General features: G+C 42.8%; 1 protein-coding gene across 1 annotated transcript; it reads left to right on the forward strand.

The window, feature by feature from the left end:
* Positions 1-30,370: 30,370 nt before the first annotated feature.
* On the forward strand, positions 30,371-112,772 carry PRTFDC1 (phosphoribosyl transferase domain containing 1; the record flags this gene model as incomplete). Its single annotated transcript, XM_080918483.1, has 9 exons — positions 30,371-30,418; positions 40,504-40,610; positions 44,715-44,898; positions 95,201-95,266; positions 107,403-107,420; positions 108,724-108,806; positions 109,172-109,218; positions 111,411-111,487; positions 112,725-112,772. The coding sequence occupies 9 exons, from the start codon at positions 30,371-30,373 to the stop codon at positions 112,770-112,772; spliced, it is 678 nt and encodes a 225-aa protein (XP_080774609.1).
* Positions 112,773-144,179: the final 31,407 nt, after the last annotated feature.

The raw sequence follows: 144,179 nt of genomic DNA on the forward strand, positions 1-144,179 counted from the left end.
GAAACCTATCTCAGGCGGTTGGCCGGTGAGTAGTCAGATTTCCATCCTTAATTGTGAATTAAGACTCAGAGACTGATCACTGGGGAAAACACACCTGTTAAAATGTCCACACTGAACAAAAAAATAAAACTAAAAATAAATTAAGGAAAGAACTTGACTGTCCGTAGGTATCATGGAGGAGAAAGTTTATTGTACACAAAAGGAAGAGCACAGTTAGTGGCAGGAACATCTGGCAGAGTCCAGAGTGGACATGACCCTGAGCCATGTGAGAGAGGGAGGAACCCAGTCCATGGCCAGGAGGTAAAGAGTAGACAAAAGAGCCAGGTAACCAACGTGGATAGATTATATCGTGAAGGGTGGTTCAGGGAGGGAGGTCTAGTCCCTTGGATGTACACACACACACACACACACACACACACACACACACACCACAGTATGCATAGGATGAAGAGAAGACATCAGAGTTGGTTCTTCCATCATGTGGGTCCTGAGGATTGAACTCAAATCATCAGGCTTGGCTGCACACACCTTTAAACTGAGTCTTATCTTTGGCCCTTAATAAAGAATTTTGAGAATCTTCTATTTATTAACTATTTTTAGATTCTAAAAAATGCAGATGAAGAGCTAGAGAACTAGCTAAGTAGTTAAGAGCACTGACTGTTCTTCCAGAGGGCCTGGATTCAATTCTCTGATGACCTTTTCTGGTATGTCTGAAGACAGCTACAGGGTACTCCTATGTGGGGTATGTAGGCCGTGTTGGGAACACTGATTCTCGGTCAAGATGGTAGAAGCCCCAGGAATGGCAAGTGAGATAGCAGGTAGCTTCCTGAACTCCCGTGAATCAGGGACCCTTGCCAAAGACACCACACTGCCCCTATGGGCACTGGCCACATTTCAAGTCCCTCCCCTGCAGGTAGACATGACCACAGGTCACATAAGCTCGGCAGAAACTACAGGCAGAAGCAGGATAGCTCCTAAATATGTAGACAAGGTCTTCCCAAACCCTCAGACCAAGCCAATAGGAAGTACAAGTTGTCAGACTTCGAAGCATTTCAAAACTATATATACACGAGAGCTTGAGTCGAAAGAGTCATTCCTCCGCCTGAGATTCTTTGTTCCAAGGAGTTGATAACACCGCCAATTGGGAAGAGATTTTCTCTCCCAAAGCCTCTCGCTGGCTCGGTTCAGCCTGGCCTGGCATCCTGTGGCTGTGCCCCACCCAGCCCAGCAGCAGAAGCAGCAAAGTCTGTCTTCTGGGCCCAGCAGCGAAGCTGCAGCCGAACTGGCTTATCTCCACATTCTCATGCGCCAGCCGGACCCAGCAGCAGAGATGGCAGAGGCCACCCTTTCTCTAGCCAGAGAGTTGTGTGGGACTTTTGGCACCAGATCCCATGCTCTTAAACAATTTTTTTTTTTTAAATCACAGGTGAAAAAACACAGAGCAAAAGGCTCTGGTTTCGTGGGAAATGGGCAAATGTCTAGATACTTAGAAGACAAGAGGATCAATGACTTAATGGGTTCTAAAGATTTAACAAACCAACTTATATAGGCAATGAGAAGGAAAAGTGTCATTTCCTGCAGAGGGGCCTATACTTGCAGATTCGAGAGGAGTGACTGTCTTAGTTACTGTTTTATTGCTGTGAAGTGACACCATGACCACAGCAACTCTCATAAAAGAAAGCATTTCATTGGGGCTGGCTTACAGTTTCAGAGGTTCAGTCTATTGTCATCATGGCGGGAGCATGGCAGCATGCAGGCAGACATGGAGCAGAGAAGTAGCTGAGAGTTCTACACTTGGATCTGGACCAATAGGCAGCAAGAAGAGGGAGACACTGGGTCTTGCTTGAGCTTTTAAAACACCAAAGCCCACCCTGGGAGACATACTTTCTCCTAGGAAGCCACAATCTAATCCCTGTCAAGTAGTGCTACACCCTGATGATCTATGAGCCAGTGGGGCTGTTCTTATTCAAACCACTACAAGGATTATGCATCACAGTGGGGTGAAACTGGCAGGAGTTCAAGCACTCAAGCTGAAGCCGAAAGCAAAGTCTACCAAGTCAAATCTTGGCTCTTTTCACTGGTCTTAGAGCAGAACCACAGATAAGCCAGATATTCTGAGATAATGGTAATGGTAAGAGTTAGGTCTCGAAATAGGGACAAATGACTGAAGGGCCAATTAACATAAAAAAAAACAGATCTGAACAACAGGTTATCCCTACATTCCTCTGTGTGTCTGCAACACCTGTAACACCACACAGACACACACAGACTCCAAACAAATGTAATTTTAACACACACACACATACCCATGGCTGATATTAGTGAACTGACGAAATTCCAGACCTGATCTCAAGTCTGGGCATCCATGAACTATTCTCAAGACTACATCCTGTGTGAGAACTGAAATTCATTTGAATCAGAATTTTTACCTGAACACAAATCTTTAGGAAATATATCCCATCTAAACAGATCCACCTGGTGCATGAGAAGGAAAGTTGTCGCCCAAAGGTTATTTGAGATAGGACAAGTGACTGGAATAACATTTTCTGAATTGAGAAGAGAGAGAAATAGAGGTTGGAGGTGGCTGTGGAGGAAAGATTGAGGACATGATGTTAGACATTATGATAGCTTTGTGACATCTACTTGGAGATTTAGTCTGCTGATGTAAGAGGCAGACTCACATAGACACAGGGAAGAAGGGAGTGAACTTGAGTCATGAAAGAGGTCTGGAGAGGTATGTAAGTTCAGCAGTACATCAGCAAGTGAGACATTGTCCCCTGAGGACTATTGCTGCTGACAGGCACCAGTGAACTCTGAGTGGCTCTCTCATGAGACCAGATAGGCATAGTACAAGAAAAAGTCACAGTACACATGAGAGGCTGGAGAGATGGCTCCAAGGTTAAAAGCACCAGCTTCTCCTCCAGAGGATCCAAGTTCAATTCCCAGCATCCCCATGATGGCTCCCATCCACCTGTAACTGCAGTTCAGAAATCAGATGCCATCTCCTGGCTGCTTTGGCCACGAAGCACACACATGGTACTCAGACATAGTGCAGGCAAACCCATATACATAAAATAATAATTAAATAATTTTTAATTAAAAATAGTGTTGGCGGGGACAGCAAGATTGGCTCAGTGGACAAACATTCTTGCCATAAAAGTCTGACAGCCTGCATTCATACCTGGGACCTACATAATGAAAGTAGAAAACCAACTCCCAAAAGTTGTCTTCTGATCTGTATGGGTCTGCCGTAGCAGGTATACAAACAAAGACATACACGCACACACACATACACACACACAACTAATTTAAAACTTCATTGTTGAACAAGGTCAAAGGAGGTAGGTTTTTAAAAATATTTTCTTCCACACACTAAATACCAATTGAACAAGAAACTAGCAATAAGGTAAACATACAGCTGAAGTGATTTTTACTGTGTTGATATAAATCAGTCATACATAAACTGTTTTAAGCAACATACGCAAATAGTCTTTTAGATACTTTTTTATTATTATTTTGAGGCATTCATCCTGCATAAGAAATAAGCCTGTGCCAGGTGGTGGTGGTACATGCTTTTAACCCAGGAGGCAGAGGCAGACAGATCTTTGAGTTTGAAGCCCATAACTTTGACAACTTTGCAGGTTCTTCTTTCTTCCACCCTTCTCCATCCTTTAAGCTCTAAACACTAGATAGGAGGGAGAAAAAGAATAAGAGGGGAAATGGGGCTGATGTTATCATTAGACTATTTCTTGCCAATTAAGGGTATTGAGTTCCTCTGGGCAAGTTTAATCTTCATTGTCAGGGTATCTAATTTCTTCTTTTTTCTTTGTGCATGACTACATAACAAACTGTGACCAACAGAAACTCTGAAAAGTCTCTAGAATTCTAAACTTCACACCATTGCGGAAACTATCTGTAGCTGGCAAAATCATGCCCTTGCTAGAGCATGAGGCAAATCATAGTCAGTCACTGTGGATGATCTGAAGCAGCTTCACATCCCACACATGGGATTAAAACAAAAGCATGTCCCCATAATGTTTCTGTGTATTTTAAAGAAGCCAAAGCTCGAAAATTGTCCCTACAGAGGCCACCCTGCTCTATAGAGCAAGTTTAGTCTGGAACTTAGGCTACTGGTTCCCTTGCAAAGCCACAGGATACCACGCTGGAACTACTCGCCCTGGCGGCTTCTCTACCAGCCGAAAACTTTGCTGACATTCCCCACAGTCTGATAAAATTATGACTTAATAATCAATAATTTATCAATCAGATTTATATGTTAAATTCTCAATCCACAATCTATCCACACAATAAGCTTACAACCAACTGACAAAGATATAATCCGCCTACCTAGATAAGATAAACCGACCTAGAGAAAATCATCCCTTTGAAAGTACATATAACTACCTATGGCTACTCAGAGTCGTATGGATGGAGATGGGTCATCTTTGTCTTCCATGTTGAATCTGCCTCCTCCCTCCTCTCTCCTGCCTTACAAAAACTTTGACCCCTGTACTGTCCAATCATTTATTGCCTTGACATCGACCTACAGGGGTGAATGAGAATAGTTTACCTAGGCTCCTAGGTGAAGGGAGCAGTTATGAAGTTAAAGTCCTATTTCCCAATTGGTTCTTGTCAGTAAAGAAGGCCAGAGGCCACTTGCTGGGCAGAAAGTACAGCTGGTCCTCCACACTCCCAGGAGGAAAAGGCAGGTACAAGAAAGCAGAGAAGGTTTTTCTCTGCCACGGTTTGGAGGAAGGAGGACACAGCAACCATGTGAGGTCTCAGAGGGAGCTTGGGCATGTGGCCTCTACTACAGGAAAGTGACCAGGGATGTGTGGTAGAGGCTAGGTGAGACAGGCAGTAAGTTTGGACATAATAAATTGGTAAGGGCACACGTTTCCAGGGGAGAGATAGTCACGTCCAGCAACTGTGCCAAGAAGGCAATTATAAAGGAACAAATTGTGTGTATGTTTTGTCCTCAGATTCCAGAGTCTCAGGTGGAGCTGGTAGTGTGGTTACCTCCCTGAGCAAAAGCAGGTAAACGAAAGGGAAACTGGGAGGAGCTAGTAGTACATCCAATCCTGGGCAAAGGTAGCAGTGATTTAAAACTACACACAAGGTAGTGAGCCTTTTGGGACCACTTGCTTCTAGACACTTGGCAGGAATTTGATATTACCAGGACAAAAGAAATAAGGTCAAGGCAGGAATCAGACTCTGGGCCAGGACTCTGGAAACAGGCTCAGATTAAGAACATTTACATTTGAGTTAATGCAAAGCTCAGAGCAGGCTCAGCTGAGGCCTGTGTGGCAGTCCTTTCCTCTTGGTCATCCTGACTAGCCCCTAGAAAGGTGTTTACAGGATTTTGATTACTGCCTTACCTATTCCTTGACCCAGAACAGATCTTATTACTCTGCATGTACTTAAAGTGGTAAAGCAGGTAGGAAAATAATAAACCCGCTTCAGCCTCAGAACTGACTGAAGTCATGTTTTAATAATGTCTCATTATCTTTTTTTCTTTTTAATTCTCACTCCTGCCCTGGAGAACCTGTTGACTGAGTGAGCTGGCTTGGTCAACACAATTTATATGTTTGAATTTTGAATTCCCAGATGGAACTGTTTAATAAGGATTAGGAGGTATGGCTTGGTTGGAGGAGGTGTGTCACTTGGGAGAGATTTTGAGGTTTCAAAGACTTGTACCATTCCTAGTGTGCCAATTTCTGGTCCTGCTTGCAAATCAGGTTGTGAACTCCCAGTTGTTTCTACTGCTATCCATGCCTCTGCTCCACCATCATGAACTATAACCCTTCGAAACCATAAGTCCAATTAAATGCTTTCTTTTGTAAGTTGCTTTGTTCATAGTGCTTTGTCACAGCAAACAAAATGTAATAAATACACCATCATATGTATTTTTTGTTATAAGTTCTTGAGATCAGTGAGACAGGAGAAACTCAACAGAAGTCTCAAGTTGTCTTTGCACTTCCACATGTACATTCTTACACACACACACACACATACACACACACACACACACACACACACACACACACACATACACACACACACATTAAATGAATGAATAAAATTGTTAAGTGGTGTAACATCATTACTAAATGAGTATGGTCCATGAAGGAAGAATATTAAACTTACCTAAATGACACTGCTGATGTGAGAAACATCTGGGCATTCTAACACAAATGTCTCCATCCTACTCCTAACACCCTGCTGCCAAGTTCTCCTTTCCTGAGACATCTAAAGAATCTAAATCTAAAGAATCACCCCCTTACACTTGGTGGCCCACTTTAATTCCTGATTTGTGCAAATTAGCTGCCCGGTTGGACACGTGGGATGCTCCCACTCAGGAACCAGGAGAGGGACTACCAGAATGCTAATATGCTCCCAAAAGCCCTGACCCAGGAGTGGTCTAGGAGGATGAGGATAAGGATTAGGGTGTGGGCACCCTCAGCTAAGGAGTAAGCTATGCCTCATCCCAGTCTATATTGCCCCCGAAATGGGTAAAATAGGACATGGGCCCACAAGTGCAGAGGAGCTGATGGCTACTTTTGTGGTGGGTGGAGTTGTGAGACCACAGGGGGATACCTATTGGAAGCCCCACTCTTCTTGGGAATGGATCACTGTAAGAAAGAAAGAAAGGCCACCCAGGGATGGTTTGAGTCGTGGTTTAAGCCTTCTCCTCATGGCTGACCCCTTTAGTGTCAACTCTGATAGGATCTTGGATCATCCTATGTTTGCTCCTAGCTTTTGGTCCTACATTTTGGTGCTTTAAAAAAAAAAAAAAAAAAAAAAACGATATGAGGCTGTGGAGCAGGATGACTGTCTTAGTCAGGGTTTTATTGCTGTGAACAGACACCATGACCAAGACAAGTTTTATAAATAAAAACATTTCATTGAGGCTGGCTTACAGGTTCAGAGGGTCAGTCCAGTATCAAGGCAGAAGCATGGCAGCATCCAGGCAGGCACGGTGCAGGAGGAGCTGAGAGTTATACATTTTTATCTACAGGAAGCCAGGAACAGACTGAGTATCCTCAGGCAGCTAGGAGGAGTGTCTCCAAGTCCATCCCCAGAGTGACACACTTCCTCCAACAAGGCCACACCTACTACTAGAGCCACTACCTGGGCCAAGCATATGCAAAGCATCACATTCCACTCCCTGGTCCCCATAGGCTTGTTCAAACACATAAGTCTGTGGGGGCCACACCTAAACATAGCATAATAAAAAGTACATTTAGTCCAACTTCCAAAGTCCCCATGGTCTGTAGCAGTATCAACAATGTTAAAAGTCCAAAGTTCAAAGTCTCTTCTGAGATCCATCCAATCATTTAACTGTAATCCTTGAATTAAGGCAACCAGCTGGGCAAACTCCAAATTCCACCATCTCCTGATGTCATGATGTCTTCAGATTTCTTCAATCTTCATGCTGGATGTCAAAGAAGTCTTCAGATTTTCAACTCCTTTTTCATCTTTTTTGATGGCTACAGACTTCTTTGTCCTGGGCTAGTTCCAATCCCTGTTAGCAGCTTTCCTAGGTACATATCCTGCCTCTTTGGCATCTTTAACATCTTTGGCTCCCCAAGGCAATTTCAATGTTACAGCTTCTCTTTTCAGTGTCTGGAATTCACACATGATCTTTTGGCTCCTCCAAGGGCTGGCTTCACTTCTCCAGCTCTGCCCTCTGTAGCCCTTCAAGCTCAGGTTGATCCACTATGCCTTTGCTGTTGTTCTTGGTGATCATCCCATATAGGCTCCCTTCATGGTGTCAAGCCTCAAATCCTTTGCATGACCCCTTCATTCCTGGATTGTCAACTACAACTGAGGCTGCACTTTCACCAATGGCCTTCCATGGCCTCTCACAGTCCCAAGCCTCAGCTGTTCTTCATGGCACCGTCATGCCTTCAAAACCAGTACCACCTGGGTGATTCTTACACATTACCAAGTACAGCTGCAGCATGAGGTACAACCTTGGCTGTCTCTGGAACACAGTTTTTGTCCTCTCAGAAAACACTTCCCAGAAGATTTCACCTCCATGATGCTGGTTTCTTCTTAATCATCACTAATTTCTTAGCTCCAGCTAATCAGCATCAATTTTCCCAGTGTTGTCTTCTCCTCTTAAATATAAGGCCAGAGCCACATGGCCGAAGCTGCCAAGTTCTGCTGCTTGCAGGAGCTGGACCATGCTCCCCTTGTTCTATAACAGTATTACTAGGTTCCTCTTTTCTAACTCCTTCACTACCTAAACTTGGCTGTCCTGGATCTTTCTCTGTAGATTGACCTTGAGTTTAGAAATCTGTATGCCAGTCTCCTGGGATTAAAGGTGTGTAGCACCACATCTGGATTTAAGCTTTCTTCACCTAGAACTTGCTCTATTCTAGTCTGGCCTCGAACTCAGAGATCTGCTTGCTTTTGCCTCCTGGGATTAAAGGTTTGTACTAAATTGCCTGGAGCTAATTTAGCTGGGTGGGGTCTTGCCCCACTGTCCTTACTTTTTTAATTCAATTTAAAATTCTTAAAAGCAGGATTTAGCCCCATTTCACTTCTTTGTGTCCTTTTAATACTCAAACCATTTATTTTGTATCTTTCCTTTCTCAACCTTCTCCTTTTCATTAAAATGCTCTTCATAAGGGTGAGCTTTAGTAACCAAACAACAGAATTTACACCAGGCTGTTTAAAGACTTCCTTTTTCAAAGCAATTAATCTACATCTCTTCATCTTAAACTCAGGCAGAGTCTTTGGACAAGAGCAAAAAGCAACTATGTTCTTCACCAAAATACTACAAAAAGAGTCTGTTGGCCTCATACTGAAATTTTCCGCTGAAACTGCTTGATCCAAGTCATCACATTTCAAATCACTCTCAGTAATAAAGTCTTCTATATTCTTACTAGGATAGTTCATTAAGCCCCATTTAAAGCCTTCCACAGCTTTCCAAATCCAAAGTACCAAAATCCACATTCTTCTAAACAAAAGCATGGTCAGGCCTATCACAGCACTACCCCACTCCTGGTACCAAATGCTGTCTTAGGGTTTTATTGCTGTGAACAGACGTCATGACCAAGGCAAGTTTTATAAATAAAAACATTTCATTGAGGGCTGGCTTACAGGTTCAGAGGTTCAGTCCAGTATCAAGGCAGAAGCATGGCAGCATCCAGGCAGGCACGGTGCAGGAGGAGCTGAGAGTTATACATTTTTATCCACAGGAAGCCAGGAACAGACTGAGCATCCTCAGGCAGCTAGGAGGAGTGTCTCCAAGCCCATCTCCAGAGTGACACACTTCCTCCAACAAGGCCAAACCTACTACTAGTGCCACTCCCTGGGCCAAGCATATGCAAACCATCACAATGACCTTTGCTTTCAAGATTGAAATAGTGGCCCAGAGAAAGGGGGAAACGAAGAGGTCACAAGGAAAATTTCTCTACCCTTGATACCCCTGCCCACCCCAACCCCTGAGATACCAGATATATAAACCTCTTTTGTTTGCATCAATTGCTGGCTCCATGTCTTGGAGAAGAGGAACTCCTGGATACAAAGGTTCTCCAAGTCTTTCACCAAGATCAGAATCGATCGCTTGTGTTCAAGGAGATATGGCCATAGTCTTTAAATTTTAGTGATGGTATATGATTTGCCCTTTTTCAGTTAGTAATATTGTTAGACTCATCCCCTGTCAAAACATGTTATCAGCATTCCTTTTGTGGATGCACACTATTGAGTTCTATAGGCATATATGATTAACTTTATCTGTGTCTTATTGGCAGATGATTTAATTACTTCAGTCTTTGTTATTAAAACCAGTGCACAGTGAATCAACTCTAGGATACCATTTTATACTGTGGGTACATTTGTAGGATATTATTTCCAGGAGAGAAATGTTTCAATCAAAAAGCAAATGCACTTATAAACTTGTTAGGTAATACTTTTTTCTATGTGTACACCATTAGGTGATGAAAGTGTACATGATCCAAAATTTCCAACCAACATAAAGAGAAAAAGGAAGTGTCAGTCTTCCTCATGTTGCTACAGCCACAACCCCTGCCCCTTCCCAAAGGCAGGAACCAACTTCTAATATATGTTTCCAAATAATAGTTTATGCATATAGATACTATAATACAAAATTGTATATGTTTCTATAAAAGTACTCAGAAATACTTGTATACTAAAGGTATGTGGTTGTGTTTTGTCATAACCTAGAGCAGCATTTCTCAACCTGCAGGTCACAACCCCTTTGAAAGTGAATGACCTCTTCACAGGGGTCACCTAAGACCACAGACATATATATATATATATATATATATATATATATATATATATATATATATACATTACAATTCATAACAGTAACAAAATTATAGTTATGAAGTAGCAATGAAAATAATTTTATAGTTGGGGGTCACTACAACATGAGGAACTGTATTAAAGGGTCACAGCATTAGGAAGGTTGAGAACCAGTGTTCTACAGGATCAGAAGACTTGCCAAAAGATGAATCATCTAGTTTAAATATTCTTATTAGGAACAAGGATTCATTCTCTCATTCATTAGGAGCCATAGTCCATATGTCATATTATTTAATTATATATATTTATTTCTACTATATATGATGGACTTCATCTAATATATATATATATGCATATAGTGAATATATAACTTTATTGTTTGTGGGCAGATAGATGATAGATGATAAATAGATGAAAGAGAGAAAGATGTGAAGTTATCTCATTATGAAAGAATGGTTTTATTAGATCTCACTGTGTATTAGATACCTCAGAGAACATTAGATGTTTTCACTTTGGATAGAAGAGAAGCTATAGGTTTAGAAACCTGCACTGGCTATTCATACTGTGGTGAATATTTCTTTGTAGATTTTTCGCAACCATCTAAGATTTTCTTTCTGCATCCTACTGATGGGCATCAACCTCTCAACTGTCTCCTATCTGTTTCTCTTTCCCAATCTTCCCTCCCAGTATTAGAAGAATACTCATCCCCCCCCCTTTTTTAAATTTCAGCTCATCTGCAGAGAGAACACAATAGAATCTCATCTATTCACTTTCCTTTCTCGATGCAAACTGTGTACACTACTTGTTTAAGCCCTTCTCTGTAGTGACAATTCTGGAATTTCGGTTTCTTAAAAAAAAAAATCACAGAAATACTGTAAGAATAAGTTTTTGTTTTAAGCCCAGTTATGGGGATATAGGGCTCCCTTCAGACTGTCTATAACAGGGGATCATGATTTGCCTTGTACTCTAGTGGAAACACGGGTTTGCCAACTGCTGATACTTTTTGTGATTTTTTGACTTTTGGAAGTTGGGAAACTTTTCAAAAGGTAAATAAATACAGAGTCCTGAGAGGCAGGATGGGTGGCTGTTGGCCATTTAGGGAGTTTATTTGCAGTTTGTTAGTAACCATGGTCAAAGAAGAAATGAAAGAAATAAATTAGAATTGGAGATTTTTGTAAATCTCCTCTCCCTTCTATCTTTTTTTTTCTTCCTATTTTGTGTTGTGGGATAAAAGGAGTTGGGATATAAGCGGAGAAAAAAGAGCCGCAAAGTAGCAAAGACCTGCTCCATTCCTCTTTCACGTTATTTTGCTAAAAAGTAACAAGAAGCAGCTGACTTGCTACAATGTTCTGTGTTCAAATTCACCAGTTCCCTTGGAAGGGTTGGTGCCCTTCTGTGGCAGTTTTTGGCAGGAAATAACAAAGGTGGCAGCTTTCTTGTCTACCTTCGCCTGTGTACTTCCCTGTGGAACAGTCAGTAACTATTAAGAAAACACAGTTTCCTGAGATACAGAAATCTTGACTTTGGTAGGATTCCCTTCCAATGATGTGAAGTGGCCATGTGTCCTGAGGTGACAATGACAGGATGATAGAAGTCTGCTACTGAGCCCTCCAGGCCTCCTAGTGACCAATGGAGTTGTCACACACACAGGTGACCACCTCCTTCCATGATCCTTTGAAGCACATCAAAAAAACAGCACGAGACAGAGGACCAGCACAGCAGTCTGAATTTCCTCCTAGTCCTTTGGTTTTCTGAGGCCAACGAAAAGGACAAACCTTAATCTTGTGCAATTCTCTCCCATGAGCCGTGCTGTTTTGGACTACGGAAGGTTTCTTTTATCTTATTGGCTTTGAGAAGACAGTCCTTTTTTTTTCTCCCCCTGGATAAGCCAGCAGGCTTCAGGCCTAGAGCTCCCTAGAGACCACATGTGGTTTACTCTGGACAAATGCTTTGAAAGAAATTCCTGGCTTTCCTTCAAGATTATGGAGTTGACAAGGAACTGACAGGCAGCTGCCACCCACATAGAAAGATGATGTCCGGTGCTGGCTAACATGGGAGCCCTGAGGATATGGATGGTATAAACCACAAGCCTGGTGAGTTGGCCGTCAAATTACTACTCCCCAGAATTTGGATGGCCACTTCACTGGACCATTACCCTACAGTTGCTCTTCTGTAAGTCACCCAAAAATATTTTAATTGCTTTGACACACCCTGTTGGATATTAAAATACAGTAATAAATTCTAAAAAGGCTCTGTTTTCTATCAATAATCTTATAACTTAAAAACTGCAGAGGAAAATGGGCCAAGATTCTTAGTCTTCAATATTTCTACTTATTTAGCATAAGCCAAATAAGCTAGTGGCAATTTACCATTATTTTTTAAGTAGTTTTTTTAAATGTTCAAAAAAATAATATAATTCAAGACTTTTTAAACTTGGTCTGAATTGTAGAAGACACACTGTGTGTGAGCCTCCTATGGTCCACTGTCATCTTAGGAGTTTGAGTTGGACCTGCTACTGGGTTTTCATACCGCGTTTTCCTCTATTCTTCCTTCCTCTCTCCCTTCCTTCTTCTCCTCCCACCTAAGTTTCTTTCTTTCTTAAAATAAAAGCATTTTTCAGGCAAGTAGAATTCATCGTAACTACTCACTAGATGGTCCTCATAGTGCACACATCAAGGCTAATTTCCCTTTTTAAAAGTTTTAACTATTACTGAAGTGCTAAAGTCTTACTCAAAAGCTCACAACAGAATTCAAGCGTTCTGGTTCGTTAGCCCATTTCATAGAAAATGAGTTTTAAAGGTAGTGTTTTTACTAGTATTTGGAGGTGATCTTAAGGAGTTTGAGTCTTCAGGCTCCTGTGTTGTGTCCCCCTTGCTTTTTTCCCATGGGTCCTAAGTACTCTCCTTTGTCAGTTGGTCTATACACCATTAAGTATGAAACGTCATTATAGGAAAATGTACAGCTATTTTACATCCCGCAAAGGAAGAATGTTCTAGCAAAATGTCATGATGCTTTCTCAGCTCTTTGAGTTTTGGCTTTATATTTGTTGCAAATGCTCCTTTCAGCTTTGGACAGCTTGTGTCTCTATATTATTGTATGAGCCCAGAAGGTTATGTGACCCTATGTGTTTACACCAACAGGGGCTGTATCTGTCCCGGCACTACTCAGAACCATCAGTATTAGTATTTCAGCACATGTTATATGACAGCCAGTGTGTTGGTGACACAGGTGGCCACATGACAGTCTCTGATTGCTTCCCAAGCTGTGTTATCTCCTCTGCAATTAGATGATACTGGAAGTACCTCCCTCAACAACCGTTTTTTTTGTTTGTTTGTTTTGTTTTGTTTTGTTTTGTTTTTCTATTAACATTAAGCTTTGTCACTGAGAAAATATCATTTCAAGAATGAGAAGTCATACAACCTTTTATAAAACATTTTAAATGTCAGTCAAATTCAGTATACATAGAGCCAGTCATTGACAAAACAATCAAAGGGAAAATGACCAAGTTCACTAGTGTGCAACTAATGTCACAAACATCACAGTTGTCATCTTGACAGGGACTGTGAGACATGATAAAAATCAAAACTATCTGTACACATTCAAGTAAGGAACCTGGGCATTTTCTACTTACTCACTTACTTACCTTAGTGATAGTAAGAATTGAGTCCAAGACATTGGGCAGCCTATCACTAAGACTGATACCCAGTTTTTTTCCTCCCTACCCCCATACTTGGTACTTTTCGTTTTGAAACAGACTCTTCTAAGTCATCCAGCCTTTTCTTGAACTCATGCAGGTAGCTGGTCTTCCAATTTTTCTTTTTCCCATCCTTTATCCCCCTACTTCCTTTAACAGCCAATCACTAGCTGGGAGAAAAAGAAGGATAGAAGAAAGAGTGAGAGAGACCCTTGCATCTAAATTCTTTTTTTGTGTCTTCTTTGAGCACTACTACTAACAGATTATGACCAACCTCCCTGAACGACCAGCAACCCCACCTACAGGGCCCTGGCATCTATCTACCCTCTGAAAAGTTCCCAGAATTCCAAATGTCAAAAAATTACAGAAAACAATCTGCATCTGGCAAAACCATGCCTCTACTAGAGCAGGAAACAAATCATAGTCAGCTTCTGTGAAGCAGTCCCATATCCCCATACCTGGGATTAAAATATTTTCTTACAATAATTCTCTGTTTTGCTTAAGAAAAATTATCACTACATGTGGTCTTCCAATATAAGCCTCCCAAGTAGCTGGGATCCAAGGCTTGTGCCACCAGGCTCAGTTGAGACTGCACATCTTAAGAGAAATGGAAACTGCTCAGAGTTGAGCATGGAGGGCACATCTGTGGTCCCAGCATTCAGGAAGCTGATTGTAGGAGGACCAATACAAGTTTCAGCCTAGTCTTCATCATGAGATCCTGCCTTAAAAATACAAAACCAACACAGAAACACTTTTCTCAATGCCAGCTCCCTGAAGCCTTCCAAAGGGAAATTCTAACTGACATCTTGTTCCCAAAGTCTGCAATACATTAAATTGTGCTCTCTTCTTCAGAGCAAGTCCTACAAGTAACGGTAGGAGAATCCTCTGATGCGTTTTAGTGGATAGGATGCACTGAGAACTGGGGTGGCAGGAACTTAGGACTGGATAAAACAACCCATAGACACTGCAAGGCTTCTTTAGTGCTGGGTTAGATGAGTTCTGGTTTGAACTTTGTGAAGGAAAGCATTTTTCTTCCTTTACCCCCAGATCGAATGCCAACTCATTTCAGAAAGAGTTGGAGTATGCAATCAGAAAGATTTGACTCCCAACCAACATGCAATTTATGTAGCTTAGATGTCAGTATGGAAATTTACTACAGCAATTATCTTTCCGTTCAATGGAGGAACGTTTTGTTTCTATGGTAACTGTTCTAGATCCATGTATACTTACATACTGACAATACTTCTGAAGTATGTAGCCGGTCCTTATGGGAGAACACATCATCTTAAAAGGTCTCTTTGCCTTTCAATAAACACTGACTTTTTTTATCCTTTTCACCTGATTTCAGAATAAAACAAAACTTTGTAAAAATTGCTAAGGAAGAGATTCAGGAAATGAGAACCTGGAGTGACTCAGCCTTTTGCAGCTGTCATGGGAGAGTAGCTACTTGGTCCCCAAGTGATTTCTGGGAACATACGCCTGGTCTCTGCCTAGCTGTATTTCTCCCAGACTCTGTATTTTCCAAGCATCATATTGTTTGCTGTGTTTGGGACGTTGCTATGCAAAACACTATAAAAGAGTAGTTTTTTTTTCCCCTAAGGCAGTCAAGAGCTGAGCAGATGCAAGTTTAGAATGATACAACCATTTCTTAGAACAGCTTTAGAGATCCTTGGGGAATGGTGTAAGAATGTTCATGATAAGAAGGGATAAAGGCCTAAACTGTCCTTCCACATGACCAAGGTCACGTGCCAGCTGCTTCATATCTATTGACATCACTTAGGCAGCAGTTTCAAAAACTGCTCTCACTTGGATTTTTGCAAACAAAGGCCTTCTCTATTTTCTTCTCCAAACTTATAGTCTCCAGGGGCTAGTCCCTTTACAAATGACACAGTACAACCTTATCAAAGCAAGGAAACAAATACACTAAGACTGCAACCAGTGATATTTATTTTTAAAGGATTGTTGCTTTGTTTTTCACATTACCTTGCGTTTACCCATGAAATTTAATTCCAGTTTTACTAATATAGATACACAAAGATATAGTTATCTGATAGACCTGTTCAAGAAGAACCGTGAGATGTGTTCATTATATCCTGAGCAAACATTATTTGCAGACTCTAATATCCAGAGTCTCCACAACCACAGAGACAGCATGAGCTTCTGTAAGATCTGGAGTGAGGTCTACACAATGGCTCACAGAGTAAGATCACTGTCTGACCCAGCATAAGGATCTGAGTTCAAATCCACAGTGCCCACATAAAAAGTAGGGTGTGGCTCCATGTGAGCCTGTGACCCTAGCACTCAGAAGGTGTAAAGACAGGAGCATCATGGGAATTTGCTAGCCAATGGCTCTGAGTAAAATACTCAAGTTCCTTTAGAGGACCTAAGGACCCCTTCCGAAGGTTTCCTGAGTCGCATGCCACGCACTCTGATCCTGAATTTGTAGAGCAGCATAGTTTAACTGAATGGGGTTCACAGACAACAGAAAGGGTGTGAGGAAACAGGGCTAACAGCTCAGGGGTGCTAAGAAGTGTCTCAGACAAAAGGTGTTTTTGATGTCCAGAAATAGGTCCACTGGGGACAAGAATTGGCAGTGTTGCTGTTCAAGAGGAAAGCAACATTGTTTCCAAAGCTGGTAAGAAAGTTGCACATACCACCTCATGGGACCTGGTATTTATTGTGCACCTGCCTATTCGGGCCATTGTACTTTGCATATAAATGGCCCATTTGGCCCGGTGGTTTTCATCTGGTCTCAAGGATTGAGGAGACTGTGGAGCCTTGGGGTGTGGCTCCTAACAGGAAGAAGCCAATGTCATATCTGAGGCGTGAGACTTGAAGTTTATGGCTTTTTTGCTTCTTATTCTTCCAGGATGTGAAGTTCCTGGAGCACGCTCTCACTGCCATGGAGGCACCGCCATTGGGCCTTCCTCACCAAGGTGGACTGTATCCCCTCAAACTGCAAGCCAAACAATTGTTTTCTTTACCGCGATAAATAATGCTAAAGATAGTACTGGAAATTGGAAACATTGTTAGGTGAAGCCCTACTGTTGGATCTTTGGCCTTTGTAACTAGTTTGCAGAAAGAGTTTAGTCTAAAGAACATCTAGAATCCTATAATCAAAGTTTAATAGGACATTTCAGAAGGAGTATGGAAGACTAGAGACCAATAGAAATGCAGACAGTGAAGGCTCATAAGATTTCTGAGAGAACCAGGAACTGAACCAGAAGACATTCATGTTATAGCAAAATAAAAAGGCTCTGTTCTGTTTGTGTCTTGAATATTTAAGTGAGGACTAAAAATATAACAGACTAAGCTGAGCTTAATGGTACACGGTAGTGATCCCAGAACTTTTTAGGCAGAAGAAGGAAGATCTGAAGGTCAAGGTGACTTACATGAGACCGCCTCAAAACACAAGTAATGACTGCACTGAGAAAGAGCTGTTAATGGTGTTAAGAGGTGTAAGAAGTTTGTGGTTCCAGGAGGAAAGGAGTGGCAAAGACTTAAAGACACAACAAGGCTTGTCTGCAAATGCAGACAAAATCTGTGTTTGTTGAAGAGATTACCCCACTCTTCATCAACTGAGACATCTAGAAAATGGAAGTGTATGCTGGAAAGAACTCAAAGGGGAAAGAAGAGCTGCAACCATGACAGTCTCGAAGTTTTCACTGAGAACTTGCCTCTTTATTATTATTATTTATTTATTATTCCTATGGGCATCTATTTAATCATTGAAGACTTAAGAACCATTCTAAGTGATAAAAACTTGCCCATCGGGACCCTCACTTAATTTTGTCACACATAAGGACTTAAAATTTTAATAAACACAAGAGAGCTGTTGGTGACCTATTATGCTGAAGAAATGTAATCATAAAGATCATCATCACATGAATCAGATAGGGTGGCACATTCTTCCCATAGAGGAACTGAATTTCAAGTCTTACTCTAAAGATTTTGCAGAAAGTCACAGAGACAGGTCACAGAAGGTTTCCTTATTTTAGATAATGCCACTCTAGCAGGCCAGCACACTGTACAATGGCTCGCTCAGCATTGCATTCTTGACTGCTTGTTAAGAAGGGTAAAAGGAAAAGCTACCTTAGAACCTTGCTTTTAGCCGTGTGTATTTAAAACAGTAATGTTCTTGGCAGTCTTAAGGATGATGCTCAGCTTTCTCTGTGGAGGCATGGAAGTCTCTGTGTTCACAGGCATGCACAGGGAGAGCCTGGGTTGTTAGGTACACAGGGCTGTTCCTTCAAGGGATGGGATGTAAAATCTGTTTTCTGCCCAGAAGGTTGAAGCAAATGTGCTTACTAGCCTGGTCTCCTTTGTACCTACTGTGTACTCAGAGACTTCCTAGCACCAGCCCCTCCTCAAGACCCTTCTCATAAGCTTGTTTTTTGCAGTCAATCTGCAGAATCCATTATTATAGAAAGTGTCACATGTACTTTACAAAGAGTTTTGATGTAGTCATGTCTGATCTGTATTTTGCTTACTATGTCCCTCAAAGAAAATTAGACATGCATTATTGAGAGTGCAGGATTGAGTGTTAACCATCTCAAGAATAGTTTTCACCAGATTATGATGTTCAAAAATTAGCCTAAAATATAATAAATTGAAGATCAGACTCCTGAAATTTGAATCATATTCTTGTCTCTCGAGACTGCTCTACTGCCCATGAAGAAATGTAGAGGTCCCTGTATTTCTATAGACATGGGCAATATTAATGACCTTCAGCGTTCTATCGGTGCTGTGTATTACTTATTTATCTGAGACAAAACACCCATCAAAAGCAAATTAAGAAAGTTTATTTTGTCTGAAAGTTCCTGGGTACACATTCAGACACACACAGTCATGGCAGATGAACAGGAGACTGCTAGAATATCCCACAGTCAGACTGTGGGGACTGATCTGTGCCTAGATTCTGCTCACTGTCTTCTTCTTATTCAGCCCATGAAGCCGTAACTGCACACATTTGGGTGACTCTACCTTAACCCAGTCTAGATAACACCTCACAGACAGGTTTGTTTACACGATGATTGTAAATCGTTTCAGATTAACAATCAACCGTCCATTGCAGATTATAATCTCCCGATTTCTGTCTTACAAAGTCTAGGTCAACAGCTTTCAGCCTGTGGAGCTGAGTGAGACCTTTTGGGGATTTGAACAACCCTTTTTCAGGAATCACATCAGACCATCTGCAAATCAGACATTCACACTACAACTCATAACAGTAGCAATATTGCAGTTATGAAATAGCAAAGAAAATAATTTTATGGCTGATGCGTCCACAACATGAGGAACTAACTGTATTAAAAGGTCACAGCATTAGGAAGCTTGGGAACCATAGCTCTAGGTGAAGACAGAAAACTGGTGGGTACCAAGTAAAAAGTACGAATCCTGGGTTCTAGTTTTGCTTATTTACCTGACTTTTGTTTGTGTTTCTCTGTATTTGCAATACCAAATATTCTTCTCTTTACATTCATGTTTCTGTATTCAGGAAGCATAAAATAGAGAGATCCCTTCTCCATGCCCTGCTCATGTTATACACATCCAGGAGTACCACAGAATTATTTTCTATGATTCTACTAACACTGGATCCGTTGTTCTCCAGAAAACCAATTAGGAAACAGTTAGGACCAGTTTAAGAACCGTTAAACCTAGGATTGATAGATTTTAAGCAGTGTTATATTCTCCACTACCTTAAGAGACAGACATCTGCAACTTTTGGGAGAGATTGTTGAATATCTGAACTAGGAGAATTAGCCAGAGAAGATGTTAACTATATAACATATCCACAATATAGACCATATCCCATAACAAGGATGATAAAGGTTCAAGCTCTGGACACTGCTAATGTGGAGAAGCCCTAACTTGAAACCAGGTAAGCTTCCCTGCCCAAGGACAAACTCTTCCACAGAGTTGGGGTGCTGCCCAGAGCAGACAGCTGGGCTACCCTCTAGGCTTCAGATAATCAGAAGACGTGCCATGTGGAAGGAAGATGGGTTTTGTGGTCAACACTTTACTGCCTCCTGTATTTTTTTCTATAAAAATGTAGACTAGCTTTTGGGAATTTTTGATTGTCTACTGTTCTACATTCTTTTCCATGATTCACTTTTGATATCTGAGTTTTTCCTTTTTTCTCATTTATAAGAAAAAAAATACAGAAGATTTGGGCAAAACCTTACATTTTTCCTGGAAACTATGAATGTCCATTTCTAAATGAACACAGAACAACTTCTGATCAGTCATTTAAATGGTAACTTAGGAGATCACTCTCAGTATTTACCACAGTTTGATCTCAGACCTCACACTTGCTAAGCATTAATTCTACTACTGACCTACATACAACCCCCAAACATTATACATGTTTCTTTACACATTCTACATAGCTGATTAGATAACTAGATTTAGGGCAGGAAGAATGTCTAGTTTGTGAACTCAGAAACACAAACCTGTTTTCAGAATTTGAAAAAAATAAAACAATGTGCAAAGGTCATAGACAATTCAGAGACTCCAATAACCCAGTTTACAATGTAACCCAGGGCCAAAGATGTAGCACTACAGAGTACCCACTTCACACAGACATGGCCCTGGGTTCAAGCCTCACAGTAGGAAGAAAAAGAAGAGCTTGGCCTGACTATGTAGAAAAAAATAATGGCTTAAAGATCAGGGAGGATATTTACAACTTTTGAGGTCATCTATCTGTACCACTTAAGCTTCACCAAAGTCCTCAGACCCAGGCGGAAGACAGCCACATTTGTCATCTTTACTCTCTGTAAAAAGTTACCAAGGTTACCAAGGTTTACCAAGTTATTCAAGGCTGGTTGGTTGAGAAACTGAAGAATGAAAAACCAGGCTTGGAGGCAGGAAGACAGTGGAGAGCGATCAAGCCTTAACATGGGAACGAGATTTTTCTGGCCTCTGTTTTTTTGCATCACTTTCATTTAAAGCATATTGATATGTTCTCGATTGTACGGCTTATATTAGTAGCTTATTTTCTACTTATGAGTTTGATAGGAAAGAAAGGAATCAAAAAGAACTTTTATGAGCAGTCAGGAACTGGCCACGTTGGACTGAGAGTGGAATTCAGAAAGATCCTGACTCCCTACCTGCCAAAAAAAATCTAAGGCAAGGTGCATAAAGAAAACCATGGACCACATTGACCAAATTGTGTTTCAAATGGCCTGTGGAGACAGAAGGCCGCTTCTGCTTAAAAGCCAAGTTTGGGGTTTGCACTGGTTAGTTTTTGTCAACTTGGTCCAAACTAGAGTCATCTGGGAGGGGAAACATAACTGTCAGGCTGGCCAGACTTCATGCTTGCGTGGCATTTCTTGAGTGTTAATTGTGGTGGGAGGGTCCAGCTCACTTCAGGTGGTACCACCCCTGAGCAGGGGTCCTGACGACTGTGGATAGTTTGCAATGTTGAAGATCCAGAGCCTAATTACAGTTTAGCCATTCTCAGACTGCCACCTCTGTATGGGAACTAGTATCCTGATTACTGGGGGTAGCCCCCAGAAAGTCCCAGATGCCAGGCTCCCGGGACCCAATAGGGATGACAGTATCTGAAATACACAACAAAGGGGAGAGAGAACCTGTAGAGACCATATCTAGAGTTTAGGCACGGCCCCTAGTTAAGGGATGGGGCTACCCATCCATCTCAAAAATTTTAACCCAGAATTGCTCCTGTCTAAAGGAAATATGGGGACAAAGAGTGGAACAGAGACTAAAGGAAAGACCATCCAAAGACTGCCCCACTTGGGGATCCATCCCATATGCAGCCATCAAACTCAGTCACTATTGCTGATGCCAAGAAGTGCTTGTTGACAGGAGCCTGATACAGCTGTCTCTTGAGAGGCTCTGCCAGAGCCTGACCAATGCAGATGTGGATATTTGCAGCCAACCATCAGACTAAGGCATAGGGTCCCAAATGGAGGAATTAGGGGAAGGACTGAAGGAGCTGAAGGGGTTTGCAACCCCATAGGAAAAACAACAATACCAAACAAACACTCCAAAGCTCCCAAGAACTAAACCACCAACAAAAGAATACACATGGATGGATTTATGGCTCTAGCTGCGGATGTAGCAGAAGGTGGCCTTGTCTGGCATCAGTGGGAGAGGGAGGCCCTTGGTCCTGTGGAGCCTTAATGCCCCAAGATAGGGGAATGCTAGGGCAGTGAGGCAGGAGTGGGTAGGTGGGTGAGCACCCTCATAGAAGTAGGGGGAGAAAGGGGGATAGGGTGTTTGCAAAGGGAAATCTGGAAAGGGGGATATATAACATTTGAAATGTAAATAAATGAACTAACCAGACACTTGAGAAAATATTTTATATTAACATTTTACTCAGTGCCAGTGTCCACCTTCCTGGCCAGTATTTAATAAAACTTGCTTCAGTTGGACAATTGTGAACTGGGACTTTCTCTTCAAATATTTCAGGTTTAACAACAACTGTGAAAGATGAACTTTCCATAGTCAAAAGACCTGAAGATATCAATTTATGTTTTAAATGACTTTGAACTTCATCTCTTTTATTTTTATTTTATTTTTTGGAGAGGATGTAAGAGGCTTGAATCTGGGGCCTCGTGTATGGTATGTGATGTGTTTATGAAAACATAAAGGGAGGGGAAATATGCTCTATGGAGGTGTAGTCAGGTATGGGAGAAGGGGGTGACTCATGAGGGACCAGCCACAAGACAGTATAGTATAGAATAAAGTTTATTTAGGGTATGGGGAGGGAAGTCAAGAGGGTAGTAGAGGCAGAGAAAAGTAGAGAGAGGGAGAGAGGGAGAGTAGAGAAGTAGAGGCTAGCCATGAGCACATGGAGGGGGGGGGAATGGAATAGAGGGGGGTAAGGGAATTGGCAGAGTGGGGTAAGGGAATGAGGAGCGAGTGGGAGCAAAAAAGGAAGAGCCAGAGAGGGACAAAAGATAGAGGAGGGGCAAGCAGCCCCTTTTATAATGAGTCAGTCATACCTGGCTGTTTCCAGGTAACTGTGGGGCAGAGCTTAGACAAATGCTAACAGTAGGCAATCAATTTTTTATATTCTATTATAAAAAAACAGAAAACTACCTTTTAAACTTCCCTTTAAAGTTATAAACAGAATGTCTAGTTTGACCTCCTGCCTTAGGTTAAACCTGCAAAGACTCCCCCAGCCCTGATGAAGGAAAGGGTGCAATTAACCCCCCTTGTTAGAAACACAAGGCTCTGGCTTTTCATTCACAAGCCGTGGAACTATAAATGCATTTCCTCCCAGTGTACTGCCTGAGAGATAGCTCTTTAGAAAAAGCCAGGACTTTAACATTTCCACACCCTGTGTGGCTTGTGCTACCACTGCTCAATTTTGCCTCCTTGTTCACAAGTTATTCTAAAAGCCAGCAACGTTTAAAAGCAATGGTCTTAACAAGTCACTGAGTGAGCCAAAAGGAAACAATGCATGGTTGGCTTTCATCTCTGCTGCTCCTTAGAAGGCTCATACTGTTCACACCTGGGAAGTGGAGCAGGGAAACATAGGATTCTGCTCTTCCAGGACAAGTGAAAAGATTTGGGACTGGAAACGTGGCTCAGTGGTTAAAAGGACTAACTACTCTTCCAGAGGACTCAGGTCCTATTCCATGTACCCACAGATAACCTTAAACTACATTGTCAAGGGCATCCAATGCCCTTTTCTGGTCTCTGTAGGCCATGCACAGATGTGGTATAAAGACAGACATATAAACAGGCAAAAATACCCATAGCCATGAGATTAAAAAATAAAAAATACTAAAAAAGTAAAGATTTATGTCAACTTGAAATGTGACCCAAACTGCAAAGCCAATGTCTTACAGGACTTAGGAGACTAAACCATACCCTCTAAAGTTCCTGTGGCATATTCTTTAGACTAAACCTATCAATATATAGTTTGGAAAATGTTGATAATACCTATTCATTTCAGTGTTTCTTTGGTAATACTGTGGGGTCCTAAGAGACAAGGAGGATCTGGTGAGTCAAGCCTGTAATTACTGTGAGAAGGAAGAAGCAGAGCCAGATGCCAATGTGCGTGAGGACCCCACAATGCTAGGAATTTCCTGCCATACCCCTCAAATGGGTATGACGGCTATGGCCAGATAGCAATATCACTCCTCCAGGGGTCTCCAACTGTGTGAAAGGTCAACACTGACCTCAAATGGGAAGTAACCAACTCATGGTATATTGATCCTACTTCACAAAAATGTATGAAAGGTGTGCACTTTGGGAACTCGGGGTCATCACTATTACAGGACGTCCCCAGTATACTAGAATTATACCTCTTGCCTATTGCATTGTTCTCCACCTCTGTGTCTCTGTGGGTGCAGACATCTTGGACATTGAGCCCATTGGGCACAACAATACATCTAACTTTTTACTTGAAGATAACATTAAAACTATAAATTTAAGTTGTTTATAATGAGTTTTTTAAGAAGTTATTTTTTTCTTTCATTCTTTTTCATCTGTAAGTCACAACTATGAACCTCTCTCTAACCTCAACTCTAAAATGTAATCCAGATCCCTACTTGCCCCATCCTCTGGACCAGTGGGTGTTTCACATCAAGTCAGAGCTGAGGAGATATCTACACAGCTAAGCAAAATAAACAGCTTGTTCTCGGCCCCATACACCATTAAATGTCTTCTGAGGGTACTAGCCAAAGTTGTAGACTTTAGGAAGTTTGTTTGGCTTCCATGTGGTTTTGTTTTGATTGTTTGAATTAGACCTTACCACTGGGGAGGTAGCACTGGCTGAGGCACCCGTTAGTTTTGAGTAATCTGCCACCACACCATCAGATGCCAATACTCCATTCATTCAAATCTATACCACTAGGTATAGAACTTTTGTGTCAAGTCTGTTTTGTTTTATTCTGTGCTCAGCTCAGAGTTCAGCAGATGTGATCTTTCAGCGACTGCTTTATGGCAGCCAAGAGAGTTGAGGTCGGCTGCCAGGACTTGGAATCTGGAGGAACACATGGACACATTATTCTTTTTCCTCTGGAACTATCCAATTCCTCTTCCGGTTAGATGGAGAGATAGTTGGTGGATGACAGGAAGCAGCCCAGCAGCTTATTGCTGAGGCCACCCACCTATGACAAAACTGGGAGACAATGGGAGATCTTCAACAGAAGGTTAATCACAAAAGAAGGTACAATGCTGTAAAAGCTCACCTCTGGCTTTAGTTATGAGAACTGCTGTGTTCTTTACTCAAGGACTTCACATTGCAATCTGTAAGGAGAGGCTGGGAAGATAGGTTTCTATGCTTATGAATACAAATGTGGCTTTTGTTTAAGTTGATTTTTTTTTCTACAATTATTTACAGCTAAGGTTCTCTTTACAGCAGACAGGGGAGATTTCCTCAGGGCGTCACAAGGTTTTTACTTGGATGGACTGTCTAGAGGAAAAGGTTTTGAGTTGTTTTTTGTTTGTTTGTTTTTGTAAAGTGTTCTGTTTAGCTTGATGGAAAAAGGAAAGTACTGTCATCATTATCACTGACCTTCCTCCATGGTGGCTTTGCTCCAGATTCTCACCAGTAACTCTGACTAACTATCTGAGTCACCAAGTTTCGAATGTTTATGTATTTCAACACAATTCCCAGGCTAACGGGATTTTATTTATTTTCTTGTTCCAGAACTCGGAAAGAATCAAGCGTCCTTCTAAGTTTCCAATCCGCTGTCACTGAGTGACTGGACACAAGGCGGGTAGATGAGAGTGCGGTTTCTCTAGCAAAGGACCAAGAGTCACCAAAATGTCAAGATTAATAAGGACTTCCAGCTTGAAGGAGATTCGGTTACTGATAAATACTTGTGTTTGTACCATGGTAGTGGAGAGAATTTAAAATGAGAAGAACATTCAGTGAAAATATAGAAGAGCAAAGGCTTGAAAATGCAGGCACTTACTGCTTATTAACATGGCAAAGATGTTGGCGTCCAGGTAATTCCCCTAGACTCTGCCCAGGTGTGGGCAGCTTACGAGAGGACTGATCTGTCATCCCAAGTCACATGTTCCTAACCAATCTCTTTCTCTCTGTCCCCCTTTCTGTCCCTTTCCATTCCTGCTTCTCTGTCCTCATGGCTCAGCTCCCAACTGTCTGCCTCTACCCCTTCTCCTGGCCCTCACTGTTAGCATTTTGTCTAAGCCCCGCCCCACAGTTACCTGTCAATAGCCAGGTATGTGCCTGACTCACTATAAAAGGGGCTGCTTGCCCCCTCCTCCATCTCTTCTCTCTCTCTCTCTCTCTCTCTCTCTCTCTCTCTCTCTCTCTCTCTCTCTCTCTCTCTCTGCCTCTACTACTCTCCTAACTCTGCTCCCTATTTCCTAAATAAACTCTATTCTATACTATACTGTCTTGTGGCTGGTCCCTCAGAGGGAAGGGATGCCTCAGCCTGGGCCTACCAAGGAACCCCCTCTCCCATGACTACGCCTCCATAGAACATACCCCCTTTATCTTTTTAATAAACATATTCCTCACTCCTCTTCCTTACCTCCAATAAACCTCCCTTATAACAGATTTGTTGCATGGTGCGATTTTTCAGGGGGACACCTTGGCATGAGCCTGCCAGGTACTCCCCCAGATGCCATCTTATACTTCATAATAAAAGATGCACATCTTTGTCCTTGTAGCTCCTCTGAAGAATTAGTAATGGACAGTCTGAACTAACATGCCACTGACTAAGGAACAATAATTCATTATTTTAACCATATTCCCAGGGTTTTCATATCTTTTGACAGGTTGTGTACAGACAGTAGGTGTGTCTGAATTATATATCAATTCTTCACAAAGATTTGGTTCCATTTTATGTGCATGAATGTTTGTCTTTCATGTTTTTAAGTGTGTTTATTGTGTGCATGCCTGATGCCAATGGAGGTTAGAAGAGGGCATTTGATCCCTTAGTACTGAATATATGCATGGTTGTCAGCTGCAATGTGGGTGCTGGGAACCAAACCCAAGTTCTCTGTAAGAGAAGCAAGTACTCTTAACTACTGAGCCATTTTCCCAGGCCCTTATATAAGTTTTACAGAGTAATACCCATGGATGACTAGAGGTGGCCTAGTGGGTAAGAATGCTTGCTGTTCAACCATGAGGACTTGAGTTCAAATCCCTGTACCCACATTAAAAATTAAATAAAATGTATCAAAACAACTGTATATGGCTGTGCATCCTTGAAATCTCATCATTGCCTAGGGTAGAGCCAATGCTTGGGCTCAGTGGGAGATCCTGTGGAAAGAAATAAGGTTGAAGAATGACAGCAGGATACACTGTTCTGTGCACTATCCTTCAGGTATGTGCACACACACAAATAGAAATGCACACACAAAAACACACTCTCACACATGAGCACATATCAATTTCCTATCATTTTATATAAAATAATTTTATAAATCTTTAATTTTTATTTTATACGTGCTTAATTAAAATAGAATTACATCACTTATGCCCTTCCCAGTCCTCTTTCAGCTGCCCCTCAGGCCCATCCCAACCTCCTCCTTGCTCCCTTCAAATTGATAGCCTCTTTTATTTTATTATTGTTACATACATTTACATATATATGTATATATATTTATATGTAATATATAAGTATATATAGATACACAAATACACAAATACAGCACTCTGGCTCTATTCAGCTGTTTGAATGATGGTCTCAGAACTTTGCATTGGATACCCTATCAGGGAACTCATCTCTGGGAGAGGCCATTGTGTAACCGGAAGGCTCATCCCCAGAAGAAGCCATTTCTCCTCTTTTCAGCAGTCAAAAACCTTTCTTTATAAATTTTTTTTTCACAGCATCTCAGGCAGATAATGTTACACTTTTTAATTTTAGCACTTTTAAAGGTTTTCTCATGCATGTTTTCTCATATTAACCTCATTATCATATGCAGTACAGAAATGTCTTACCCCTCGCCCTTTACAGAGGAGAGAATTGAAATGTAACACATTTATCTTACTAGTTTAGACTCATGTGTTAAAGACATACAGGCCATAATAGAATTGAAATCCCTATCAAAAACTATTTCAGAACCTTTACTACAGAAAATCTAAATCTTTCTAATGTAAGATTAAAATTAAAGCTCAGCTAGAAGCATTATGGCTCTGGCCACTGCAAATATAATGTATAATGTAATGAATGAATCACAGTCATGTGATCCAGAGTATCAATTATACTCCAAGAAATACAAACTATAACAGTAGAAAGGAATACAAATTTGTTATTTTAAAGTTTATTTATTGTTCTTTATAAAATGTCCTACAATGGTATATATAAAATGTTCTGGAACATGAATTCATAAAAGATTCTTGTTGTCCTTTAAGCAAGCTACTTTTTTTTTCACTGAATTCACTGGGGTTTATGTCTGTAGAATGGTCTAGAACATGAATTCATAAAAGAGCCTTGTCCTTCAAGCAAGCTATATTTTTTTTTTCAGAAATTCATTGGTGTTTATGTCTAAACATATGTTTTTTTTTAAAAAAAGATCTGTCATTTTTCAGCCAGTGAGCATCCTAAATCCATGCAGAGACAAAGACCCCGCCCTGTATTTTGAAGTTCCCTGACCCCATAATTGTACTAGGACTTCACAATGAGATTCCTGAGTCTGACACTGAAGCAGTTGCACACTCACGTGATGTCTCTTCCAGCATCGTTTGTGAAGCACCCATAGCCCCACCCTTGATCTGCACCATATCCAGTGGGAAAAGTGTGGCCGCTGAACTGCATTAACTTGTTTTCTGAACACTAGAGTTCAGTTGTTACCATAACGACAGCACTTTTCGGTTCCTGGAATTTTTTTTAAAGATTTATTTATTTCATTTCATTTCATGTATGAGTGCTTTGCCTGCATGTATGCAATACCTGCCTGGCTTGCACCCACAGAGGTTAGAAGAGAGCAGCAGATCACCTGGAACTAGAGTTACCTACCAGTCGTTGTGAGCCACCACCAGAGTGCTGAGATTTGAGCCCTGGTCCTCTGTAAGAGAAGAGATCTTGATCACTGAACAATCTCTCCAGCCCAATTCCTAGAAATTTCAATAATATTGCTTATTAATATTGTCTGGGAAAGAAAGTGGAAAACAGGTGAGAGACAGCTACAAAAATGGCTGTGACTAAAATTATTTACCTGTGTGCTAGGGACATTACCCACTGATGCAGCAGGCGCCGAGCACAGGGACTAATGTCCGGAAGCCTACACCTCTCACCCACACCCCTCTTCTTCCATAGTTCTGGTGCCTAGACATTAACAAAGTGCTGGGCACGGCTGCTCCACCAAACATAAGTACAATATTATTACACAATTATTCCAACTCACTCAGGGTAACATGAATTGATAGGTAACTATTTTCTCTTCAGACTGATACGATCAGTAGATCAGTATAACTCTTGCCAGTGAGTGCCAGAAAACGAATATTGAATACATCTTTTGCACTTGATCTTAACCAAAGAGTGAAGAAGCCAGTGTGTGGATGTGCACGTATGCGTGTGTGTTGCTGCGTTTAGAACCCCCGTAGTCTTTCACATCCTAGGCAAGTGCTCCATCACTCTATTCTAGCAACAACAACAACAACAACAACAAAATTTGGAGAAGACAGAGTCAAGAGAATTATACCCATGTATTCCCCTTTAAACCCTAAGTGGGCCTTGTGCAGGCTCTGGCAAGATGTGGGAGTCCAGGGACATAGAAACAGAAAGCAGGACCTTACAGGAAAGAACAAAGAACCAGGGCGCTGGGCTAGAAGAAAACTGGGAGTAGGGGTTGGTTTAACAAACTCATAAAACAAGGCTTTCTAATCAGAGTAGAGCAATTGCTTTTAGCTATACCTGAGACACTTAGAGTCAAGTGGTAAATCAGATACAGTATTTGGTCAAAAGTCCCTGCCCTAGGCCCATCTCGGGTTTGGCTCCTGGCGCTTTCAGACTCTTTCCAACTCCTGGCAGGGCGCCAAGATCTGAAGTCCTCCGGGATACTCCGGCCCCCTTCCAACACCCGAGAACGCTCTGCACTGCCTCTCTTTAATGCATTGACTTGGGGAAAATGTGCATTTAAAATCTGGCAGGGAGGGCTCTTGGAGATTGCTGGCCCGGAGGCTGAAGCGATGGGTTTTGAGAAGGCAAACAAGGGACTTGCTTTCTCTCCTGAACGAATCGCAGGTCGGTCCCGTATCCCCGCGGGGTGCGGAGCCGGCAAAGGGGCAGGCGGGGGGTCGCCTGGGACGCTCCCCGGAGCGCGCTCAGGTGCATCAGGCGCTGCTCCGCAGCTGCGCCCCTGTCGACCCGAGAATGAGGCTCTCGACGGTAGTCCTGGCTTTCCCGCCCGCAGGCTGGGGGCGGGGCGGCCCCAGCCACATCTCCACCCACCCCCACATCCTCCGGGTGTCTGTCCGTCCCGCGTACCCCCGCGAGAGACATGGCCGGGAGCAGTGAGAAGGCGCCAGACTCCGGCAGAGGCGTCGTGGTAAATGCAAACTCCGGATTCCCGGCTCCCTTAGCTCGGCTCCCCTCCCCTTTCCTCCCTTCGGGGCACCCTTCTATTCCCGCCCCCACCCCCACCCCTTTTGCTGAAAAGCGTTCGAGTGAGAACCGGCCAAGGCTTTGTTCCGCCTCCGGCGGAGATGGCTGGCTTCTTCGCATCCAGGCCTCCCTCTCCACCCGGTCTGACAAAACCCCTACTAAAATCGCTCCTTCATCCAGAGTTCCCAGTAACTCCTCCCTCCCATCCTCCGCCTGGTTCCTGGCCTGAAAGCAGCCTCCTAGCGGGTCCCCGTTTCGGTTAGCCACAAGAAGTCCAGCCCGTGAGCCAGGCTTTAGGAAGACCCCAACATGGAGCTCTAGCCGCCCTTCTATTAGCACTGCCACCTAACTTCAATGACTTTTGAGTTTTGTTTTCAAAACGGCTACTGAGAACTAACTCTTCAGGGTACCAAGGCGCAAAGTTAGCGCAAGTGAATGTTATTGGAACTTTGAGTCTGGGGCCCGGCTCTGCAGAAGCCAGCAGCTGGAGTGCCCTATGCCTTGTCATTGACGGAAGACAAACTTGATGTGTGAAAAACTCAGTAATGTGTCAGGATGGAAGGTGGGGCCAGATCCAAACCTCTTCAATTCCGGTGACCATTCAGGTGTCTACCGTGGGGTACCCACCTCCCATAATCTTAAAATTAAGATCTAGCGGATAGTAGTTATGACTCCAGGATTGGGGTAAAAGGATGTGATGGTGGTGGGTGGGGCTAATTTGCCATTAAGATCTTCTTTTCAGAGCTCCACGGGTAATTCACAGCTAATCTCTTTATGGAAATGAATGGACTGAATTAGAATGAGTGGGTTGGAAAGGAAACACCTCTCAGTTAAATAGAACTGTTGGAGTTGAAAGGTGGGGCTCAGCTCTTAATTAAACTGCGGGGCCTGCCTTTTCTCGAGGAGGAATGCCTTTAGTCTGCCCTGCCAGGTTCTGCTCCTACGGTTGGGAACCTGACAAACTCTCTTCTTCCCGGAACTTGCATTCTGGGAAGGGGCACGGGCAAGCAGTGTGAAAACACACAGTTCAGATAATTCAACCAGCCAGGTGTGGGACAGGAAGGAGGGGAACAGTTCCTGGAAGCGGGTGGGGAGCAGTGTCTTTGTCCACATGATCAAAGGGTCTACAGTGATCAGAAACAGAGAGTAAACCATGTCGGGACCCAAGGCACAGAAACAGAGGACAGAGAAGAGATCACAGTATACGATTTGTGCTTTTACAATAAAAACACTCCCATCGCTGTGGGTATGATAGACCAGATGGGAAATGAATAAAAATACGAAAGAGGAAGTCATTATTTTTAAGGCTCACAGTTCAGGATGCCCTGTAAGCAACGTGTGCTAAGGTAGATTTGGAAAACCATTCACAGGTTAGTTTGGGGGATAAATGAAGAATGGAGTAAAGTTAAAAGGGAGAAATAAAAACTGTTAAGAACAAATGTCTGGAACACACCCAGATGTGAGAGGCACGCTGCAGATTCAAAGCCAAATCAAGGGACCAAGAATGAAGATCCGGATGGGAGAAAGCAAACAGGAGACAAGTAGATGCCTAGAGAAGTAGATGTCTAGAGAACAGTTTGATGGATGCCAATTCGCCAGGGTCATGAGATCATCACGTGTGTCGGATGTTTCCAGAAGAGCAAGTAGGATGGGGACGGCAAGAGGCCATTAGTAAGGATCACCGTTCAAATAGCCACCACTGCTAGACTACTTACAGTACTACAGTAGTGTGGAACATCTTTCAAATCGTGAAACCTACAGTACCACTGTATCACAAATACTAGATCCTTCTAAAGAAGAATGACACGATCCAGCTAGAGGTGTAGCTCATATAAAATGCATCACCAGCACCACAGATTATTGGAAATGAAAAGGAGATAAATTTAAGGTACTCATAGAATGTGTGGATTACTATAGTCTAAAAAGCAAATAAAGAACAGTGTAAATATAATAGTCCCATCTATTCATGTCAACGGAGGCCATGTGAAGGACACATGAGCACAGCAAGAAGTCAGAAAGGAGAGAAGAAGCTAGCGTGAGGCTTGGGTACTACACTGGTACTACAAGTACCAGTACTGCCCAAGTACCCCCTAAGTTTAACAATAACCAGTGTATGATGGAAACACACACCCCCACTTGTGTTAATTTCCCCAGTAAAACTTAGTAAAATTTAAAGAAAATTCAGGTGCTGAAGAAAGGAAAGGGTTGGGAAAGCTAGAGATGATAAGGATGTAGGCAAAATAGCAAGCTCCTAAGACTAGGGTTTAAAAAAAAATCACAAGAAAGTATAACAGTAAACATACCTTGTAACTCCAGAAGTGGTGCTACCCCGGAGGAATGGTGGGTTTATGGGCAAGTGTTGATAATGTAGAATTAGGCTAAAATAACTGAGTGAGAGAATGGGAAAACCTACCAGATGGACTAGTTAGAAAGGTCAGGAAGGCAGGCTCCAGACTTTCCAGTTTGGAGTAAACCACCCAATGTGTTTAACCTGTGACTAGGAAGGAAAAAACCCAGAGTGGATTAGAAGAGCTGTGGTGCTGAAGATGGTTAGAGGAATGAAGCTGAGTGACAATCATGACATCAGTATAGTTTGTGTGAGAAAGGGGACCATTGAGAGATTTAAGGTCATCCATAGCTCAGATCTACCAGACAAAGGAAACCCAAACAGATGGGTCTTTCCTCCCAGTGAATGGAAACAAAGGCAAAGACCCACGGCAGCTCTAGATGCTACCATGAAAGGATGACTAAGGTGTCAGCACCAGAGAAGATGTTGGTGTGGTCTCCTTAAGGTTCAGGAAACACTGTGGAAGAGTGGCCAGGAAGAATGTAAGAGCCTCAAGATGAGAAATGGGTTGGGAGAGAGTGGGGCATAAGGCTGTGGATCCGGAACCCACAGCAAATGGGCATGCTGACACTGAAGCCACAAAAGCCATCTGTGGAAAGGGAAGGGAACCACGGCCTTGCGCTATGCTGCTGAGGTGCTGGTAAACCTCAGATTCTAGGAGAAGGGGAAGCATGCCTGTGTACCCACTGTACCTGCCAAGCTCCAATGGTGGTTTCCAAACTCAAGATCATACAGATGAGCCTGGTTAATCAATACTGGACACTAAACAAAACCACATAGGGGACAGGTAATTATATGAAGAGGTTTTGGCTGGAAGCGGCCTGAGAGAAATGGAAGGAGGGAGCATCCAGAATACATAACACACATGTATGAAAATGTGCAAGACCAACTTACTAATAAAAAGTTAAGATGGGTCTTATCTGCAAGTAACATTCCCTTGGTTTGGATAGGAGGGGCATTATTGCATTATAAAGAATAAATAGCCTACAGGAATTGCCAAATGAAAGGATGTAGACAGTTCAGAGATCTTGCTCAAAGTTGGTTGTCATTGGTTTGGAGCTAGTAAAGTCATCAGCTGTACAGTTGATACTTGGTGGTTATTATCAGGGAGATATAGTCTTCTCTGTCCACCTGACTTTGGGTGGTGGGGGATGGGTCAGGGTCTTAAATATCTTTGTCTCCCCAGTTTGTGTTTTACTAAAGTGTTGTCAAAGTACCCATAGTTAGAACCTACATGAGTAAACTTGTTAAAAGATGAGAAAAATCAATGCTGCTGTTGAGTCTCTGGTTGACTCCTCTTTTTTTATCCATTTCATTCCCGTGGGGATGGGGTGGCGATGTAGATATCAATAAGAAGAAGGCAGCAGAAGAGAAAGGCCCTGGTAGGGAAGTGTTCTCCTGCCTATTGAGCTCTGTCCTTGCTTTAGCAGAAGAACCCGGGCCTCCGTTCAGCACCTGCATCCATTGTTCTAGTGGGCTCTGGACCTGGCCTGTTGATGTTGCTGTCTGGGGTTCTGTGCTGATGGAAGGACAGCCACATTTCAGCCAATGACAATCGTCTGTCTGGAGGGAGGTAGGACGAGGTGGATGGCCTTGGAGGGAGATGAAGCAGGCTTGAGCTCTGCCAGCGTGTTTCTGAGCTGCTTTTCCCCCTGGGAAGAAATATTCTAAAGAAAAACAAATTAGAAAGCGGTCAACGTAACTTTAAATGTGACCAAGAGAGTCAGTGGGTTCTGGGTTTGGATGTGGTAGAAAATGACTCAGTTACTGTGTTGTCACCTCTCCAACTGAAGATGTTTTGCCTCTTTGAACAGAGAAAGCATTGTGAATAAACTTAGAGCATATTATCTATGATACTAAAACTATCCAAAGATTATTTGCTTTTCGTTTTTGTTTTAAAGCTAGTGAAGCCCTACCTAAAGTTCAACGCCCCCATCTCTGCATCCCTTTAAAGGTAGATTTACAGATACCCACACCATCTTCATACAAAGACCAAACCACAGTGTTGGAGTCTCATCTCCTATTGTCCATTATCTCTGCAGCAAAATCACCATTTCAGATTAGCTGGAAGTAATGACCACGTGTGATCATGAGAACAATTTTAGAAAAGTGCATTTCTACTGGATTTACATTTACTGGGTCAGCTGGGCTAGTAAGACTTTAGCAAGCAACACTGAGGTGTTTCTTCAACTGAGTTAAAATGTATTTATATAAATGATTGTATGAGTTATATAGAGAACGGATGCTTCAGTATAGTTACACGGCCAATGTCACTGCATAAACACTACAGGACACCATGTGCTAGGGAGTCTTATACTCATGATCTGTCTTATTTAACATTTTCAATAGCTATGTGACATAGGCCTTGACTTTATTTTAGAGACATTGAAGTGTCCCCAGGTCCCATATCTAGCAGACTTGCCCCAGAGGAATGAGACTCTGACATCCACATTGCTCATGTTGCTCTGGGCCAATGTCTGCTCTGACTATTTTCTTGTATAGGTGTGTTTCCTAATTTTTCTATTATCTTTTCCTGTTCTTTAATATTCATGTGAGGTGGGTATGAGTGTATAGTGTATATGTGTGCATATGTATGTATGTCTATGTATATATTTACATGTGCATGTATGTGTTTCAGTGCGTATGTATGTATATGTATGTATTTATTTGTATATATGTGTCTATGTATTTGTATGAGTGTATATGTGTATGTATATGTGTGTATCTATGTGTATGTATATGTGTGTATGTATGTGTACATGTATGTGTGTATATATATGTGTACATGTGTGTATATATATGTGTATATGTGTGTGTTGTGCAATTTTTAAGTATTTGTTATGTATTGGTTTTTGCACTCTGTTTGATGTTATCCACTCCATAAGTTTTATTGTATCTCATTTAAAGAAAATGGAATCAGGACTGGGCACCGTGGCACATACCATTAATCCCAGCACTCAAGAGACAGAGGCAGAAGCAGGTGGATCTCTGTGAATTTAAACCCCAACCTGGTCTGATTAGCTACTTCCAGACGAGTCATGGCTGCACAGTGAGATCCTGTCTCAAAAGTGAACAAATGAGCAAACAAATGAAGGAAAGGAACAAACAAAGGAAGAAAGAGGGAGGGGGAGAGAGAGAAAGGGGGAGGGGGAGGGAAGGAAGGAAGGAAGGAAGGAAGGAAGGAAGGAAGGAAGAAAGGAAGGAAGGAAGGAAGGAAGAAGGGAAGGAAGAAAGGAAGGAAGGAAGGAAGGAAGGAAGAAGGGAAGGAAGGAAGGAAGGAAGGAAGAAGGGAAGGAAGAAAGGAAGGAAGGAAGGAAGGAAGGAAGGAAGGAAGGAAGGAAGGAAGGAAGAGAAGTAGTCTCCTAATCTCGTGGCAGTAAACCTGAGAGTGGACAGGCCCTGGAGGTGGAGCGTCATCTCTGACTCAGAGCAAAGAGCTGTGAAGATTTGCACGGGGCGAGGAAGCAGCTCAGGCGATCAGTAACCACCAGGGATGTGAGTGAAAGAGCTCCAGGAAGTGCAGTGGGTACTGTGGTGTGGTCCAGAAGGAAAGCCAAGTAAGTGCTTGGCTGAACTCCTTGGACAGTCTTTACTGGTCTATCACAGCAGCTGGATGTCATTCAGGTGCAGCTGTGACGCTACTGACCAGCCAGGCTGGTTACAGCAGGCTCCTAGTATATCAGGATGGCACCAGAGCTGCTCCATACAAGTTCACCAGTCACACCCGCCAGCTTGCCGGTGGAGGTACAGTGAACATGGCACTCTGACTGTGCAGATGATGCATACATATGCCTTGGCCAGTGGGACAGCTATGACTCTGCAGAGCTCTGGACAGTTGTCATTTCTATCACAAGCTGACAAATGAAGCATCGAGGCTGGAGTTCACTTACTCAATTGCTCAACATTTTTTTAGTCTTACCAGATCTCACGTCAGTGGTCTGAGCATGAGAGACTGGACAGAAAGAAGATAAAATCTCTGCCAGAAGTAGCTCACATTCCAGTGGGGATAAGACAAGTTAGAACAAACAGACAGACAGAAGCACACACACCCATGCCCTCACTTATACACACACATTCATACACACACACACACACACACACACACACATATATACTCATGCATGCATACACACTCACATACATACATGCACACACACTCATATGCACATACATGTAGTAGTAATACATGCTAGGAAGGAAAGTAAAATGAGATGTGAAGGACACAGCAATGGGATTGGGAGGAAGGAGAGGGCTGCTTTCTATCTGTAGCCAGAAAAGCCTCTCTGCCATGGTGACATTGAATGAAGACTGAAGAAAAAGAATACACAAGCCCCATGGTTATTTGCAGGAAGAGCATTACAGGCCAATAGGCCAATGGAATATCAAAACACTAAACAATTGTCAGGAGATTCAGTCATCCGGGAGAAAAATGGCTAGAGCGAACAAAGTAAAGGAGAGAGTACTAGGCAACCGAGAGGGGGATTCTTGTGGACCTCAGTGAGGACTCTAGGTTCTACTCAGCGTGAAATGAGAAGCCCTTGTGAATGTTTGAACCAGAGATGCATTTGCATGCTGCCATGATGCAAAGTCCACTTCTCCAAGGTGACAAACAACCACATGTTCTGCCATTTCTGCAGCAGTCCAGGATGAAGTGAGGGCAGTGGAGACCCAGATCAGGACGGGGAGGAAGCAGTGGAAGTTGCTCAGGTGTGGTTCCGCTGACACTGGGAGGGAATTGGGGCAGGCATGATCTACTGATTGGCACAAACATTAAAGGAAGGAACGAAACCAATGCCAAGGTTTTAGTCTGAAGCAACAACGGTGCCGCCCTTACCTGAGAGAGGGAAGGGTTAACTTAGGGGGAAGAGAACATGAGATGAGAATGGCTTGGGCTCTACTGTCAAACCCCATTTCTAAAACCAGAGCCCTTCATGCCGAGGAGGGTGGGAGTGGGATGGGGGGTGTCTTGGTATAAGACCCTAAACCAGAGTCGAACAGATCAGACAGAGCATGTGAATGAATGGAAGGTGTAAATGTTCTCAAAGAGCCTGACGTAAAGCCTTTGCTGAACCAGAGCTGCGGGGACCCAGTGAAATGAGCAAGGGAGTCACAATGTGAGAGAGGCTTCCAGGAAGAAGTGGGGAGACCTGGCCTTCCAAGAGGGAAGTGAACGTTGGCACAGAGACAGGGAATAGAAAGAAGGGTCGATAAAGACAGATGAAGGGGGTCAGAAACCAGGAAAAATTAGGTGTTCTAGAAACTCCTGAAACAAAAAACAAAAAACAAACAAACAAACAAACAAAAAACCCCAAAATATTGCCATGGTTCTTGGCTGGCCACCAGAACCTATGGCTGAGAATATCACATGATTCGATCATGAGACATGGAAAAGTCAAGTTGGTATTAACTGAGAAGCTTCCTTCCTGATAGCTAGTTTTCTTTTCATTAGAAGATGCTATGCCCTGTGAGCTAGAATGACAGACATGACAAGACACACCTATTGGTACCCTAGTGGACTGAATGTTAAATGTAAGGGCAACCACAGATTCCTGGTTGTATTTGAGACCTGCACCACAGAAACACATGCCTAGTACTACAGATATGGCCAAGAACTATGGCTGGTGAACTCGTAGAACACAGTACTGAAACTTTTACAATTATTTTCCTCAATGGACATTGTATCAAACCGCCCTGTAAATTCCCATCTCTCTACCCATACATTAGCGTGGCTCTTAGACCTCATCAAAGACGTTTTTGTGTACTGAATGCCCATTAATGCAGAGATTCCCAAAGAAGAGAATAAGTAGCTATGGAGTGCTTGTCCATAAACAGGACATCTGTATCACATCCTTCCCCTACGAGGCTCAGGAACCATCTCAGAAGAGAGAGCAGAAAGATTATAGAGGTCAGAGAGGATCAGAGGGCAACACAATGCTTTGCACAAGATAAAACCATTGCAGTCATAAATTCTCAGTGTCTGCAGTTGCCTGCACAAGACCTGTACAAGATCAATCTAGTCAGCATTTTAGCTTGGAGAAAGGCTTCATAAGCGCCAAACCTAGTGACCAAATCTAGTGGCTTCCGGGGGAACAAGAGTCAGTTTTGTTTCTAAGGGTATGGCATCTGGTAGATCTGGTGCTCCATTGCATGATGAGCCAACACCCACTAGTGTAGGAGCAACACAAATTGGACTCAATGGGACTTTTAGAAAAATGAAGTACAGGAGATTGGAAGCAGTGGTAGACAGTCAATCTGAGAGGAGTGAGGAGGAGTCAGGCTAAATATGAACAAAATGCATTGCATGCATGTATGTCTTTCATTCTTAAATCCAGCAAGCTCCCAGGCGGGTGGTTGGAAGCATGTGCCAGCAGCCAAAGTGGTGTAGCAAAAACTCTCCATCACAATGAAATGCTCAGATACTTAATAAAATATTACATATATGCACATATACATGGCAAATAATGTCTACACTGGAAAGCAACCTGAGGGCAGGGACTAGATATATAAATGAGCAGGAGAATCAGGCTGGGTCTATGTTATAAAAGCCCTCCATGGCTCAGAGCTGGACAGAGTAGTCACAAGGGTGGGAAATAATCAAATAACAAGAGACATAGCTACAGAAAGGTTTTAATGAACAACGCTTTCACTATTGCATCTTTTTTTTTTTTTTTTTTTTGTCTATGTGAAGGAAAAGTAACTTCTACTGTCAATTTCTTCCACATATTGTTCTTATTCTAACCAGAAAACTTGTCTGTAAATCTTAAGCAAGAGAAAGGTTGGCTGGCTTGCTAGCATTCTGTGTTTTGTGAACAGGCCCATTTTCTTGGGCCACTACATCCTAACCAAGACTCACTGAAGTTCCTTTCAGAGAACATCCTTTCTTAGTCTTTACTGCACTTGCAAAGGCACCCAGAAATCTGGGTTTATTGTAATCCCGGATATACTTTTCACAGGTAAATAGAGGTTCAGAATATATTATGATGCTGTATATTATATGATTATACATGTCTACAATGTAGTCATAATATTTTTATAATATAGATACAAAGTATATACTTCTTATATGTCCTTGCTTGTATTTAGAGTGCCAGAGACTGAGCTTAGGGCTTCAGGCATGCTAGACACCTTTATAGTGCTTAATAAATATGGTCTTCTATACATTTCTATCAGGCTAGGTAGAGACGGTGAGTTTAGGGACTGGAGAGGTGGTTGGGTAGTTAAGAGCACTGACCACTCTTGCAGAGGACCTAGGTTAGATTCCCAGCACCTATACAAATGGTTAAAAATTACCTGTAAATTCCATTACCAGGGGATCTAATGTTCTCTGGCCTTTGAGGGCACTTGCATGCATATAATACACATAAACTCATGCAGGTACACATACAAATAAACAAAGACAATAAAATCACTTTTAAAAAAAGATACCAGGGTTGCACTTTTGTGGTATGATGGTTCTGAGTAGAGGATATTGTTGATTTGGTATGCAATTGTTTTATTAGGTTGCATAAACAATAATCTTGTTCTACTAAGCTTATCATAGCTTGAGGGGATATATTAATTTATCGAGGTGTAGATCTAATCTCTATGTTCAACATTATTCTGCTTCCAAATGATACTTTTTGTTTTTACATTAGAAAATAAATTAATGAGCAACACCATAACCACACTACTTTGATTTACAGCTTCTGGATAACTGGCCAGGATATGATTTGGATTTATTCACATACCCACAGCACTATTCTGGTGATCTGGAGTGTGTGCTCATCCCCCATGGCATCATAGTGGACAGGTGAGTGAGTCCTGCCTCCTGTATCGGCGGCTCAGTCTCTCTGAGCCCCCATGGGCCCAGGTTAGTTGACTCTGTAGGTTTCTTTTGGTGTCCTTGACTCCCCCTGGCTCCTACAATCTTCTTCCCCAGGATTCCCCAGACCCCACTTAATGTTTGGCTATAGATATCAGCATCTGTTTCCATTACTTGCTGGGTGAAACCTCTCTGATGTCTCGTCAGCAAGTATAGCAGAATATCATTAATAGTGTCAGGGTTGGGTCTCAGGCTGGGTCAGTATTGCTTGGCCCTTTCCTCAAATTCTGCTCAATCTTTTATCTCTGGTTTTGTGGCTGGTGTTCTAATCCCTCCACTGGAAGTCTTGCCTGGTCATAGGAGATGGCCAGTTCCGGCTTAACATTTCCACTGCTACCAGATAGTCACCCCCACCCCCCCCACCGCTCCACCCCCCACCCCACCACTCCAGTCATCTCTCCCAGCACTCTCTTCCTCCTCCTCCCTGCATCGGATTCCCCCTCTTCCCTTACTCTTGTGAGGCTAAATTAACTGTATGAACCAAGTCCTTAAAGCAAAAGGAAGTTCAAAACCACCCACAAGACAGTCCCCTGAGTGTTATCTGCCAGTGCCCTTGTCATTCATACACATGTCAAACTAAGATTTCTACTGCCTGAGACGTGTGTGTTGTCTATTGCCTCCGTTCATAATGTATCACGAAAATAAGTTCTAGTTTGGAGTTTATCGTGGAAGAAGATGGATTTCCCACAGCAAACACGTTTGATCCTTAAAAAGGAAAAAAATTCCATCAAGTAAATTTGGAAAATTTTGCAGTTTTCCAAAGTGCAAATTCTCATTAGCATTTTACAGATTGGGAATATTTGCCCCCCCCAAAACTGTAATAGAGGCTCTTGACTTAAACAATTATGTCAACTTTATCTGTGCAAAAATAAATTTATTCACTTTTCATATATCTCATAAGCAATTTCCCTTAATAACAGTATGGGAGGTCCTGTCTATAAACAAATTCTTGCATTTTTTCACTGGAATTTTATCATTTTAGTCAACTGTACTCTGATTGAAATCATAATCAAGTCTGGGTAAAAGGACCTTAGCCCTTTCCCTACACAGGGGAGCTGCTTAGTGAACGCATTCAAGGGTGTATGGTTATCCTTTATGTTTAAAATTCCTCCATAAGTGGTCCAGGGTGGGGCCCAGGAATTCAGCCCTTAGCTTTAAAACAAACATTACACTTACTTTACTGAAGTATTCTATGATTTCAGTACATTTTTATCCTTGAGCCCATCTCCACGGTCCTTTCTTACAACTTCATTAATCTTCTAATCAGGTTTCTTTCCTTGGAAATTTCTCTGGATGTGTCATAGAAATTAAGTCATAAAACATCTAATCAGCAATCCAGCAGCCAGTGAACCTTACACTTCTAATTTGGATTTGTATACAGTATAGGTACAATTCTTGAATATATCTTTTCATTTCTCCTAGATTAAGCCCTTGGGGTGAAATTCTGGGCTTTCTGGTGAGTTTCACCAACTGCAGGTTGTTTCCCAAAGTGACTGTGACATTTCCTAGCCTCACTAGTAGTTCAACAGGACTGTTGTCTTCACATATTTGCTACCATTTAGTATTCTGTCCTTTCGGCCATAGACATTCTACTTTATGTGTGATGGTATCTCCTGTGATTTGAACTTACACTCCCTGAATCATTTGTGAGCTTGTCGGCTGCTCTCATTCTTTCTCTATGGGGTAAAAGGTCTCTATCCAAGTTTTTTGCCAAATATGAATTATCTAAATTCATAAGCCTGGTGGTGATGATGGATGACTTTAATCCAGCCGAGGCAGACAAATCTCCATGAGTTCGAGGTTGACATGATTTACAAAGTGAGTTCTAAGATAGCCAGGGCTATACAGTGAAAACATATCTTGGAAAATACACGCACGCGCGCGCGCACACACACACACACACACACACACACACACACACATTAGATATATAACATATATATTAGATACAAATCCTTCATCAGATTATAATTGTCATAATTTTTTTCAGTTTTGATGTTTTCATTGGAGTATTTTGAGAAGAATGTATATTCTGCTGTTTGTTGGAGTTTTCTACACACATAGGCTAGATCCAGTTTATCAACTTTCTCCTGATTTCCCAACTGCTGGATCTGCCTGTGCCTGGGATCCAGAGGGAGTGTGGGAGTCTCTGAGTGCAGTGGTGTCCCTTTCTTCTTGCTGTTCTGTCACTCATCTGCCATTTCTGGGAAAATCCACACTAGGACTGTCATGCTTTCTCTGACGTCACATTCTGACTGACAGTCATCTTACTTTTCATTGGCTTGACTTGTTCTCATTTCTTCCAGTTAACCTAAGTCTGTGTGTGTGAAGTGGGGTTTGGGGAGCTGGGGAGGTGAGCAGTTGGTAAAGTGATGCAGACCTGAGTTTGATCCCCAGAACCAAGGTGAAAAAAAAATGATGAGGTAACCTGGGCCTGTAATCCCAGCTCTGAGGAGACAGGCAGACCCCGGGCTTGCGGGGCAGCCAGCTTATCCTAATGGCTAAGCTCCAAGACACACTGAGACCCTGTCTCAAAAATATGATGGATATCTTCTAAGAAAAGATACCCTAGGTTGACGCTGGCCTCCATCTGCACATGTACTTCCATATATATGCACGTAAATACACCCCACATACATATGCATATCCATGTATGTACATACATATGTGCACACGTGCACATATACATCCCATAGTAAGTAGTATGTATGTACGTACACATGTACACATACACTAAATAAATAAGTGTAATGAAAAATTTGTGAATTCAGTGCATCATTGTAAAAGCATGCCAGACACTCTGATGTGCAATCTTTGGGTTATCATATTTACACAAATACTACCTGAAAACATAGCTAACATTCTATTTGTGCATATATATGAACATGTAGAAAGTGTTCAAATAAATCTGGATGTATAGAATCCATGTTATACAGTAGAATATAGACATGATAAAGTTATATATACATGCATAATTCAGTTTGTCTATTTTAATCTCACCGAATTTTAAATGCCCACAGGGATTTGCCGCCTAAGGTAGACATTTGACCCTGCCTCTGTTCAGGGTTTTGCTTTTGTGTGAGGAGTGGCTGCACACTTGTACATATAGAATGAGTAGAAACCTGTGAAGATAGTGCCAGAGCGCAGACAGGAGCAGGCCATTGCTGCTCATTGACTCCAGGAAGCATTCTCCATATTGGATTCCACACTGCATTGCTACCTTTTCCAATTGTACTGTGGTGTGCTGCCTTTGGTGAATATATGATTCTTTTTAGCTACTCTGAACTTGACGTTTCCTCCAATATGTTACTCTCTGCCTTAAGGGTTTCTGTTGCTTTGATAAAATACCAGAACCAAGAGCAGCTTGGGAAGGAAAGGATTTACTTCATCTTACACTTGTAGGTAAGTCCAGGACATCACTGGGCGAAGTAGGAAAGGCACTCAAGCAAGGTGGGACCTTGGAGGCAGGAGCTGAAACAGAAGCTGTAGAGGAAAGCTTGAATTCTTATAAAACCCAGGACAATCTATCCAAGGGATGTCCCCACCCATAGTGATCTGGGTCCTCCTACATCACTCATTAATGACGACCACACCCCAGACATTTCTACAGGTCAGTCTTATAGAGGCCTCATCTCCATTTCCCTTTCCCACACAAGTCTAGGTGTCAAGCTGACATAAAAGAAACAAAAACAAAAATATCAGCTTTCTATTTCCACTTTCTTTGCCATAAAATGGGGATTTCAGTAAATACCATCAAAATGTTTTAAAGTTTAACAACAAGTGCTGTAATGATAGAAAAAAGCACACCGTGCATGATCTCTAACACTGTTTCTGACATACAGGAGCTATAACATCATTGTCGTTAGAAGTATGCCGTCAACGCTTCGGTTCCACTTTAACAGAACTTTTCTGCCTGAAGCATTCTGTTTTCCAAGTGTCTTTCCATGATCACTCGAATGATCTCATCCATATAGAACACTGTGAATCTATTGGTTGTACATTATTGTATCTTTCATTTCTTACTCCTTTCAGAATTGAGCGGCTGGCTAAGGATATAATGAAAGACATAGGCTACCATGATATTCTGGTCCTCTGTGTCCTGAAAGGGGGTTACAAGTTCTGTGCTGATCTTGTAGAACACCTCAAGAACATCAGCCGGAATTCAGATCGATTTGTCTCTATGAAGGTTGACTTCATCCGGCTGAAGAGTTACAAGGTAAGATGTTACATGTTCTATTGCCATTGCATAATTGTCAGAACTCACAATTTCCTTATGAAAATGAAGACTTGTGTCTCAACACTAAAAAATGGAGTTCTCTGTGTAGTCCTGGTTGTCTTGGAATTCACTCCCTAGACTAGTCTGACCTTAATCTCAGAGATCTGCCTGCCTTTGCCTCCTGAGTGCTGGGACTAAAGGCATGCTCCACCATGCCCAGTTTAAGTTTATTTTTTAATGATCCAGATACAACAATTACAAGAATTTAGGTAATATACTTCTATTTTTACATGTACGGAAATACTCTTTGGGAATGATTTCTGCATTTGTTCATATGAAGGAAGCTGATGAGTGTGGTCAGTATGAAGAAAGTCTGGTGGAGGGCAATGTGTTTTGTGCTGAGTGTTATTCTTGTTCCTGGAGTCCTGTGGGATGGAGTTCAAGCCATTGGGGAAACCTGGTTCTCTGCTGTCATTACCTTAGGGGGAGAAGGAAAGTCTGGAGCAGATGTCAAGGTGAGGAGACCAGGCCAGGGTCTTCCACAGAAAGCCTTCCACTAGCCTATGGTGGCTTCCTGACTGCCTCTGGATGGATGGAACTGATCTCCGTGGGTTTCCAAACACATTTTTCAATTTATCTTCTCTTTTCACCATATTGTTAATTTATGGGATACTTTTTATTTAATGGCCAATTAATTCAAAACTAGGGTATTGTTCATTAAGAGACTCCATTGGTCAAAGCCGTGACCTATTTTCATTGATCAAACTAGTTGGCACATTTGAGTTCTATCGCCAGTCTCAGTTTGCTTCCTATGGGTACCTATCCACACCAGCCCAAAATTAGTGGCAGAAACCGACAGTTTTATTTATGGACACTTTCCTGGATTAGACATCTGAATGTGTTTATAGTTCTCCATCTTTTCTAGCTGGATTTTGGTCAGCTGAGGTTCAGGATCCTTTTCCAAGAACTGTGGTTGTAAGTCAGTTCCCATGTTTTTCCTGGAGGACGTGCCTTCCCTTCCTCCTGGGAGTCTTCAGGGGATCCTCCAAGGTCAATTCACAGTGGAGTTATAGTTTCCTTCACACCAGATGGGAGGCTGTCCATTCAGCAAGGGCCCTGCCCTTATTCTAATTATTGGAATGATTAGGTTTTGTTGTCCCAGTTAGCTGACTAGGTATATAACCCGGGAGGTGGGGGGTACGGAATTCTGGCCACATTTTCCAGTTTCATTCACACTCAAGTGAAGAGGGTTGTTCAGGACATGTTTACAGGGAATATCTGTTGTGTCTGTTAAGGTTGTTAGTGTTGTGGTAAAACACCATGACCAGAAGTGACTAGAAGAAAACATTTATTTCACCATATAACTCTCCATCACTGAGGGGAGGAAGTCAGGGCAGGAGCTCACACAGAAGCTCTAAGGTAGGAATTTAAGCAGAGCTGTGGAGAAATGCTGCTGACTTTGCTGTGATAGTGGTGGGTATGCTATTACCCACAGTGAGCTGGACTCACCCACATCAGTCACCAATCAAAACAAAACAAACAAACAAACAAAATAACCCACAGTAACAGACTTGCCTATGGGCCAATCAGAAAGGCATTTCTCTTCCAAGTTGGCTCTAGATTGTGTTGGGCTGATATAAAGACAGCCAGCACAGCCATCTTTAGGATATGCTTGGAATTCTGCCGACAGTTTTCATGTGACACTTTTCCAGTTGCCTCTGGTTTAGAACAGCTGCAGGTGTTTATCAGCGGTCTCACGCTCCCCCCCCCCCCCATTTATTTATTTGTTTTATGTAAGTACACTGTCATTGTCTTCAGACACACCAGAAGAGGGCATCAGATCCTGTAACAAGTGGTTGTGAGCCGCCATGTGGTTGCTGAGAATTGAACTCAGGACCTCTGGAAGCACAGTCAATGCTCTTAACCACTGAGCATCTCTCCAGCCCATTGTGTTTTTTTGAAAGCTTTCTTTCCCCTCCTTTTTTTTTTTTTTTTTTTTTTTTTTGCCTTGGTTAAGTGGCTTTCCCTCCATCTTAACAAGATTTTCCTCATTCACTTGGCCCTGGTCTTTACTGTATTGTCCTAGCACATTAAAAAAAAATTTTTTTTTTCTAAAATCTTTTAAGAGTAAAAGTGTGGTTTATTGAGGTTCAATTTATATGCAGAAGCATTCATCACTTTTAATTTACTAGGTTTCAACACCTCTCACTGTATAAGAATCTGCAATCCACATGGTTCCTTTTGTTCTTGTAGTAACCCTGTCTCCCAAACCCCAGGGCCTGAATTACTGCTGTGTCCTCTCCTCTGCCATGTCCTCTCTCCTGAGAGCTCTCCTTCCAGTCCCTTTCATACTTGCCGAACAGTCTGTGCCTAACAGTCTGCCTTTAAATTAATTTTTTTCAAAGGTATTCAGCAATTCCTTGATTTTCTCTATTATCTTACTGTTCTGATTTACATCTATAAATGCTTTTATGGTCTTTGTTTTCTTCTTCCTGTTTGCCTTTTTTCCTGGTTTCATAAGACAGAGATTTAGCTCATCGGCTTGGGATCTGTCTTTCTTCCCACTATAAACATGTGATGATGTAAGGTCTCTCTTAAGAATATTTTTAGCTATGCTAATTACCCCATTGGATCATTACGCAATGACTTTGTGTATCGAAACTTCAGTACTTCGCATTATTCCCCATTAACGTGTTCAATTCTAAGTTGTTAAATAAAACAAACCATAAAAATTGAAGGAAGAAAACAGAAAAACAAACAAAAAATTTTTTCTTCATCTTATAGATTTTGATATGCTGCAGTGATGTTCAAAGCTTTTTTCTAGTTCTGGTTGTGACTTCCTTTCTTTTTTTCTTTACTCCATTCATTTTCTCTTCTTGAAATGCACCATAGAAGTCCATCTCTTCTTCCCTCCACTCTTCAGCATGGAGAGACCTCTGTGTGCGCCACTGTGACTAGCAGGTCTTTCTCTTTTGTTTGTTCGTCTTTTTTGTTGTTGTTGTTTAATTTTAACCACTTGAAGAAGGTTTCTAGCATTTTTTATTATTATGTCTGACTTAACTCTGCTGCAGAAATGGTACTTTGTAAGACTTCTGTCCTTTTGGGTTTTCTGTGGCGTGGTCTACTGTCTTGCTCGAACCAATAGCACTGTATTTCACGTCAGTTCAATTGTGCTGTGCTTTTTCTGACACTCTGGAGCCTTTTCACGTCTAGCTCTTTCAGCATTCCCACCCCAGCCTCTCACCTAGAGGCGTACATTCTAACACCTGAATACCATCCTAACCCACGCTTCTATGCGATCAGGACAGGGAAAATGTATTCATTTTGAAAACAGAGGCACTATGTTCATTAGCACTGCATCTAGGCAGATGACTTTAAATCACCATGGTATTTCCTGGGGGTTGGGATGCTGCAGCTCTTCCCCAGGCTCCCAGGAAGGAGGAAGGCAGCAAGTGACATCATCTCTTCACTGCTGTCTTCAGTCTCACTCGTGTGTATTTTTGTTTCCAGCCTGCACCTGAAGTCCTTTCAAGCCCAACTTCAATGTCTCTGCTTTCTTCTAAGCCAAATATTTCTCCTGTTTATCACCCAGGTAACACAGATCATCTCCCCAGCAATTACCTCATGAAACAGTCTGCTGCTCACTCAGGCAGGACATCCTTTAATTACAGGGTATCCAAAATAGATGGGAAACCCACAGTCATAATCTGGCCTATGGTGTGAGCAATTCTCCACCCCATGGCATATATGTGGCCCCTACTCTGAGATGCCTTAGCTGCTAGGTCAGTTGCTGGAACTGGTCATCCCTTTACAGAATGGAACTCTTTCAGCATACCTGAGGGCGGAGGCCAATAAAAAGCAAAGCAAACAAAGCAAACCCTGTCAAATGGGGAGAGCGAACTAGCTCACTTCCCTGCGAGGTCTGTGCGTCTTCATTCCTGCACACCATTCATGGGGTTCACACATCTGGAAAACATCTCTGTGATAACTTGCTTCCAACATGTACTCCCACAGCCCATGCTTGGTTTTCTCTAGCTCTCGACTGTAGTCTGGGAGGCCACTAGGGTTGGGGTTGTAGTCTGAAGATTGTAGTCTGGAACTAGCTCTTGACTTGCTCTCTCTGCTTCCCGGGTTGCCATGAGGAAAGCACCCACGAGCTCCAGCAGATCTGCTTCTCTGTGCCTTGGGGACTGAAACCCATGAGCCAAAATATCTGTCTTCCTGTGTGTCTGTCAAGTATCATAATGATAACAACTCCCACTGTGTTGATCTGTCTGCAAATGCCCTCACCATACTCCCAAAGATTCCAAATCCTGGTAAGATGAAAGTCAGGACCAACCGTCACACTTTCTATCCTGGTATCTGATGTAAACTAGAATAAATTAAATGTGACACTGAAAGACAGTGAAGAGTTTGTACCCTTCCCTTTCTCCCCATTCAAAGCCATGGGTAGGAGCTATTTGCACCTGTATCCTAGGAAAACAATGCTATTATTCTGAGGAGAACAGGAGAGCTTGTTTTCTCTCTGAAGTTTCAGTCACCTTGTCCCAACCCTGAACCTCCATAGGTTATATCAAGGGTACTTTGCCCAAGGCTGTCTCCTTAGACCTCCCAGTGGGAGGACTAAACACCTCAGGGCTCTGGGCTGTCTGACTTGTCTTTGTTCTTATGTTAAACTTTATGAGGAACTGAAGTAAATTTACATGAATGGTAGCAATCTAGAGACTGATTGCTTAGAAATTAGCATGAGACTGGTATATTATAGGCATGTTGAATATTCCTGTACTTTAATGAAAGGAGGGGCCTTGAAAACCTGAACCCTCTTTCCTCCCTTCCCCCAGCACTTCTGTTTCCCTCCAGTCCTTCCTGTCTTTCTCCTGATGCTGTCAGCACTAGCTAGAAGTCTTATCTCATTTAACCCTCTTTGAATTCCTGCTTAACGTTCTCTTCCTCCTTTCACCCGGGTCAGGTAAATCAGAGTGCCACACAAGCCAGCAAATGTAGAAACAGTGTCATAATCCAACCCCAACTGTCTCTCAAGCCTCTGTCCATTGTAGTATACAAACCTTTCCCACAGAATTCCCCAGGGTTTTTCCAGGAAACTTCACTGTTTTATAAGATATTGGTTATCTTTTCCTTTAAAGTACACACAAAAGAAAACAAAGTTTGTTTGCATAAGTATCATCATCATATAACAATTTGCTTTGAGAAGCAATCAAATCTGTAAGTCTTGGATGAAAAGGAAAAAATTGCATGTGTGGCGTCCCGTGTGTACACATGGTTGTGCTCAGTAGCTTGTCCTGTGATACTGACAAATTTATATTATTATTCAGCATTTATTTGTAATTTTTTTTCGTAAGAAATCAAACCTCTCCTAACAGTTTCCTTGCCTGTGGGCAAACACTCAGCCACCAGAACCCAAAGGCACATTATATCTTGCAACCATTTATTTTCTTCTACTGCTTTATATAGTTAAAAGTTTAAAGTCTTGCCTTTTCTTTAGACTCCAACGCGTGTGCATTCACAGGGAGATTTTGACTCTGGCAATTTTATGGAATACTGTGAATATCTTAAAAGACCTCCTCTTAAAACCCGTAACAGTGCTAGGGGAAATGGACTCTGAAGAACATTTCACATGCTTTAGTGCTGCTCAAAAAAGAGTTAGGCATATTCGGGGGCCAGTATGACATCAGGATGCTAAACTGTGGCCGCAGGGAGGCTGGAGTAGAAGAGCGTCCATTTTGGCAAACACTTGTCAGAGGCAGATGAGAAAGTCTTGTATTCAGATAAAACCGGAACCTGGATGAGACACTTCACCCCATCCCAGCCCCACCACCAACCCATCACCATCCCCCAACTCTCCCTAACCACATCCCTGCTCGTAATCCAGTGTCCCCAGAGCAGCCTCCCTATCCTTCATGAAAAGCTCAACTCTCCAGTAATGAAAGACCCAAAAGAACTAGAGTGTATTTGTCCATTACCGCAGGAGAGTGAACTCCTTCCTGCACAATATTTTGGTGTGTGTGGTGCTAGGGAATCAAGCTTCAGTCCTCACAAATGTGCAAGCACTCTAGCACACAGTCAGCCTCTTGTGAGACTTTTAAACCCAAATCTGCACAGCAAAAGTTGGAATTTTAGCTTAACTCACCCCTCTAGTCCCAAGTCCCAGAACTTCCTTCTAAGATCTAGGTTTTAAATTTGATCTCAGGCCATGATCTCTTCATGGTGCCTAATAAAAGCCAGTCTAAACTTGTCTGCAGGGAGTGCCCCATTTGAGGGAGGATTCCTAAAATCACCTCTCATTTAACCTAAATGGAAGCTGAGGTGGGAAGCCTTTTGTAGTATCTGTTCTTAGGACTTACAGCGGGCAAACAGATCTTCGAGTATTTGCAGGGGAGTGTTGTTGGGCTCCAGTGGTAGATTTTCAGCCAGCCAGCTTTTATGTACAAGGATGTGGTATTAGTCAAACTTTTTTTCTTAAATGTTCTAATTTAAACATTCATCAACTTACGTATAAGCTAGTGTAAGGATAAAGTCCTAAGGCAGGTTGCATTTTCACCAATTTGGTTAGCTTCCCTGTAAGCACAAAAAATATTCACGCTTTAAGACTTTACAGCTCAAGAAGGCATGCTATTTAAAACAGGCTGGGGTTCCCCCTACATTCGCACCCCTCCCCAGACATCCGCAGGCCTCTCTTCCCACCAGTTCTTTGAAAGTGCTGTGCTTTGTATTAATTCATAATTCTTGTGTGAAGGCACCACAAGAAAAAATGGGAGGTAAAACCCAACCCAGAATGTAACCAGAGTAGGTGTGCGATTAACTACGCAGGGATGTGAGTCCCTGTGAAGCTGGGAGCTGGATTACAGAGAAACACTGAAGCTAAGACTGACCAGAGACCTGCTCCTAGGAAGGTAGAGAAGTGCTAACATCTGGTTTGGTTTGGTTTGGTTTGGTTTGGTTTGGTTTGGTTTGGTTTGGTTTGGTGTGGTGTGGTGTGGTGTGGTGTGGTGTGATGTGGTGTGATGTGGTGTAGTGTGGTGTAATGTGGTGTGGTTTGGTGTTTTTTCCCCCTCTCTTGGTGTGACAACTGAGAAGGAAGGTTTAAACAAACCATTCGCAGTCCATGCTGGTGAACAGGAGCAGACTGGATGAAACAGAGCCAGCACTGTAGTATCTCACTTTGTGCTGTACCGAGCCCCCTGCTGAATTGGCTTTGTTCATTTCTTTTCATAAGACTATTAGGTGTTCAAAAATCAATGGTTTCATTATGATATTTTTCTACCTATGTAACATTCTTTGTTCATTCTCTCTGTCTCTCTGTGTGTCTGTCTGTATTGTGCTCGCTCATGCGCATGCACACGCACACACGCATACACAAGCAGGCAAAGAGCTAAATTATAGAATGAAAAAAATAACTTTAAACCAAAGGGCCGATGAAAGACCAAAAAGTCTAAAACATTTTATTAAATCTAAGGCATCATGGCTGCAAACTACATTTCTCTTCATGTTCCATCAAGAAGAAAAATAAAGATACTACAAACTAAACAATGGTATGACATGGGTTGTTAAAATGCACCCTGGTTTTGGAGATAGTAAGACGTGAAGGAATTCTGCAACCTGGAATTGATTTCTTAGGTGTGACAGTTCTTAGCAACACCATATGCAAGGATTCGACTAAAATATTATGAAACACATTGTCTTTCCTCTTCCATTCTCAAACCTTGGATCCTGTAACAGTGCTCTAAGATCCACCTTAAAATTGATTGGAAGGAGGTGTGAAGGCAGCGCATCATTAGACCTTTGGACTGCAGCTGAGCTGCAGCCCTGCTCTGGTGCATCCTGACTCGGTTAGTAAGGACTGCCCACTTTTTTCTGTGTCTTCTGGTTCTTTTGTTCTTATTCCAAGACTTTGTAAATGTGCATGTGTATTTTATCGCCATGGGTGTGTGTGTGTGTGTGTCACCACTTGGGCCTAGTTTCTGTGGAGACCAGAAAGGGGTGTAGATTCCTGCAACTGGAATGACAAATGGTAACGAGCTACTACTTGGGTGCTGGGAATCAAGCCTGGGCCCCTGGAAAAGAGGCCAGCGCTCTTCACTGCTGAGCCGTCTCTGACTTGTGGATCATGAGATACATTTGCTGCTGGATGTCGGCATGCATTGTTAAAGAATCTTCAGTGCAGCACATACTGAATTTGGCCTGAGGTCCTCAGTATTGTTGTAGGCAAGGCTACTTGAGATTTCAGTCCAGTCAGAGGTTTTTCTTGATTTTTTTTTTAAAGCAAAACCCCATGTGGTATGTGTTCGTTTTAACAGTTTAGGTTAGGTTATTGCTCCTTACTCTCTTTTAAAAAATACTTGGAATTTTATTACTGTACACTCTTTTTAGAAGACTTTTTGTGACTCTTTTATTTATCTTGTGTGTGGGTGGGTGGGTGTGGGTGTGTGAGTGTGTGTGCCATACACACATGCATCAATATGCATTCTTTACATTCAAATTTAGTTTTCTATAAAAATATTTGTTAGTGCTTGACTTCCCTGACGAAAATCAAAAATTTAGATAGTAAATAAAAGAATAATGTAGGAAGGGTTACTGAATTATATATGCAGGAAATCAAGTTTTGGTCAACTCCTCCGAGGATAGAGTTATACCTGTGTGACTCAGCAAATGGAACCTAGTCACTGTGGTCGAGTGGAACCTGGGGAGATAGAAGACATGGCTTTGGAGGGGCCATTGTGGCTGTATAAACTAGCTGAATCCAGACCATAGTCCTGGAAGTAGGCAGGTATAGCTGTCAGCTTGAGCAAGTGAGTATTATTACATACCAAATCCAGTTCATGAGTATTGATGTTTGACTTACGATCTGAGTACTACCTATGTGTTAACTTAAGAAGTGACGTTCCTGCTGCTATTTCTTTTAATTGCCTTTGGCATGTTACAGTGCATGTAGAGAAATGCTTGACTGCAGAGAGAGCACATCTTTGTTTCTGTCTCTGTTTAAGGCAAAAATCAACCCACCTGTAGTAAAATCAATTTCCCAAAAGATTGTATTGTTTCACCCTCCTATGGCTGTAGGGATTTAACCCAGGGTCTAGTACCTGCCAGGCAAACACCTTTTTAATCCCTGCGATGGACACTGTGACAGAAAGCAACTTGGGAAGGAACAGGTTTATTTAATCTTAGAGCCTGTATGATCGGCTTTTCATATCACTGAGAAAAACCCAGGCAGGAAAATGGAGGCCAGAGCTGAAACAAAGCCATGGATGGGTACTGCTTAATGGCTTGTACAGGATGCTTTCTTATACTACACAGGACCACCTTCCCATACCTGTCATTATCCATGGTGACCTGGGTCCCACAGGATCAGTTCATCAAGAAGATGCACCACTGATCTCCCATACCCCGTCTGATACACACATTTCTCAATTGACTTCTTCCAGATGACTCTAGCCCATGTCCAGTTGATGCAACAGTAACCAGGCCAGTCACATTCTTTAATATGGATCGATTGGACCAAAAAAGATACTTTGTGGCATTCTTAACAATTAGAATTGTTAATAATTTTAGAAGATTAGTAGACACAATCTGAAAACTTGGATAGTTGAACATTTGTTTCTTTTATTGGATACAAGTAAACTCATGTCAGAGGTTTCTCCAGAGGTACACCCATTCTCTTTATTGGCTGCTTTGTTAGTTTGCTTATTACATGCAGAACAAATCTACAAAGAAATTATCTCCTCTATTTCTTTTTTTTCCTTTTCTTATTAGATAACTGCGTATTCACCTTTGAGATGTTATCCCTTTCCTTTGCCTGCTCCCATCCCCTCTTCCCCCTCCATTTGCCTTCACAAAGGTGCACTCCCCTCTGATCCCCTTCTCCACACTATTGCCTTGCCCCTACATTGGGAAAACGTGCCTTCTCTGGAATAAAAGTCTCCTCTCACATTGATGCCAGACACTGATACCTTCAGCTACATATGCAAGTGGATCAATAGGTCTCTCAAAATATACACAGAAGTTGGTGTTTTACTTCATGGAAGTATTGGAGGGTTTGGTTGGTTGTTATCTTCCCATGAGGTTGCAACCCCTTTAGCTCCTTAGGTCCTTTCTAAGACGACATATATGGTGGATCCCCAGGTAAGTCGGCTTCTGAGTGATCTTTTCTTCAATCCTTGCTCCTCTATTTGACCTTGCATTTCCTTCCATGAGAGTTTTGTTCTATTTTCTAAGAAGGACTGAGGCATCCCAATTTTGGCCTTCCTTCTTTTTGAGCTTCATAATGCCTGTGAATTGTTTCTTGGGTATTGAGTATTTAGAGCTTTCTGGGGCTAGTATCCACTAATCAGTGAGTGCACACCATGCGTGTTCCTTTGTGACTGGGTTACCTCACTCAGGATGATAGTCTCTAGTTCCATCCATTTGCCCACGAATTTTATAAAGTCATTGTTTCTAATAGCTGAGTAGTACTCCATTGTGTAACTGTACCACACATTCTGTATCTAATCTCCTGTACTTCTTAAGATAACGTTCTGGGACTAAAGAGACAGCTCAGCAGTTAAGAGCACTTGATGTTCTGGGGACCTGACTTGAATTCCTAGCACCTACATGATGACTTACAACCATATGTAATTACAGACTCAAGGGACTTTTGACACCTTTCCTGTACTCTATGGGCACCAAGCACACATGTGGTATGTAGATGTATGTGTAGACAAAGCACTCATACACATAAATAAAATGATAGATGTTCCTTTAGTATAATGATTGAGTTAAATATATCCAAAATAATAATTTATTTCTATCTCAATGTATGATTGTAAGTAACTCTTAAGTGTGGGCCACAGTCTAATGAATTAAACAATGACTACTACCCCCATCTCACAAAGAAGGACAATGAGATATGGTGTTAAAAATATAAAAAGCCCCATTATTATAAAACTTGTTGGGAAAGAGACCAAGATGCCAAGGTAAGCCGTCTGACCCAGACTCAAGACCTAACAGCCTCTCGGTAACCTTGCTTGATATGGGAAGAAGCTTGGTTTTGTTGGTTTGTTTGTTTTGTTTTTGTTTTCTGGGCTTTCCCTTATTTTGAGAACCATTGAGCCTGGCCTTCAAGCTCTCTTAGTTCTATGACAGATTTGAGTTTATGTTACTTTTAAAGTCTTCACATGTCTTATGAAAACCACTGGTTGCCCCCTTATATTGGTTTTGTATTCTCCATTGAAATGGCATGCACATAAAGCCCCAGATGACAAGCTGGACAGGAGAGAGATAACAGGCCAAAGATAATGAGCCTAATGATGTTGGAGGTTAAGTGTTTGGGCAAAAAGCTCTGGAGAAGAGCAATTGTGGCACAGCAAACATGGGTAATATCGTTGCACAAACCATTTGCACATTGTGTACATTGATATCACTTCTGCCGATGCATGCCTGCCTCCCCTCACATCCAGTCACCCACTGCTGCAGGAGACTGAAGACTCATTTTTCAGAAAGAAAAAAAAAACAACGAAAAGAATTGTTCAGAGTATGGCTATGAAGTAGAGTAGAAGTCTGGAGCTTCGGTTACAGTCTCTGCATGAGGTTCTGAGCACTCCACTGTCCTACCTAACCAGCCAGGCATATTACCACTCTCCGACAACAGAGGGACCAGGACTGGACAATGGGTGTTCTTTGCAGAAATGGAATGGACCTGAAGAAAGGACCTCTACATATGACACCAGAATTCCACACTTGAAGAAGACATCTCTCCTTTGGGAGCCTTCCAATACGTCATTGCCCTGTGCTCCCAGGAGGCATACACCCCTTTCCAGAAGCCTAGGCTGGTAGCTCATGTTAAACTATGAGAAGGCAGACAAGGAGAAATACCACACACACACACAGAAATAAAAAACAATAATCAGAAAGAAATGCTCAAGAAAAGAAAACCCTTACTTTGGTTTACATTCTTCCAATCTCAAGGACATGGCCACAGTTCTGAGAAGTCACTTAAAGATGAAATGACATCTTCCAAGAAATAGAGAAAAAGTTTTCTTTCACAATCTAGCATTTTTTTAATCTAAGATACCTTTAAACCACACATAGTGGTATCTGTAATAACAAACTTGTAGGAAGCTGAGACTGGAGAATTGTGAGTTTAAGGGCTAAGATGATAGTCACAGAAAGATTTGAGAGCATATAAACCTCCCTGAGTATGAGCCCTAGGACTATGACTGATGGGTGGTAGGTAGGTAGGTAGTAGGTAGGTAGGTAGGTAGGTAGGTAGATAGATAGATAGATAGATAGATAGATAGATAGATAGACAGACAGACAGACAGACAAATAGATATTTTTAGTATGATAGTTGTTAAATGTTCAGCTAGATTTATAAGTATTGCTTCAGAGGCTACTATAACCAAAATACTGCCTTTAGTGTTTTATAAACTCATTCCTGCTTGAGCACATTCTGAAAACATTAATGGATTCATATTTGTAGAGCACAATAGAAACAGAAGAAAATGTTCAAATATTATTTCCATGAAGACAGAGTAAGTAACCAATATCCATTAAGCAAAATCAAGACTAACATGACAAGAAAAAATGAACAAAAAAAAATTGTTTCTGCAATTAAAAGTGCATGTCCTTCAGCAGCTGCTCTTGATCTCCTATTCAACATCTATCCCTACCCTCCACATTTCCCTGCCTCCATCAGGGAGACAGACAGCCAACACCAGCACTTTGCTTTTTCAGTATCCTTTGTACTAAGATATGGGTCTTTACCATGGGGAAGAAAATCATGCTGAGAATCTTCCCAGGGGAGAGAGTTTGCATCTCCAGTTAAAAAACAAAAACCAAACAAAACAAAAACACTAAGAGTTGAAGTCTCTCTGTATGGAGAAAGACATTACTTTAAATGAGCCCTGTGACTGTGGTGACATTATTGAGACCATGAGATAACCAAGTAAAAAGGCATAGCTAATGACTGAAGGTGGCAGGAAAGGAGATGATGAAGCTTGGGTCTTCAATGGCACCAGGGAGCCAGGACCTTATTGGCTAACAGGAAAATTCTAAATATATGAGATGTAGGCTATAAGGGAAGATCTGAAGTTTAGGTGGGAAAATGGAGCCCTGCAGATAAGAGAGACACTGCTGCCAGGGTTCCAGTGGCACAGGGGCATGTAACCCATCCTCTCCATAGTTACTCTGAGTATCTGGCCCTATTCTGTGAGACAAGGTTTAGGGAGTAAACAAAATGGATTCCATGACATTTGAGACTTCACAACTCTTTGGACAGAACACATGAGAATTGGAAATAAAATGGAAGACATGAAATATACCAGTGAGTGTACTAGGAAGAAAACTAAAGTGGATCAGATAAGATGTACTTCGAAGGAAGTGGGGGCCAGTTAGGGCAGCTAGCTGCTAATTACACTTTTCAAGCAGAGACTTGACAGAAAGATGAATAAAAAATCACATGGACAGGGAAGGCAGTTATGGATAGCCAGTGCAGTGAGGCCTTAGGTGGGGATGTGTTTGGTACATTTGAAGAAAAGCAAAGGCAGTCAAAGGAAAGCCAACTAGAGACGCTAGATGACCAAGAGGAAAACAAAGGTAAGATACTGTTGAGTCTGGCAGGCCATGGTATGGACTTAGCCTTTTGCACTGAAAAGGTGGGGTGTTTTTCTTGGGATTGAGTACAGTGGCATGATCTGACTCCTGTTTTAGGAATTAAGTCAAAGTTCAAAGCAGGGAGACATTTGGGAATCCATTGCAATGAGAGATAATACTGTCTTGAGCCAGGATACTGACAGAAGACCTGGTGAAAAGTGTTTGGATGATAGCTAGACCATGGAGAGACAAAGCTATTATCAAGGAATTCAATACTGGTAGACTCCAGGGTTGGGCCTGAGCAAAAATAGGAACTGAGTTGTCATTCACTAACTCGAAGAAGGAGCCAGGAGTTTGATTTCTGCCTATTTGTTCTTTGATATCTAAGTTGGGTAGGCAGCTAGATGGATGAGTCAGAAGCCTGAGTGAGGTTATCATTTAAAAAGACATCAAGTTTTTGAGTAAGAATGGATCTGCCAGGGGATGAGAGTACTTACAGAATAATTCTACATAGAAGACCAGAGTCTGGGTAGAAACTAGGAAGCCAGGATAAAACCAATGAAGAAGTATGAGGAGGAACTTGCTATGGGGACCCATGCCCTGGGAATCAAGTAGAGAGGGGTTATCCGGCCACCAGATATACACAACTGATGCACCAATCAAGACTGAAACCTCACCTGCAACTTCAGCACCTGGGAGGCAGAGACAAGAGGATTGCAAGTTTGAGATCAGGTCATATTGCATAGAAAACTTTATCTCAAACAAAAAAATGTGGCAAAAAAGAAATAAATAAAATCAAAACAAACAGAAAACCAAGAAAAAAAAAAGTTGAACTCCAACCACCAAAATTATTAAGACGAACACGTCCCTGCCACTAATAAACCATGACATGTGCAACGGCAATGGATCCTAAGAGTCACCTCAAGCAGAGTCAGACTTGAAGGCAACTCCATGGCTGCACTTCTGTGCAGGTCTAACCTTGCCAGTGAATCACCAAAGCCCACTTTGGGAGGGGTCTGTCTTACTTAGGCTTCCATTGCTGTGAAGAGACACCATGACCACAGCAACTCTTTTTTTTTTTTAACTTTATTTTAAAAAACAAAGATAAATGTACAGATTTTTAAGCATTTTTGCATAAAAGTATACAAATACATTTTTATAAGGTTGTAATTAAGTATTTGTGGGTACATACACATATTTATATATGTAACAATAATATAAGAAAAGAGGTTATTAATTTGAGGAGATAGGAGAGAAACTGGGAGGGGACAGCAACTCTTATAAAAGAGAACATTTCATTGGAGCTGGCTTATAATTCAGAGGTTTAGTCCATTATTGTCATAGCAGGAAGTAAGGCAGTAACCAGGCAGACATGATGCTGAAGAAGGTGGTGAGAGTTCTACATGAGGATCCACAGGACATAGGAAGTGGACTAGCTTGAGCTTCTGAGATCTCAAAACCCACCTCAGTGACAGGCCTCCTCCAACAATGCTACAACTACTCCAACGGGGCCATTTTTACTCAAGCCAACAGAGTTACTGAAAGGAGAATGAGAAGTTCTGGAGTGGTGATTTCCATTGAGCAGATCTGGTCTGTGAAGCTGTGTAGAAACCTTGCTAAAGAGAAGCCAGGTCGATTTCCCTGTCCAAATGTCAGAAGCCTTTGAAGAAAGGTCAGCAGAACAAAAAGAAAGATGGATACCATGTGAACAATAAAGAAAAAAGGGATTGCCCAGTGATTAGGAGCATTGACTGCTCTTCCAAAGGTCCTGAGTTCAATTCCCAGCAACCACATGGTGGCTAACAACCACAAACCTATAAATTATAGAATGCCCTCTTATGGCATGCAGGTGTGCATGCAGAAGAGCATTCGTACACATTAAATAAAATACATAAACAAGCAAGGCTGATGACATGATTTTCTAAAAAAGAAACAAAATAAAGATGTATCTAGTCTGGGTGTGTTAATGCATACCTTTGACCACAGCAGCACTGGAGTTCAAGGCCAGCCTACACTGAAAACAAGTCCAGGGCTGTGTGTGTGTGTGTGTGTGTGTGTGTGTGTGTGTGTGTGTGTGTGTGCATGTGATGACTCTAATGATAAAAGTGTTTGTCACTAAGGCCAACGACCTGAGTTCAATAGTTCCTGGTACCCACATGACTCCCACAAATAAACAAATAAAAATGTAATTTTTCTTAAAGGAAAATATAAACATCATTTGGTACAAATTCCAGTATCTCATGCTTAAATGGAAATGTAAGGGTTCTTTGGAGAGTCAGGTATGTTGGATGATGTTTTGCTGGGGCAAACACATGAAGGAATGATTATCTGACATAGACACAGGTGAGAGACTAAGGCAGATTTATGACGGCATGTTTGGCTGAAGCAGACACAGGAGAAAATATGTTCTGTTAACACAAGCACGTGAAAAGCCATGTGATGAAGGAATTTTTGCTGACAACATGCATGTATTGGTCCGCCTTACATTGTGTTGTTGAGCTGCATTTGTCAGGACTCCGTAGAAAGAAAGGCACCAAAAACTTCTGGTGGTGTGCTGCAGTTTCTTGCCACTTCAGTGGACTCGGGCTGATTGGCAGGGTGACGTCAGCTGAGACAGCCGCACTTGCTGAGGAAAGATCGGTGGGGGACACATGACGTTTGGGGGGGATATAACAGGACTTGACGGACAATGATGGAGGCTAAGCCAGGCTTACTTATCGAGCTGGCAGTGCAACGTCTCACATCTTAGCCGATCTTCGCCTCCTTGAGAGAGGCACAGCCGAGAACAACTCCTGGCATGCTTGCTGCTCCCTCCTGCTGACTTGTGCCAAGGCTGGGGTCTGAGGCCCGGCTGTTCCTGCTTGGTTGTGCCACCACTCTACCTGACAACTGAACCGGACTGCTGATACTTCCGTGAAGCTTTTGCGAGCGAATCAATCGTGCTTCCACTGCTGACTCCTGTGAACCGAACTGCTGGTTCCTAGACAGCGCAGATGGGAATTGCTCCAAAGAACCTTTCTAAACAGGTTCACCTTCCCGTACCCTCTCCTTATTCCTACTTCTGGTGTGTGGTGGGCTAGAAGGGAGGTTAAAGCATTTAAGAACCATCATTAAAAGTAAGACTTGGATCCCCAGGTGAGGCAGTCTCAGAATAATCTTTTCTTCAGTCCCTGCTCCTCTATTTGTCCCTGTATTTCCTGCTGTGAGTGTTTTATTCTCCCTTCTAAGAAGAACTGAGACATCCACATTCTGGCCTTCCTTCTTTTTGAGCTTTATAAGGTTTGTGAATTGTTTCTTGGGTATTCAGAGTTTTCGAGGGCTAGTATCCGCTTATCAGTGAGTGCATACCACGTGTTAAGCCTAAGGGAGCGTAGGGGAGGAAGAAGGTGTAGCTGCTTTATAAAATTCCCCGAGGGCATTTCCATGTCCTGGACCTTATATGGAGCAGGACAGGTCTCGGTGTGATGTTCTCTTGATATATTCCTAAATAAATATCACTGACTTCTCTGGAATTGTGCCCTTTAAACCAGTTCTCAAATTTGTAAGGTTAAGATACTCCTGCACTCCTGGGAGTGAACACCCTGTAGCCTAAGGGCGTGGGCAGGCTCTAAGTGGCCTCAGACTCACCTTTGTTATGTTTTGACTCTTGATCTTTATTTTCACACTGAAGTCTGGTATCCACGAGGGCAGGGCGTCGGCTTTGTTCACACTGGCTCTCGGAATAGAGAGCAGATCACAAGCCTCAGGAAGAAGTTGTTGAAAGCACATCATGACTTTATTTCTATTTTCACAGAAACCAAATTGGAGTCTTTCAGTAGAAGTAGTTCCCACTTCTCATTCTTGAAGAAAATATTTAAAACTGTAGCAAGTCGGTTCCATGTCCTGAAATGCTTACTTGGGGCTATTATTAACCTCATTTTCATATTTAAATATATGATTTTCAGTCCTAGACCTATGATTTATTTTTGTCTATCTGGCTTGAAACTTTATAGCTTCAGAGCCCTTGAGCTGAGACATTCAAAGAACAGTGTGGGTTTTGAATTTCAGTTTTTGTATTTCAGTTCATGGTCATTCAATTTATCAACATTAAAAAAATTCAAGGCACATGGATATTTCCCAGAAGTCTAATAGTTTCCCCAGGGGAAACATAAAATTTCATTAGTCTCTGAATTTAAAGATCTTCTAGCCTTTAAAAAAAATAACCATGGAAATACTGTTTCTAATGTAGGATTCAGAGATTTGTTCATGCTTCCTGAAGCCAGCTGCCTCCTTTGCTGGCCTTCAGGAGCTGAGTTCTGGTCCCTGTGTTAGAGAAAAATGGATTCTGAAACTTGCTTAGCAACCGTTGCCCCAAAGGGTTTAGTTGAAAATGAAAATATAGTCTAATAGGGGCATGCCAAATCACTTGAGCAGGCTTAGAAGGGCAATTTTGGTCAATTCTAAATCCAGAATAAGAGGTTTTATGCCTGGTGTGTTGATTCTGCCTTCTTGATTGTCATGATCATAAGGAATTATGAGTTTAGTCCTGACATAGTTAAAGGCTTTGGAGCCATTGAAATAATAATACCCAACAGAGGAATTTATAGTTATTGAAAACTGCACAATTGATCATTTTAGAAACTGGATCAAAGCATGTGTAGTTATCTAAGAATTCAAGGGATGAGGAGCAGTTAGCACAGCATTCCCTGACAGCGCCTCCCTCTTATCTCTACGCTGAGTTGCTCCTAAGCCAGGATACTGACAGCTCATCTGCTGCCACAGTTGCTCTGCAAGGTGACTGTGCTTTGAAGCTGGGCAGCCGTTTAAACTGTATTGTTTCCTCCATAAAATGCTTAGCATTTATGATGATAAACGGTAGGGAACATTTGGATGCCATGTTTATACTTTAGTGTAAAGATTGTGTTATACTATAGTGTCAGAATCTGCTTCCAAAATATAGTAAATGGAATGGTCACCACTTTTGTCATTACAAAATGGAGCTTTGAGATTGGTAAAGAGAAGCCTTCAGGACAAATAGAAGATCAGTATGGTCTGTTTGTGGTTTCAGAGGATGGCAGTTGTTCTGTGTTCAGGATGGGATGAACCACAGGGCAAACCAGATACTAGGTTGCTGTGGAGAGCTGAGGGAGAGCTGGGGAGCCAAGATAGAAAGGTGGCAGGGGCTGGGAAGTGTGAGATGTAGTGTCGGCTAGAACACAGACTGCATGCAAGCAAACAGTGAGAGGGGATATCACAGTTTGGGAAACAGGCACAGACTGAAAAAAACTTATCACTAGAACAATCAGCTATAGGTCATGTATCCAAGTACCTGTAATGTGCTTATAACTCATTCAAAGAAAAACATATAACTGGGTTTTTTTTTTTTTTTTTTTTTGTCACAAAGAGTTGACAAAAGACAGAAAAGACAAGTAAGTAGTGAGTGAGATTGTTAGAATCATTAGACATGGATTGGGGGATTGTAACATTAGGCATGGATGGAAGGGGGGTTCGTATTCGTCATACCCTCTAGGATGCCCATAATCCAGAAGTAAAGTAGAAACCATTGATGGTGGGCTGAGAGGCTGGAATCCACTGGTGAAATTGTAAAATGTTTCAGCCAGTCTGAAAATCACTTTGTCAATTTCTTATAAAGCAAACACATACTTAACATGACTCAGAGCCCTTCACTGAGGCATTTATCTAAGTGGAATCAAGACAGATTTTTCTACCAAGGCTGGTCTGCAAATGTTCAGAACTACTGTATTCATAATAACCCAAACTAGCCTGTTCCAAGTATCTGGGACAGTTGAAGAGGTAGACTGGCAAACATGAATAACATCACTCAGCAATTCCAAAGGAATACACTGTAGACAAAGAATGAGATCCCCAGTGTTGCAATAAATATATTAAAAAAAATATTAAAAAGGTTTATCTCTTACTGGTCCCGAGGTCTCACTCCTCAGGCCCAACCCTGATACGGAGCCGCACACACCTCTGGTGCCCGGTCTGAGCTGCCACCACTGCCCAACTCTGTCTGAACAACTCCCTTCCCTGGTGGTTTTCAACCTCCAGTTCTCTGCCTCTGTCCTGGGGTGTTTGTCTACCCCCATATCCCACAAACACAACTCTACAGCCCGATAGCTTTTCATACAGGTTTATATGTTCAACTCTCAATCCACAAACCCTCTACACATCAAGTTTGCATCAAATAGACAAAGATACAAACTGCCCTTCTATATGAGATACTAGACCTATAAAATCCTTAATGTTCATAGCTATTCAATGCCAATCAATATCACCTGGGTTTAGCTGGTCCTTGGGAAGCCCCAAGTTGCCACAACCGTCCCCCTCCATCCTCTGACCTTCTCCAACCTCTCAGACCTCCCTTCTCTCCACCTCCCTCACCCCGCCCAGTCACTGGCTTTCCTTTATTTTACTAATTAAAATGGGAAGGTTCAGATAGTCACCTCTGGAGTACTGTCTGGGCAGCCCTTCCTGGGGAAGTGGAATTACCATTAAAATACAAACAGCTTCAGGACAGTCTACACCCTAGCATTCAGCTTGAAGGGGTCTCTGATGAACTTGATTCAGTACTAGAGCTGAATTTAAAAAGCTACTCGACTACATTAAAATGAAATTCTAAGAAAAACCCAAACAGAGCAGAAAGCAGAGCAACGCCTTGGAAAGCCAACAAGCCAAGAGCAAAGAGACAGGTTAAAAAGGAACACCAGGAACTGCTTGGGCTGATACTCTGCCGTGTCAGGATCGTGGTGAAGGACTCGGGGCTGAATGCATTTGTCATTTCTCACTGGATGAAATACCAGTATTGATGTAGTAAATTTTGCCTCAAAAAAGCTGACTTGTTTTTTTGATTTGTTTGTTTGTTTTGATTTTTTTTTTTTTTTTTTGGTAAAACATAATTCTAATTATTACTCTGTTTTATGTTTGAAGTCAGGAAATTTTAATCGAGATTTGATAAAGTATGCAGGTGCACCATGCTAAAACTATCATTATATATAATGTATTTATAAAAAAGAGAAAGAGAGAATGAATTCGTTCAATGGAGTTGTGCTGAGGTGTGGGAGAAGGAGGTGCCTCTGTGGGCCCATGGTGGGTATTCCTTTCCCCAGAGGGACCAGCCACACAACAGTATAGTATAAAGTTTATTCCAGGCATGGGGAAGGGAGTTAAGAGGGTCGTAGGGGCAGAGGAAAGCAGAGAGTTAGAGACAGAGAGGAGGAGAAGAATAGAGAAGTGGAAGCCAGCCCACAAGCATGAGGAAAAGGGGGAAGGAGAACAGGAAGAGAAAGGGCAAAGGGGGAAGAGGGGAAGAGAGCAGAGAGAGAGGAGGGGGCAGGCAGCCTGTTTTATAGTGTCAGGAAGTTGCCAAGTAACTGTGGGGCAGAGCTTAAACAGAATGCTAACAATATACATACATACACACACACACACACACACACACACACACACACACACTCACATCTTTACTCTCCAGGTATCTGCCTCCTCAGCTATAAGGTACAAATTGCAGTTACTGACTTGGGTTATTTTTTAAATATAGAGTCATGTATAATGATTTTTGTTAATTGTTTTGAATATTAACTGCCTTTAGTTCAACTTTTTTTTTTAAGACAGGGTTTCTTTGTGTAGCCCTGGCTGGCCTTGAACTCAGTGATCTGCCTGCATCTGTCTCCAGAGCTCTGGGATTAAAGTCGTGCATGCACCACCACCACCACCGCCTGGCAGCTCAGCTTTTATTTAGCATAATCCAGTGGTGTCTTGTTTTGTATTATCTTGCAGTAAAATTTAAGTGGGCTTGAATTACTCTGCGGGCTTATAGTTTGCATGCTGTAGTTCGGCAGTAAAGCTGGGGGTGTGTAATTAGAGGAAAGTGCGCTGTCCCACACTGACCAGAAATAGGAGGTGTTTACCTGCTTCACTCTCTGCTCATACCGACGGCTCACTCAGCTGTACTGCGTTTTCGTGTGCACATCATCTTAATTGCCACCAGACCCTTGACATGGAAATCATTATCTCTGCTGTACACAGAATAGATTTTAAAATATGTGAATTGTTTATTGACTTGATTGTGGTCAGCCAACTTGTAACATGAAAATTATGATTTAGCAGGCTTTCAAAGCACTCTCTTTCCTCGACCCCTTCCTGACTCCACCCGTCCTGTTTCTTCCACTAGTCCTTAGAATACCTGAGAGATAGTACTAGGGCTAGAACATTTGCCTAGCATCCAAAAGACTATGAGATAGACCCCCAGAAATCCCACCGCTTGTATGTGAAAACTGTCAAGATTGTGGTCTTTCTGAGTCCTCAGCTGTTGTTTGGCTCACTGGACTAGGTTATGTAGTTCATGAGTTCTAGGTAAGAACAACATTGCCAGGAGTTTCTGGCTACAGGCACTAAGAAAGGGTTTTATGCTGCTATTTCAAGTCCATCCTTTACAGAGGAGCTAAGAGTTCTATGGACTTGGGATAAAAAAACAAGATGAAACAAAGTTTTATTTTTCTGTATTAGAGAACAAACTAGAGACCGAGAACATGTGAAACCCAAATTCAGCGCCAAGAGTAGCAGTGTCAGCCTCTGACTATTAGATGAAAGAAATTTGTTTTAGTAAGGGTTGCTATTGTGATAAAGCGCCATGACCAAAAAGCATTTAGGGATGAAAAGGTTTATTTGGCGTACACTTCCATAGCATGTTCATCTTTGAAGGAAATAAAATGAAGCTCTCAAATAGGGCAGGAACCTGGAGGCAGGAGCTGGTGCAGAGGCCATGGAGGGGTGCTGCTTACTAGCTTGCTCTCCATGGCTTGCTCAGCCTCCTTTTTCATAGAACCCATGACCAGGGTGACCCCACTCACAATGGCCTGGGCCTCCCCTAGCAATCACTACTTAAGGATCCTATGGAGACATTTTTCCAATTGAGGATCCCCCCTCTTTCAGATGACCCTAACCTGTTAAGTTCATATAAAACTATCCAGCACTGGACTCTTTCTGGTGCAAAAATGAAGGAATTATAAAACATATGCAGAGTATTTTAAAATGTATCCATTTAGCTAGCATATGCTGGAAGTCTGGTAGACCCTGTGAGTCTGGGGGGCACGGGGACAGGGGACAAGAATCTCACTCAGTTTGTGGCCTCAGAAGGACTCCTGGCCTAACAAGACAAGCTAAATCAACAATAGGAAATTCTGAGGTCAGAGTGATAGGCACCCTTACAATAAAGAGTCAGTCTGCCGAGCACAGTGCTGCTCACCCTGAAGAGGCTGAGGCAAGAAGACCCCACATTCAAGGCAAGGTAGATGATCCAGTCTTCACTCGCTGATGTAACTGAGACCAGCAGCGGGGTGCTTTGTTCTGAGCTGGCCCATCCCAGTATAGAAATAGAAATTTACCTTTAGGGGTCAGAGAAGTCAGCGGTTAAAGGCCACTGCAGCCTGATGACCTGAGTTTAATCCTAAAACCCATACGATGGAAGGAGAGAGAGGGGAGAGCTGCAGATTGCCGTCTGATCCACACACGCAAACACAAACATAAACAAGATGTAATTTAAAAATAAAGTTTAAGGAAATCCATCCTCTTTCCCTAACACTGACCTTGGCAAGACCTCTTTCCTTTTTTTCTCACATTAGCTGAAATTGGAGGGATTATTTGGAAAGGGGCCATGCTGTCTGGCTTTCTACAGCCTCACTTACCAGCAGAAGGAGCTCTTGGGTCTAGTGAAGTCCCCAGTGATCCTGGAAGCTTTCTGTGCTCGGCCTCTCAAGTTCTGGCCATGGTCCCATGTGAGCCTGGGCTGCTCGCTGACTTATTTCTACTTGCATGAGATTATGAAAATCACCAAAGAACATCACCAAAACAACAAAGCGTTGTTTTCATAGAAATGGTGCCTTGAAATGCAGTGTTGTTAGCAGTTCTTTACCAAAGATGGAAGGCATGTCTGATACATGGAATTCTACCAAGATGTATGGAGAAGCATGTCCCGAACTCAGTGGTGAGGTCGAGTCTGTGGTAGAGCTCGGGGAGATTGTGGCTTTCGTGGCCCTGGGGCCTTTGTATCTAGCAACACTGGACACACTTTCTTATAAAAGACCCCTTTCAACATTCATTTCAAATGTCTTGGATCATATCCTAGAAAACAGTGCTGGCCTCAAGTAAAATTTTCCCACATTTAATCCTCCAAACACTTGATTTCTAGAAAAGTCTATGAAGAAATTTGACTGCAAGTCAAACTCCTGGGACAAAGGTCGTGACATTTCGTTGCCTGACTCCCGAATGAAATGATCTATTATTCTGCGCTTTCTTTTTTGTTTTTTTGTGTTAGAAAACTTTGCTTTGAAATAACTTGAGTTGTAGTTTTAAAGTTGAAAAAAGGACAGAAAGAAATGAAAGGAAGTAGCTACTCTAAATATTTTTTATTGTTAGATATTGCATTTGGGAGGATATGACTTTCTCATGGACGCTGATGAAGCTTCGCAGGATAGTCAAAAATCAAGTAAAGGGAAATAATCCAAACTAATTATGCTGAGAGTTGCTAGGCATTGCTTCTTTTATAGAACTGGTCTTGAACTGATTCTAGATTTTACACCTTTATCCTGCAGAAGTAATCGTTTGTACAACACACTATATCTCCATCACCATTCTGGGTAATTTTCCATTTTTATGTTCAACTATACTGTCCCTTCTTCTGAAGGGATTTATTTGAGAAAAAAGTAAGCAGGCCTCTTCATATCCTAAGTGGCTACATATATCCGACACAAAAAAACTTCATAAAGATATTCAGGCAAAAAGAAAGTAGAACTAGAGACAAAGCCAAGAAGAATGTCAGGAGATGTCAAGATGTCTGACATCTCGATGTCTCCAGTCTGTAGCCCCAGGTCTATTAGATCCAAGGCCTGCCACGCTCAGATGGGAGCAAGCACATTGGCCTCAAGCCAGCCTTGGTATATTCGAGGAAACTTCGTTCATCATGTAGGCTTTGTAGCTGATCTATGAAGTGAGTCTTGTAGTAGCCTCCTTTTTTTATTTCCCCAATAAATCAAAATGTGCATTAACTAGTAAGGAATCCCAAGGTTGCATATACCAGACTATTAAAGACAACCTTCCCCACGCTTTCTGTGGGACCTGTAGCCTGTCTGTTTATCAAAGGGGCTATCACTTATTCATACAAATAAAGGAATTATTTTATTCTATCTATGTGAAAAAATGTACATACCTGGGCATGCTAATGCAAAGACACAAGTGACTACACTTCGGTCATTCTCAGTCGTTCTTCATTGTATGTCAAGAGCCTCATCAGATGAGACGACCTGTCAGATAAGCACGAGAAGTTGTAGTGTTTAACACATGACAAGCATACCCTACAACAACATAACAACAGCACAGAAAAGTACATGTATGTGTAATGAGGCAACTTTTGAACTAATTCTTCCTCTCTCCCTTCCTCCCTCCACCCTTTCAGTTCCTCCGTGTTTGAAATACACAAAATGGTAATAACCATCTATGCTATTCTAAGTTTGGGCTACACGCCTCACGTCTTGCTGATGTTGTTACATTTTAATTATCTATTTACCTTGATTGTTTGCATTTGAGGACACTGACTGGCCTAGTATTTCAACACTAAATCTATTTCTTTTGAAGTCAGAATCACTTTACTGTTTTATGAGTGTGATAGAGACTCGTTCCTCAAGACACTAAGTGAAGAATGCTCAATGGGTCACACAGTGGCTTTGCCTGGGCTTCTGCTGCCTTTGAATTAGGTACTACCTCAAGCCTACAGAGGCATGAACTGGCTTCAAAGAAGGCATCATAGTCTGCATGGTGCTGACTTTCATCAGAAGTCTAAGATGGCCGGGGCACCCTGGGCTGGTCAACTGTTTTCAGGTACATTTTATCTCATCCACTTGCAATTCTCTTCTCTGCCTCCAATGTATTTTCTTCAAATCCTATTGTGTTTGCTTCTAGGAAACCAAATTTGTCTTGTTGTTTCTTATTTATCACTATAGACAAGATGCAACACACAGGTAGATCACCATCCTGAGAACAATGGCTTGTGTTGTTACAGTCCTGAGCTCAGAGGCTGAAGCAATGGTCACAATAGATAGGGCTAGGGGCTGCACAGTGCTTCTGATAAATATTTCTGAATGTATAAATAATTGATGTACACTGACAGATACATGAGTCCTGTCATTCATCTGTCTGTTATCTGTGTATCTAGCAAACATCTGACTGATCAAGACAGTAAGTAATAGTGATTGCATTGCTAAGACTCATAGGAATCCATTGATTCCTTAGAATTCAGGTACTATATAAATGATTTACAAGGCCTTTTCTGTTTCTTAGAATATTATGAAATAATCAATAACTATTAATTTCTTTAAGTGGTTGAATTAATAGCTGGCTGGCTGAATATGCTAGGTAGGAGGAAGAGAGAGAATTCCCTGGCTCATTTCTTTTGGCTGAGGCATCTGATACCGAATGAGCCCTTACTGAGATCAGGAACACAAGAGAAGCACTCTATCAGGAAAACTGATGGTTTTGTACAGCTTTGTAGGACGCTGTGGCTGCTCTTGTAAAGACTCATAGTAGGCATTTAGAAAGATGAGCCTCAGTACTGTAGAGATACCCTAGTAAGAGATAAAAATAAACATAATGGCATAGAGGGAGAAATTGATTCTGTGGACCAAAGTGGCTGAAGAAAGGAAATAACTGGGCATTATACCAGATTTTAGATATTATCCACATATAGGCTGAAGAAGAGGACTACACTGAAGAAAGGACGCAGTAAGGGCACACTTCTCCATAAGCCATAGTTTAGGCTTCTATAGATACTTCCAGGGTCATTGGAGACCCATAGAAGTTTAAATGTGTCCTTAGGATGTTTCCAGATAAGAAAGTTAGGTGGGACAAAGGGAGATGAAGTGGGAACACATCCACTTTGTCCTCAAAAATTTCTAGACCTTGTTAATCCTTTATATGAGAGAACTTGTGCTGAGTAACCAACCCATCCTGTTAAGTCATCTTTAAATAGTCAGTTGTTCTTTGAAATGATACATGAATGCTAAACTGACATTCATGTCTAAGAACCAAGACAGTGAAGGAGACAGAGTCCACGTTGCTCGGGTTAGAAGAATCTTCACTTCATTAAACTCACTGAGCCTGATTCCTGTAACCTTGCCACAGGATGTTAGGAATGTTCCTAACCTAGGTTTCATTTTATTTGGTCCAAGTATGAGGAAAAAGGTAGAAATGAATTTCCCATGGAATACCCAGGTGACGCTCCCTTCTCGAAGATACAGTTTGCACAGGGTAGAAGTTTATGGTTCTTGATCCTGACTAGGATTCTGATGTCACAACCCATTAAGTACAACTTGTCAAAAGTGAGGAGTCACCACAGCTGGGATATACTCTGCTCTGAGGTTCTGACGACACACACACACTTAAAAAAAAAATTCAGCTGCAATTCAGGGTGCAGTCTGTGGTCATGCAGCAGATCAAAATAACCGCAGGGCTCCACAACAGTAAACTATTGGCCTCAATGCATGACCCTGATGGGTTGGCCAATCAAACCCGGCCAAGATTAATGGCTAACTAAAATGTGAATTGTTGCTTTCCAAAAGAGCAATTTAAAGATTAAGGGCAAAACTCTGGGCAGTCTGGTTCCACTGCTGTGCAGCTTTGACGAGTAGCCGTCTACTGCGCCAGCCTTCGGCTCTCTGCCCTCACCTCTGGGCAGTAGTTTTTGTTGCCAGTGGCAGTGCCAGCTGTGCTAGGAAGGCACAGGTTGGTACATAGCCCTCTGCTCTGCTTCCAGCCTCGGCTAACAGCCACCTTCTCCACAGATAAGTGTACAGGAATGTCAGGGAGATCCCTGATGGAATTCCTGGTCCCCGGTAAGACCTGTCAAGACTGTCTTGAAGTCATCTGTTGGGGAGGTAGGTGTCCATCCATACTCAAAAAAAAAACTCTCTGGGAGCGCAGTGGAATTGGATGCTGCCACTGCAGATATTGCTGGCAAATAGTACGAAGGGAGTTTTAGAAATGAAGTTGTTCTGTTTCGGCTTAAGACGGCGACAGTGGATCTGTGCACTGGCTCTTCCCATTGAGAAGCATCCTTCAGTCAGCAGCTTCTCCTTTTATCTCTGATGACAACACATCCAGACTGCTGCCTCCTTCCTGCTGCTGGTATCATGCCGGTGAAGAGACAGCCACTTCATTTCCTTCTTGCAACTTGCTGACTTGCTTGTAGCTGGTTCAGTGGCACCAAAAAAAGGAACCAAGGGTCTGGTATGGGCATTTGAGCAAGAGCGGGAATTTCTTTTCTTTGTTTGTTTGTTTTATTTTTTTTTTCCAGACAGGGTTTCTTTGTGCAGCCCTGGCTGCCACTCTGTAGACCAGGTTGGCCTCAAACCCACAGAGATCCACCTGCCTCTGCCTCCCAAGGGCCGCTATTAAAGTTGTGTGCCTCCAGCTGAATAGAGGGATGTTTTTCATTGTGCATGTCTGTTATGTGCATTCATAGAGAAACAAAGATACAACTAATTCCCAGTAAAACTGCATAATGATGTCTAAGACCTATTATTTAAAGAATTTTTAGAGAATTAGACATTTTTTTCTAATACTACAAGCTGATTTTTGAGTCATTGTTACTTTGAACTTTGATTAACTTAAGGATTGCTATTCAGGCTGAAAGTTTGTTAGGTTCAAACACCTGTTAGAAAAAGTTGCCCAGAAAGAATCTCCCCTTTTGAGGATGTGCTCAGAAAATAGGGCCCCTGGTTTCCAAATACTGTTCATATATAGAGGTCTTATTTATATATAAAAAATGTTGTACTTGAATCGTTGTCTCCTTAACTGTATTGTCCTTTTTGTTTGTTTGCTTGCTTTTAATTCTAAAAACAAATCAGTATGATAGTACATGCCCATAACCCTGGCTCAGGAGAGACTGAGGCAGAAGGATTTGAGGTTTAAGGTCAGTCTGGGCTGCCTATGAAGGCTTTGTTGCCCTCCCTAGCTACCATTTGCCCTGGATCTATGTTTTCTAGGCTCCAGAAGAACAGAAAGCAAGAGGCTAAAAACGCTGAGACTGGGGCTTGGTAGCTAATGCTTTACATAACCTTAGAACAATTAGAATTTTTGCATCTGAATTTTTCCATCAACTTTTGCAACTCTAAGTTCTTCTAGGATCGTGAGCAGAAATAAAGAAGAAATGTGGCATCTAATTTGGGGAGAGAGGAAGCTGGTAGAAAATGACATTCTTTGGGATACATCGCTCTTTATTCTTTTCATACCCTCGTCAGATTTGTCCACATGATGAAAGAACCCACAACCCAGATCAACACATTTATGTAACAGTGCTTTCAAGCTTTTTGTCAAACTTCTTGCTAGTCCCCAGGGTAGACTTTGGTTTCTCTCTCATTCAAATTATTTTTTTCAGCAGAGATAAGCAACTATTAATACAGCCTCTTAATCTGACATATAAGAGAGAAGGGATACCGGCGTCTACTTGGAGACTGGCATTCTGCCTATTACTGAAGAGGCTAAAGCTTTCTCTCTCTCTCTTTTTTTTTAGCTGATTTTTTTTGAGACAAAGTCACACCAAGTTGCTGAGGCTCAGAACTCATAACCTCACTTTTTAAAGATTTATTATCTTACATGTGTGGGTACTTTGCCTTCATATATGTCTGACTGTGTACCAGGCCTATGCACTGTGTTCATGCAGTGTCCATGGAGACCAGAGGAGAGCACTAGCTTCCCTGGAACTGGAGCCACAGATGGCTGCAAACCACCATGTGGGTGCCTAAAATCAAACTCTGGTCCCCCGTGAGAGCACCCAGTGTTCCCACCACTGATCCATCTCTCCATCCCCTGTTCTGGGATTTCAAATGTATACTGTCAATTCTGGATTTCTTATTGGCTTCCCAAGTAAAATCAAGGTCTAGTTCCAGCTTTCTATGTCACCAGCGTCCAAGCGGAGAGTCGCAACTCTGTGAATTCAGAATACCCACAAAGGCATCGTTGCTGTTCAATTTAGAACACTTCCAGCAGCATGGCTGGGATTTCCTAGCTGAAGGAAAGAATTTGACTATTATGGTGATGTGTTTAAAATAATTGTCATTCTTCATAACTGTCTACCTGTTGCCCCATGCTGTTGTTTTTATTTCCCTCTGTGGGAAGTACGTGCTGCAAAAAAGCCATCTAGGGATAAGATGTTCTGCTTAGTTAGAAATCCATATATGCTAGGAGCATCTGGCTAGATTTTGAGGTAGTGGGTATATCATTCCAGACAAGCAATGCACAGAATTTTGTGAGGAACATGAAATCTTTTGTCAGAACTAGCAACACATTTTATCAGATCTTTAACAAGCTAGAGACAGTGACACACAACTGCAGGACTGTGACCCCTATCCAAAGCCCTTCACTAAGGCTCTCGTTCTCACAATAAAGCAAGACATGGTAAGCTTACAGTTCTCAAGAAGACCAGGTCCTCTTGAAAGAAGACACCGGTAAACACTTTTGTTGCTTTCTGGATTCAGTCAGTTTCTCACTCTCCCTAACTGCTAGGCCACTGTGGGGTCTCTCAAGGGTGAGCATGATACCTGGAGCTTGGCAGTTGGTATAAGGATGGACGCTGGGGACATGGGTCTGGTGAGTCCGGTGGAACAAGGGGAGTGGCAGCTGCTCCCAATATGCACAACCTGGTAATAGCAGCGCCTGTGCCTACCGCACCGGCCCAAGTGGACAGAGAGAAGATCCACCAACAGGTCAGTGAACTGTCCAGTCCTGAGACAAGGGAAGATGCTTTGCTGGAGCTGAGCAAGAAGCAAGAGTCTGTCCCTGACCTTTGCGTCCGTGCTATGACATTCATTTGGTGCGACTGCGGCACTTTTACAGGAAATTGTAACTGTCTATCCGTCTACCAAGCCTCCAACCTTGACAGCACACCAGTCTAACAGAGTTTGCAATGCTCTAGCACTGCAGTGTGTGGCCTCACACCCGGAGACCAGGTCACCTGGGACCAAGCCATGTGGCTTTTTTTTTTTTTTTTTTTTTTTTTACTTTGCCTTTCTGGACGACTCTTAATTCTCTCTCACACAGTATTTGTTTACTTTGGATTTTTGTTTTCAATCTCAAGAGAGAGATGTGAACAGAAAGAAGCTGTAGTTTTCAGCTAAACGTTGTCAATTGGCACTGTTTACAAGTCTGTTAGCTGCATAAGCTCAATAAAACGTTGGTCTGGAGACGAAAAAAGGTGAATGCTGTGTTAGCACATTTTCTAAACAGTGTATTGAAGTGTCTCAGTAGTCTGCTCACAGTGCTCTAACAAAATACTGGAGGCTGGTATGTAAACAGTAGGGAAGTATTTCTCTCTGGAAAGTACAGAACTAAGGTATGGTTGGTTTCTGGTGAGAGTCCTCTTGGAAGTCAGATGGGTGACTTCTCTTTGGTTCTCTTTTAAGGGCACTAATGGCATAGCGTAATTACTTTCCAGTGACCCTAAATCCTTATAGCATTGGGAGATCCTAACATAAAAGTTTAGGAATTTAGCATAGAAACTTGGGGAATCAAACAGCACTCCGTTTGTAACAATGCGTGTGTTTTGGGCCACTGTCTTCCAGCATAGTGTGGTGATTTCCATCTTACTAAGAACAGCTGTGACCACACACAAAATATTCTCAGCCAGTTACACCATGGATATTACCCTAGGCTCATTAGATCCCCACCCGAGCTTCCAGCCACTTTACCACACTGTTTGATTCCACCACAGCAGTGCATGACCTTAGGAGTTTCTAGGGTAGGTAGGAAGTTGAAGGATGGGGGTATATGACATGACTCCATAAGTAGTTTGGGGGAAATCTTGACAAAGGATGGAGTGGGACCTTCCAGTGATGCCGTTGCTTGGGAATCACCCACAGTCCTGTGAATATCTCCTCACTCACACTCCTGTAAGCAGCCTCAGTAAACTTGATCAACAAGCTAGAGTTGAGTAGAGTCACTTCCTTGGTCTGTTCATAGAGTCTTCTCTGGGTAAGCTGCTGATCTCATATCCCAAGAAAAGTCTCATCACAATCTGGTACAGAATTGGATAATCGCCAAAGCTCATAAATAGTAACAATGGTTGACTGATTCAATACAGACCAGGTATTCCTGGAAATTCTCTTTCTGAAAATTCTTTCTGGGGGCAATGTTAACTTAGGTATTAAATAGAGGCAGAGACAAGAGGAAAAGCATTTGCTGCCATTTGCCATTCCAACTGCCTTGTAGCCTTTCTATGGTTAGTTGTGCCTCCCTCCCTCCTAACCTTCATGTTCATGTGTTGTAGTAAATATTAAATGTGTGGCTCCTGGTTCCCAAGTGTTCTCACTCTGCACAGAGACCCTCCAGCAGGAACCCCAAGCCTCAGAAGTCTCTCTGCCAACCACTTTCACACTTTGTTCCCTTGGCAGGTTGTTACCATGCCTGACACACACACACATTAAGTCCTGCTGGCCACTTCGGCGTGGCACTGCTATCCCCTGGTACTCTATAGCCACCCTCTCCCAGCTATCTCTCTGCTATCAGGGAACTCTGCTCACATTCCCCACAGCCTAGTAAAATCAAAGCTCCGGAAACTTGTAATTTATCAATCATATTTATGTGTTAAATTCTCAATCCACAATACATCCATACAAAAAACTCACAGTTAATTAATAAAGATATAAACCATCCACCTAAGTAGGATAAATTGACCTATAGAGATCCATCCCTTAAGAGATATACTTAACTACCTAGGGTTCATTTAAGATCACCTGAATCTGAATCATTCTGCTCCGTCTCCATCTTGATTCTCCCTCTTTTCTTTTTCCTCTTTTTCCTAGACTTATCCCTGCCTACCCTTCCTTCTTATCCAATGATAGGCCTCGCCTTATTCTAGACCTGCCTTCCTGTATAATGATATTATCTTCGTGTGTGTGTGTGTGTGTGTGTGTGTGTGTTTGTGTTTGTGTATGTGTGTGTGTTTGTGTGTGTGTGTGTGTGTGTGTGTGAGAGTGTGTGTATTCAGATGAAGCAAGGAGGACTTCCTGGAGCACACGTGCTATGCCTATGCCTCTTGCTGGGCTTGCTCTTAGTATCAAGAGCACAGGAAAGCTGATGTTCAAGTGTCCCTGCAAAACAGCTGTACTTCATATATTCTTCAGGCAGTTGGTACAAGTGTCTTTTTTTCATGTTATTACCAACTCCAGACACCATCACTCCAGTTCCTTAATACATCGTCCAATTTGATAGGCAGAAAAAGCAAGCACAGTTTTCTGTTTTTAGGGTTTGCATCTGTTGGGGAAAACAGGTCATACTTACAAAGAAGCCTTGGATTCCCCTCAAGTTCTAGGGTGTCATGCTCATGTTGCCCTTATCAGACGATGGATGCCTCCCTTGCTGACTGACTCACCCTATCAAAATGCTAACAGAGGTTCCTGTCATCTAAACTCTTTGTCAAAACATCCCATGATCTAATTGTGATCTCAAATACCAATATCTTTCTTTATTCTGTTGTAGGGGAGCAAGGCTACGCGGACCTTTGACATCTTTAGAAGACCAAAAACAGCAAGAGCACTTTTGCTTGGTTTTGTTTAGATTCAGCAAATAGAGGTGGGTGGAAAGCCCTTTGATTGTCAAAAAAAATTTTTGACTCATATTTTTAAAACAAAACCAAACAAGAGGGTCCTTCTTCTGTGGTGCTTCCCTTTCCCAGTGACTACCCCATGGGGAACCACTAGAATCTCTATCCCCATAAGAGCCAAAATGCCTCTCCATCTGTCTCTCCTTGTGATGTTTTCAAGTGAGGCACATTTACTTTAGGGTGTCTCTCTCTCTTTCATGGGGAGCAGACTAAAGTGAGAAGAGTGGTTGGAAGGTGACCTTAGTGGATTCAAGCTTCTCACAAGGAGGCTGGGGACAGAGAAGACCACTTCTCCAGGCAAATGCTCTCTATCAGAAGCCTCTTGTCTTGTCCATACATACAATGTGTCAAGACATGCTGAAACTACAGTTCACAGCAGCAAAAGGAAGACAAGTGGGAACTGTTTTCATTTTGTTTTTAGATCAATGTGTATGACATACCTTAGAAGTCTTAAAAATTACATAAAAGGACATTTAGTATAATAGAATTCATACTAATCTCACTATTACTTTGGTTAAAACTTCATTGTCAGTTTTACATTTGAAGTATTCTTTTACTATATGTGTATATGCATGTTTTATATACATACATACATACATACATACATACATACATACATACACACATGCATTAAATGTATAAACTGTCATATTCAAATGCAGTAGTTTTCTATATGTGCATCGAAGTATTGGGACAGTCTGCTTGGCACATGCTTAGGACACTGTTTTAACACTGGAATAGAAATGAAAGAAAATCCCAAGAGTAGGTTGGGCTCTGTGTGCCACCCCCACACACCGCACTGAAAGACAAAGCTGCTTATGTACTAGAGTGAGGCAGTCTAGAATCTTCAGAAGAAAGCAAGAGCCCCCGTTGTAGAGAGAGTGACTTATTGGAACAAGTACTTCCTATCAGCATGGATAAGGCAGAAGCACCCAGACCCGCCCTACATACATAACACGGGGCCTGTCTTTTTGCTAAGGTGACATTCAGGTTTGTAATTTTAGGTGTTAGATTGTGTAACACAGGTTCTGTCATTCTGTCTGAGGAGCCTGATACCTTGCCTGTCCCTGTGACCACACTTCCACCCCCAAATTTGAATCTGACCCCTCCAGCTCATCTCCTATGGATCCTTACTGTAGCCCTAAATCACTTCTGTTGCTGGAGGCCTACAACAAACCCAGCTGTATTGGGGCTTCAAACCGGTTAACTGGCCAGAGACACACACCAGCCCTTAGTGTGGATAGCACATAGCATGTCCTGGATTTGAACCCAAGTTGTTAGGCTTAACCACTAGATTGTGATGTCTCTTATTAGGCAGTTTTCAAGCTCATCTCTGCCCTGATATTTTGTAAGAAATAGTTGTGAAAATATAAAAAATGGAGCACCTTTGGGTGCAGTTACATTGGATCCTGGGTGTCAGCCACAGGTCTCATCCACTATGCATGATGAAAAGTCACTACATGTGACCAAAGCAATGTGAAACTCACCTTGTCTTCTATCCAGACTCTGCGTGACAATCAAATGCTCAGTCTCCACAAGGAATGCAGAGGCACAAGGCCACGCATGGCTCGTAGTGTGGGTGTCATTATCAGCTGCCAGACGGTTCTTCCTCTGAAGACCACGTGGGATAATGGTACCCAGTGCCATGCAGTCTTTGCTTTACCTGGTCACATTTCCAAATAGCCATGAAAAGGTGGGATCTTGTGAGGATCCACTGTTGAGTGTCAGTGGCAACAGCATTGCCCGGTTGATGGGTGTTGATTTGTTTTATTAACTTCAAGTTACAAACAGGAGTCAAATGTGAGGGCTTCACTATGGGACAGTGTAGTTCCATATTCTAGGTCTACCTACTATTGGACAGGTTTGGGCCGACTCTCTCACATCCCATTTTTCAGGACTGGTGAGATGGCCCATGGAGAAAAGGCATGTACCACATAAGTTTAACGATCTGAGTACGGGTGGGACAAGGAAACCAACCTCACTGAGTTACCATCCCACTTTCATATGCACTCAATGCACACGCACACCACCACCACTACCAACAACAACAACAATAATAAAAAAATTAAAAATTTTCTAGATAGAAAAATGAGATTGTACAAATAAAACTCACCCCAGAATCTGTCACCAGATACTATTAATTACTGTTTTAAATGAATGAGGTTAATTTTCTAATTGTAAGAGAATGAAAAGGATCAGTGTTCGAAGAACGTTGCTAGCATGTTCTTTATCCGTTTATTCAGAGCCAGGCCCATGGCCCTTTTTCCTTCTTAGATACTTTTCTTCGAAGTTGTGTTTGATTTTCAAGTAATTTTTTCCATAAGTATGTTTGATTATATAGAAAATAGTAAATCCATAAACTCCGATGATTCAGTTAATGCCTTTGTTAAGTACCTCTAGTTAAAGAAGAATAGAAGCAGTAATGTATCAGTAATGGGAAAATATGCCATGGTTGTGTAAGACATTTAAACTGGAGAATTGTGTAATGACTGTACAGAAATTTTTTGTAATATCATTGAAACCTCTCTAATCTAAGACTATTCTTTGAGAGTTGTTTTTAGCAGATTTCGTCGACTGGAGAGTCTTATGCACAGCTGTTCATTCTAATATTCTCCTCTTTGCACATAACCTCGTCTTCTCAGACCGTATTCCTCTGCCTGAGCTGTTCCTATGACTTTCTTTGCAGAGGTGATCAGAGAACACACTACACCTTTCACTGGAAAGGCTCTTTCTCTTACTGTCAACTTTGAACTCTTTGTGTGTGTGTGTGTGTGTGTGTGTGTGTGTGTACACTTTGAATGTGTCAGTCCACTACGTTTTAACTGCCATTGTTTTTTGCCAGAAGTCTCCTATTGTGGGTTTATTTTATGTTTTTCTCTTTTCTTTTCTTTCCCTGAGTGCTAGGATTACAGGCATGTGTGTGCCCCACACCCAGTTCCATATTCCCTGTCTCTGTCATTGGCTCCCATTCATCTCTTCGGCAGTGTCCAGTGTGTATAATTAGCCCTGTCCAGTTGTATAGATTTGTTTTTTTTTAACTGCATAACCAGTTACTGCAGATTTCAGATCTTTTATTATCTCATAGTTTCCATGGTCAAGAGTCTGGCCTGTCATAGCTAAAGCCTCTGCTCAAGATATCTCAAGGCTGAAATCAGGGCTGTCATCTGGCTGCATCCAAATATGCTCAGTTAGGAAAAGTGTCCGCTTCCAAGTCCCTTCGGGTTGTTGGCAGAATTTGTTTTCTTGAGGTTATTTTTCTGAAGCCATGCTTTCTTGCCTGCTGTCAGCTGAGGGTTGCTTCTCCTTACCCCAACTCCTGCCACATGGCTCTCTCCAAGACATGGTAGTGCATAGCGTGGCTGCTGGGACACACAGGACCCCATCCTGATAAGTTCTGCAATGACTTTGACCTCTAGTTCCAGTGTCTGGGTCAGTTCTTGGGTGATCTTAATGAGTTGATCATTCTCAATATTTTTTTGCCTCTGTGCCTAATAATCTCTCACCAGTTGTCAAAAATTATAGAGAACTTAAGCGTGGAATCGTATTTTAAAATCATGCTTTACTGCAATGTTAAAAAGACCATGAAACATAAAATTTTGTGTTGGAAGCATTTGCCACCATGTAGGGCAGCAGTAGTGTGTATGTTACTTTGTTGTGTGGCTTTAGAACTTCCTAATCTTCAAAGGTGGAAGTTCCCTGTTCACTGAATGTCTGCTTCCTGAAAATCCCCCCATCCTCTTTTTTGTTTTTGTGAACTCATGTACATTAAAGGATTACTGAAAATGGAATCATACCATAGTCTCTCTTCACACCCTGAGATGCTGGGCATTGATTCTGGGGCCTCACACATTCGAGGTAGGAACTCTACCCCAGAGCTCTACCCTTTTTATTTTGAGACAAAATTTCACAAAGTTCTCCAGGATCACAAATTCAAGACACACCTAAAGTTGGTTACCAGTTGGTGAACACAAAATTAAATCTATTTATGAATATGCACAAAAAACACTGAATTTGAACTAACTCTTTTCCACACCCCAGGATTTCTCTATATGTCCACTTCTCACATATGTCCACAAGTCAGTCAAGTATAGTCGGTACCAGGTGACTGTCACCTCCTCCACCAGCCAAGTTGCAAGCCCTGCTTCCATGTGGCTATCCAAGGAAGCTACCTTGGGTTATTTGTGATTCCCGTGCTGATATCTGAGAGCAGCCATATTAATGCTATTAGTGGCCAGAGTTATTAGTCCTTCGGGATGAGGTGGGATTGGATCTCTTTAAATTTTGAAAGTCCAAACCAGTTCTGAATACTCAATCCCTCTGGTTTACGCTTTTCCCCCAAATCTTTTAATCCCTGATAACGTACGCTCCATCATGTGTTGTACAAGAAGCTATAGAGGAATGAATTCACTTCTTCCAGGTTCGAGCCAGTGATAGGAATCAGGAGGCACAACCTCTGCTGTGCCAGAAGCTGCTGGCTGCTGAGCTAACATGTCACACAGCCCAGGAATGACGCCAGGTGTGTCTGGGAAGATCTATGAAGCTGTGCCATCATCTACTTGCAATACATGGAGCAGACCACCATTCCAACCACAGAAACCAGAAGAGACAGGAGGTCCAGTCACAGCCAGTAGCCCCTGGGCCAGTTCCTCCTAGAGGTCTTGCCCTCCATGGCAGTGAAAACCTACCTGGACATTTTAGTGTGCCAGAGCTACCATCTCCAGTGGCTAGGTTATCTGTGTAGTACCTTACTGTCACCTCCCTCTGCAGGTGGCTCTGGGTGTAAATTAGTCACCTATGTCAATGTGATAAAAACAACAACCAAAAAAAAAAAAAAAAAAAAAAAAAACTGACAGAAACAACGTAAGGGAGGAAAGATTGGTTTGGGCTCATGGTTACAGAAAGATCTCAGGGAAAGCTTAGCAGGCAGCTAAGTTCATCGCGGTGGGAGTGTGTAATGAGTTGCTCACATCACAGTGGAACAGGAACCAGAGAGAGTGAAAGGAACCAGGGGGCAGGTATCACCTTCAATGCCCACCCTTACTGTTTACTTCTATCAGCAAGGCCCCAACTCCCAAGTTTCCTTTGCCTTCCACCAGTAGGAGAAGCATTCAAAACATCAGACTGATGGTAGACATGTCAGGTGGGACATCAGGGCCCAAGCAAAGTTCCCTGACCTAAGAAGCTGCCGCTATCTTAAGGTCCAGGGTCTGTAGGAGGATCAAGAACTCTGAATGACACCTTTGTTCCACTCTCAAGACCATAGAATTTGTCTGTGGTCTGATTTGCCTGATTCCCCGAATACCTCATCTGTTGACTTCAGAAGTCTTATGCCAGAATTGGCATTCTTGTGAGAAATGTTGAAAACAATTCATTACTTGAAGTATTTTACCTCCAACTTCCTCTTCCCTACACCCCCTGGTTTATCCTCTCCCCTCAGGCAACAAGGAGCCAAGGACAACAAATTCACGCCAAGCAAAGGAGAGGACTATGTGTCTTATTGCTAAAGATACTGGGAGAACAACTGAGCCCCAAGCTCACTGTGTCATGGTCCTGACTCTTGTCCTGCTGCGTAGTGTGGCCATGCCTGACCTTCAGGGTACATAGCCTCCCTCACCTGGATACTACACTGATGAATGTCCATCGGGTGATCACACCCCAGACACCTTGCCTTCCTCCTCTGGCAGGATCTCTTCCCAGGACCTTTCTTTCTCCTTTTCTCAAGAAAGCTCAGCCTTTCTCATCTAGACACAACTGTGGTCTTTCTCCTTGACCTTCCTGGTTCCCAGCAGCACATGGAGAAATCAGGCTCATTTCCTCACGTTTTCTGGATCTTCCTTTTCACTGTGACTATAGTAAGCATTTAATAGAGCATAATGTATTCCTGGGGCACGTGACTGGAGTCCAGCGCTCGCTTGGATAACATGGAAGAACACGTGGACTGAATTCGCAGCTTTTACATGAGCAGTAATGTTTACACAGAATTTTCCCAAGACCACCCAACTCATTTCACATGTCTTCCTCAGCTTCCCAAGCCCTCGTCTCCAGAGGAAAAGAGAAAATGTAACAACTCAGCGCCCCACCCAGTTCTGAAGACATGACTTAATACTGAAAGTATTTGCAAGCCTGCACTACTGATCAACATGCCTATGTCAAATAAACCATCTATTCTTAAACTCCCTTTTTTTTTTTTAAATGAAAGGTGTCAGTAGAAGCATTCTGCTCTCTGACCTTCTTGTCCATTGCCAATGTCTCATTGCATACTGGGGAAGTCTGAACAAAGACCATGAAAAAAAGAAAAACTAATAATAGAAGATGAAGCACTTGGTATTTGACCTTCCCCCAGTCTCCTGTTCTATGTGTATTTCACATAAATTGCCTTTCCTTTTTAGCTCTGTGCTGTGTTTAAAGAGAAAAGTTTTTTTTTTTTTTTTTGCCCATGGAAAATTGGTTAGGGATTTTTCAGTGCACGAATACACTGGTAGGTAATATATTTCTCACATCAGTCTTGAGAAGCAGATCAGCCACTGTCTCAGTCTGTTCAGGCTGCTATAACAAAATACCAGAAGCCAAGTGGCTTATGAACAAGCAAGTTTCTCATAACTCTGCAGTCTGGCGAGTCCCAGATGGAGACACCAGCAGACTGCATCCCAGTTCGGCAATGACATTTTCCATCTGTACCCTCATATGGTAGAATGGGGATGGTGGCTCTCGGTGTCACCCATGTGAGGACACTAAGCCTATTCATTTCATGAGGACTCACTTTAGTCTGGTCATGGTGGCATAGTGCCTGTGGAGATTGGAAGAAGGCATTAGACCCCAGGAACTGTAGTTAAGGATGATGCTGAGAATTGAACCCTGCTCCTCTCAAGAGCAGTTAGTGCTCTTAACCTCTGGACTATCTCTGCAGCTGCAAGGCCCAGCTCTTTAGTATCAGTCCACTGGTGATTATATTCCAACCAATGAATGGGATGTGGGTGAGGCCACTCAGACAACAGCAGGCGGGTCACAGCAAAGGAGAAATCAGGTAATTTGTTGAAAATTGTCAGTCAGTACAACTGTTATCATAAATTGCTATTTTTTCTTCCCTATATTATTATAGTTAATCTGGAAACCATCGTCTCATTTTAAATTGATTGTTTTAAGTTTCATAGACATACCACTTTGTGGTGACTGCATATGAAACATCTTTGTTGTCCTCTAGTTTCCTGGGGCGTAGGATACACTGGTTTCTTGTCTACAGAAAACAGCATAGTGTCGAAGTAGAAAATGGACTCTGCCCTTTCTTTGGTCCTTACATCAGCTCTCTGATACTTGTCCTCACTTCTATAAAGTGAAGACAGACAGCATCTCTCCTTCTGTGACATTATGACATCTAAATTAACATTTAAATTAATGTCACATGTAAAGCACTTTACCCAATATACTTTGATAAATATCTTCTGAATGAGAGTTCTTTTATTATCCATGGAAGGATTAAGGGTGGGTGTACTAGTAAATGGTAGGCAAACCAGGCCTCCTTGCTTGTAAGAAACTTCTACAGAACACAGGCATTGAGGTGTCTCCTCCAGGTTGTTTTCAAAGCAGCCAAAGTAAACAGATGCAGCTATATTGAATAAGGAAGGGCTGGCCAAAGAAGGAAGCAATGATGCTTCACGACCTGGAGCTGAATGAAAGAAAGCAAGCTGATGGGAGAGGTGAAATCAGGCAGAAATTTGTAACAAAGCAGATTTTCGTCTGGCTGTCTGTGGATGACTGTGGTTTTAGGATGCAGAGATATGGCAGAGAGACATTCTGTGTAGATGTACCAGCTGGCATAAAATAAAATGCAGTTGACTTAGCCAGTAGTTTGGCATTGGTAGAACATACACCATGGCTGTTCAAAGGGTAGCCAGTGATCCTGTAGCATCCGTGTTTCCTGGGAGCTCCCTAGGCACTCAGACTGTTAGCCAGGCATGAGACAACATTCCAGGAATCCCAGCATTTGGAGGGGTGAGACATGAGGACTCAATCTGACTGGTTGGGTTAGATGGACTCTGTATGGGAAACAATGTAAGCAAGAAAGAGGTGATAGAAAGGAAAAAAAGGAGGGAGAAAGAAGAGGAGGAGAGGAGGAAGAGAAGCAGAGGAGATGAAAGACAAGGAAAAGAACGGGAAGAAGAGATACACAACCACAAATTTTGCAAGTAATGCATGCGTGCTGAGAAGCTCTGGGAGCAGGAATTTAAGACTCAGGAATTTAGTCACACTAAAGGGTAGATTGTGATTAGGCCTCAGAGAGAGGCTGGAAAACATGCTCCAAGTGGGTGCTTCAGAGCAAACTGGGAAGGGAAATTTTAAATCCATTTTTTTGTTCTTTATGACTCCATCCATGCCTGCTTGTCTGAATCTGCACCATATACATGCAGGTACCTTCAGAGGTCAGGAGGAGACAGTAGAATCCCTGGAACTAATATTCCAGGCAGTTGTGAGATGCCTAGCATAGGTGCTGGGAGCCAAACTATAAACCTCTCTGCTGGAGCCGTAAGCACCATTAACCACGGGTCCCTCCAGCTCCTTAAAATCTGTGTCCTGCCAACAGTCTTGCTTTCCATTGGGGGCCCATGGGTTATTTAGGAAGGCATTATGATCTGAACCTGAAAGGACCCCCCTAGGCTCATGTTTCGAACATGTTTGCAGGTTTAGGTTCCTGCAAAGCTGCTCCAAAGGTACAAAGAACTACCCTACCCAACCACACATGGGATGCCTCTTATAGCATCCTGCACTAGTGCAGTGCATCCTTGACACTCAGGGAGCCATGCTGGTATATTGTCATCCCCAGCTTCCACCGTTAACAGCTAATGAGACAGACTCTCACTAGATATCACTAGATGGCCTGGAACTTGCTATGTAGACTAGGTTCGTCTTGAACTCACAGAGATCCTCCTGCCTCTGCCTTCCAAGTGCTGGAATTAAAGGCCTGTGACACACATCCTGCTTAGGGCTCACTTCTGATATTTAACTTCCTATGGGTTTGACCAATTGTGCAATGACCTATACCTATCAGTATCATTGAAGGACTGTATGAAATGGTTTCTGCCCTAAAAGTCCTGAGCTCTGCCTACTTACTTTTTCTCACCCTGACCTCTGGAATCCACAAATCTTTTTAAATGATGTCTACAGTGTGGTCTTGACTGGAATATTATATAGTTGGAGTGATAAAGGGTGACTTCTTTCATGAAAAAATATACATTAAAGTATTCTGCACGTATTTTCATAGCCCGATGGTGCACTTCTTAGCACCAAACAACCAAGTGCACTGTCTGGATGCACCATGGTGTATTTCCACTATCTAAGACACCTTCATTGTTTAACAGTTGTGAGCAAAGCTGGATGTCCAGATTCCTATGCAGACATGTGTTCTTTAACTCGTGTAGGTAAATACCATAATTGCTAGATCATATTGTACAGGCCTCCGGGTTTGTGACAACTGAGTGCTCAGCACAGCAGCTAACACTTCAGAGAATTCTCAGCTAGTCAGTCTGACCACCATGCTTGCCCTGGGCAGGGGTAGATGATGATCCAAACACCAAAAACAAAAACAAGACAGATAAGGTAGTTTTCTCAGGGCTGAGCTAAAGAATGCAGACTCATCACCACAGGTGAGAGCCCCAAAGGGCCAGGTGTCCGCTGGACAGAACACAGATCCAGTCTTCCCTCCTCCCCGACCCTCAGTACACACAGCCATGCAGGGAGAAGAAGAGGCACGTTTCCAATCAAGTCTACTTTGCACAACTCTTACAGGCTCAGCTATAGAGCTTTCAGAGGAGCCGGGTGGGTGGTGGTACACACCATTAGCCGCAGCACTTGGGAGGCAGAAGCAGGCAAATCTTGAAGTTCGAGGATAGCCTGGTCTATAGAGCAAGTTCCAGGACAGCCAGGGCTACACAGAGAAAGAACCAGTGTCTCAAAAACTAAAACAAACACCCAAAACTTTAGAAAACCAAAAAGAATAAAAACAATGTCTGTATCATGGTATTCTCAGTCTCCTAACTGCAGCCTTGCCGTTTCTATGGCAGAAGACTTCCTTGTGCAGCCGTGACATCTTTAGAGACAGCTTCAGATAGGCAAGGATACGACAGCAAATCTTCAGAAACTGGGTTGAATGAGGAGAGAGATCCAGTCTAATGCTCAAAGAAGGCAAGTGTTCTAGATGCTTCTCCGCAAAGCATCTGCCTCTAGCATTCTCTCTTTACCCTTCCTTGTCCCTGCCATGTCTTGCAATCCTAACACAAGTATACGAACTGCTTTAAGATTTGGAGAGTGTTCACCTGGCTAGGGGTTTTGTTTTGTTTTGTTTTTGCTGCTTTTTAAAAAAAGTCTTCATTAATTCTTTGAGCATTTCACCTTTGTACACATATTCACCCCTAACTCCTTAACACGTCACAGATGTATCCCCACCTCCCATCTTTGGGTCCTCTTTTAAACATTATTATTATTTAATAGTCTATAGGTTCCCATTTGTGTTATTCATTGCTTCTGGGTGTAGGCTATCTACTGAGGCACGGTCTGATCACCAGAGGCCACGCCCTTACAGAAAGCCGACTCCCTATCCTTCCACGAAGCTCCTTTTTTTGGCTCCAGGCTAGAATGCTGGCTGACTTGATCCTGTGCAGGACCTTGAAGGCAACCACAGCTTTTGTGAGTTCGTGAGCACAGTGGTCCTGATTTATACAGAAGATACTGTTTTGGTATAGCCCTTCCTAACCTCAGAGTTTTACAGTTTCCCCACACCCTCTTCTGGGATGGTCCCTGAACTTTTGGAGAGACTGTAAAGAAGATGTCCCACTTGTCACTGAGCACTCCATGGTGTCCTGTGCTCTGCACTCTGACCCATTGTGAGCGTTGGTTCCTACATGAATCAGCATCCACCACACAGGGAAACGTCCCTGTTGGGGTCCGAAAGCTGCACTAACTCACAGGCAGAATGATCCAAACTGAGAGAGCCGTTGGATACAGTGACCAGTTAGCCCAATAGCAGGATTACGCTCACCCCCGGAGCCTGTGAGCTCCTCCACCGGGAAGCACTTAGCTGTTTTTTAAAGTTATATTTATAAATGTTTCCTGGATTGTTTAAGGATGGGGAGGAAGCTGTGAAAATTATGTTTTAAGAGTTAGTCACCACTGGGATTTGGTCATGCACGTGTTAAGAAACACTCGGCTACAGTCTTTGTGTGTGTGGCGGGGTGAGGGTGGTTCAGATGTGTCAAGAGGGTCAGCTTGTTTGTTCTGCTCCATGATTTTAAAACATAATTGAAAACAAAACAAGAATTCCGTACCCAGTTCACAACAGAGATCCTGTCGTGCACCAAGGTTTCAGACAAGGCTCATAGGAAGCACCGTGGCAGGATCTGTTTGGAAATTCAGTTTCCTCCTTCCTGGAATCTTCTAGAACCAAGTGGTCATGCCTGACCTCACTTCCATGCTTGGTAAACAAGAACACCAGAACCAGCTCAATTATCCTCATTATCTGGTTTGGTATTAAATGCCCTAAAAAGAAAGGACTCAATTTAAGCTCTGGACAACATCTTAACTAGAAGTTTTCCTCTGTGATTGTTGAATTTTCATGGGATTAAATACTTCTGGTCTGCATTGATGACCACTTCCCGGAGCACCCGTGGTCAGCATGAGCAGGCCACGAGTGGAGGCGTCTGTGGCAGGGAGACTGCTGGAGATGCTCGTGACATAGAGGTTTCAGAGCAAATTTCTCTGACTTGGAAAATGAGCGGCTTAAAGAATGGTTCTTTTGTTTATTTACATTCTGGGTTTTCCTCCTCCGGTTCTTCTGTAGAACAGGATATTTCCAGTAGTTACTCTTCCTCAGTTTGTTTTCCACTGAAATAGCTAAGCAGTCCAAAGCTGTATACAGAATCACGTCACTTGCTGCAAGGCAGGTCACCTAAACTAACTTTCCAAATATTTTTTTCTGAGGATGCCTGAGCTAAATGTCAGAGATTCCCTTTAGGATTTTAGTCTGTCTACTCTTCCTTTATCCCCAGCATTTATAGCATGGTTTCCATTTTTCTTGGCCATGCGCCTATTGTATTCCAACATACTGCTTCTTGCTTCTAGCATACTAGGAAAAGATTGGACCATGTCTTTTAGGCAGATCTAGGATGGGGCTGGGAATCCATCACTTAGTCTGAGCTCTACTGAACCTTAATGAACAGACAAATCCATTCATTCAAAACTCTTCTAAATTATGGGGGAAGGAGAATATCCAGCTTGCTTTATGAGGCTAGCACATCTACTTTAGAGATCCAGAAATAGAACACGCCAGCCCAGACAGATGAAGCCAGGATGAGTAATGCCACTTTTCAAACAAGCACCTACCCTAGTCCTATATGAGAGTTTGTATGTAACTAAACACATGGCTAAAGACAATGGATTGGACTTATATAACTAACTTCATCCCCTCCTGAAGACTTGCTAGAATGGATACAGGGAAAATTATGACCCCCCGCCCCGGGTTCCTAATCTCACCATAAAAGAATTTAAGGACAGACAACAGCAGAAGACTAAGCACAATTTCCTTAGAGTTTAAAAGAGAGCAAGGCCGGGCAGCTGTAAACTGCTCCTGCTATCTGGGGGAGAAGAATGGAGAAGAGAGGGAGCAAAAAGGCCATGTTGTTTAAGCTGGGAGGTCAGACCCATGACTGGAAAGCAGCCTGTGGCAGAATGGGAGACTTTATGGAGAGAGGAAAGAAGCCGGAAATGCAGGGGAAACTCAGAGCGCTAAGGAAATCGTGTTCAGGGAAGGAAAGGGAAGACAGGGTGCAGACATATAAGCTTTATAGCTGTGTGAACTACTGCAGTAGGGGTGAGAATCATAGGAAGGAAAAATACAGCATCTCATTAAAGGACTAATTATTCTGCCCGTTGAGCTCACTTTCCTAGGTGTGGTCCCTTGGCCAAGTGAATGACCCAACTGATTGGAATGTTAGGCCTCCACACAGGCCAGAGCTCCTATTATTTTGACCAGTAGATCCTTTTGACTCTAAGAGAATAAGATCAAAGAAATAAAATGTGTGTGAGCAATGACTGAAAGGAGAAAGAGAAGTCCTCCATGGGCAAGGAGGTCATCATTGAAGCTTTAGGAAGGGGACAGGTTGATGAAAACCACAGGCACGACAGAGCAGAACAAGTGGCCAGCTGAATGCCTATGTAGAGGAAGGTCAGCAGCAGGGGAGGGGGCACCGGAGCATCCCGGCACAGTTAGGAGTCGGTCACCATCTTCTGAAGTGCTGGAGGAAGGGTAGAACGGGATGAAAGCAGCAAGGTTGGTCAAAAGTCTACAGATGGGGAGCTTGGCTCTCTAAGTTCCGAGAAAGAAAAGCTCACTTTTATAGTCACTGGACCAGGGGAGCTGCAGACTCTTGCGTGCCTAGGAAGAAGCTGTTTTCTAAATGAGCTGAAAAGGAAAAAGTCATAATGAAGTGTAAGATCCATCAGCTTGCCACCATTGTAACAAATAACCTGAGAAAACCAACTTCTAATCAAGACAGGTATGTGTTGGCTCTCGGTTCTGGGGGTTTCAGCTCATGACTGACTGGCTCCATTGCTTTTAGATCTGTTGTGACTCAGCACATCTTAGAGGGAGCACAGGAGCCATGCCACTGACCCTGTGAGCAGGAAATGAGAGGAGGAGCATGGGGAAGCGTCATGGTGCCAGTGTCACTTTCAAGAACAAGCCCCAGCGACAGGTTCTCTTTCTGCTAAGCCCCTAAAGGGTCTACTACCTCCCAGTGTGCCCAGGCTGGAGGCCACACTGTTGTCACAGTGACAGTGCCGCAATGCTTGTCATCCAAACAGTAACAGTAAGTGTCTTGTGGATCAAAGACAGCCACATGCCTTTCTCTGTTCCTAGTGTCCCATGTGAGTCAATCCACTTCATCTTCAAAACAACCCAAAGGAAGGAGACAGAACAAGACCAAAAATAGCCAAAATATAAAACAGAAACTAAAAAATTAAAATAAAAACACCCCCTATTAGATGTTGGAGTTGCTCTTGTGCTACAATGTATTCAAATGCTAAATTCTGTACCCCAAGATCTGGTTGCCCCAGGAAGAGCAGATCTTCATGTACACTGGCTTTTAATGTATAAACATGCTCCCAACGTTAACTGGTCAACAAAAGGTAAAGCCTGTGATTGGGTAGTAGGAAGAGAGAAAGGCGGGACTTGAGGATCTAAGGAAAGGTCTCAGGAGAGACCAAGAGAAAGGAAGAGACAAGGGGAGGAGGAAGTGGCCATGAGAGGAGACTGGACTGTGAGCACATGACCAGGAGAAACAGCAAGTAACAAGGGACAGATGGCTGGGGTGTAAGTTAAATCGCTCAAAAACAGCCCCATTTGGGCTTACGGCTTGTAATACAATATCAGGATTGTGTGTATTTTATATGGGCTAGCCAGAGAATATAAAAACATCATTTATAACTAGATATTAAGATATTTAAGAACTGTAAAAATTACAAGAATAAAATTTTAATATTAGGAAAGGTTAACTCACTATTTCCTATTTATGACTACTTGGAAAGTCAAATTAATTAGTTGAGCATACTGGATTAATTAATACTAGAATAGGCATGTTAGATTGGACAAATATAGGAACTGACCCTTACACATGAGGATAAAAATTATAATTTTTTTAAAATTAGCATTTGTAGCCCATAGGGGGAAAATAAACAATTCAATAAAGGGTGTTGGGATAATTGACTATATATACACTTGGAAGATATAACTTCCAGATGGGTTAAGAACAAATCTAATATTAAAAACATATTTAGAAAGTTGGACTAAGAAAGGCCTTTGTAAATGAGACTCTCTTGGCAGCATACCGTGTGACTTTGAGCACAGTATTTAGTTTGCCGATAGTCTGTGTTTGTTGTTGTTGTTTTTGACAAAGCAAATACAAAATCAATAGAACAGAGATAAACATTCAACAGTGTGAGTGTAATAACAGAATCATTTGAAAATGTGCTCTGAGCCATTAATCTTATTTGCTTTATGGTTTAGCCGTTGCACCCAGCTTCTTATATCCCTGACCTGAAATTGTGTTTCTTCTGAGGCCAGATACAACTTAGCTGGTCTAATATACAGATCTTCTGTGTTGAGCCATATATCCAAGTGCTCCTAAGAGTGATAAGAAAACATCTTCCTAGACAAAGATTTCTTAAAATTTTGACTTACATATGTATGTGTCTGTGTATGCCACATGAGTGCAGTTGCCCCCTGGGGCCACAGAGGGTGTCTGACTCCCAGGAACTGTAACATGACCTTCTGAAGGTGTCTGAGAATAGAGCATGGGTTCTGTAGAAGTGTAGAAAAAGTGATTAGTCACTGAGATGACTCTTCAGCCCTCCTTTGACATTTTTCTTTTCAACAATCTTAGCCACTACCAGATGGGCTTGTGAATGTGATTGTATTCACCAGTATAAAAACAGCCTAGAATTCTGGACATCCAGTGTTCTCTTTCTTGTTCAAGAAGCAAACTGTTTAATTTAAGGGTTCACTTTCAGACTTTCCTTTCAATGCTTGCTCTAAATGTTTCAGCAAGTACAAGTGACCCATTTACTATTTACTTACTGATTTATTATTCATTATTTTGGTTTTTCAAGACTGGGTCTTTCTAGATAGCTCTGGGTTATGTAGACCAGGTTGGTCTGCAACTCACCAGAGATCCACTTGCCTCTGCCTTCCTAGTACTGAGATTAAAGGTGTGAATATTTAAGGTCTCTCTTTCTCTCGTGTGTGTGTGTGTGTGTGTGTGTGTGTGTGTGTGTGTGTGTGTGTGTGTGTGTGTGAAACAAAGTGACTTCACTATCAGAACTGACATACTGGTATTTAGGCTATTTTTTCCTTTCCTAGAAAACCAGTCCCCTGACTAAGTAACTCTGTATTCCAACAGAGTCCTACTTGTAGGCAGCACAATCCAGTTCAGCCCAGTTCAAGGAAGTTCTTCCAGAAACTAGCTTGAGGGACTTGTAATCTAAGGCTGGATGTAGCCTCCAGCTGCTTTCTCTATGATGCCAAGCCTGGGCCTGGCTGACCTAGGGGATGACTGTTTCCAGAATGAGGGAAGACCTTTTCAAGACAAGAACTGCTAGACAGGCATAACAATCACTGTGTGCCTCAGCTCCTGCCTCAGCTCCTGCCTCAGCACCTCCGGCTTCATCACAGAACTAGACTGAGTGGCTTCTTAGGTTTTGAATCAAGGCATCTGCATCACTACATTCTTGCTTTGGTCATGAGCCAACTAGCTGGTCTGTGTGCTTGAATTCCTCTAGTGTGTGCCTGTCTTAAAGCCCAAGTTTGATTTCCACTCTGTCCCCAAGTGATTCTCATAAGGTGCACTTGAACCTGTTTGAGTGCTTGCTGGTCTCCTTGCTTTTTGAGGCTTTCTTAGGACACGGTAATGTTCGTTATTTAAACATTGAAAACATGAATGATAAGCTCACTTTTAGAAGATGTGGATCAAAAAACCAATCTCCCTGAGTTTCATATTCTTGGGGCAACAGAAGGCTTGCTCACTTATGTCAGAAACCTATGGTCTATTGGGATTATTTATCCTCAGATGAGGGGCTGAGTTTACAATGACAAAAAAATAGACAAGGGTTCCATTTCTGGAGTATTGGAATTTGGTTGTTCTCTTCTGCCAGAGCTTATTGGAAGTCATTCAGGGCCCCCCAGTTCCCTCACCTCAGTAAAGTCTGAGTGTGTGTCTTTTCCTATTTGTCTGCCTCAGGATAGGTATCATCTATGGTAGATTAAGTTTGCTATCCTCTCTCCAGCTGTCCATTCCCCTCCCCAGACTTTCCTTGCCAGCCAGTCATTAGCTGGCTTTGTCTCAAGAGCCCTCTGGAAAGTGGCTCTTGGTAACCATAGGCAACCATGAGCCCTAGCTAGCTATGTGTGCTGTATTTGCAAGGCACTATCTAGCCATTAACCAATGAGATGGGAAAATGTGCTTTTAAGGTTCTCTTGTGCACTAAAATGATTGTCTTCCTTTTCTTCCCCCCCCCCACCCCCTTCGGTAGAACGATCGGTCTGTGGGTGAGATGCAGATCATTGGAGAGGAGGATCTTTCAACGCTGACTGGAAAGGTTTGTTAATGTAACTTCTCAGTAGACATACACTTCTGGGGACATCTATGTGACCTTCTTGTCAGGTCAGAGCTCCAAATGCATTTCAAAAGCTCTCCCGGGTTTGCTAATTCATGCAAATAGATGTGTGAGGCCCTTTAATGATTTCTCCTGTCCAAAACCCTGCCTGTAGAAAGCTTCCAGGACGTGCTGCGAACCAAATCCTCCAAGCTTCCAATTCCAACCTTATTTCAGACAACAAAAACCCTTGGGGCCATTACAGGCTTTTTTTCTATTTTCTTTGTAGGCACCTCCACCCCCAAACAAGCTTTGTCTTTTGTCTGCTCTTCTGTGTCTGTTGCTTTGCAGCAGGCACTGTGGTAAGACATTTAAACGGGTTTATTGAAATGTGTTACATGGGCTGGGGGCCACTTATTAGCCCGTGTTGCTGAAGAGCTAATATCACAGAGAAAGAGAGATGGAGAGAGAAAAGGAGGTGGAAAGAGAGAAAATGAAACCCACTAGATTTGGGGAAGTGTTCTACTTTAATTTGAAGTTCCTAACTTGCCGTTTGCCACTTCTGAACTGAAAGGATTATTTGGATCTAACACAGTTTCTAGGATCCTCAGGATGACTGCTTTACAAAGCAGATGACCCTGGTGGAGTGTGACTTGAAATGCAGATTTGCTGGGAAAGATGACAGCAACTAGCAACAGCAGAATTCAGTTCTGTTCACCTATCCTGACCAATGCTATGATCATTTCCCACAGACACCTTCAGCTTTCTAAGTAGAGTGTGTCAGTCTATTACACATGCTTAATCTCTCATCCTTGACGGTTCTTACTGTCACACAATCCCCAGATGGGGAAAAATAGAACAGCCCCACTTCATAAAAATACATATCCTAATATTTAAAATGCTACTGGGATGCACAGACTCTGACTAGAAAACAGTTTCTGCTTCCACTGAAGACAGCCTAGTGAGTTCCAAGAGTAGTAAATCTTTTTCTCTGGCAGCTGCAATGAACCTGTTAATGTTAACTTATCACTAGGCATCATTTGACATCATGATGCTACAGCAGGAAATAGCCTAGTAAAACAAAACTACTCGCAGAAATTTCCTGAAATTCATAGCTTTTAACACTCTGGAAAGGTTCTTTAAGTCATTTTAGCCTAGTTTTTTCATACAGTTACTACTCCACAAGGGTCAGATCTTGTTTGTGTTTTACTGAGAGTAATGTCAAAACGACAATTCTGAAAGGATTCCTATTGGGCTTTTTCTCCCCTCCTATACCAATTTGTTCTGAAGTAACTTCCCTCATAGACACTCGCAGGTATGCCCTTCAGATACTGGAAGGGTTCAGGGAGGGGTGGCTTCTTACCAGTGGTGGAGTAAGCAGAAAGCAGGGCATGTTTTGGCTTTGGTATCTCCTGCTGTAAATAAGAGAGACTCTAGCAGTTGTGCATTCAGGGGAAAGGTGTACCACTAGGCAGGAGTGAATACAAGCAGGAGTCACCATTGACTCGCAGTTAACAAGATGGTTTCTTCCAGATTCACCCAGTGCTATGTAGTTATATCCATACTCTCCTGTTTGTGGAGATACATTTCTGCATGTTTAAATAGGCACCAAGTAGAACTCCTTGGGCCAAGAACTTCTCAGATGGATCAACAAGGACTAGCCACTCAGCAATTAATATATCAACTTGATTTTGAAGTTCAAGTGCCTTGCTCCCAGCAGAGGAGAAGGCTAAGTGAGACAGGGCCAAACATCTCCCAACCCTCATATACCTTCAGCTAGTCAGAGTATTTATACACATTTTACCTCCCTGACTGTCTTCCAACTCTTGACCGTTGTTACTCAAAGTAAAGTGTAGGCAGGCAAGCTTTTCCCTTGAAGAGTCAAATAGAAATATTTTGGACAGTGCAGGCTAACTGTTACAGCTATTTGACTCCACTGTCGCTTGAGAGCAAACAGAGGTGATGCTGAAGAAAATGAATGTTGTTCCCATGAAATTTTATTTATAGAAACAGAGATGAGGCTTAATGTATCCCTGGGGCTATAGTTTATTGACATGATTTCTAGGGGCTTATTAGAAATGCAGAGTCTCAGGAGCCACAGCAGAGATCTTAAGTTAGAATCCACCTTTGAAACCTCCTAGATGGTCTCTTCCAACTTCAAGGTTTACAAGGCACTAGACACCCCTTGTGGTTTGAATAGGTGTGGCTCCCACAGATTCATAGGTTGGAAAGCTTGGCCCATGGGGAGTGGCACTATTAGGAGGTGTGGCCTTGTTGGAGGAAATATGTCACTATGGAAGTGGGCTTTGAGGTTTCATATGCTCAAGCTATATCAAGTGTGGCACACAGTTTCCTCCTGCTACCTGAAGATCAAGATATAGAGCTCTCGACTTCTTCCACATGTCTGCCTGCATGCTATGTTTCCCTCCATGATGATAATCGACGAAACTTTTAAAATGTAAGCCAGCCTGAATTAAATGCTTTTATTATAAGAGTTGCTTACCATGGTCATGGTGTGTCTTCATAGCAATGAAACCCTAACTCGGGCACCCTAACCTCACTTCCACCCCACTGAACTTCCCTCTGAGCATAACTTGCTGCCTAAACTTTAGCCTTCAATTGACTCTTGTTAACTTTCAAACTGTTCTCCACAAAGCTGCCCAAGGGGTCTTCTTAAAAACCAAATCAGGTTATGCCCTTTGCCAATTAAAACCTTCCAGTGGCCTCTTAATTAGCAGTTGCCAGACTTAACAAAAAACAAAACAAAAACCCAGTAGAGCAGTCAAATTTGAACTTCAAATATTGAGTAGATATTTAGTGTAAGTACACAGTAAACATGTTTACTGTAATTGTGTCTCGTGTGGTATTTTGGACATACTTACTCTAAAAATTTGTTTATTGATTACCTGACCTTAAACTATAATTAGGTGTTTGTGGTTTACCTAGCAAACCTTCCCCAATCCTCTTTAAGTATGATCCAAATTCCTGACTACAATAAATCCTGCTTGATCCAGCTGGCATCCCTACCACATTGTCATGTTTTATTGCCCTCATGGTACTGCACCCTTGCTAGCTAACCCTTTCTTGCCAAGCCCTTGGACATGCTATGCCTTCTTCTTGGAATATGTTTTCCTCTTAGGACTTAGCTCCAACCTCTGCTCTGTACGGCACGACTTCCCTGCATAGCTGTCAGGAGAGCCTAGTCTGCTTCCCTACCATCCCCCAGCTCCAGTATGCATTTGTATGTGAGCCCAACTCCCTTGGAGCCCTTTCTACAGTTTACAATTTAGCATTTACTTAGGGGCTTTTTTAAAATGTGCCTTTCCTCTCAGAAAATCAGTATGAAGTGGGCAGGGACCACTGGGTTTACCACCTCAACCCCAGCATCGAACACAGCCTACTCCAGCACAGGTTAGAGTAAATATTGAATGAGCAGGGAGTGCATCATCCGACGTAGGAATCAGAGAGATGGTTTCAGTCAGTCTTGGGTGAGAACGTAGGGGAAACTGTTATACCCAAGCCAATTTGGCCAGGCTTCTGCTGGTGAGTGATGGGATCCCAAACCAAGCACATTTGCTGCTTCATAGAGGATGGTTTGGAGGGCAACAGAAGTTAATAAGGCTACCAAGGAAAGGATGTATCAGAGTAGCTGATTCCGCTTACGGCTGGAGGGGGAAAATGCGGAGTGTCCAAGAGAGGGCAAAGCTTCATATTGAGGAAAGTTAAGAAGAAAGCCGGAGGAAGTAAGTAGACATGGCTAAGTGGAAGAGAAAAAGACTGTAGCTGGGGTGTAGTGAGGTAGGCACAGTGCTTGGGTGGCTCTCACTCACAAGACCCTGGATTGAACGGCCAGCAATACAGGAAAAAAGGAGAAAGAACATTTTTCATTTGACTTTAGGGATGTCCTTTGCCTTATAAAATAAGGACATTGTGTTACTCAAACATTTTAGCACTGTAACAAAATACCTGAAAAAAAGACAACTAAAAAGAGGAACGGTTTGTTTTGGCTTACAGTTTCAGGGACCTCAGTACTTGGCCTAAGTCAGGACATCATGATAGAAAGACATGGTGATTGGTGAAGGGAGGGTGTGCCCACCTTGTTGGCCAGGAGAGACTGGGGGAGGGGAGTCTGCCAGACTAGACATAAATCCCGTCTCAAAGACATGCCTCAGCAACCTCCTTCATCTAATAAAGCCCATTTCAAAGTAGCAGAGTCATGAAGTTTGGTCCTTGAGCCATGGTCTCCTTGTAGTAGTGCCACCACCTGGGTAAGAAGCCTTTAACGTGGGAGCATTTGGGGAGGACAGTTTACATTCAACCCGTTCAACGGCATGGTTCCTTCACCTGTTCAGTCCTGTCTGCCCAAGAAGAATCAAGACAAAAAAAGAAATTCAATCAGTAGAATCTCTTCACAATGAGGCAGATGTGTGATGTGGGACAAGCTTAAGAGACTAAAGCACTCAGCACTTACTGGGTCCCTGTTTTTAGTAGTTATAGAAGAATCTAAACTGTAATAAATAGCCGCATCAGCTGGCAGGGTCATTACAGGTCATTATCTAACTTCCTCTTTCTCACACTCACCATGCAGCGAATAAATTCGCATATTTTCACATTGCTACCCTACCAGGAATTTGGACATGGCTTCTCTCATTCAGCGTTGAGTACCTCAAGAATAGCTCTCTGAGTCTTTCCATAAATCCCCTTTCTTTGTACAAAAAAGGAGGGGAAGGGGAAGGAGAAGGAGAAGGAGATGATTGTCCTTGGAACTGTAATGATCTTAAGGAGAAGGTGGGGGTGTGGGAGTAACACAGAAGAGAATCAGCCCTAGAAGGGGGAAGTAGGAAACTAGACAGGGCTGGACCTACATGACTAAGGAAACAAGTCAGGAACCGAACAAGGAAATAATAAAATAGCTGAAAATGTAGTTGGGTTTACAGAATAGACTGGTTGTCTCAATAAAGAGATGAATTTACTGAGTTTGGGCAAAGGTGACATCCTGGAATCATTTAAGGGGAAAAGAATTATGGTATGTTGTTCAAAATTCAGTCAAACAATTAATTATGAGTTTTACTTATTTAATATGAATTTTGAAAAACAGAGTGAACCTGACACGTGGTAGGAGGAAGGGCAGGAGCTGAGCCACCAGAGTGTTTGCCTGTGTGTGCAAACCTGGAAGATAAGGGCTGCAGCCAAAATGAAGAGGGAGCCATAGAAATGGTTCTGACATAATCATGTGAAAGGAAAAACCTTAGAAAGCACGTGGAAACAGCTCCCCCATTCAGCAGTGCCAAGTTTGTAACCAACAGCCCTGGAACCTCTGGGGAGCTCTGAAGATGTTGGGAGTTCAACTAAGAGAAAGGATCTGTCTTTCTCTCCCCTCCCAGTCTTTACTGCTGCCTTCTTTCACTTTCAGGGGAGACTGGCTAAGTTGTGGCTCTAAATAGGCCAGTGCTGTTGCATACAACAAGCCCTCCACAGTTCTGTTCAGTGGACTCCCTGCACTTAAAAGCATTGACTCACTGTATTTAAACTGTCTGCACAACACACTCTCATTCTGATTGTTTTCCCCAAGTTGATTTAATGGCACTTCATAAAATGTGTGTATCCATTAAAGCAGGTAGAGTCTATTCATGTTCAAAAGAAACCCCTGAAAGGCTTGAATAAAACTGAAAGGCAGGCGAACAGGCCCAGATCTGGCAGTGAAGATACACAGCTGGACAGGTTCTATGCAAGATTTCAGGAGACGAGTGCCCCACCCCCAAGTAAGTTTCTAATCAAATGCCAGAAGGAAGCATTGAAATCTGCCAAATCACAGCTGCCGCCACCACCACCACCACAGCCACCACCACCACCCGCTCCCTTAATTTAAATCATTTCTTTTTATTGCCTCTGACTAGGCTGAGAACAATAGTCGAATTTGATGGATGACACTGGCAATTTTGTGAGTTATCACATAAAATAAAATGCTGAGGAACATTCCTTCCCTTGTGGGGTTTATAGTCACACTCCTCCTCACAGCCACCATCCAGCCCATCTTTGCCTTGCCAATCCCTCCGAAGGCGACCACACCCACAAAACCCCTGATCGCTTTGTGTTTTCAAAGCTTAAAAGTAAGAACCGTCAACTTAAAAAAATGTTTGTATTTGTATAATTTCTCTTTCCTTCATTGCCTCCTTCATTAGGAAAACTCAATATGATGAGCTTTGCTCAGACCCCGGAAGAGCAGCAAAAGAACACACTGGAGTCTAGAGAGTCCCTATAGAATTTTCGCCTACAGCCCCCCGCAGACTTTTACTGGCTCCCTGGGAGGAAGTGAGCTAGGTGAGACCAGATGACTAAGACAGTAATTGGCAAACATCTCAGATTCAGCGATCATCATTATTAGATGGGAAGTGTTCTGGAGGCACAAAGTGTTCCGGGAAGAAAAAAATCCTCAGCTTTACCCACTTGGTACGTGGGGCTCATAGTAGACTGCTCAGCACAAATTAAAATCAGTAGATGGTAACGAAAGGTTGGTTAAGGAAGAACTGCAAATCCTTAAAGATAGGCGGAGATGGTGTCTTGTCAGTAAAAAGAACTACAGAAAGTGAAAGCCAAAATTATTCATTCACCACACAGAGTTCTTTCCTTTTTCTACCCCATCTCCTTCCTTCTTCTTCCTTCCTTCTTCCTTCTGTCCTTTCACAGAGTCTTGCTCTATAACCCATGCTGACATAGAACTCATGATCTTCTTGCCTTTGCTTCCTAGGTGCTCTGATTACGTGTGCGCCACCATAACTGGAGCACAAGCCTTTCTGAGCTTTGCCTTTTCCTGTGCTTCAGAGTTCTGTGCTGACCGTATGAAGATGGGTTACTATTTGTCTCTTAGCCCTTGAGTCCAATCTTGGTGCATGGAAACCCAAGAATTGGATCCTTTAGATACTAACACAAATGCCTCCAAGGTTGGGCCAGATACATCTCCTATACCTTCTTCCTTCATACTGTATCATCCCATGGTAGAAAGTGGAAAGATAAGAAAGAGATGAGAGACTGACAGGGACCTACCTCAGTTTTCTAACAATCTGCTACTAAGTAAGGCAGCTAACCCATTCTTGTAATGATAGCAATACTCTATTATTGAGGGCAGAACACGTGGCTGGATCACCTTGTATTGGGCCCCATCTTAATGTGCATTGGTGATTAATTTTCCAAGTTAGGAACTCTTGAGAATACATTCAAAATACAGTAGAATCCAATGTCTAGTCTTAGCTCAAACAGACAAACTAATTTTAAAGAACAATTATGAAAATTTGAATATGTCGTTGGCTTTATGTGATACTAAGAACTTATTATTTTTTACAGATGTAAGATTTTGCTTATATAAAATAGAGAATGGTACTGCAAGTTTAATCTTTTTTTAAAGCACATGAATACATTTAAAGTCTTTCTTCGAAATACACATCAAAAGTTAAGCAAAGTTCATGGCTTAGTGTAGCTTGGTGGTAGACTACTTGCTTACCTAGTATGTTTTCAGAAAGAGGAAGAAAGAGGGAACAAAGAGGGAAAATCTTTAAATTTTATGTTTTCAAATATGCTTTGAATACATTTAAAAACCAAATTAGTTTTATGAAAAGTGTTAGTTAATATATGAGGCTGAGGTTAGAACACTTGCCTGGCATTCACGGCTTTCATTCTCAGCTTGGCAATAAATAAATAAATAAATAAATAAATAAATAAATAAATAAATAAATAAATGAATGAATGAATGAATGAATAAATAAATAAATAAATAAATAAGTAAATAAATAAATAAGTAAATAAATAAATAAAATAACTTTTTTTAATGGTGTATTTTTAGAAATGTAACGTAGCAGCATGCATAAGAAATTCAGGCCCACCAGCCAGGAAGGTAGTGCAGAGGTCAAGATGCCAGCCTCTTAAGGCAACACATGGGGAGAGGAGACATGAAGTGAGAAGAGACATCTTCCTTAAAACCTTTTAAGCTTAAAACATGTTAGAATTATTTTGACAATATATCTCAGATGGATATCCATTCAAGTCCCACTTCCTAGTAACAGTCTTAAAATCATACTTAATCTTTTGAAAGATGATGCCTTTTTTTACATCGTTTCTATATTGGAACTGGGGAAGGAGGGTGGAGAAACAAGAAGAGGAGGAGAGACTAAGACATAATACTTTTTTTTACTAGCATTTTTTCTTTTCATTGGATATATTTTATTTATATTTCATGTTAACCCCTTTTCTGGATTCCCCTCTATCCCCCAATCCCATCCTTCCTCCCCCTGCTTCTGTGAGGGTGTTCACCCACCCACCTCCCTGCTCTGACATTCCCCTACACTGGGGCATGGAGCCTTGGTAAAACCAAGGGCTTCTCCTCCCATTGATGCCCAACAAGGCCATCCTCTGCTACATATGCAGCTGGAGCCATGAGTCTGTCCATGTGTACACTTTGGATAGTGGTTTAGTCCCTGGGAGCTCTGGTTGGTTGGTGTTGTTCGTATAGGATTGTAAACCCCTTCAGTTCCTTCAATTCTTTCTCTAACTTCTCCATTAAGGAACCTTTCTCGGTTCAATGGTTGGCTATGAGCATTCGCCTCTGTATTTGTCATGTCAGAGCATCTCAGAAGACAGCTATATCAGGCTTCTGTCAGCAAGCACTTCTTGGCATCAGCAATATTGTCTGGGATTGGTGGTCGTATATGGGCTGGATCCCCAGGTGGGGCAGGCTCTGGATGGCTTTCCTTCAGTTTCTGCTCCAAATTTTGTACCCGTATTTTCTCCTGAGAATATTTTTGTTCCCCCTTCTAAGAAGGACTGAAGCATCTGCACTTTGGTCTTCCTTCTTTTTGAGCTTCATGTGGTCTGTGAATTGTATCTTGGGTATTCCAAGCTTTTGGGCTAATACCCACTTATCATTGAGTGCATACCATGGCTGTTTTTTGTGATTGGGTTACCTCACTCAGGATATTTTCTAGAATTTGCCTAAGAATTTCATGTAGTCATTGTTTTTAATAGCTGATTAGTGCTCCATTGTGTAAATGTACCACAATTTCTGTATTCATTCTTCTGTTGAAGGACATCTGGGTTCCTTCGAGCTTCTGGCTATTATAAATAAGGCTGCTATAAATATAGTAGAGCATGTGTACTTGTATGTTAGAGCATCTTTTGAGTATATGCCCAGGAGTGGTATAGCTGGGTCATCAGGTAGTACTATGTCCAGTTTTCTGAGGAACTGCCAGACTGATTTCCAGAGTGGTTGTACTAGCTTGTAATCTCACCAACAATGAAGGAGTGTTCCTCTTTCTCCACATCCTCACCAGCTGACTAAGATTTTGATCTTAGCCATTCTGACTGGTGTGAGGTAGAATCTCAGGGTTATTTTGATTTGCATTTCCCTGATGACTAAGGATGTTGAACAGTTCTTTAAGTGCTTCTCAACCATTCGATATTCGTCAGTGGAGAATTCTTTGTTTAGCTCTGTACCCCATTTTTAATAGGGTTATTTCATTACCTGGAGTCTAACTTCTTGAGTTCTTTTTATATATTGGATATTAACCCTCTATCAGATGTAAGATTTGCAAAGATCTTTTCCCATTTTGTTGGTTGCCATTTTGTCTTCTTGACTGTATCCTTTGCCTTATAGAAGCTTTGCAATTTTATGAGTTCCCATTTCTTGATCTTAGAGCATAGGCCATTGGTGTTCTGTTCAGGAACTTTTCCCCAGTGCCCATGTATTCGAGGCTCTTCCCTGCTTTCTCTTCTATTAGTTTGAGTGTATCTGGTTTTATGAGGAGGTCTTTGAGCCACTTGGAGTTGACCTATGTACAGGGAGATAAGAATGGATCAATTTGCATTCTTCTACATGCTGACCACCAGTTGAACCAGCACCATTTGTTGAAAATGCTATCGTTTTTCCACTGGATGGTTTTAGCTGTCTTTGTACTAATACCATACAGTTTTTTATTTTTTTAAATCAATATTGCTCTGTAATGTGCCTTGCTGTCAGCGATGGTGATTCCCCCAGAAGTTTTTTTATTGTTGAGAATAGTTTTCACTATCCTGGGTTTTTTGTTATTCCAAGTGAATTTGCAAATTGTTCTTTATAACTCTATTAAGAATTGATTTGGAATTGTGATGAGGATTGCATTGAATTTTTAGATTACTTTTGGCAAGATGGCCATTTTTACTATATTAATCCTGCCAATCCATGAGCATGGGAGTTCTTTCTATCTTCTGATATCTTCTTCAATTTCTTTCTTCAGAGACTTGAAGTTCTTGAGACATAATTCTCTTCAGGACTTTTTACTTTATTAGACAAGCATGCATCCTAACATATTATGGAAAGAAATTTAACCAAAAAGGGATTGTAAACAGGTAAATTCAATTAACCACAGCAATCTCTAAGCATCCTGGTTGGCTAATAGGCTTGGTCAAGCCTCAGTCAAACTGAAAATACACATCCAAGTTAAGTGCTGTGGAGTGAGGGCAAAGGCCATAGTTAGCCAAATTGAAAGTGCTAAAGAGTCTCTTGTCAGTGTGAGTCTTAGGGGACATGATGACCTGACCCTCACATAGGACATTAATGTGCAATGCCTTGGAAAGGACTCATGGGCTTTGAAAATAAACAATATGTCCCTCCACCGTGAAGATAAAACTAATGTTCTTAATAAGTGGGTTTAATAAGAACATCCTACCTAAGAGAAAGCACTTCCAGAAAGACATTTTTACATGTGTGATACGGAAACACAGCTTTATCATGGGTAGGTAACTTCTTAACATTTGTATTCATTAAGCCTCTTTTGTATTAGATATACAGAAGAAATTTTTAGTTTGATCTGATATATCAAAGATGAATGAAGGATTAGGGGCCTGGCAAGATGGCCTAGCAGAGTTAAAGCACTTGCCCTCAAGCCTGACAGTCTGAGTTCAACCCCCAGATAGCACATGGTGAGAGAAGATAAGCCACTCGCCAGTTTGTCTTCTGACCTTCACATGTGCACATGTGCTCACACAAAAACAAACAAACAAACAAACAAACAAATAAATAAATAACGCCATAAAGTAAAGGTGCATTGCTTTCAAGAAATAGTCTCCCCACATCGTGAGTGAAATGGTTTATTAACATAGTCACAATTTGATGGAACAACATTCAGCATATTACTACTAATCCAATTAATTGGCTGATTTTAATTCATTAATAAGCTTGATAGTCTTTTAAAGAACAATTGTTGCTTCTACATGCAGGCAAGACAAACAACTCACCATTACATGAAGTTGGAGTCTAACAAGAACTAGGGATAAAATGTAATTTGTGTTCTTGTGGGAAAACAGATGGATCCCTGGTAAGCATTTAGCAAGGGATCTGGACACGTCAATAGAAAGGACACAGCAGGTCCCTTGCAACACTTTCCATGTCCTATTGAAAGAGGACTAGGCTGAAAATCTGAGGGGAGATACAGTGGGGATTTGGGTGGCTATAAAAAAATAGGACTGTCATCGCTAAGTATATGCTCATCTGCTGAGCACACCACCATTAATGTTATAGTTTATGTTGGCTGGCTTTCCTGGTGAGCTTGTTATCCAAAGATGGGAGCCCAAAGGACATAGCACTATTGAGATGTCATAAGTGTATAGGTAGTCCCTTCAAAGAGGCAATAAGGTCTGACATGAGCTTGCTATCCAAGCCTGAGTACAGACAGAAAAGTTACAACATTAAATAATTCCAGCGGAATATAATAAATGAATCCAGAACATGTAGGTTTCCTCTAAATCAGTGGTTCTCGACTTGCCTAATACCAACCCCTTAGTACAGTTTCTTATGTTGTGGTGACTCCCAACCATAAAACTATTTTTGTTATTACTTGGTAACTATAATTTTGCTACTACTGTGAATCATATCGTAAATATTTGTAAACATGGACTGGGAAAAGGACCTAATGGGTTTGTGAGCCACAGGTTGAGAACCATTCCTCTAATTGTCTGGACTCGTAGGATGGCCAAGGCCTACAAAGCACCCTGTGAAATTCTAACCGTAACCAAAACTTGTATTTATCCTGTGACCCAGGCTCTCTTCGCTTGTTTATTTGTTTCACTCATATTCTGAAATGTTGGGTTTTTTTTGTTCTTTATTTCCCTCCAGAATGTTCTCATTGTTGAGGTAAGCTGGTCTTTTCCTTTTCTGTGTTTGGAAGTTTCCAGATTCCGGTGGTGAGATTTAAAATGCTGGCCTTGTTTATCAAATTGGTCAATTATTGAGTCCCCACTGTGTGTGGCTCTTCAGCTCAGGGTGACAGAAGCCAACTATAGTCACTAGTTCAGAATCGACACTTTACAATGACTGTTTGATAGCTGGTCCCGCTTTATATCCAATCTCGAATACTTGTCAATCCACTCTTGTGTGGATTTAAAAGCCAGACAGTTGCAGGTTGAGTAAAGTTGCTTGTAGAACTAGTCAGTATGGTCACTGTTGTTTATTTAACAGGAAAACAAAGGCTAAAACTCCCCTCACCTGATGACCTCTCATGCTTTTAATCCATTCTCAAGCCTCAGAGATCTTAAACTCAGTCAATCAACATCCAAGGGGAAGTTATGGAGTTTTGGTAGTAGTGGATCTTTTGTTGTTCTGTTCAGAAAGAAGCAGAAAGGCCACCTTGTGACTGCTGTAGGCTCCCATAGGCAGTGGTCATGCTCCCTTAAGACACTTGTCTTCTCAGACCCCAAAAGTCAAAGAATCTTGTCTGCCGGCTTCAGTATCACATTTGCCAGTGTGACCTTCTATATGCATAACTCTGGCTTCCCAGAGCTCACAAGTAGACCCTCCAGCCAGAAGTCACTGGACCCTGGCTTCATTCAGACCTGTGTGGTCAGCCTCAGTTCCTGACAGCTGAGTTCTGTCAGGAGCACAATAAATCACAGCAGCCAAATCTGTGTAATTGGGCATCCACAGCCCGTCAGAGGCAGAGGCCCTGTACTCACAGCAGCCGAGGACCTCCTGGCTGTCACCAGCTGCTACCCAGACACATTTAGCTTTCCAGTCATGGCATCCCCTAAGGAGTAGGGAGGCTGAGGAGGTGTTTATCCGTTCAGTGTATTCAGATATGCATCCCATGTCCATGAAAATTCATGTGTCTCTTGTATTGTGAAATGTAACCCCCAGGCCAAATTTAGTCCCTGACTGTGCATGCAGAAACCTGGGTAAGCTCAATGAGGAAGGCCCACATCCTCTCTAGAGGCTGAACTGAATCCTTCCACACAGCCAAAGGATTCAAGAACAGAATTTATTCACCAACATAGTCTCTAGCTTCCAAAATGAAATGCCCATAAAACCATAAGTGATTCTGTTTCCTATTGGTTGGCATTTGAAATTAATGTACATTTTATTAATAGGGAATAGCTCTGCAGATGTAAAGAGAATTATACTGTGCAAATTGCCTTGTTGAATTTGTCTGCTTTCTGCAAAGGACGTTGTTGGAACCGGGAGGACCATGAAAGCCCTGCTCAGCAGCATTGAGAAATACAAACCCAACATGGTGAAGATAGCCAGGTGAGTCAGACACCACGGCACCATCTTCTGTCCTGTCCTTCAAAACAAGACCAAGAGAGATCCTCTCACAGAGCACTGTTCTGAGCCATTGGCTCTGTACCTAGGATGCTGTAGTTTGACCACCCTGACAAATAAGCCTGATTTCTAGCCCGAGAGAGAAAGGGGAGAGGAAGGCCTTTGACAGGAGCCCTGCTTGCTCGGCACGCTTCCTTCTAGCCAGCGTGGTGGTGCCTCACTTGAGCTGCAAAGGTAGGCATAGTGATGATGTCACTCCACAGGCGTTAGGAGGAGCACACAGCTCTACAGTGTTTAATTCTCTTTGCAAATTCACATCCCAATTTACCAGAGTAATTTTCTTTGTGCAGTTTGTTGGTGAAAAGGACAGCCAGAAGTGACAGCTTTAGACCTGACTGTAAGTGTTGCAAGGTTTGGGGGGGGGGGAATTTCCTGGTGATGGTGTTTCATGTGGGACTGAAAATCTTACAAATTCTACGACTCTACCACCTTGTGAAGGAAGCTGGGCTCTTTGAGAGACCACTGCTTTAAATCAGCATCTTTTGCCACAACTCCATTCTAGATACTGGATTTGTTTGGTTTGTATTTTAAAGAACCTCACTGGTATGTGATTCAGTCCAGGCTACTATACAACTCAGCTATGTAGCCCAGGCTGGCCTCAAAAAGGCATCTACCCTCTTGCCTCAGCTTGCAGAATGCTGGGATTATAGGTGTGCACCACACCCCAGTGCATTGCGAAACTTCTTCTGTTCGGTTTTATACAGTTGATCAGTTTTGGGGTGCAGATAGACTTACTCCCCTAGACTGATTCAGCAGTTCAGGATCCCTGGCTGTCAGCTATTTTCACCAAAAAGACACCACACAACTTTAGAAGGATTCTCCCACCACTGTCCTGACTTTGGGCATTTAGTGTGTCATCTCCCTGCTACCTCCAAAAAAAATTCAGGAACCCAGAACACAACCAAGTGGAGCTCTGTGCGCATCATCTTAACACTCGAGTTTAGACGTGTGCTCAGGGCACTTTCCGTGTCCGGGGCACTTTTCTCTCCTCCTCAGAACAAGACTGACTGTTGTTAGGAGGATTAAACAAGCCACTGAATTATTTATTATTCTAAACATGATGTGACTTTTTTTTAATACTTGCATAAGTCAGACTTCAGCTAAAATTTCTCACTTACATTTGCTCTAAAACATGTAGGATAATTTGGATCAAATTCGCATCAGCAAGCTGAAAAAACATTAGACAGAGAATACTATGGATAGGCCAGGATTTCTTCATTCTAAACACGGGTCTCTCCTGCTGGGTTCCCAATCACACACCAGGACACTTCTGAACAGACAGAGTGAGCCAATGGCCTGTTCCTGCCACTTACTGGCCTTGGGAATCTGGTGTGTCTGTCGCTGTTATATGAAAATAGTAAGCAGACATTTTGTGAGGAAATTATATTAAATGATGTTCAGAAGATAGGACTGAAGACATGGCCCAGTGGTTGCAGACAGACTGTTTTTATAGGGATCCAAGTTCTCAACCTACCATCTACATGACACAACTCACAGCCACTGCTCCTCCATCTTCATGGGGATGTGGTGTATTGGCCTCCATAGACACACACACACACACACACACACACACACACACACACACACGTGTGCACACACATACATTTTTACATAATTTTAAATAATACCGACTAACACTGTAAGAGGTTATGATGTGCCAGGCAAGGTTCTTACAGGCACACAGGGGTTAATTCATTTAGTCTCTACAACTCTTCAGAGCAACAACAGTTGCTATTGTAATGCCCATTTAACAGATGAAGAAATGAAATACAACAAGTTTAAGTAGTTTACCGGGGCCAGTAATGAGTGCAGGTGGCCACATTTCCAAACACTGCAGGAGCTGCACTCACCAGTGATGGGCGCCTCTGATAACACTATCTTCTTCTCAGTGGTCTCTCATTGAGCACCCAAGTACCTTGGACTGTATTTACATCCATTTCCTCTCATTCTGCCCTCATTGGAGATAAAGTGCTATTAGAATCCCTGCATTGGCGATGCAGAGGTCAGAATGGAGATATCCCACACCAGGTCTCTCCTCACGCTGAAGGAGTGCCTTTCCTGTCACCTGTCCCTCTGGTTTTGCTTTCCAGCCCTTCAAGCAGTGGAAGGCAGTGACACAGTTGAGGAACTGCTTCCTGGTGACTGCTACTGAGCACCTGGTTATGTATGGCCAAGCCATGGTGCCTTGTTTTTTAATGGTCCTTTGTACTTTTAAGAGAAGCTCTTTAAGGCAAATACCACTCATTGTGGACAAGCCCACTTTGGCTAGCATTCCCACTTCTTACCACGCAATGGGCCTCCTGAACTCTTCCTCAACTCCGAACACTGGAAGTCCGTTCTTTCCACTGCTTGCTTATTTACCTTGTGTCCCCAAGCTATCACTGTGGCTCTGGCACCCCAGGCTTGTTCTGCGTTCTGCTTCTCCCTCCCGCTGCCTTCTGCCTCACCATTTAAGCACCACGGTAGAATATGGTGATGGCAAGCATATGTGCCCGCTCTAAACTTTCTTCGTTGTCTCCTTCCGGTAAGATGCTGGCTTTGAGATCCCAGATGTCTTTGTGGTGGGCTACGCCTTAGACTACAATGAATACTTCAGAGACCTTAATGTAAGTGTTGCATGCTCGACCCACTATCGTCAACTTAACAAGTTACTAAAAACAGTGCACCTTTTATCCAAAACTTACTTACAGTGAATTCTTCCAGAACTCTTCAGGGTGGGTACCAGAACCATGGAGGCAACCATGAGAATGGGGAAGCAGGACAATGGCCTACACTGATTTTTCTCCATAGTTATTGACTATGCTCAGCCAATCACCATAAGCAGCCAATATCCTATCAGCCATTTCATGTCTGTATCTGATATCTGACCACCTGGACATTGTAAGAGCTAATTGTAGAGAAGCCGCCCCAGCACACAGAAATAGCCCTCCAGTGTGGCACCAAATGATGAGACCTTAAGTGATCTGGAGGAAGCATCTTACCCAAAATAACCAACCAATGTCTCACTATTAGACATTAGAAAGACAGCCAGGTGGTGGTGACTCATGCTTTTAAGCCCTGCACGCAGAAGGCAGAGGCGAGTGGATCTCTGTGAGTTCGAGGCCAGCCTGGTCTACAGAGTGAGTTCTAGAACAGCCAAGATTACACAGAGAAACCCTGTCTTAAAACAAACAAATAAACAAAAAAAGGAAATGTAACAAAACGAACAGAAAGAGAAGGAAAGAAATTTGAAAGCCAGAAGTCACCAAGACCAAGAGGCTGGGTCTATGAGCTTTCTAGTAGCAATGCCGAGCGCGTCCTCAGCACAGTGGGCTACAGTCTCTAGGTCCACGGCCCCTTTTTGCTTCATTGCTCAGCTCTTTCCGATCCTGACATATGTCTTGCTCTCCAAAAGAGGTCCACAGGGCAGTGAAGATGGTATTGGCCGGTTTTTTTTTCTCCCCTTTCAATCAAACAGTTGTCATTTCACCAATGGAAAACTGTCTCCCCTAGAGACAACCATACTGTGGCCTCAACAACTTTACATTGGGGGCCTGGAAGCCAGACCCTGAGTAGTGCTCAAACTAAATCATCAGGGAACCTTTATTGAACATTGACCGGATCTTTAGATCCTTTGCACCCGTATAGCCACCGGTATTTAGATAAAAAGTTGCCAATCACAAATTATCGGGCTGCCATCACCAAATCATACTTCCTTGTCTCTGGTCTTGTTATGCAACAGCTGGAGGAGGGGTACCCCAAAAACACATTTGCTGAAAATGTCACAAAGGCATCTAACACATTAAATGCAGATTTCTCAACCAAACGTTAAGACTCAGACGCCTTTAACCCCTCTTGTTCCAGCACATTTGCGTGATCAATGAACACGGTAAAGAAAAATATCGAATATGACGAAGCAAAACTCATCAGCGTCTTTCCCAGAAAATCGATTCTTCTACCCTGCTACTTAGGAAGCCAGCATGTGAAGTCTGTCTCTGCAGCCATCCCCACTCAACTAGGTATAAAAGACGTTTTTAAAAAAACCGAGCTCCCATTCTAAAGCGATTAGAAAAGACTACGCTTGCCTTTGACTCCACCCACTTCATGCCTGGCCTTTAGTCCAGTCTCTGTGCTCCAGGACTCTCCCAGGAACACACCCATCTGGTGACTCAAATACTATTCACTTAACTGTTTGTTTTTAAATAACATTTTGCAGCCCCCTCCGCCTGAGCCCTGTGCCTGGGCTGTAAGAACGCAGCAGTTTCCCTTGCTAAAACAGGAGCCAAAGGACAGCTTCGCAAGAGCGTCTGTTTGCCCCGTTCTGACAGGACATTATTATCTGCTTTGACAAAGCCTTTCAAATGTGCGGGTACAATGGATCTTAATGATGTTATGAAATGAGCCTTCACCGAGTGCGCTTGAGCTCCGCTTCCTGTGTGTGATGACAGCGAGGATGTGCGTGCTTGGATGTACTCAACTGTGTTTAATACTCTGCATTTTAATTAGGAAGAAACACAATGGCAGCTAGGCCTACCCTCCAGAGCAGGGTCCTTTCATTCAAACGGGACGTGGGCAAATGGTGGGCTCGAGAGGCGGGGTGTTTTAAAAAACCAGTACTAAGCAAGTTTAAACTGTTCCTCTTATTTGCATGGAAAGACAAAGCAGCTTAAATATTGCCCTAAATGTCAACAGAGGTTGAATTATTTAGCTAAAGATCCTTATATGGCTGCTCACACAATCCAGGGTGCCTTAGGAAGCAAGCACACATATAAAAGTTTTAGTGTGTAACACACACACACACACACACACACACACACACACTATTACCACCATATGTGACATTTTCTAATTTGTAGGATTTTAATTAAAAATAAGCTCACAACTCCACAGTGCTGGGTTTCTTGCCTCCTAAAAGAAGCAAATGCAAGATAAATAACTAAACTGCCTTTGTTTGGTTCTGAACCATCCGACGGGGTGTATTGTTATGTTAGAGTCCTTTAAACTAATAATAAAAACAGATATTGTGTTTCATAGCTGCTTCCTGTCTATATACTTTTAGTCATTGAAATGCGTATGAGCCAGCAGCCTAAATACATGGCTGTGTGCACCTACGCCATGGTTAATGTGGATTAAATTTAAAACATGTGTTAAGATAAGCAAGCATCAGGCCAGAAGACATTTTCCCATTTTCCTCCCCAAACTTGCATTGTAAGAACAAGGAATTTACTCCTGAAAGATCTCCCTCTGTAGAAAACAGACCATGCCCAGATTCCCCCAAGGGGAAGTCACAATGAGAGTCACTTCTGGCTTTGTACCCCACCAAAGTCACGGAATTCATAAAATCCCATATTTTATATACACTTTCCTATTGTGCTGTATCTCTACCCATAGGCTTAGAAAGATAGACCCACTTGGTTTTGAATAGGAATTATTTGTGAAATATACAGCTTGAAACTGTTTTTCTAAAATACCTTGCATTTTGATAAGCATCATTCTCATTTGTGAGGGTTCTGTTTTTTCACATTAGAAGGAGACTAATCTATTTCATAGATTGTGAAGGCTTCTAGATTTCAGTATCAAAAAGAAAAATGAAAAACAGTAAATGCATAGAAGTTTAGTCATTTCTGCAATTTTTTCTATCATACTATTTTGACATTGATATACAAGAACATCATCCTGGGAAAAACAGTATTTTCTTTTCTCTTACAAAGCTTTGACTTTGGTTTGATACCCCCAAGTTAAGTCATATTACTCCAAAAATATATAACCCTTTTACAAATCCATGTATTTATTTAGCATCTGTGAGGGACTGTTTTGTTTATGTCTCTGTTGTAAAACCCTGACAAGAGTGCCTTAAAGGAAAAAGGATAGTTCCCTATCCTGGACTACAGCTCATCCTAGTAGAGAAGTCATAACAACGAGCTGGTCACACAGCATCCATGAGCAAGAAACAGAGACATGGAAGTATGTGAATGCTCAGCTCACAACTTTGAAGACCAGTTCTCAGCTCCCACCTTGTTTCAAGGCAGAACCTTCTTCATTGCTTTTCCACTATGTATCTATCTTAGACTGTCCTGCCTGCAAGTTGTGGGGTTTCTCCTGTCCCCACTTCCCATCTCGCAGTTGGAGAGCAAGAGATTAATGCTGGGTCATGTGTCCAGTTATTGTGACATTCTGGAAATTCTAACTCACATCTCTAACCACCAAGCTATCTCCCAGCCTTATATGTTTTAAGTAAAAATAAAATAACTACAGAATTCTACTTAGCCACATATAAGAAAACATGAGACAATGAAAAGAACACCTGACAGTATGCAGACCTCAAAGATAGATATTTGCCACTGACAGCTTGGAGGAAATCATGAAGACTAAGGGAAAGCATTTGCATCACTGGGCTACCTAAGTTTGCAGTGTGAAAGCAGTAACATTTGCCTATGAAGAATTCTAGAAATGTAAATTCATACTGAGACTCTGGAGTTAGTTTTGATTCCCTTTTCCTTTTCACATTTATTGAGTGTGAGTGTGAGTGTGAGTGTGTGTGTGTGTGTGTGTGTGTGTGTGTGTGTGTGTCAGAGACAGCAAATATGTAGAAGTCAGAAAACAGCTCGAAACAATTGGTTCTCTTCTTCCATGTGAGATTGAGCCCAGGATGTCAGGCTCGGTAGACACTTTTATCTGGTAAACTATCTTACCAGCCCCTGTTTTCATATGAAAATTCTTCTATAAGTTAGCCAATAAGCTAATACAAAGTAGAAAGGCTTTAAAAATGTTACAAAATTTATATGTATAAAGGTTTTATATGAGATTTTATATATATATATACACTACATATATATATCAGATAAGTATAAATAATATATTTGATCATGTTATTTAAACTGTCAACATAGTCAGGACTAGAATCATTTGATAAGTACTAATGAGTACAGATTAACTGTGGGCATGTCTGAGGTAGGTGGGAGTATATTGATTGTTAAGTGATATGAGAAGATCCCACCCAGTGTGGGAAGCACCATACCCTAGGCTGGGCCCTAAACTGTGTTAAGAGTGAAGAAAGCTAGCAAGCAAGCAGGCTGTAGGGAGGATGGCATCTGTTTCTCTTTGCTCTTGACTGTGGATGTACTGTGGGCAGCTGTCTCAGTATTTTGCCTCAGACTTCCCTGCAGAGATGGGATATAGCCTGGAAATGAGGGCTAAAATAAATTCTTTCTCCCCTAAGTTTCTTTATGTCAGGGTATTTTATAACGGCCACACAAATAAAACTAAAGTGTGTGTGTGTGTGTGTGTGTGTGTGTGTGTGTGAGAGAGAGAGAGAGAGAGAGAGAGAGAGAGAGAGAGAGAGAGAGAGAGAGAAGAGGAGAGAGAGCTTTTCTTAGTTAGGGTTACTATTGCTGTGATGAAGCCCTTGTGGGAAGGGCAGGGGAAAGGGTTTATTGCTCTCACAGTTCCGTGTAACAATTCATCATCAAAAGCAGTGAGGGCAGGAACTCACACAGGACGGGACGGAGGCAGGAGTTGACGCAGAGGCCGGGGAGAAGCGCTGCTTAGCCTGATTTTTCCTTCCTCACCATGGACAGAAATAAACCCTGATGCTCATGCACACTTCATGAAGTACAACTTAGAATATCAAAATGCCTTCCAGGATGTTTTAGATCTGGATCGGACCTGATTTCATTGTTTGTTTGTTGATTACACACTGTGTACAGATTTCTCCTCCATTAACCCAGCATTTGCTTTCGATATTCACATTTATAACTCGGAATCCTTACATTGTTTGGTGCAGAATCTACTTCTCACTTTATAAGCTGCTCACCACACAGATCACAATGTGCTCCAGCCACTGCTGCTGAGCCCTGCTCAGGGGACAATGTTCTCCATGACTCACGAGTTTTTTTAAAAACTTCAGTTCAACAACATCTGGTCGCTTATATAAGGAGAGAGGCTGTTCTCTGCAATCAGTGATTTTTCTGGACGGCGTGCTTCTTTCTGCACCTGGCAGCCTTCCATCTCCCTCTGAGTGCCTGCTCTCTTTGTGTATGTAGTCAGACATCTTCATTCTCCCGGTGAGGATGAACACATGCAGAAACGTGGTCCAATATTGCACCATAAACGTTTGCAGTGATCAATTCCTAGATCTCTGATGTTAATCTGCTTGGAGTTGATCCGACCTTAAGAAAAATAAAAACCAGAAATAACTGGAAATTATTCAAAGACATAAGCTTCCTGTGTTGCACATGTTGGTGAAGAATGCAGTGTCCTTTTTGTGGTTGGCTTTGGTTGGGTAGTGTTCTTGGGACAGAATCTCATGCTGTGGCTCAGGCTGCCTTCAGACTTATAACCGTTCTTCTGTGTCAGTCTCCTAGGAGCTGGGATCACAGTTTGTGTACCTGGTTTAAAATCCTATTTCCTATAGAGAAATTTGAAATTTTTATTAAAAGATGCTTCTGGTCTCTCAGATAACTACTATAAAAAGATAAAATTAATGCTTTCCAAGATGCATCTCTAAGTAATTTTTTTTTGCTCTACCCAGATGTGCTTCTCATCCTGTCTCACAGTCCCACAGACAAGAATAAAATATGCATAATATTCATGCTGATGGAGGGTCCTAATAACCTGGACTTTCCTTACATTCATGGTTTAGTCTCAGCTCTCTTTGTTCTTCAGAATAGCAATAAGAAAGCAAGTTTGCTACTGGGAAGGAGTCACATACATCTGTAAATGTAAACCTTTCTACCATTATTACTCCAGGCAGAAAATAAATAACACTAACTGCAGCCCCTCCCTGCCCTGCCCCGAGTGCCTCCTTTTCCCCACAGGTCTCTATTTCTATTTTCAGGGGGTAGGGAGGTATGTGGAGGTGGGATAGAGGATCCCGGGAGTTTAAAAAAATCAGTAATAAAGCTGCTATAACAATGGGGTAATAACTGGCTCAAGATATTTAAAAGGGTCAAAATGACTTTGAAACATGATGATGTTAGTATCCTATTCAGGATGGTCATAAGTATTATAAATCATACGTTCCACAAAAACTACATTATGTTTATCTTTCCATGGAACTAGTCTGGCTTACTAATAAACGGACAGGCCAAATTTGGTGGTTTGATAAATGTCCTGTTTCTCCATCCTTTGCAGTATTTATTTCAGAATACTTTGTTAAGTACTTAACCACTGTCAACAAGTCCAAAAAGGAAGATGATCTTGTTTAAAATATAATTTGTTTGGTTTCCAGAGGAAATGGGCATGCACACTGAAGTGCTTCCAGCATTCTTTGAGGTCTCGGCATAGTTAGAAGTGTTAGTGAGCATCTCTCCTCTAGGCGAGATCTACGCTGTCTCTCTGTTCCCCAAGCTGCAGTACCTCAACGGAAGGAATCACCGTTTTCTAGACCATCCGTATTCATAGCAGCAAATGCTCTAAGAAATGCAAATAGCCCAATCACCTGTCAAGGGCATTGATGAATGAATAAGTAAACAAAATATGTGATTCATATACATATTCAACATCCAGATTGTAACAATAACAACAGAAGATGAGGGTGTTGCTCAGTTGACTGTTTGCCCAACATGCATGGGGCCCTGGGCTTGGGTCCCCAGCACCACAGAATGGGAGATGGTGGTACACACCAGTGATTCTGGTACTAGGGTGAAGAAAGATTAGACATTCAAGGTATCCTTGGCTACCCAGGGAGTATGAGACCATCCTGAAAGGGCAGTGGGATGTGTAGGGAGACTGCTGCAGGCTGCAACATAAATGAACCATAAAGAAAATATGCCAAATGAAAGATGCTATTCACAGCAATACAAATACTATGTGATTCTGTTTCAACAAGGCATCTAAACACCTGTGAGATACAAGCAAAACCACAGAAAACACAGAACGGTCATTTGTCAGAGACTGGCTGTGTTTATTGGCTAGGAAGTTTCATTTCTGCCAATAAAAACATTCTAAAATTTTGGTTATATGTACCTAATGCTGTCCACTACATACCCTGAAAATGCTTATGGTGATAAATTTTGGTATGTACTTGCTATCAGAATTATAAAGAAATGTTGCCTCAGAAAGGATTTTAACTCCTTAAGTTTATTTTGCTTTGCATTTTTCCACAATGGTGAGAAATGACTGGAAACTTCTTCCATTGCTGAATTTCATCAGCATCAAACAATTCACCCTGCCCAGATCTGATGAGATTTTATAAATTCCCAGTTTTTGGGCAGAAGGGTTCTTTAAAATGAAACTGGAAAGAAATTGAGCAGCATGTTCTGTTAAAAGGCTATTGAAAACTGCAGTTCTCGCATATTCTCCCTCATCTGGAGAAGTATGACTTCTTGGTTTTCAGGAAAGGGAATGGTTGGTGGTTTAGTCCCTGGGAGCTCTGGGGGTCTGGTTGACATTGTTCTTCCTATGGGGTTGAAGAGCACACATGGAGAGACCCATGGCTCCAGCCTCATATGTAGCAGAGGATGGCCTTGTTGGACATCAATGGGAGGAGAAGCCCTTGGTCCTGTGAAGGCTCAGTGCCCCAGTGTAGGGGAATGTCAAGGTGCTGAAGTGGGAGTGGGTGGATGGGGGAGAACACCCTCATAGAAGCAGGGGGTAAGGGGTGGGATGGGGGTTTTCAGAGGAGAAACCGGGAAGGGGGATTTATAACATTTGAAATGTGAATAAATAAAATAAGCAATAAAAATGAGAAAGGAGTGGGAATGGGAAGCTCACTGGTAAAGTGACGCTCAGAAGAGTGGGGGGGGGGGGGACACAGCTTCTCCGCTCTTCTTCCTGCGCTGACATCAGCCTGTGCTGTATGGTGTTTAAGGCAGAGTCCTCGTGAGTAAGATCTGTTTGAGAGGATGCTAGATGCAGTTAAGAACCTGGCATTTAGCTCAGTGCCTAGTCTGCAGCTGGTGCTCACAGACTCCCGGCAGCTGAAGGAGTTCCCTTGTGTGCTGAAGTCTGTGTGAAGAGAGGAGATCCGAGGACTGAACCTTCTCTACCCTTCAACATCACTTCCCTGGGAAGCCAGCATTTCTTTCTTGCCCCTCTTCAGCCTCCTCTCCAGATCCCAAGCCAAGTCCTCTCAGCTTCCTGCTTCCCTCTGTCCTTCCTCCTCCTCCTCCTCCTCCTCCTCTTCCTCCTCCTCATTCTTTTGCTCTTCTGTTCTCTTTCCCTTTTGTGTTAGAAGCTGAATCTGGGACCTCTGCAAGCTTCCACAGGAGCGACCCCTGAGGTACATTCACAACCCTGTTCATTTTTGTGATGAAGGAGTTAGGTTTCTTCGCTGCCAAAATATATTAAGTAATTCACTGAGTAGTGTTCCTAGGTTCTTGGATGTACGTAAGCCTTCCAAAGTTTAAAGCTAATTATGTTTCATATATTTTAAGAAAAATGACAACTCTTCCCTCTGAATTATTTCTTGTTTCTGTGTATTATTTAATAGCTACTAGACATTAGTCCCTTTCAGACAGAATAATCTTTTAATATCTTAGGTAGAGTCCCTTTAAGGCTGATGAGGATCTCAAGATTATATCGAAGTTGATTTATCATCTTGACAACCAACTAAATAGCTATGTAATGAGGCCAAATGTACATAGATTTTCATAAAAATGAACTAATCAACATTAGAATATGTTATTTCCTAAAACACACATGAAGATATATTTATAAGCAAATTCACAAGGAATCTACACCCCTTCTATTACTCTGTGATCAACTCCAGTGGAGGATTTGGGTACCCACCAGGGTCCCTGCAGATCAAAACACAAGGTTTCTAATTGGCTTTTTGAATCTGGGTGGCCCTCAGGCAGAGCGAAGTCCTGGCCTCTGTGCACTTTCTCCCACTTTGTCCTGGTACGACAGACACTTCTGTGTGCTTGCCTGATTCTGGACACACACATGGTCCATCTCCAGAGACTCTGTGGCTTCTTAGTCATCCCAGACTTGGCTTTGCTCCTGCCTCCATAAACCCCAGGCTTAACTGTTGTGACGCTGTATGTCACCTCTTCTGCTTTGTGTCTTTCACCCAGCTCATCCCTCTCCCACACCGTTCCCTCCCAGCCCAGCAACCGCAGTGATGCTCTCAGTGCCCGGCTCACTTTCTAGACAGCAGCAAACTGACCGAGTCTCCCTTCAGCCCCACCCCGTGGCCCAGCCTCTATGTTATTAATGCATTGTTTTGCCTCTTTAGAAGTCCTATTTACAATGAGAAAACAAAATCAACCCCTTTCTCCATTAAAAGATTTCCCAGTGGTGTCTGGCATCGGAGGTAGAGGTTAAGGGCACAGGCTTCAGAAACAAACAGGCTTGTGTTTTTCACTGACTAACCAATGGTCTAACCCACGGGGCTTCAAATAAATGGAACTAATTCTACTTTTTAATGTTGGTGTAGTATTAAGTGAGATAATATGTGTGAAGTTCCTGTTAGTTAGCACTAGTCAAAGACATTACACACAATATGCAAATATATGGTCATGTATAAATACTCCATTCTAGCATTTTCCTTTTTTAAAACTCTGAGTGTTGTTTTATCTCCATGTTGCATTTCACAAATTATTTTAAACAACTAACAAGCATTTCTATGGAAGGTGCTACAGTTTGGTTTTGAAATGTCTTCTGAAGGCTCATGTGCTAAAGGCATGTTTCTTGGGTTAACAGTAATGGAAGATTCTGGAAACTTGTAAGGAGACCTGTAGCAAGAATTGTTGAATTTTGGTTTCTTTTTAAAACACAGAAATATTACAGGAATATGTTTTCATTTTTACTCACACTCTCGCAAGGTCAGATTTTGCTAATGGAAGATAGTTTCTGAAATTGTTTGATGTTTGTAATTCTGGGAACTTTTCAGAGGGCATACAAATGGGCCCTGTCTTAGATAAGGTTTTACTGCTGTGAAGAGACACCATGACCAAGGCAACTCTTATAAGGACATTGAATTGGGGCTGGCTTACAGGTTCAGAGGTTCAGTCCATTATCATCAAGGCAGGAACATGACCAAATCAGGAGGAGCTGAGAGTTCTACATCTCCATCTGAAGGCTGCTAGCAAAAAACTGGCTTCCAGACAGCTCATCCCATACCCACAGTGCCAAGCCTACTCCAAAAAGGCCACACCTACTCAAACAGGGACTTACCTTCTAAAAATGCCTCTCCCTGGGCCAAGCATATTCTACCCATCACAGGCCCTAAGAGGTAGGTTGTTGATTGGCTGTTTGTTCTGTGTGGTTTGTAGCAGTTTGTTGAATAGTCCTGCATAAAGAAACAAGAAGATGAAATTAGAGCTGAGGGCAAAGATCAAGCTTGCCCCAAGGAACCCGACGCCTCTCATCAGCAGGAAGCAGTCTAACAATCACATCTCCCTTTTCCCATGACTTACTCAGGGAGCTCTTTCCTTTCTCTCTATCCTTATCTAGTATTAGATGATTTAGAGGGCGGAAAAAGGGTGGAGAAGGGTAAGAAAAGATATCCCACAAGGTAGCCAAAGACTGGCTCGAGGGACCCTTGAGAGACTGTAGATAATTGGGCATACCCTGCAAGGAACTGTGAGACTCATCTCTTTTTCTTTCACTCTTTCTCTTTCTCCCTCTGTCCCCGACTCTCCTTCCATGCTGCCTTCTGGGGTGCTGCCCCACAAACTCTGACATAATGTACTGCCCAGCTACAACATGAGAGCAATAGATCAACTGATGACGAACGGAGAGAAGGATAAACATTTTCTCTTTATAAATTCATTGTCACAGGTATTTTGTTACAGTAATGAGAAGCTAACAAACATACTAAGTTAGAGTTCTTGAACCTTGGATTTGTCACTAAAATACTGAATTTAAGAAATTGTGGTTAGAATAGTTATGGAGCTGTTTTAATATGAACAGATGGCCCTTTTAAAAAGTACAAGTTGTTTCAGCAATAATTTTTGAACAGATTACAATCTCTAACTTCTAAAAAGAAGATCCAATTAAAAGAAATTTGTAATCAAGAAACCAGAATATTTTGCTACACCATTTCCACATAGAGTAGAAGTAAGGGGAGGGCTGACTTCTGTCCTTGCTAGGTCATTGTCACAATCTCACAAACAACTACGTCCATAGAACCTTCAATAGGAAAGTGTTCAACTGACAATGGAGGGGAAAAAAGATGTTTAAGGGTTTTTAGATGTATGTATTTTATTTTATATATGTTAGTGTTTTGCCTGCAATGTGAGTATGTGCACCACCTGTGTGCAATGCCCACCGAGGCCCAGAAGATGGCATCAGATGCCCTGGAACTGAGTTACAGAGAGCTGTGGGTGCTGGGAGCAGATCTTCCCCTTCCACCAGGTAACATTGTTCCTAACTGCTAAGCTACCTCACCAGTACCAAGAATGTTAACCTCATCACACACAATCCTATAAATAGACTCAACAGGCTCCACCCTCCTTTACCAGAGAAAAGAAAAGAAGTGAAATGGCAAAGCCAGGACTCTGAACTTCTGACTTCTACAACACTGACACTCAGTCCAGGTCCCAGTGGGTCCCTGCTTCATTTTTCTTTCATTCATTTTTTTTTTAAGATTTATTTATTTATTGTATATAAGCACATTGCAGCTGTCTTCAGACACACCAGAAGAGGGCATCAGATCTCATTACAGATGGTTGTGAGCCACCATGTGGTTGCTGGGAATTGAACTCAGGACCTTTGGAAGAGCAGTCAGTGCTCTTCACCACTGAGTCATCTCGGCAGACAAAAGCTTCTTACTGTGTCACTTCAGGGCATAAGCAGCTGACAGCACATAAGCTATTTGGTGAGAGCAAACTTTAAGATGTTGATAAGTAATATGGGACAATAAGTAAAGATCAGGAGTTCTCAGTGATGTTGAGAATGTAAGTTTTCTTCTGGAACTATTGTGACAAAACATATTTGTTTTAAAAAAAATAGCCCACAGTGTGCCAATCATGTCCTGGGAGCCCAGCGTCATGCCCAGAACTCAGTAGAGCTCTCTCACCCTCCTGCAATGATCTATCCCTCAGTTAACTCCTCGGGATCACTGGCAGTGGCTAACCGTGGTCTACTGGCAAGGCAAGCAAGGAATGCCTTTGTTTTGCCTACATCTGGCCTCATCCCTTACCTACCAAACCAGGGTAGAGTCTTCCATCTGGAATGGCAGTCCCTACCTTCAGGTATGACAGGAATGTTGTAAATGTTGGTTCCTCTTCATGAGGTCATTCTCCTTGCTTGTTAGTACACGGCCTGCAACCCAGCCACACAGACCTGTTTGCTGCCTATGCTCAGAGCCCCACTTGCTGCTGCTTTGACATCCACCCTACCCCCCAACCCCCACACACAAATACACATACACTGGCATGAATGGTATTTTGCTACGGGATGCAATTCACTTTCTTCAGGCTCACCAGTCCCTTCTCTGTATGCTTCTGAGTTTTCAACAACCCAGGTAGATTATCCTAGAAGTCAAGTTTTCTCTGTTCTTACACTTACACCAGACTCACAAGACATCACAAGCATCAGTGCCAGCTTATGTCTACATGTGCCTCCAGGTTTAAATGCAAGCTTCAGAACAAGGGGAATCTTATCTTTGATTTCCTTCCCATCACACCCCTGCTAACAAAGCAGGCACTGTGACCCTGGGACACACTATGATTTAGCCAAGTTTACACCTCAGGAGCTTAGGTTTTAAATATGCCCCCAGAGGCCCATGTGCTGTTTACATTTTACATGTAATGAATGGCTCTAGGTGGGTTTGCTCTTTTAGGGAGATACAAAGTAGACCTCAGTTTTAATTCTGGCTCCAACTTAAACCCCAGTGATTTGAACCACCACGGGTGACATTTAGTCAGGACACAGTGATTTATGCTCCTTATCCTCTCAGGACAGTTCCCATTCCAAAGCACCATTTTTGTCCCTGCGATGTCCCCTCCATCCTGCCTTCTCTCTTTCCACTGTCACTGTTGGACCCCTCCAAGACTCTCCCAACATCTAGAAGACTCTTGATCTATGCTAACTGTTCAGACAATGACAGCACTATGACAAGTTGGCCAATCAGCAGTTCCCTGGGCACGTGGCTTTCTTGAGGGTCTATCTGGAAGTAAACAGGGTTGTTGCAACTAAATGTTCCTTTGCAGTCTCATCTCAGACTAACTCTTAACACCCTGCTACACTCTTGTAGACTTCTTTCCTGTTCTGTTAGATCACTATACTTCCCTAGTCAGAGCTTTCGGACAGCGATGGCAGAGTTGACCATTATAGGCTCTGGATGAGTCATCCAAACAAGTAGAATGCTCCTCAACAAAGTGCTTTCCTGGGAGGCTCTGCGTGAGTATTTCATAAGGCCCTTGAGAAACGAGTTTGGCTAAGGCACTAGGGACTGATAGCACTACACTCCCAGCATTCTTTAGAAGACATCTGGGACCACAACTGGGCCAAAGACACACAAGTGCTCAGCCAGTGCTCATTGGCATCATACATTAGGGTGCCTAATCTACAGCAATTCTCAATAGAGCCTTCCCCCACTCGGCTGGAGAAGCACGGGCAGGGAGAGAGGAGTCATGTAGCAGCCAGAAGCTTACTAAGAAACCTAGAAGCCTGGGGGGGGGCTCTGCCAGTATTTTTTAGCAGTGATGGTGAATCATGAACATTTAGTGTCAGAGAGACTTAAAATTGAAACAGCTTCTAACATTGCTATAGTATTTTTTACCACATACTTTTATGTGGGAATAAAAAAATACCACATAATTTCATGTGGGCTGTGGGCATTAAAAAAACACAGTTTTGATTACATCTTGTGTTGCAGGAAAAGAGAGGAGGGATGGGGGAAGAAAGAAGGAAGGAAGAATGGAAGGAAGGAAGGAAGGATGAAAGGAAGGAAGGAAGGATGGAAGGAAGGAAGAAAGAAAAAAGGAAGGAAGGAAGAAGAAAGGAAGGGAGGAAGGAAGGAAAGAAGGAAGGAAGAAAGGAATAAAGAAAGAAAAGAAAGGAAGAAGAAAGAAAGAGAGGGGAAGGGAGGAAGGAAGGAATAAAGAAAAGAAAGAAAGAAGAGAAAAAAAGAAAGAAAGAAAGAGAGAAAGAGAGAGAGAGGGAGGGAAGAAGGAAGGAAGGAAGGAAGGAAGAAAGGAAGGATGGAAGGAAGGAAGGAAGGATGGAAGGAAGGAAGGAAGGAAGAAAGAAAAAAGGAAGGAAGGAAGAAGAAAGGAAGGGAGGAAGGAAGGAAGGAAAGAAGGAAGGAAGAAAGGAATAAAGAAAGAAAAGAAAGGAAGAAGAAAGAAAGAGAGGGGAAGGGAGGAAGGAAGGAATAAAGAAAGAAAAGAAAGAAAGGAAGAAAGAAAGAAAGAAAGAGAAGGAGAGAGAGAGGGAGGGAAGAAGGAAGGAAGGAAGGAAGGAAGGAAGGAAGGAAGGAATACCAACCACTTCCCATCTCTCTTTCTTGGTATGTCTTTCCCTCAGAGAAGAAAGTGGGCTTCTAACATCATGAGCCCCAGTGGAAAGGCTCGTGGTCAGGTGGAGCTAGCTAGCAAAGCCCACTGTTGTCTCAGGAAATGAGTGCATTGTGTTCCGGGATATTTTTCGCTCCATTGTTTCCCAGGCACGGGCCTGTGTGGGAATGTTTGTCCTCTGGTGCACAGAGCAGCCATTGTGTCCTCTGCAACTTCCTACATGCAGCTGTGAGCACTTGTGCTCGGGCCAGCTTCTGGGCTGTGGAACTCACTCAGAAAGTAACTCTGTGAGCCACATACCAAGGCCCTGCTTCTCTTTGGGAATGTCTCTCGCTTTCCAACATTCCTCCTTCTACTTGGCCAAGTACAACAAGTAAATAGAAGGCCTCTTTGAAGTGTGCACTCTGGGATGTTCAGAGGTGAGACTTCAGGGGAAGCAATTTCCAATGCACAAAGAATCCCCATTCACAACTTTCTGACCCAAAGCAGGGACTGGTGATGCTCACATGACCAGGTGTGGCTTTAGCCAAAAGCAGCAGAGTTTACTTGGTATCCTTGGTACCACCATCTCTGAGGCAGTGTGGTGTTCCTATATAAACAGCAACTACAGGATGCTCCTCCCAGTCATTTGACACCATCCTAGCCAGGCGCCTAATGTACAGTGTGTCTCTGAAAACTGTGCAGTCCTTTTTACATTTCTTTCAGCCTCTCTAAGAGGAGTCTCATATTTAAATCACAGAATAAGAAATCTTGGTTTCCAGGGCTTGAAATGTGTGTCCAGAAAGACAAGACTGAGTTCAGAAAACAACCCTCAGCTACCATCTCTGAGGTAAGACTGTGTGGCATGGATTAGCAATGGCTGACCTCAGAACACAGCAATTCTTCTTAAGCACAGCACCTATGACTTTAGCTGACAACTGGTGGTGTGTGAAGAGCTGGTGGTTGTCATGCTCTAGATAGGAAAGGCTCATGAAAGCCCAGTTGATTGTCAACTGAGAGGTGATGGGATGGTGATGTCGCTACCATCATTCCTGGGCTATTAGGAAGGCCACTGGCTGAAGGTCACTAAGGTGTCCCTTTGAATGACAGATTTTGTCTCTGGCCCCTTCCTATGTTGGTCACTCTGCCTCCTGTCCACCAGCAAGCAAACTCCTTCGCTTGCTACATGTTTCCTGTCATGATATTCTGCCTCACCACACGTGAGTTCACACGCTCCCGAGCAAAATGACCATGGGAACCAAAACAACTACAACACGGAGTTAGCATTTTGTTGATTTGACATAAGCAGGGGTCATCTGAGAAGAGGAAACTTAAGTTGAGAAATTGTCTCCATCATATTGGCCTGTGGGCACATCTCCAGGGCATTTTCTTGATTAACGAATGACATGAAAGGGGACTGCCACTCCTCATATATATACATGTGCACACACAAACACACTCACTGCGATAGAAGGTAGCTAGCAGCATGGGGTCTGGGACAGAGCTATTCCTACCAGTTCATCAACCTTCAGCATCTTATCTGCAGACAAGAAGGAGACTAGTGAAAATGGAGAACGGTCTAGCATTGGGAGCTCTCTTTGAAACTTTGGGAGTATGTAACAACATTTCACTGGTATGGAGTGAAAGAGCATGTGTGCCCTGGCGGTTACAGAAAGGTTTTTGATTTTGCTAGACTGTCTTTGCACAGGGAGTCACAGACACCATGAGGCTACAGCCGCAGGAAGCAGCTACAGCCACCAGACCAGCTCCCGCTCTGGTGGCAGTTGCCCTAGAAGGAGAGAGAGAATGTACCCCGTGGGCAGCAGCCCCATTGGCAGACCCACCTGAAAGCTCTGGCTGCCTCGGTATGGAGTTGGTACAGAAGCTCGGCATTCAGTGCTGGCCAGTGGCCGCAACAGCAGTTGGCAACACCAGCTCACAAGAGTGACCACGGGTCAGTGCCTTTGCTCACATGAGAGGCCTTGTTGCAAGTTCCAAGACGACAGTTTCTAAGGGAGACAAAGCCAGAAAGAAATAGCCAACATTTATAGGTAGAGTCACAGGAAACACCAACTAGGCATCTCTAAAATGTCTACCATATATGCCCAAGAGCCCCAGAGGTTCCACAACAGAGGAGGGAGCCAGGACCAAGAAAGTATGAACTCACTTATCAGTGAGTTTTAAACTAGGAATGTTTGAGTATAGAAGACTATCCAATCAAATTAAGTGGACACAGTATTACCTACCTGTGGATCACAAGGCTACACGCAGCAGCCGCAGAAAGCAGGAGCAAGCATGGCAAAGCCTGCATTCTAATTCTTATGCAATCCAAAGGATGCAGAAAAGTCATGGCTGAAGACAAGACAGCCTCCAGTCCCGTTCCTCACCATCTTAGTCAAGAGTACTAAGAGGCTGGGTTTATTGATACCTGCAGAGAATTTGAAGTTATATGAATGAGAAACACGAAGATGGGCCGACAATTTAACTGATGTCCAGAGCAGGGCTCTCCATGCTCTGAGCAAAATGGGGCTGTAGGACTGGAGGTTGGAGGCAGACAAGAAGAGGCTGTGCTCCAGAGAAGACCAACCCTACAAAGCTCTAGAGGCCCTACTCCCAACAAACCCCTAAAGTAACAATCCACAGGCAGCTGAGCCTGAGACAGAAAGTGATCTAGGAAGAAAGACCTTGTACCTGGCCATGGCGCTTTTGTTTTTGTCGTCCCAAGAGGATGAAAGTCCCATTACTGAAACAGCGCTGAGCTCCAAAAGCTTTTGGCTCCAGAAGTCAGTGTGCATTCCCAGAAGCTGCTAGACCCCACTTCACACTGACCGATAGTACCCCAGCCCCCAGTCAGCAGCTAACAGGTGAAGAGAAGCGTCATCAAGCCCAAGGCCCTGCAGCACGGCTATGCAAGCCAAGCCTCAGATTCCCCTACTGCTCTGAACGGCCACAAAACAAACCCTAAACCAACGGCCATAATTTGGCTCAGTTTTGCTATTATTTGGAGAGGGGGCTTTTGCAAAATTATAAAGTCTTCATTTATTTCGTTCTTTATGTTGTGTGCATTACCAGGACACTGGCCAGGGCTTAATAAATACTGTTAAGTTTAAATCAGATGCCAGGGATTCGATTGCAAAGCAAAACAAGCCACTGTCACAGCTGCCCTCACGAGCCCAAAGATCTTCCTTTCTGCAGCTCCTTCCACAGAGAACACACGAGGCTTATAATCTCACAGGGTCTGTGCATTCTGCTGTGGCCTGGACCCAATCCCTCTTGTTACCGGAAGCTGGAGATATATTTGTGGACCATAAGTATGTATATGTTTTTTTTTTTTTAATAAAAGGAAGAAAAGAAATAAGAAAGAAAAGAAACGGGAGTAGAAAGATTTGGGATTATGTCACATTTGCATTTGCTAGATCTGCTTTATGCTGGAACTCTGAGAATGCTCCAGATCAGCAGATCTTCCCAGAACACCACGGGTCCTCCTTTGGGAGAGGAGTCAAGGGTAGGGCAACTGTGTGTCTTCTAGTGCTCACTGACCTCTGACCCTGAGTGCAGATCTCATCTCTCCCACCCCCATTCAACCCCCATCATGCCCTCTGCTTTCTACCTGCCCTTGGTACTGAGCACAGGCTGAGTGGCTGGTCATCTAGAGCAGAATGACTCACCCAGAGCCACATTAGTTAATCCTCCCAAACATTTCTCCTCCACTTATAGAGAAGGAACCCAAAGAGAATGAGGACTTCCTGAAGACATGGAAAAGGAAATGTGGGGATGCGGTGCATTCGTGTGACGCCCTTGACCCATCCTGTGCCCATGTAGAGAAGAGAGAGGGGCTTTGTTAGGCGAGCTCCAACTTCACCCTGCAAATATGAACAACATAGACATCATCAGAAAAAGAGTCCTTTATGTGCGGTTCAAAGCCTAGTTACCAAAGAATACGCCGCCTGTCTAATATTCTATCAATAACTAGGACTCCAGCAGTTCTGGGTTGTTTTTGCCTGCAATGGGCTTATTGAAAAAAAAACAAAAGCAACGTTTCCAACAAGCTGTCACTTAAGGTGAAAGCAATAATCATGTTAAGACACATACAACTTAAAAGAGGGAGGCCTTATTTTGTTTTGATGTATCCTCAAGAGCTGTTCCTGTGGTGCCCCCATTTCACAGGCAGGGAATGGAAGACATGAGAGAATAAGTGTCTTGTACAAAGTCACAGAGCTAACAAGTACTATAGACAGGGCATGGCATAAGTGCAGTGCTCCAGCTTCCACAATCAACCTCTAAGTAGTGACCCAAAACAACTCACGGGGCATGTCAACAATCCGTATTTATTTCTTATCAACTGAGGAAGAATAGAGACATTACCAGAGGGTTGTCTAGAAGGAAATCTTGTAGTCCGTTGATGTTTGTATCATCTCCTGCCAGAAGGAGAAAAATAAATCTATAAAGAAAAGAGAAATAGTGAAACAGTAGATAGCAATAGTCTCCCCTGCTCTTTACGGTTTCCCTAACCTGCAGCAATTTTGATTCCATAACATGAATAAACTGAATAAACACATACAATAAAAAAGGAGATCCTGTAGTGGCTATTTTTGGTTGTCAACTTGACTATATCTGGAATGAACTACAATCCAGAATCGGGAGGCCCACCTTTGATCTTGATCTTGAGGCATAGAGGCTAAGAATCTTAGGAAACTAAGGCAAGGAGATCACTGAGCTCAAGGTCATCTGGGACAAGCAAGTCCCAGATCCAGGTGTGGTGGCATACACCTTTAATCTGGGACACATCTTCAGTTGGAGGCCTGCATAAGGACACTGGAACAGGGAAGGCTCTCTCTCTCCACCTGCCTGCCTTGTGGGGCTTTGCCTGTTTGCCTTGCGGGGGCTCTTCCTGCTTGTCCTGTGGGACTGAGCATCTGCTAGATCCTTGGACTTCACAGCTGCTGCCGCCACGCTAAGGAATTGGACTACAGACTGTAAGTTACCAACAAATACCTTGCTATATAGAGACTAATATGTGACTCGAGAGAATCCTGACTAATCCAGATCCTAAACATTTCTAAGGAAAAGATAAATCAGTTCACACAAAAGTTTCAGGAATCAAAAGGGCACTGGTTTGTTCACAGTAGCAGAATAATAGCAGCGATGTGTTGCTGTTTGGTGTCTTGAAAAATCTAAGGAAACTGTTCTTAAAATTCAGGTTTCCAGATAGACTCACTTTTAGCCAGTGTAAAGATAACAGATCATTTTAAATGCTTAACAGCTCATACATTTTTGTTTTAGGAAAAAAAAGCTGAATATTGCTCTTTGAGAACTTCGAAGATCTATAAACAGAAGGAAGTCGGGGATCCACCGAACCTCAGCTGTGACAGAGCTTGGATAGAAATCGGTCTCTATTACACAACGATGATGAAAATCTCCAGCGGCAACAGCTCCCAGATTTAAATCAACAGCAGCATCAGCAAAGGCCAATATGTTTGGCTATAGGGTGGACAGAACCGAAGGGCCTATACAAAGCTCTGAGAACAATTACTGCTGGTGATTGCACAAGCTAAGGAAAAAGGCATGGGGGTTAATAATTCTAGGAATACTTTGAAATGTGAACAAAAAAGAGAGACATAATTATTTTATGCTATTTATCTCAGGCCAAAAAATAATGATTCGCATAGTCTTAACAATATAAACTCTGTTGGTTTACCCCCAAATTACTGTGCCAATTAGGAAGAGTGGGAAGTCGGAAGAGGAGGGATATGAGAAAGTGACAGCCTTGTATGTGACAACAGGTGTTTAAATTTCAAAAATACCAAGTTCAAAATGGAGGGAATAAGCACATTTTAAACCATAGAAAGGACAAAAGACGTGGCACAGAGACACGAGTCTATGGGTTTATTCCTGGGTTCCCAAAAAGATAACACTTAAACGGAAGAACCACACATCGAAGAATCGCATCCACAGTCCCAGCTCTCTAGAGGCAGAGACAAGGTGCTCATGAGTTGAAAGCCAGCCTGTATTATAGAGTGGAACTTTGTCTCAACACATTATGTTAAGTTATTAAATTGTGGAGGAAAACGCCACAGGAAAGTATGCTGGAATAAGTAGGTCTTATGAACAGAATTAATGCTGGGATTTTTCCTTTCTGCTTTCTTAACTTGAATGTTCTTTTTGATATGGCAGCATCTCACTTCATTGCTGGCCTGGAACTCGTAGGTGGAACCACCCTTCTTCCTCAGCCTCCTGAATGCCTGGATTACTCCTTTTCTCTGGGGCCTGGGGGCTGGAGAGTGGTTAATAGCATTGACCGTTCTCCCAGAGGTCCTGAGTTCAATTCCCAGTGACCACATGGTGGCTCACAACCATCTGTAATGGGATCTTCGGCTGGTGGGTATACATATGTGCAGACAAATGCTGGAGACTCCAACACCAGAGGATCCGGTGCTCCCTTCTTGGGCTCCACGGGCAGTAATACATGTGTGCTCATATATGAACATACAAATAAGATAAATCTTTTACAAAAGCATCTTGGAAATGATTTGTAAAAATACACTGGTGAGTTATTTTTGGAAGAATGAAAATTAGTTTACTCTCTCAGGCATCTGGGACTCCCTGATGGTGTGTCTGCAACTCACATGCAAAGATCATTATACAAAAATGAGAAAAGCCAACATCCAAGGAAGAGCAAGGTGACCGGCAGGCTGTTATTGGCTTCATTACTGAAAAAATTAGGCAATTTGGTAGAGAATTTAAGAGATACTCGAGGTGATTTGGAGAGTTGATATGTATATACTACATATGGTAGCATTATGTCCATGCATGCATACTTATGACAGTTATATAGCACAGGTGTATATGCTACATGTCTTGCAGATATTGGCAGCTCTTGGTACGTGGTGAACAACACTGGTGTTGTGAATGATCTCGTGTTTTATCTCTGAGCTGTAGTAAAAAGGATCATGGCTCTTTAATGAGCCCATTTACAATGACTACTTTATGTTTGCATGTTCTCTTGCACTTACAGAATTATGACACTTGGAATGGGGAGAGAGAGAGACGGGAGATTAGATTACAGTGGTGAACAGGGCACATATGCCTGAAATTGGCAGCAGAAGGGACCGTTTTAAATGATAACCTTACAGCAGAGCTGGAGAACAGCAAGGCATGTTCTGTGTGCGTCGGAGCAACAAATTCCCCAGGAAGAGAATTTGGGCAGGACTGGATCAATAAAAGAAGCTGTTTTGAAAAAACAAAAACAAAAACAAACAAACAAACATAAAACCCAGAGTTTTCAAACAATGTACTCCACTGGTAAAACGATCAAATCTGCAAGTTTCCAGTTCTCTCATTTTGCAGAGGGCTATTGTAGAAAGGAAAAATTCAGTCTGGGTTGCTCTGAGCCTCCAGAGCAGGGTGGTGGTGTAATGGATTCCAAAGTACATTAAGAACATCACAGGGGGTAACCTCTGACCTCTACTTACCAGAGGTGGTTGTCCTCAGGAAGTCAGAGTAACTGTAAACTTCAGAAAATGTTCTGTTGGTTAGTTTCTGTCTACACTACACAATCTGAGCGACTTGAGAACAGGCAATCTCAAATAAGAACATGTCCCCATCAGACTGGTCTGTAGACAAACTGTGGGGATTTTAACTGATGATTTATGTACAAAAGCCCAGCCCCCTGCGGAGTGTGTCATTTCTGGGCAGGTGGTAGTGGGTAGTGCACGAAATCAAACTGGATAAGCCATGGCGACAAAGCCAGCAAGTACTGTTCCTCTGTGGCCTCTGCTATAGATCCTCCCTCTAGGCTCCTGCCTTGACTTCCCCCCTTGGTTTCCACTGATGGTAAGCGGGAACCTGTAAACCAGTGAACACTGGTCTGGAATTCCCACTGGAGAGGAAGCTGCCGCAGGAAGGCTGTTCAGATGGGGCTCTGGTCTGCTCGGGAGGGAAGCAGACACAGGCCTGATTAGACCCTGGTACATCAGAACTGGAGAAATGAGCAGTGCCTGGTGGTCTGCATTTTTCAACCTCACTCCCACTTCCGTGCAGCCCCTGCTCGGCCCTCTTGTTTGTCTTGTTTGTTTGTCTTTTGAGAGTCTTGTGTTATACCCTCAGAGGGCTAAGAGGATGCTGTATCCCGGAGACTAAATTTAAAGAGAAGACTACTAGGAATCTTGGGTCTCACAGATCAACAGAAGGATGGTGGTCAAGCTAAGGCTTAGGGATCGGACCTGCATTTCCCCTTGTGCTGTGTACAGACAAACACCACTCAGTCTCTTGCTTTGCCCTTTAGCCCTTTGTCCTGGCCATCATTAGAAGAAAACCCACCCACCTTCCTTTTCCTTAAGGATGCCTTTCGAACATTTGCTTCACGGTCTTGACTCCAAGCTAAATGGCAGCTCATTCACCACCTGTCTGCCAGACCGCTTTCCAACCCTTCTTCTTCTGCTAACTTTACTCTTAAACTCTTTCTAGAGTCTCCTCAGTATCCAACCAGAGGCCATCACAGCAGGCCTGCAGTTACCCGTACTTCAGATGTTCTGTTTTATTTTTCACGATTATATTATTACTTCCTCTGATTATGCAGCTACTATTAATTCATGTGAGTCCACGAGAATGCTGCCTTCCCCTAAGAATGCCAGGAAATGAGTAATCGGGTCTGTTTCTCCATGGTTTATGTTGGGTTTGTCGGCTTAGTCAATATGTATTAACTACAAGCTATACTCCAGAGACACAACTAGGTGCTACTGGGACAACTCAGGTATTTGAAGCAGAGTCCCTGCCTACAGGGCATAAAATCTAGTAGAAAAGTGAAGATGTGTGTCTAAATAATCTCTGACATATTGCACAGTACAGATGTGAGGCTAAAACTGAGAGTTGGCACACACACACACACACACACACACACACACACACACACACACACACACACCAAAAGCAGAAATGCTTCCCAATAATCAGTATTTCAGAAGCCTGGGGTCAGAATGCCAGCGCAGATTCCTTCCCTGGACTTGGATCTGGTCCCCCCAGCTTCCTGCTCCGGGTGTGTCCTCAGTTCCAGAGCTCCGTGAGTGCCCATCTCTTCTTCCTGCTCTCCTGCGCTGATAGATCAGCAAAGAAGCCTGGCTTTCAGAATCAGCCACCTCGCAACCCGCCTTCTTTGTATAAGCCTCCCCCACACCCCAAACTGTAAGTAGGGGGAGTTGAATGAGCATGTGTGCATCCGTGTTGTGAAAGAGAACACTATTCCCATAACTGATAGGTGGAAGCCCCCCAAGTACCCACCAATGGGTGGATAGATGGACAGCTGTGGTTGCACACACAATGTAGCACTGTTATGTCAAAGCATGGACATTTTCCACTGCCATCGGCTCTTGAGCAACTCAAAAGTGAGGACCCAGGGCACGATACCATCAGACTGGGCTCTGGAAAGGACCTCACTGCAAACGGAAGCATAATGGTGAGAGTGCATTTGAGAAGGAAGATCATAATGCTAAACAGGAAGGCAGGGCTTGCTATCAGAGCTCATCCTCTCCAAGAGCAAGTGCACCAATGAGAGAAGGACTTTGTGCCACTCCCACCCCCACCGCACAGGTTCCATCACTAACACTGTAACGCTGAGCAACAATGTGTCCTATGAGTGCCTAAGAGACACATTCAAAGCATACCCATATCCCATCGCCTCCTGCAAACCAACAACTCCTGATTTCACCCCACTGAGAGTTAGGCTTGACCCTAGCAAGTGTGTTCAGTCCTTGCGCAGAACATTTCTCTTACAGTGAGCAATCCTCTCCCTTCTGTAACATGTCAAGGGACTTATCAAATCCAAGATACTGGGAGTGGATTTGTGAAATTCATGAGGGGAAAACACACACACACACACACACACAGAGGTGTGGGAAGGGAGAGAGAGAATAAATCCTCCCCGCAGCGCAGTGTGCGTTAGGAAAGCAATAAGAAATGGCAGGGAGAGTGTGGGTTGCACCATACTGCAGCTCAGCGAGCTGCTGGTCTCCTGGAAAAGCACATTTGGTTTTCCTCCCATTTCCTTCCCATGTAGGAGGGCTCCCTGGAGCTGGAACTACCACACGACATGTACTAATGTCCAATTCCCATCATTTACTCACTACTCGCAATTCGCTCCAACTACAGAGTCTTTGAAGAAGCAAGGACATCATTCAGATGACAATTTACAGGAACTTTCACTCTCCCCCCAGAAGATTCACCTCTGGCAGTCAGAGTCTAGTGGTTGACTCCACAGCTCTGTGCTCCCATGTGCCCTTCCTCCATCCCTCCCAGGCAGCTGCATCCCTGGGTCCCAATACCTTCAAACTTGGGTGTGCCTTCTTCAGGAAGCACCACAATCTTAAGTTTGAAGGAACTCTTTGGCTTAAGCAATCTTCTCATCCAGTGGCCCCAAGAGACTGACCACATTTCTTTTTTTTTTTTTTCAAGATTTTGACCAGTCTGGTCACCCTGACCTCTCAATTCTGGAGGCACGTGACTTGTGTGCCAAACCCCACCATTCCCTGTTTGCCTGTGGCACCTCCACTTGGATTACATTTTCTGCCCTTTCCTGGACAACATCTCATTCATCTGAGCAAATCCTGTAAGTTGTTCTAGTTGAGGGTTATGAGCCACTCCCTTATCCCCAAACTAGTATCGACACTGCCCTTCTAGACCTATTAAGATGCCACTCCCTACCTAGGGAAGCAAACCTTTTACAGGAACCATCTTCTTTACCGTTCTAGTCTAGTCAACACTTACGTACCTCTCCCTTCTTCTGCAGTTGTGGAAGGAATTTTTGCATCATAATCGAAAGCAAAACAGTGGTAGTAGTAGTCAAACGCTGGGCAAGGGAGTTGCCCCTTGTGCTGTCTTCTATCCGTATCATCTGCCTGGCAGGCTGAGGAACCTGGACGATTTCCCGTCCAAGTACGTGTTAGATGAAATAGAAAATATTCTTTACAAAACATAAAATGTAGTTGGCTGCTTTCGAGTGAAGCTTGTGGGTGTACTGTGGGGAAGGTATTAATACATGTACACATAGCACCGTACACACATGCACATGTATTGAGGCCAGAGGATAACCTCAGGTATCAATCCTCCTACACTGTCTGTCATTTGGGGTGGGGTGGGGGGGGATGGGACATAGGAATTCTCACCTACCGGGAGATCTTCAAGTAGGTGAGGCTGGCGGGCCAGTGAGCATCAGGGAGTGACTGGTCTCAGGCTCACTAGTGAGAGGAGAGTGCTTGTGCCTCTAACACTGGCATTTTTTCCCCTGTAGATTGTAGGGATCAATTATTTCTGTGTCCTCGAGATTTGTCCAGCCTTCCTTTATACTCTTTAAATCTTTTCATCTCTTTTGTTTTGTTGCATAGATGGGATCCTCTTGCATTGTTACCCAGGTTGGTCTCAAACTCTGGACCTTAAGTCATCCTCCTATCTCAGACCTATCTGGGTTTTTATTGTTGTTTCCTCGTTGGTGGGGGGGGGGGGGGTGGAGTGGGGGAGGGGTCCGGGGATGGGGTAGGGGGGTGGGGTGGGGGTGGAGTCATCAGTGGAGTCAGCTGGGCCATGTTATTTTGTGTAAAGCCTTCACTGGCTCTCAGACTGAACAATACACTTTCTCGGCTCCTCACAGGCTGCCCTCTGCTTCCAGGCAGCCGCACGAAAGCCGCACCTTATACAATTCTGCAGCGGCTTCCTTTCCCCCTTGCATTTCATCTTGAGCACTCTCATCCAGCGTTTCTCCCTGTTCAAAGCCATTGTGTGTGCAAAGCGGTTTCTGCCGAGGGCTGTGCAGGGTGAACTGAGAGCAGCTTGGACTTTGTAACTCGGAGAACTGCCCTCGGGAATACTAATCGAGTGGCTGAGAAATTGGGGAGGGGGGAGCCTCAGGGACAATGCCAGACCCACCCTGGCGGAGCACAGAACCGGAAGGCACATCTGCAGAACCAGCAGTCAATCAAAGAAAGCATTCCTTTTCTCTGAAATTTTCACTTCCTTTGGCTTCCATCCTCTGTTAGGCTGTCCCAGGACCAACCATTTCAAGGGTCTGAACAAAACAGGACCAGCCAAAACTAGAGAGAGAGAGAGAGAGAGAGAGAGAGAGAGAGAGAGAGAGAGAGAGAGAGAGAGAGAGAGAGAGAGAGAGAGAGAGAGAGAGAGAGAGAGAGAGAGAGCTCAGAATCAAGGTCTCGGCTGTTTTGTCAAGTTCAGGATTAGCCGAAAAAGCCCTGCCTCTCTGGTCTTGTCTCCCCCACGCCCCCCTATCATGAAACTCCATTTTCCCAAGACATTCTTGTGGTACGTCATCATTCACCAATCAGAGAGCCCAGTGGGGTGATATTTAATTCATGTCTGTCAATCAGGACACAAAGAAAAGGCCTTCAGCTGGCCGGAGAGAATCCTGTGCTCACCAAACAAAGAGTCCGCAGGGATCTCTGGGCCCAGCCGCCAACCACTCTAGGGGGAACAGACTTCACACTACCAGCTCCTCATGTGGTTTCAAAATAATTGTGTCTTTGGAAGCCGAGAGACAGATAAAAGAGACTAAACCGACCATCCCCGCGACAGTCGGGATGGGATTGGGACTCTGGTATCTGAGCCCCTCTGTCGCGATCTGCAAGTCCTTGGAATCAGTCAGACCTCTGTGTCCCATCCAAATGTTTGAATTTTAGAGACAAGGCAGCAGTCTGACCCTCCCGAGTTGCGGTTATATTAGCCCCGTGATTTTTAAACACACGTATCAGCAAAAACAAGTCGATTAGATAAGAATCTTGTACATGTTTAAAAAAAAATTAAAGCCTCACTTCGTGGCAGCCTCGCGGCATGGCTCTTTGGAAACTGGGGAGTATGAACAATTATGAAGTAAATGAAACTCTTCCGTTACAGTTGTCGGCAACACAAACGCAAGATTCAAAGGAACCGAACCTCACTTTCGAAATTAGCTCACCGACAACCCCTCCCCTACGCAGTCACCGGGAAGTGCAGTGAGCCTCACCTCTTTCAAGTGGATCAAGATGCTCTGCACTTGACCCTAAGGACAGGACCCAGAGCTGCTGCTGCTGAACCCTCGGAGGCCCGATCTCTCCTTGCTTTTTACTCAGAGGACATTTCACACCTTTTTCTTTCTAATTGTGTTTACCTTGCTCGCTGGTGTTAGCGGTCCTAACAAATGACCCTGTGTGAGGGACTGACGGTTAGTGATGAATGAGGAGAGGGTGTGTCGGGACTAATGCCAAGACAAATGCGCGCAGCCTAGAAAAGACCAGCTTTTTAATCTTATCCCTCACGACTTCTGGCTCTCTGGAACTGGCAAGAGCTTAACCGCCTTGATCTTCAATTTCCTGTCTGGCCAAGTGAGAAACACCTACTCTCAATATTCTCCTTACAATTAAGTGAGATTACTTGGGTGAGGGGTTTTGGCAGGATCGGAGATCCTTGACGTTTCTTCCATAAGAGAAGGTTTAGAGAGAGCTGAATAGCGGGTCACCCGGATGCCCCTGGACCAGCTAGCTCAACTCACCGTTTCTAGGTTTTGCTGGCACTGTTCTAAGCTAATGCCCTTGGTTCTTTTCTTGCTTGCAGTAGCATCAGCAGTGACCACAGTTGCCGTTCTTATGAACACTGGGGCATGAGCGATTTCAAGAACAGGTTTGCCCTGTGTGGTGGTTAATCTTGATTGACAGCTTGACTGGATTTAGACTCACCATGGAAAAATGTCTGTGAGTGTGTTGGTGAGTGTTTCTAGAAAGGACCCACTGCAGAGGGAAGATGGATTGGGGTCCTGGACCGAATAAAGGGAAAGAGTAAAAAGCACACCAGCATTCATTTCTCTCTCTGCTTCTTCACTGTGGACACCATGTGACCACAGTCCTGCCCTGTCCCTTCCCCTCCATGATGGATTATATACCTCTTGAACTATAAGCGCAAATAAACCTCACTTCACTCATATTAATTCTTATCCAGTGATCATAGAAAGCAACTAACACACCCTGTGAGACTCAGGCAGGGCGCATCCCTATGGCTGTGGCTCCGACTATAGCTTGAAACAGCTGTAGTCACTGCTCTTTGGGGGAATGAGACAGTCAGGCTATTTGAGTACAGTCTAGAGTCAGCCTGGGCAACAATATTTTCTTATTAAAAACCAAAGCAGTAAGTAATATTCGGGGTAGGTATAGAGCTCAGTGATAAAATGTATCTATCTGGGTTCAATCCTAAGCAATAAAATGAAAATTTACCCACCTTTCAACTGTATCTACTCTAAAAAGAAGGGAGATACAGCAGTAATGTTAAGGTGCACACCCACACTCTCAGCACTAGGGAGGCAGTGCTGGGAGTTAAGGACCATCGGAGACTACAAAGCCAACCCCCCAACTCCCAAGTCTCGGATTCTTCAGTTATAAAATGAGGTATTTTACAATATCGCTGGGTTCTGTGCTCCTTCTTTATGTCACCTCCATTTTTAATTACTGTAAAATGTTGATATAAATGTGCCCTCTTTTCTTTGCTTTCTGATCCACTGAAATGTGAGCAAGTACTTGCTCCACCCACATGCCTGCCTCTACCCCCTGAGCCACAGCCACCAAGTTTTCTCTGCCACTCCTCCAGCAAGCTGCTTCTTACTAGATGTTTGGTCACAAAGTTGTTTTGGTTTTTTGTTTGTTTGTTTGTTTTTGTTTTTAAAGTAACCAATACAGAAAATTGGTGCAGAGGCGTGGGGCTGTTGTTATGATGCCCTAACTTTGATTCCCAGGCCTTCCAGTCAGCTTGTGGAAGGAATGTGGAAGAATTGAAGCTGTGGCCTGGGGGGTGCTTGTACCCTGCAAACAGGGTGTAGTGGACCATGCGGACCCCCAGCCTGGAAGGCAGAAAAGCAGATGGAAAGGTAGAGTGGGGCTAGGCTCAGTAGGTTTATGAGGGACCAAGGACTTTACTGAGAATGGGGCAGAGGCCATCCATGTCATATTCTGGCAAAGAACCTGTGCTTTGCCTGGTTCCTGAAAATCAGAGTGAGGCTGAACCCAGGAGCAGTGGACAGGCTTGTTAGACAGAGGAATTCCAAGGCAGACCCAGCTTACAGTGAAGGGAGAAGGGGAGGGAGGGGGAGATGGAAAGAGACAGAGGGAGGGAGAGAGAAGAGTGGCAATGTGAACAATGAAAATAGCTAAAGGAAGATAGAACAGGACGGGTTCAAGAAAAGTGACTATAACTGTGTAACAGATCAGCAGCATTAAGAATCTGACTTCGTGCCAGGACAGTAGGGAAGACGTCTGTATGAGAAGCTGTACCCATGAAGAGTTCCAACATGCAATGGGGCTATTGGTTTGAAAAGAACCATGAAGAAGTAGAAACTCTGGAGTACCATATTATAAAAGTTGCCTAGCAAAGTGTTTTCCCAGACTCATCTACAAAGAAAGGCACAAGGAGGTCGTTACAGACATAGTGCAGAAAAAAGGCCAATTAACCAGAAGCAGACTTGCTGGTGATACCTACATTGCATTTGTTTTGCAAGAATGCAAACATAGATGCTTGCAGCAGCAAGCCACCAAGGGCCAATGACAGCAATGTTAGATACCCAGTATGAAAGTCCTGAGTGGGCTGTGCATAGAACTGTAAAGGAAAAGCCTGAGTTTCAATGGAGACCTTGAATGATTAGAAATGGCCAAGTGATGGTGGTCCGTGCCTTTAATCCCAGCATCCAGGAGGTAGAGGCAAGTGAATCTTTTGATTTGAGGCAGCTTAGTCTACAGAACAAGTTCAAATATATAGAGAGTAAACCTGCCTCTCCCCCACCCGCCCCTCTCTCTCTCACTGCCAGAAAAATGGATTTGTATTGAGAAAAATTGCAGGCATTCAGTAGAATAAATGGGGCAGAGAGGCTACATGCACCTAGGAAACAGAGCCCTGGGGTAGGGATACCCAAGAGCTCAGAGACACAGGACTGTGGGCTGCAGGATTTGCTCTCCAGCCTGCTAGCGTTGTTGGGAATTTCTTCCTTATGTTTGTCGCATGCTTTCTCCTGGGTATGTGCACTTACTCTGCCATTGCATAGCAGAAGCATATGATTTAATTTTTATATAGTCAAGATCACCTTGAGTCTTAGAAGAGATTTTGAGCTTTTGGACATTGTTAGAACTGTCACGACTTGGGATTATTCCAATGAACTAAATGCTTCTTTGCCTTATGAGACTGGCTATGAGCCCTTCAGGGTTAGCAGTGGGATATTAGAGTTTTAAAGTGATTTGGGGGGTGAGTTAACAAGAAGTAGACTTCTGATGATTCGTCTTCACTATCAGCCTCCATGGTTCAGAATCACCTAGGAGACTCCTCTGACTCTTTTGTGAAGCCATTTCAGGAGGGTCAAAGAAAGAGGGAAGACCACACTGAGTGTGGATGTTAACAACCTGAAACAGTCCCAGACTGAATACAAAGAGAAAATGGCCTTTCTCCTTCTCTCCTTCCTGGGCTGCTGAGACAGGATCAACAGTTGAATATTGAGTGAGCTGCCATATGGGAACCATTCACTCCATACACGAACCATTTGTGCCATACATGAACCAGCTGTGGAATAAACCTGCCACCACGCTTTCTACATCATATTTCTTTAAACGATGATCCAAAATAACCCTTTTTCTCTTTGGAAACGGGGTGGGATAGTAATATTCCATATACAAGATTATTATGAGGCCTAAATGAAATGTCTAGTCGGAATAAATTTCCAACCACAAATCCTATCATAAAGGTGTGTGTGTGTGTGTGTGTGTGTGTGTGCATTTTCTTTTACATATATATACTAGTTGGGGTTCTCGAGAGGAACACACCTTATAGAATATATATGTATACATATATATTCAAATGTACATATTCTAATTATAATAGACTCTCTCTCTATATATAATAGAAATTAAAATTATTATTTTGAATTATCAAAAAATTTAACTTGGGACCTCTTGGGGATTTCCCAGCCATATTCCAGGGCACAATTTCAATGTCTCACATAGATTTTGTTCCTTAATATTTACCAGAATGATTCTAGGACCTCTTAAGAATTCCAACATTTATGAATGTTCAACTCTCTTACATAAAAGAAAATATTTACATATAATTTCTGTATCAAGTCATCTTTAGGTTAATTTTAAAACCTAATACATGCCTTTAATCCCAGCAATCAGAAGGCAAAGGCAGGCAGATCTCTGATTTCGAGGCCAGCTTGGTCTACAGAGTAGGTTCTAGGACAGCCAGGGCTACCTAGTGAAACCCTATCTCAAAAAACCTAATATAGTAGAAATGGTATAATACATTTTATCATTTCATATTATTTATAAAATTATGCAAGGAAAGTGTATATGGTCAGATTTTTTAAAAATGCCTTCCATCTGTGCCATCCATGATTGGTTGGATTCACAGATGAAGAATATGAGGACAGAGGGCTGATTGGCTAACATAGAGCAGGGGATGGATAAGGTGATTGTGCTGTATCTGAGATGCCTATTGTCTTAGCACACATGGGCTCTGTCAGTAACTCTTGAATGCTTGGATGAAGGTCCCTGGGATGAAATTAGGACGTGATCTCTGTCCTTTGCTAAGGTCAGCCTCCCTACCCAGTACCTGTTCTCCAAGACAGGGAAGGTTCTTCACAGGCTAATCACCACTCAGTTCTAGGACCACTCCCTTGTGCTTGTAAAGCTTTGACACCAAGGAAGTACCTACAGCTCTCCACATCTGCCTTCCTCTCAGCTAACTCACCCTGAAGCTTACACTATTTTGTTGTGCCATTAGGTGTGGCTTCTATGCTGCTCCCAGACAGAGTTAGGTCTTCTTCCTCAGAGCTACCACCCAAGTACCATGATGCCAGCTCCTTCTTATGACACATCCTGGGTGAGTATCTGTTTTCACCACTCACTTGAAAACAGTGTGAGTTCTATCTCCT

Source organism: Micromys minutus (genome assembly GCF_963924665.1).
Source record: "Micromys minutus genome assembly, chromosome: 6".
Taxonomy (NCBI): Eukaryota; Metazoa; Chordata; class Mammalia; order Rodentia; family Muridae; genus Micromys; species Micromys minutus.